The 144,179-nt window shown below is 24.4% G+C and overlaps 14 protein-coding genes across 21 annotated transcripts; 8 read left to right on the forward strand and 6 right to left on the reverse strand.

Annotated features, from left to right (window-relative positions):
- Positions 1 to 28,542: 28,542 nt before the first annotated feature.
- LOC129608870 (probable serine/threonine-protein kinase DDB_G0280133) lies at positions 28,543 to 35,452 on the forward strand. Its single transcript, XM_055520634.1, has 3 exons — positions 28,543 to 28,806; positions 32,833 to 34,800; positions 34,897 to 35,452. Exons 2-3 carry the CDS (start codon positions 32,947 to 32,949, stop codon positions 34,981 to 34,983), a joined length of 1,941 nt encoding a protein of 646 aa, XP_055376609.1. The 5' UTR covers positions 28,543 to 28,806; positions 32,833 to 32,946; the 3' UTR covers positions 34,984 to 35,452.
- Positions 35,453 to 47,340: 11,888 nt separating this feature from the next.
- On the forward strand, positions 47,341 to 48,515 carry LOC129608876 (TBP-related factor-like). The gene is made up of 4 exons (XM_055520642.1): positions 47,341 to 47,416; positions 47,495 to 47,641; positions 47,751 to 47,833; positions 47,903 to 48,515. The coding sequence occupies exons 2-4, from the start codon at positions 47,534 to 47,536 to the stop codon at positions 48,420 to 48,422; spliced, it is 711 nt and encodes a 236-aa protein (XP_055376617.1). The 5' UTR covers positions 47,341 to 47,416; positions 47,495 to 47,533; the 3' UTR covers positions 48,423 to 48,515.
- Positions 48,516 to 48,857: 342 nt separating this feature from the next.
- LOC129608827 (engulfment and cell motility protein 1) lies at positions 48,858 to 51,813 on the forward strand. 2 transcript variants are annotated; one of them, XM_055520566.1, is made up of 5 exons: positions 48,858 to 48,950; positions 49,057 to 49,250; positions 49,403 to 50,191; positions 50,250 to 51,059; positions 51,303 to 51,813. In XM_055520566.1, exons 2-5 carry the CDS (start codon positions 49,142 to 49,144, stop codon positions 51,791 to 51,793), a joined length of 2,199 nt encoding a protein of 732 aa, XP_055376541.1. In that variant the 5' UTR covers positions 48,858 to 48,950; positions 49,057 to 49,141; the 3' UTR covers positions 51,794 to 51,813. The 2 variants fall into 2 exon arrangements, with proteins under 2 accessions (XP_055376541.1, XP_055376540.1); XM_055520565.1 differs by lacking the exon at positions 48,858 to 48,950 and having other exon boundaries at positions 48,962 to 49,250.
- A 250-nt stretch (positions 51,814 to 52,063) lies between these two features.
- LOC129608828 (uncharacterized) lies at positions 52,064 to 54,264 on the reverse strand. Of its 2 annotated transcripts, none has more exons than XM_055520567.1 (5): positions 54,088 to 54,264; positions 53,974 to 54,032; positions 53,624 to 53,896; positions 53,353 to 53,537; positions 52,064 to 53,294 (listed from the first exon to the last, which is right to left on the reverse strand). In XM_055520567.1, exons 2-5 carry the CDS (start codon positions 54,029 to 54,031, stop codon positions 52,080 to 52,082), a joined length of 1,731 nt encoding a protein of 576 aa, XP_055376542.1. In that variant the 5' UTR covers position 54,032; positions 54,088 to 54,264; the 3' UTR covers positions 52,064 to 52,079. The 2 variants fall into 2 exon arrangements, with proteins under 2 accessions (XP_055376542.1, XP_055376543.1); XM_055520568.1 differs by having other exon boundaries at positions 53,974 to 54,039; positions 54,088 to 54,104.
- Positions 54,265 to 55,557: 1,293 nt separating this feature from the next.
- On the forward strand, positions 55,558 to 62,436 carry LOC129608906 (ribonucleoside-diphosphate reductase large subunit). 3 transcript variants are annotated; one of them, XM_055520692.1, is made up of 5 exons: positions 55,558 to 56,018; positions 56,069 to 56,157; positions 59,972 to 60,149; positions 60,210 to 60,626; positions 60,681 to 62,436. In XM_055520692.1, exons 1-5 carry the CDS (start codon positions 55,985 to 55,987, stop codon positions 62,375 to 62,377), a joined length of 2,415 nt encoding a protein of 804 aa, XP_055376667.1. In that variant the 5' UTR covers positions 55,558 to 55,984; the 3' UTR covers positions 62,378 to 62,436. The 3 variants fall into 3 exon arrangements, with proteins under 3 accessions (XP_055376667.1, XP_055376666.1, XP_055376668.1); XM_055520691.1 differs by lacking the exons at positions 59,972 to 60,149; positions 60,210 to 60,626; positions 60,681 to 62,436 and adding exons at positions 56,664 to 56,841; positions 57,338 to 59,648 and having other exon boundaries at positions 55,628 to 56,018; XM_055520693.1 differs by lacking the exon at positions 55,558 to 56,018 and having other exon boundaries at positions 56,140 to 56,254.
- A 1,986-nt stretch (positions 62,437 to 64,422) lies between these two features.
- Positions 64,423 to 65,669, forward strand: LOC129608908 (cytochrome b-c1 complex subunit Rieske, mitochondrial). Of its 2 annotated transcripts, none has more exons than XM_055520694.1 (3): positions 64,423 to 64,751; positions 64,886 to 65,274; positions 65,327 to 65,669. In XM_055520694.1, the coding sequence occupies exons 1-3, from the start codon at positions 64,583 to 64,585 to the stop codon at positions 65,543 to 65,545; spliced, it is 777 nt and encodes a 258-aa protein (XP_055376669.1). In that variant the 5' UTR covers positions 64,423 to 64,582; the 3' UTR covers positions 65,546 to 65,669. The 2 variants fall into 2 exon arrangements, with proteins under 2 accessions (XP_055376669.1, XP_055376670.1); XM_055520695.1 differs by having other exon boundaries at positions 64,423 to 64,652.
- An 832-nt stretch (positions 65,670 to 66,501) lies between these two features.
- On the reverse strand, positions 66,502 to 70,849 carry LOC129608839 (phosphatidylinositol 4-kinase beta). The gene is made up of 10 exons (XM_055520586.1): positions 70,416 to 70,849; positions 69,516 to 70,352; positions 68,774 to 69,460; positions 68,047 to 68,709; positions 67,875 to 67,993; positions 67,677 to 67,814; positions 67,345 to 67,619; positions 67,194 to 67,282; positions 66,975 to 67,139; positions 66,502 to 66,919 (listed from the first exon to the last, which is right to left on the reverse strand). The coding sequence occupies exons 1-10, from the start codon at positions 70,570 to 70,572 to the stop codon at positions 66,732 to 66,734; spliced, it is 3,318 nt and encodes a 1,105-aa protein (XP_055376561.1). The 5' UTR covers positions 70,573 to 70,849; the 3' UTR covers positions 66,502 to 66,731.
- Positions 70,850 to 71,420: 571 nt separating this feature from the next.
- On the forward strand, positions 71,421 to 72,620 carry LOC129608873 (chromatin complexes subunit BAP18). 2 transcript variants are annotated; one of them, XM_055520638.1, is made up of 4 exons: positions 71,421 to 71,522; positions 71,587 to 71,681; positions 71,743 to 71,844; positions 71,917 to 72,620. In XM_055520638.1, exons 1-4 carry the CDS (start codon positions 71,502 to 71,504, stop codon positions 72,413 to 72,415), a joined length of 717 nt encoding a protein of 238 aa, XP_055376613.1. In that variant the 5' UTR covers positions 71,421 to 71,501; the 3' UTR covers positions 72,416 to 72,620. The 2 variants fall into 2 exon arrangements, with proteins under 2 accessions (XP_055376613.1, XP_055376614.1); XM_055520639.1 differs by lacking the exon at positions 71,743 to 71,844.
- Positions 72,605 to 73,478, reverse strand: LOC129608872 (probable RNA methyltransferase CG11342). Its single transcript, XM_055520637.1, has 2 exons — positions 73,252 to 73,478; positions 72,605 to 73,190 (listed from the first exon to the last, which is right to left on the reverse strand). Exons 1-2 carry the CDS (start codon positions 73,403 to 73,405, stop codon positions 72,607 to 72,609), a joined length of 738 nt encoding a protein of 245 aa, XP_055376612.1. The 5' UTR covers positions 73,406 to 73,478; the 3' UTR covers positions 72,605 to 72,606.
- Positions 73,479 to 73,992: 514 nt separating this feature from the next.
- Positions 73,993 to 76,786, forward strand: LOC129608857 (uncharacterized). The gene is made up of 3 exons (XM_055520612.1): positions 73,993 to 74,069; positions 76,033 to 76,632; positions 76,690 to 76,786. Exons 1-3 carry the CDS (start codon positions 73,993 to 73,995, stop codon positions 76,784 to 76,786), a joined length of 774 nt encoding a protein of 257 aa, XP_055376587.1.
- Positions 76,787 to 77,142: 356 nt separating this feature from the next.
- On the reverse strand, positions 77,143 to 79,782 carry LOC129608885 (uncharacterized). The gene is made up of 9 exons (XM_055520654.1): positions 79,603 to 79,782; positions 79,328 to 79,513; positions 78,846 to 79,237; positions 78,461 to 78,788; positions 78,267 to 78,403; positions 78,059 to 78,208; positions 77,837 to 77,994; positions 77,566 to 77,777; positions 77,143 to 77,498 (listed from the first exon to the last, which is right to left on the reverse strand). Exons 1-9 carry the CDS (start codon positions 79,694 to 79,696, stop codon positions 77,155 to 77,157), a joined length of 2,001 nt encoding a protein of 666 aa, XP_055376629.1. The 5' UTR covers positions 79,697 to 79,782; the 3' UTR covers positions 77,143 to 77,154.
- A 1,363-nt stretch (positions 79,783 to 81,145) lies between these two features.
- LOC129608835 (putative neutral sphingomyelinase) lies at positions 81,146 to 83,475 on the forward strand. Its single transcript, XM_055520579.1, has 7 exons — positions 81,146 to 81,295; positions 81,350 to 81,391; positions 81,732 to 81,863; positions 81,930 to 82,113; positions 82,176 to 82,333; positions 82,392 to 82,554; positions 82,638 to 83,475. The coding sequence occupies exons 1-7, from the start codon at positions 81,255 to 81,257 to the stop codon at positions 83,139 to 83,141; spliced, it is 1,224 nt and encodes a 407-aa protein (XP_055376554.1). The 5' UTR covers positions 81,146 to 81,254; the 3' UTR covers positions 83,142 to 83,475.
- On the reverse strand, positions 83,475 to 86,098 carry LOC129608834 (transmembrane protein 184C). Of its 2 annotated transcripts, XM_055520578.1 has the most exons (9): positions 85,633 to 86,097; positions 85,388 to 85,559; positions 85,131 to 85,266; positions 84,791 to 85,068; positions 84,591 to 84,726; positions 84,468 to 84,538; positions 84,297 to 84,402; positions 83,899 to 84,235; positions 83,475 to 83,638 (listed from the first exon to the last, which is right to left on the reverse strand). In XM_055520578.1, the coding sequence occupies exons 1-9, from the start codon at positions 85,637 to 85,639 to the stop codon at positions 83,613 to 83,615; spliced, it is 1,269 nt and encodes a 422-aa protein (XP_055376553.1). In that variant the 5' UTR covers positions 85,640 to 86,097; the 3' UTR covers positions 83,475 to 83,612. The 2 variants fall into 2 exon arrangements, with proteins under 2 accessions (XP_055376553.1, XP_055376552.1); XM_055520577.1 differs by lacking the exon at positions 83,475 to 83,638 and having other exon boundaries at positions 83,669 to 84,235; positions 85,633 to 86,098.
- A 3,701-nt stretch (positions 86,099 to 89,799) lies between these two features.
- Positions 89,800 to 92,361, reverse strand: LOC129608869 (secretion-regulating guanine nucleotide exchange factor). Its single transcript, XM_055520633.1, has 4 exons — positions 91,982 to 92,361; positions 90,764 to 91,706; positions 90,365 to 90,428; positions 89,800 to 90,222 (listed from the first exon to the last, which is right to left on the reverse strand). The coding sequence occupies exons 1-4, from the start codon at positions 91,997 to 91,999 to the stop codon at positions 90,120 to 90,122; spliced, it is 1,128 nt and encodes a 375-aa protein (XP_055376608.1). The 5' UTR covers positions 92,000 to 92,361; the 3' UTR covers positions 89,800 to 90,119.
- Positions 92,362 to 144,179: the final 51,818 nt, after the last annotated feature.

Raw genomic sequence — 144,179 nt, forward strand, 5'->3', positions numbered from 1 at the left:
GTTTTCTGATGTTTTCTATATTTTCATATATTAAGAGTCAATATACAATAATCATCAACATTCTTTATTCTATCATCATCACCATCAATATATATATGTACTATCATTATTATCAACAATATCATCAATATCATTATCAGCATTATTATTATTATCATATTATAAAAATCGTACCATGACGATATACAATAGAAAAATATTGTATCTATGTGTGTATATAACTTTTATAAAATATTCAAGAAAAAAAGGACTTATCCCAGGCAAAGCTACGCCTACATCCATTCCGTTCGAGTATGTATATACGAAAATATTAAAAATAAAAAAAAAAACGAAAAACATTAAAATAAAAAAAAAATATAACAAAATACATAAAAGTATGTATGGAGGAGAAAAACAAGAAAAACATAAAACGAACGTGGTATGAATATTTTTTTCATATATCATAAATACAAGTAAGTATTATACAAAAATTAAAATATGATCGTCCTTCGATACTATATAATCGTATATAAAATTTTAAGCTCTTTGATGGATTGATATTGATGTCCACGTACACAATATAATTGTATGAATGGAAACACTCACATAATAATATTTTTTTTATATAAATAATTTAAATCCTGCAACTTTTCAAAATATAATTGTATACTTGGAATTGTTAAGATTGCAAAGAAATGAAAATATTTTCTAATTTTATATTGGCAACTATAATCACAGCATAATTTTTAACCAACCGTTTCGTTATAAAAGTTTTCTTTTGTAGTACTTTTCCAAAAAAAAAAAAAAGCATTAGAAAAAAAATACTCATATTTTCACTCTGTCCATCAGTCCACCCATCCGCATCCCTTCCTTCGTTCGCGTGTCTGCTTAAAAAAACTTTTACAAACTTTGAGATGGAATTCTGAAATTTTTTATATAAATAGATCTTTACTAGAAATAGATCTCTCCGTCTCTCCACACCTCCACTACTAAAGTATTGTATTAAAACCACAAATACTTTTAAATTTAACAAACGCAACAAAATACTTACAGGCTTCTTTTATCCCGAAACAATATAGTCAAACATTAAACAATGATAAAATGTCCGTTGAAATTAAGGGTTATTTAAAAGAAGTATAGCTCCTTCCAAGTTATCGCCTCTCAAAATTCTAATAGTTCATCTTGAGTTATTCGACGCTGTAATTCGACCGCCAAATAAACGCTTCTATCAATTTTGTTTTTCTTGTTCGTTGTATATTGATACAATAATTTGATATATTTTGCCATATGAATGAAGGTAGCTACTTTAAAAATAACGTAGTAGATTATTTTTAAAATCAGGAAAAGTGCTACTCTACAAGAACCATTAGTTTGAACCAACTTTATTTTTTACGCTGTTTTGTAATATTAGCCCACATTCCTTTAATTTTAAAACATATTGCAAAATGAAAAATACTTTAAAACCCAAAGAAAATAAATAAAATAAAATTCGAAAAAAAAACTGAATTTTAATAAAGAAATAAAAGGTTCTGAAATCTAAGAATCTCAATAATTTTAATCACAATATTTAAAAAAACAAAAAAATAAATAAAAGAACAAACATAAAATTGAAGAATATTTGAAACGCTCACATAATTATTATAAGACCCTAAGAATTACGAATCTTTTGTATAATAGAAAAAATACCAGCACCATATTTTTTGTTTTGTTTTTTTCAACGCCCACTTTATGGTAGGCGGTGGTAGAAAATCACATTATTCACGTAAAACATTTCATAAAATAATTTTAATAATATCATTTTACAATATACAAAATATTTAAGATGAATTTTGCAATTAAAAAATTTTATTAAATATTGTGTATAGGAGGGTGTGCTCTTGTTGGAAGAGTGACACAGAAGATCTTTCAGATTGTAGTTCATCATCATTCCAATAATTAATCAAAAATCTAGAGTGCTTAAAAACAAAATATCACACTTTAATATTTTTGCAAAATTTTGTAATTGAAAGCTGGTGTTTTGTAAACCTGATCTAATACAAACCTGGCTAAAACAACAAAATATGTACGTTTAATATTTTATTCGCTGTGCAGTGAATATAAAATACTTGTCTTCTCCACTATATACGAATTAAAAGTAAATCAAAAGATTTATTATTAATGAATCAGTTTCAAATCATTGTTCACACCACCGACTTATTCTCATATTTTTTACTTTAGCAATATAAATGTTTCAACGACATTCCTTTTTACATTTGTTGAAATATTCCAAAATTTTGCTAGCTATTATTCGAAAATAAATAAAATTTATACAATCTTAAAGTATATACATCATCATCAGCATCACAGCCCCAGATGAGCCTTAGTTTGATTAACCACCCGTCTCCATTGCTCTCGATCAAATGCTATCTTTCTTCAATAATTTCTCTTAATAATCTTAAACTATATATAGTGAATAAAATTTAATATGGTATTGCCTACTTTTAGGCTAAAGTATAATTTTTTATTTCTTCATACTTATACAATGCCTTAATATATTCTAATTGAGATTGTTCTAAACTCTAGAGCTCAAGTTCTGGATACGTTGAATAAACCTAGTTTGTCCAAATAAATATTAGAAGTATGAGTTTATTTATTCGTAAAAATCAAATGTTATGGAGTAATTTCTAAAAATTTTTGGAAATTTTTAATACACTGAAGCTGAATTATGCAAAATTGATGAATATTTACTTGATTTTATACGTTATTTAAGTAGAAATACAATATACACACCAGATATTAAATGACAGAAAATTAACAATTCGATTTCATCAATATTATGTTGCGCATCTCATCAATATCATGTTTTATTTTCTAGCTTTACTTCAAATTGCCAGGCTCATAACTAAAATTTGATTCTTAAAATGCCAACTTAAATAGTCTAGATACTATTTTTCACTTCCGATCAACCATAGGCTTGAAATTATTTGCAACTGTCAACTAATTTTCTTTGGAGTTTTCAATAAGCTTTTTGGAAAATATTCTGTTCCAAAAACTCTCAACATCTTTCATTTAAATTTTTCTTTTAAAAATTCTAATTTTACTACAAAATATCCTTTTCTGTTTCGGTAATACCACAGCACAAATATTTGTCAAATTTCAGTTGACGCCAAACATTTATATTTTTCCAATAGTTTTTAATAAATTTCTATAACTAATCCTTTTGCTTAGTAAGATTATATTTTTAATATTTTATTCAACTTCATTTAATTACTTTCATTTAACCACTCGGTTGAACAACTTTCATACGAAAAAAGCTTGATACCACAATATATTTTTTATTTCAGATATTGGAAAATCTCACATGAAATATAGAAAATTTTCCACGGAATGCAATTGGAAATACAATTAATTTAGTTGAGTGGATTTTGTTGTTCTCTTTCTCTAATATGTGCATGCATAGTGGTACAGTTATTAGTTCTATAAGTTCAATACTCTTCTCTCTCTTAATATCTTAATATATAGTTATGAAAATCGCCTATACATATGCAATAAAAATCTGAACTATTTAATTATTACTTAATTTTTTAAAAGAAAAGTTATTTTCCATTTATTTACACAAAAATATTAAGATTTGATTAGATTTATAATATTTAATTACATATTATAGAACAATTGAACTCAATAAATAAAAATTTAATAAAAGGAATAAAATCAAATTTTCCATTTTTAATTACTTATTAAACCTTAATTTAACCTGAATAATAAAATGAATTAAGAAATTGATGTAATTTTCTATCTAATCAATTTAATTTGTATAATATCGGAAAAATTTTCACACACATGTATAAATTAAAATGGACTCTAAGGATATTATACTATGTGAAGGATATGTACGGAAAAAGGAAATTTTATAAAAATAAATTAACCTTAATTTATATAAAAATTCTCGGAAAACATAATGACATAAAACAGCTATGCATGTATGTACTTGTATAATCCTTAACTATTTTTATTAATAATAAAAATTCCATTGAATTTAATGCCAATTAACAAGCAATTTATAAACTTTAATTAGGGTTTATTCCATTTACGTTGGTTTTTTTTTTTCTAAAATTTCATAGAATTATTTTTCCTTTTAAATCAATTTCATAAGTTTTTAATATCATATTGATTACTTATTTAACCTCATTCTCATAATAAAAATGCATAGCATATAGAAATCCAACAAATCCAACAAATCTACATTTATTTAAAAATAAATTTCAAAAAATATACAATAATTTAGTTTTATTTTTGAATATAATCTAAAAAAAAAAATTTACTTCAATTCATACTGAAGTTCTACTTTCTACAATATTCGGTCTCTCAACCCCACCCCTTCACCCTTCCCCGCTACCTCCTAAAAAACTCCTCCACAAAGTTAACTAAATTAATTCTTAATATTGAAATTTCATTTTATACATTATTCATGTGTTATACTTTATATATGTATATATGTTTATACATGGCAATAAAAATAACCATAATTTTATTTTTAAAACACTTTTCTTTTCGTATAAGTCTTTAAAACAATTGAGTCTATAAGACTGGCTATTCTTGTAACCTAAATAAACTTTAACTTTATAATATTTGCGCTACCATTATTCTATTTTTAGAACAAAAAAAAAACTATAACATAAATTACATAAAAAAATAAAAAATTATAAAACAAAAATCCTTTGAATGTCCAACACAAAGAAGGAAAAAACAACAAAATGAATTCCGTAGCATTTTAATAATAATATTGACGCTATACTATTCAACAAGTGATGATGTACGACGTACAAAATACAAGGTGTCTAAATCACAATGTGCTATACAAAATTATAGCTTATAGATGCAAAAAGATTGTGAAAATAAAAAGACTACTCGTAATACATGGTCTTGAAACATATCTAAAATAATGAGCAAAGAATATAAATGAATGAGAAAACTTTTACAGGAGAATGGACCGCCCCGCAAACGGTCCCTGTAAGAGCTGCTGTGAGAACTGTGTACTATGCTTGAGTACAACGTTCGCAAGTTCCAGGCAGAAGTTTCTTGGGTCCTAAATTTTTCAGCGGTCTATGGACTTAGCGAATATAAATGCTAGGGACGTTGACCGGTTTCTATAGAACTCGGCCAGGAGAAGAAAGAGAGAGTTCCGGTGACACAACAACGGGTCGAACTTGTCAAGGTGTACCCTTCGGAGGACGTGCAATCTAATCTAATCTATGCTTCCGAAAGGAATTATAAAAGAAAATAGATTCTACTCTTTGTGAGTTTTTCTATATATTATATTGCAACAATTAAAAATGTCTGTAGCACGAACATTCTTTTTAATTCTTAAAATTTTTTCATTTTAACATAAGTTTGTTATCAACAGGTATTCCATAATGAAATCCATCTCAAAAATTCCAAAATTTCATATATCATCGTTATGGAACACCCTATACATTTACAACGTGTTCGTATAAATTAAACTAAATAAATAGTGAATTTTTACATTAAAAAGGATGATCTTATAAACTACTCTTTTACGTAAAACATTTCTATTAGCTTATACATACCAGAAATATTACAAATATACCTACATCTATATAATATAAGTTAAAATAGTTTAATTTTATATAGTCATGAATATATCAAAGTAGTGGATCTTAACAGTAATAATATGGAAATTGAATATTTACACGGCACAAATTAATAAAAATAAAAACTAATATTTATAGAACACAGTAGTCATGTAATATTAAACAAGGAATTTGTGAATGTGTGTGCTTGTGTATGTAAATAATAATTCGAATTTTGAAAATAAAATTTAATTGATTTTATTTGTTATAAAAATTATAAATAAAATGAAATAAAATAAAAAAAAATTCCAAGAAGAATTTTAAACAAAACTATTATTTTAATTCTAAAAAAAATTGAAAAATCTTTAATTGAATTGTGGGCGGAAATTTATTTTTATATTGACAGTAGGGTTAAAAAACTTTATTTAATAAAAGAGAGTGCAAAAGAACCCGATAAGTTACGACAATTGATTTTATTTTAAATTTTATTTAAAGATGAAAGTGATTTTTCAAATAAATTTCAATTTTCTAACAATGGTTGTAAGGTTTTTGTTAACAGTATCGCAGTAGAATATTGATTAATTAAAATTAGAATAAATTTTTTATGAAGAAAACGTAGGAGGAAGCACATTGTTCGCCCAAGCAAAGAATATCTGAAACACCTAGAATATGAGAACACATCCGGTTGCAACTATGAAGGCAATGGGAAAATTATTTGAGAGATACAACTCTTGATTTTGTCGAAGGATTGTAATGTGAAGAATTACAGATTCATACAGATCGGGACTGGAGTGGCACCTCTAATCAATACTTGGTGACGTCACACAACATCAAATGGTACCGAGAACCAAATATTTCGAACTTATTTTAAGGTGCTCGAGCATTTTTCTGATGAAGTTATATGTCACAAAACATGTATGCGCGAGCATTTGTCGACCTTAACAGAGGTTATTGGAGGCAGCAAGTAGTAATCACGTCGCGTAGTCAGACAGCCATCGGAACGCAAAACTACTCTCTGGAAGCTGGCACTCTTTCTCTAGCTACAAGGATGTATGCACGTTAAGGGGAATGAAATGGCACACATGTAAATAAATAAAGGAGTTAGTTCATACACTATCGGAAATCAAACCGCACACGGAACCCGATAAAGAATATAGAGAGGAGGGATGCTAAATTTTAAATATGATAACCTCTAAGTAAACTGTAACAGAAACCAACTATTCAACTATGATACAGAACGCAAATTTTACTATAATCTTCCAAATTTATAGTGTTTTCGTATTATCATTCATAAATGAGTTCACTGTTTTTATAATAAAACCAAAAGTGTCTTTTATGTAATCAATATTAATAATTTTAACAATGAATTTCTTTTACATAATTTAAATGAATGGAAAATTATTGAAATCTTTTATTCATTTACATTTCTTTTTAAACAATTAATTACACGCAATCCTACGCTCAAATTATTAAAACAAATTTTCACAATTTCAATGGGTTAAAGACATTTTATTTAAATAAATGAGAATATAAAAGTAATTAATTAAATTTTATGTCTAGAATTGAAAATTCAATCAATAATATAAAAAATTAATTACACAAATAATTTTTAATTATTTTTTAAAAATTAGGAGGATAATTAAAGGCATAAGGAGGGTTACTAGAAATTTGTTTTTATTTTAAATATAGGTACTAAGTTCGAATATTGAGGTTATAAGGGAAAAATTAATTTGTAAAGAAAATATCTAAGTAGGTTTAAAAAGAAATCAGGCAATTAATAATAAATTTAATTAACTTTATTTATCATTTTTCAAATTGGAATACAGTAATTATTATTCTAACAATAGGAAACATAAAATAGCTATTGCAAAGAATCCAATTTCATTAATTTAGCTTGATTTTTTAATATTATAATTATTGACATTTCAAATATTGAGGTTAATGTAAATAAATTCTTCTAAGAAAATATAATATGTAATTAGAAAAAAGAAAAATTTTTATTAAAATGAACTTGTATTCTTAAATCATCCTACGTGCAATATAAACTCTGGTCAATATTCTAAAACTAATTTGAACTTTAATATTCCCTTAATATATTACACGCAAAAAATATTATTATTTTAATGAAAAAGGAAATTCGCCTACATGTTCATATAATTTACTGAGAAAAATGGGCAGAGCCTAGCATAATGAAGAAAAATATGTACACCAAATACTAACAATTTTATTTTTAATTTGTAAAGGTATTCCAAATACTTGCTCAAGATTTTCATTCTAAATATTAATTTATTTTTTTTTTTCTGAAAAGAATAAATTCTCAGATTCTTTTTCATCTCATTACAATTAATTAAAATTTAATAATTAAAATTAAATAATTAGCCTTTAAAATATTAGTAGGAACTTATTATTTTTCACCGTGAAAATAATATTTTTTTTTTCCAAATTTTTATTCCTTTAATAAATTTCGCATATTGTTACAAAAGAATTTTATTCATTTGACGTGTACGTAACTCATTCTATAAGCATATAAACGTTATACTAACCAAATTATTGAATTATGTGCACTCATGTAGTATAATAAAAATATGTAACTTCTTCTTCCTTCAAAAGCATTCCTAAAAAATCATTCGTAGCTATATTATGTGTTTGTTCTTTATATAAAATTTTATTATTTTGTATACCTGTAATACTTTTTGAAAAAATTATATAGTAATCCTGGATTATCGAAGTTGTCAGTCACAGTACAATATTTGCTTTTTTTTTCGTATTCATATTATAATTTTTAAAACTTTACATAAATATTGCATAAATTTAGGCATTTTTTTTTTTGTTTATTACGAAAATTATTGTATAATTTTGTATTATAATAAAATTATATGCATAATCTTTAAATATAAATAATAAAATATTTAATATTTAAAAGAATAATAATATGTAGTAATCATACTACATTATAAGCATATATATATGCGATTTTAGTAACGTTCATACTCAAAGTATCGGTGACTCCATGCCTCTTCCTTAAAATCAAACTTGTTCATAATTCCGGTATTAATGTGGACAAATGAAAGCAAAGCGAAATAATTAGTAAAGCTCTTAACATCGTTAAATCAAACATGTATATGAGATTTGCAAGTCATGTTCTTCTATCACCACGACACATGGTTTTAGAAGCGATGATTTTGATACCCGTATAGTAAGCAATTGCAATTGATTTACTAGTATTTTTGAAGAAAATAACTGTATATGAGAAATTTATATATCAGACATCCATTGCTTAGATAGATGACTGACTTAGATTATTACAATTAAGAATTAACCATATGATTAAATTTGCGCCAACAGTCGCAAATAAATTTAATCTTCTATATGGCAATAAAACAATATCGGAGGAGAGAATATACAGAGGAAGCACATTTGAAAAAATTTTTGGTAGAATATAGACAATAGACAAGAATAATAAGATGCGAATTTTTTCAAACGATAAATATTTCCGTGAAAGTGCGAGAAAACTAAGGAACACTGAATACAAGAACTGTGACAAGGTGGATATTTATCATTTTTCATAATTTTTTAATTATTTCGTTTTACACTATTGAACAGACAAACAGATTTAAAAATATCAAATTTTTCTCATATTTAAACTTGTTAATATTTTCTTACTAATTTTCAATTGAATGATATCAAATTGTCATTCTAATCTATATTCCAATTAAATTCATTACGAAACTCAATAATTACTCATACGTTTTCACCAGAAATTTAATTACAAATTTCACATTCCATCAACTCTCAATCTCAATTAGTGTTTAGTGGGTAGTGTTCCCTTTTTTTTTTTCTTAGAATTGTGAACGTGACATTTTTTTATTCTGATTAGAATTTTTTTTTTTTTCAATTTCCATATTCATGCAAACACAAATGACGTTTAAAATCGAAAAAAAATATTCCACAAATTCATTTTTTGTTCGTTTTTATTTTGGTTTCGTGTCCTTAAATTAGTCAAGCAAAAAACGAAGATACGTCAGTAAAAACAAGTTTTTTGTTTTGCTTGTTTTGTCTGTTTTTTATTCTTGATTTCTTTTATTAAAACTCAAATACAAAATTATTCTTTTAAAAAGAGAAAAAACAAAAAAGAATTTTTATTTAATTTTTATTTAGTTAGTTTTTCTTTTTAGTATCTCACTCATTTTTACTTTAATAATTTTATTTATTTAATTTTGTTTTTCTCTTTTTTTTTTTATTTGTTTTAATAAATTTTAGATAAAGGACATAAAACGAAGGACAATGTTATGACGTCACAAATTTTAATAATGAATTTTCGTTATACTCTGAAAATAATCTGGTGTTAGATATCTAATAAGTGATAAAACACTTGTAAATGTACAGGATGTTAAAAAAAGGATATGAGCTTTTAGGTAATAAATAGCATGAGATAGGTGACTGATTATTTTTTAAATATTAATTACAATTTAAAAGTTTTATTATCAAAATTAAAGAGTGCGAATTGGAATTCTTGAATCTTGCAAAATTTTCAGTGGTTGACAAGTTATATTACCGACTATCCGAATTTTCAACATGTTTGAATAATTGCCACTGAACTCGACTATTCGATCACTAAGAAAAATGCAATTATTTGAAAGATAAAAAGTGCATAGTTTAGAATTGTAAATTCCTCATTAAGTTCTTTTTAAATTATATAGCTCTTGATTACCTCTTTCTACCTCAGTTTATATGAGCTCTTCCGCTCAATTACAGTAAGAATGAATCAAGATTATCCAATACGAAAATTTTATTTACTTCTGATGTCCACTTGATATACTTGAGAGCAGCTATTTCGTTAACATCCTGTATATAAAGTATATTTGTAATGAGACAGTGTAATCTTTAAATTTATAAATATATATATATATCTATATATATATATATAAAATTTAAAATATAATTATGTATACAAAAGAACTTAATAAAAGTACCGTATATTTTAACAAAATTCTTTTCTCTTTCGTTTTACATAAACATGTCACATAAAACCTGCACGACATTTTATTATACAATAATATAATATATATATATATATATAAAGGGCCATAATGAACAAAATATATATACAAATTCATACTTTATTTTGCGAATACAGAAAATTAAGGAAGTTAAAAAAGAAATAAAGAAGAAAAAAAAACCAAAAATAACGTAACCTTGTATCATCATTATGATCGTCCTTATATCAGTATATATATATATATATATATATATATATATATATATATATATATATATAAGGAATTAATGTTTATATATATCTATTTATACATGAGCATATTCCAATGCCATAATAAAGTAGAAGAGACAAAGAAAAGAATTTGACAAGAAGAACAGAAAAACAATGAAAACAAAGAATTTGAAACAGAGTATATGCGAAAAAAAAATATATATAGAATCCTGTGGTGTGACCATGTTGACACGTGGCTGAAAATCACATATTTAAAATTATAAAAGATAGCTATCACATATAATAATCGAATGTATAACACACGATAGATACGACAAATAAAAAAATATTAAGTATGATTGCTGAGTAAAACTAATTCTTATAATTAAATGATTCACAGACACATACACACACACACAACCAAATTTTAATTAAAAAATTATCTTTATAATTTATATACATATAACATTTAACATAACAAATTTAAAACATAAGCAAAAGAAAAAAAGAAAATTAATCAAAATTGTTTAAAGATAATAAAGATTTTATTAAAAAAGGATTTTCAAAATTGAAAAATATTAATCTTTCGGATTTAAAAAAAAATGATCAGGACACTCGTGTCATTGTTTTAAAAACAAATATTTCTTTATAAATTGTGTAACAGAGACAAAAAAGGACATAGAAATAAATTACATTTTGGCGATTTTTGAAATACAACAATTACGTACCAAATGAAAATTTTCTCAGGGCTAAAGTGTTTTTTCTATTCAAATTGTGTTCTAGATAGACATTTTTCCACAATTTAACAACTTTCCAAAAAAAATTACGATGCAGACATTTTTCAATGGTTCGAGTATATTTACACAAAATCGTGTTCCATACAGACGTTTTTCCAATTTTCACGATTTTTTAATTCAAATTGCGTTCCAGGCAGACATATTTCCACATTTTAATGAATTTCAAAACAAATTACTGATCCCAGAAAGTTGCATTTTCAAAGGTTTCTAAGGCTAGATATTTCATACAAATAAAAAAATATCGCAAAAAAAAAACTTCTTAGTTAAATTCTGCAATATGATACTGCAAAAATTAGTATACTCATATTATATAAATCTATTTCATATACAACCACATGTACCAAAACATATACATATGATAAAAATTTTAAATCTATAAAAATACATACTTGATCTACTTTAACGTTTGTAACACACCACTTGAATAACGTACATTGTTATTTTATTTTGAAATTTTCAAAAATAAAAAACGAAATTATCCAAATAAAAATTCCAAAAGTTGGTGGAAAATTTTTTCTAAAAGTCTTTCAAGAAAATATTTTGATATTCTTAAAAGATGGCTGAAGACATTTTTCTACTAAAACCGCATTAACATTATGAGTTTTTTAGTTACTTTTGTTTTTTTTTTGTGATTTTTCTGTCAGGAATTAATTTAAATAAAAAAATAGAAAAGACGAAACTTTTTGTTTAAATATTTGGAACAATGATTTTTATAATAGAAATTTCTGGTTCTTTTCCGTTTTCGTAAAATATTAATGTAGATATTATAAATTGAAATTTTTAATAGGCACCTAAAAATTAAATTAACCATTTGTTAAAATCCGCATTAAAAAAAATGGTATTAAACAAACCATTTGTCAAATATCCGAAGGAGTAACATGCAATACGTAGCATTGCCTCACAATTCACATTAATTTAATAACAATTTTACATGAATTCAAAAATGTTCAAAGGTTAATTTTCATTTGTTGCCATTACATTAAACAATATACATAATTCAAATATGAAAGTAATTTACTCCCACATAATACGTAATTCATATATTAATTATTTTGTAACCTAATAAAAAAAAAAGATAGTATCTACCATTCACAATATTAAAAACAAATTGCATTGTAATTATTTTATATTTAGACTAAAAATATTCAATGATTCATAAAATGTTGATAATAGAGAATAATTACTAATAACATATATGAATGATTCATAAGAAACTAAGGTGACTCATTGGAAGATCCAAAATCTTTTATAAGACCTAAATCAAATTTTGTTTTCAATTCCTTAAAAAAACCGTATTTAATAAGCACGTTTATTTTATTTTTAAAATTCGTACATCAAACATATGTTACATCCATAAAAAAATATGTTCCCCTAAAAGTATGCAATTTTTATAATATGAAAAGTTGTTTAAAGACATAATTATGACGCCTTTAGTTATTAAAATTGAATGATTTTTAAACTAAAAGTTTTTTAAAATTTCAAATAAAAATAAAATATAGCTAGAATTTTTATTATTACTTTTCATTTTTTTTTGATTCTAATATATCAAGAGATGTAAGATCTGTTATATATAAATTTAAAATTTTCAATACAATTTTCTAATAAAAAAAAACTCTTAAAATCTCTCGACTTTCCAATATTCGGAAATATTTAAAGAGCGTGCTATTTCATAGTTAATGTTTATAGTTGCTCGTTCATTTAGTCACATTGTCGATAAAAAGTTTAAGTAATTCAATTATTTTCATGCTCAATTATTGTGAATTACTCACAAATTTAAAATATTTAGCATTCTCTTTATTGAACAGATATTCTTCAATTGAAATATTTTGTTTAAAATATTGAATTGTTAATTTGAGGCCTCGCAGATAGTGAGACCCAGAGAAAATATCCCTCTTGTCCAACCCTTCGATAGAGACTGTATATATATATATATATATAAGAATTTTTATTCCATAACAATAAAAAACAATGAATATAAATTATGCAATTATCAAAACCATTATTTCATATTGTCGATTAAAATCACACAAATATTTTTCAAAAAAAAAAAAAAATTTAATACTTTCATAGCTATATAATATATCTATTTAAAAAAATATAATATTTATGTATATATATATATATATATATATATATACAATATATATATGTATATTTAATTCATAATTATTGCATTAAAGAAATTTTTATTAAATTTTACTATGTACATATGTATGGGATAATAAAAATTTAATAAGTATATAAAAAATAATATAATAAAACTATTACTCATTCTTACGTCAAATATTTAAGAAGAATTTCATTCTCCAATAAATATATATAGATATACATATATATATATATATATATATATATAGATATTTATACATGTAATATATATTTTATTATACATATATAATTTATACTTATTTTTTCAATTTTTGTTTTATTTTCATTCAAAATACTCTTACCTAATGTATATATATAAATATTTTATAAACACATAATACCAATTTATAAAGTATACCCAAATGAGCTAAAACAACCTACTACAGAATATTATGCACAATATAATAATAATATATGATAATAAAATATTTGCATCATATATAAGAAAATTTAGATTATATATATATATATATATATTTTATACAATACTTAATCTATATTTCATATAATGTATACAATATACTAAATAAATTTATATATATATATATACATGATTATATTAACATTATGTATAACGCCTACTTAAATTTTTGGGCCAAAATTCTTTTAAATTTTCTATTTTTCGTTGCCCTATCCATGGTATATACTATATATATATATAGATATATATATGTATATATATATATATATATACATATACATATTCTTCTGCTCTTTTTTTTTTCCTTTTTCATTTTGTTTTTTTTTTTTTCTTGTTTTTTTGGGATTAAAATTTTTTACATACTTTATAAAGTTGCTTTTTCATGTAATAAATTTTTTTTTTCCATAACTAATTTTAAAAATATTTCTTTTTTAATATTTTATATGTTAATAAAATAAAATTAATTTAAATAAAATATTTATAGCAGAAAATTTATTTTAAAAATAACTCAAATCAAAGCCTTATATATGCTACAAATTCTTATATAATTGTACACAGTCATATACTTTACATGTATATAAAAGTTTTAATGTTCTAATAAACTCTTACATAAACAAGAAACTTTTAAAAAGTCAATATTATAAAAAAGAGTTTGTTTTTCATATAATTCAATAAAATGGAAAAAAAAAATGGAATGTACTGAAAAACAACTCTTTCACTTTATATATATTCTCATATATACATGCACACGTACACACAAATTTTTTTCTCTTTTAAAAAAAAATTGTATAGGATTAAAAATTTTATATATATATATATATATATGTAGTACATATATAAAAAGAAGAAATACAAGAATAAAAATGCATAAGACATCAGGTGCCAGGGTAAATATACTTTATATAATAATAGAGTATATAAAAAAATAAAATATTAAATGCTTTTATAACAGTATATAAAACTCTATATGTATTATATTGTATACAATTAAAATTTTTATAAAGTGATTTTGTAAAAAGGTATAGTATATGTAAATGTTTTAAAATTGTTTTATATCAATTATGTAATATGCATATATATATATACATACTTTATTAAGTTAAAAGTGTATTTAGAGTTGAACTTAAGAACACGTATTTAATTTTATAAATAAATTATTCTTTAAGATTTATAATGTCAAAAAGTTTCCACTTTATGTTGAGATTTTATATAATTTTCATATATATATGTATATATATTTACATATAGCCTCACAGGTATATGTCACTCTTATGTATAATACGAATTGTTAACTTATACTCTTTTCATAATAAAAGAAATGACATATTATAATATGCGGTATTGTAAATAATTTATAATTAGAAAAATATTAACAACAAAAATTACAATTAAAAATTTTGCTAGCAATTAAATGAGCAAAAAAAAAATCTGTCATAAATGACATTTGTCTGTCAAATTTGTATTTTCATTAACCGGTATCATACCGTGCGTTTGTCTCCTTTTGTAACTATTGTGCTTCTTAGTAATGCATTTAATGGCATATTGTTACTCTCTCCAATTACTTTTAAATCAATCAATTCGGGTGATATTTGTCAGAGAGATAACGTTTTTTTTAAATATTTTAATTTTTGTGAGAATTTTTTCTTTCTTATCAATTAATTATGTTAATATTAATCAATCAATTAATAAAAATTTATTGTTATATAATATTAAAATATATTTATTATCTGACCTATACTGTACAGCGGTTATGGCACCGGTTCTCTAACCAAAGGTCGTTAGGTCAATATTATAAAAAAAAAGTAAAATATTAATATAAAATTAACTGCCCATTGTATCTATAATATTCGATATTATACACAAGAAAGAATAAACAATAAATATAAATAACCTTTAATATTTAGTATGAAGATATATGAGCTGTATCAGGATGGTCACCGCCTAATTAACATCCAATGACTTGTAAAACTGATGTCAGGCTCTAAAGTCAAGTGGAAAGTTCTATTGCTCGCAAATGGAGTAAGTAGAAAAAAATATTATATATTTATTACTTCTTAAAATTATTGTTTACTAAGATATACTTATAATTATTGCAAAATTTGAAATATAATATGCCAGAAATATTTAAAATATTCATTCGATAAATTGTTGCTATATGCATTATACCAGTACTCTAAATTGTTGGCATATTTCTTATTAAATTATTGCATATGTTAATTTCAACATTGAGTAAATGTTCTTTTAAAAATTTATATTATGTAAGAGTATACATATAAATATTTTCTTTCAAAAACTTATATACATACTCGAATATCAAGAACAAGAGAAAACTTAATTTTCAATATTTTATTTGAAAAAATTCAAGAATATTTTGTAAAATCTCATTAAATTCATACTTTTGATAATTTTATTTTATAATATTTTGAATAATAAGGTGCCCTCATCTCTTATTGGTGCCTTCAAAATAAGGTGCCTGAACTATTTCTAATTAATTATTGCAAATTTGTCTAACATTTTTCTATTTTTTTGTTTTTTTTTCCAAACCTAATTTAAAAAATTTTTACAATATCCGATATGGAAGCCTTTTTCCTCCATTAATCTATGTTCTCTATGTGAACATTGAAATAAAAATTTTTATTTTATTTTACAAATAAAATCAATATAAGCATAATATTGTAAAGTAGTAATTATTTATGATTTTCTAAAAGGCAAAAAAACAAAAAATGTAAGAAAATGAAAATGAAAAATTTCAATAACGTTTTTATCAATGAATAATATTACCCTCTTTTTTTTTTTGATAATTTGTAAAATGAAACTAAAATATTTTTGTGTTTTTTTTTGTTTTTCTTTGGAGACGGAAGTCTAGAAAAATTGTTGCCAATATTAATACAACATTCTTCTTATACATATGACTATTGAATACATATATACATATGTGAATGGAAAAAATTGAAAATACAAAATATACTTATATATACTTATATATACCATATATATATATATTTCATACCGTTATATATATATACATATATATATATATATATATATATATATATATATATATATATATATATATAACGGTATGAATCAATAATATTTTGTACCTTACTCAACATGCAATATTCAATCATCATCATTATCATCATATTATGCTGCATGTGCCTTACATAATAACTTAGTAATTTCCTTTTTACATTATATATATATTATATATATATATTGCCAAATTTTATGTATATATATATATATATATATATATATATATACATATATATCCTTATTTACTTTAAATTTTATTTTATACTATTATTATTTTTTATTTCCTCCCTTTCTATCTACTTTTAATCTATATACATATACAGACATACTTTTATTTTATATTTTTAAAAAATTTTGTTCAATTCAGTTCAATTCAATTCCTATAATATTCAATATATATATATATATATATATATATATATATATATATATATATATATATATATATATTTACTCAACATGCAATATATATATATATATATATATATATATATATTTATCCTCAATTCAATATATATAAATATATATATGCCAGTATTTATAGTTTAAATGCGGACAAAAATAAATCTCTTCAAAACCATTATAATGTATATATATATATGTATATATATATTAAATACTTAATGATATTTACACTTACGAATTATAAAAAACAAAAAAAAATAGAAAAAATAAAAATTTTTATAAGGATTTCAGTAATTTAAAGAAAGAAAGGAACTAAAATAAAAATAAAATGAAATTAAAAGAAAAAAAAAATATATGAAAAGGAAATTAAAAGCCAAAAATAAAAGAAATTAAATAAAAAAATATTTTAAGAAAGAAAGCAAAAATTCTACCACTAGAAATGAAAAAATAAAAAAAAAAAATTTTTGAATTCAAAGTACACTTCGGTTCTTCTCAGTTTAAATTTAAAGAAAATTGAAGATGAAGAAAAAATTAAAAGAAAAAAAAAATTATAAATAAAAACCATCCTTTGATTTCCCGGAGCTATTTTTATATACCATTCACAATATTTACATACATACATACATATACAAATGTATGTACATTGAAGAAATGACATGTACAAAAACATACGTGCGTACATTCACTCATACATTATGTACTTGAAACCCCCAAAACAATTCTTTTCTATTGTTATTATTTATTCATTTTTTTCTTGCTTCTCTTCTTCTCTTAATACATATAACAAAATATATATATATATACAGACAATTAAAATGTAATAATACTATATATATGTGCAATAGTGTTTATGTAAAAATGTTCATGACAAAATATATTTTGAAAAATTGTCAGAATTTTTATACTACGTAACCAAATTTTATTTTCTTTTTTTTTTGTTCTTATTTTTTTTTTTTGTTCCTTTTTCATTTAACCGCACTTTTCTCAATGAAAATTATCGTTCACTTTTTTTTTGTTACATTTTTATTATATTTCTTTTTATTTTTTTTGTATTTTTCTTTTTTTAATTTTTCAAATATACCAAAAAGAGTTTAGTGCGGTAGTTTTTTGTATTGTTATACAAAAAATATACTCAATTTAAAATATACACAAATTACACATATATACATATATGTATGTACATAATTTTTATACTGAAAAGAGAACAACAACAAAAAAAAAGAGCGAGAGTATAACGGGGAAGAAATAAAGAGGAAGCGTTAAACTTTCAGAATAATAAATGAATCGGAATACAAAAACAAAATATTTTAATATTTTGTTATATATATGTATATATATAACAGAATAAATTGAGTATAATAATATAATAATATAACTGACTTAGGATTTGAATGTATATAATATTATAATGTTTATGTATAAGTATATACTCGTATGTATCTGTATAAGGCTTTATAATAAATATTAAGTGGGAGCAAAATTCATAGCGCATGTTATACAAATTATCATTTACGTCATCCAAAAAATTTCGATTTTTTTTTTGCCACTCGCATACAACTATTTTCTTTATAGAACATAATATTTATAATACAATATATATATATAAAATATAAAATATAAAAGTATATATAGTCATAATATATATGATATATATAATAAATACTTGAGTGAATATTTCGATATTATTGTATAGATATATAATATTGTTATATTACGACAAGGTATAAATAACAGTAAGAAAATATCAAATGGAAATCATATTATTTTTGAAAGGATTATTTTTAAATTCTATTATTATTAATATATATATATGCGCTTTAGTAAGTACACACTAAAGCGCATATATATGTTATTTAATAACTTAGTAATTTCCTTTTTACATTATATATATATTATATATATATATATATATTGCCAAATTATATGTACATATACATATAATATATTTAAAATAATAATAATATTTTATATATAAAATTGTAATATTTTAAAAAAAATAATTGTTATTTATTTTAATTATTAATAGCACGATATTTTCAATATTAACTATAATCATTGTATACGTGCACATAAGTGAATTACGTGAGTTCTCATAAATATATGTATATAGAAGTAATATAATATAAATGTCATTTATTTTATCACAATATAATTGTGATTTATACAACTATTTTCTATATCCATTACACTCAATACAGCATATAGAACTCAATATAAATATATATAACGTAGTTATAAAATTTAAAGAATATTTTTTAAATATTTAATATGCATATAATAATATTTTTGTTTTTAATCTAATAAAAATATTAAAATAAAAAAATAGATATATATATATGCACATATTTACACATACATGAACTCTCGTATAGGATATTTTAGATTCCTTGCGGTATATGCATCATTTGAGCTATGTAATGTATATAATATAATAATAATAATAATATTATACACATTTTTAATATATGTATAACTCTATTCAAACCATAGAAAAAAACAGATTTTTATATAGCTTTTTATTATTGCTTTAACAAAGATTTAAGGAGCCAAAAAATTATTTCAAAAAAGAGAAAAAAAAAACTTTCTTGTTTTTTGATTCATAATAACAAATATAGTGATTTTTATATATACATACAAACATACAAAATGTATGTCTGAATTTAAATATAATATTAATGAATATACATACATATGTGTATATCCGGATGTATTTCAAATTATGTTATATAAAATAATTTATTATATGGGTACGTAATGAGAAATTAGTATTTTAAATATCATAAAAAAAATTTTAAAAATTTTATGCTTTAATCATAAATTACATATATGTTAAACACGCTTAATATCAACCCTGTTTATTTTTAACAAGAAAAATCTTCATATACTTTTACACATGTTCGAACACCCTTAATAGACAAATCGCTTAATAGAAATTCTCTTAAAATCACGTTATCTTCGAAATCAAAATGTCTAATTTCATTCAATTTCACTCGCATAAAATCATAAATGTTCCCGTTGAAATAGCTGTCAATTACGATTTATAATTGTCATTGTTTTCAGTTTTTTAATGAGTTTAAATATTTGTCATTTGAATATTTTTGTATCAATAGCATATTTGGGGAAATTACAAGACAACCAATTGTTATATTGTATGTATACAACCTGACTTCAGAAACATAGCAATATTAAACAAACTGCTGTTATGCTAGTAAAAATCATTGTTTTCAAGCAGAATTTTGTGCAATAATTTATTATTTTGTTTTTATTAAATTTCCTTTTACAGACAAGGCAATATTTATATTCTCATATGCGTTTAATAATACTCGTAATGTTAAACATAAATTACAATAACTGTAAACATATATAAATATTAGATGAATAGGAAAATTTTATATTAATGAAAATTGAATTAAAAGAAAATTTTGAAAATTTTCCACATTATTATTATTATTTTCTTTTATTTTATTCACATTATATTTGATTCATAAGAGACGTAATTAAAGTCACAATTCGCGTAGTCATTTTACTTCTATATTTAACATTTTTTTTTTCTTTCCATTACCAATTAATGTTTACAGTAAAAAAAAACAACAACAAAAATTCCTTATTTATTTATAATACATATATACATTCATATATACATTCAAGTACATGCCATAAATTATATTTTTATTTAAATAAAATTCATTAAGGATAAAATGTTGTTTTTATTTATTTTTTTTACATTATTATCTAAGTACCTATTTATGATATATATACACATATATCTATATATATATATGTGTGTGTGTATTTGAATATGAAATATTTTTTATCAAACATTTTGTATAATATACATAAATGTAGTGGCAAGTGAAAATAAAATTAAAAAATGAAAAAGCAAAAAAAAATCTCAGCAGTCTGAAATTATAATAGGAAAACGTAAAAGGAAAAAATAGCAAAAAGAAATAATGAAAAACTAAAAATAAAGTAAAAAACAGTTGAACAACAACAATTTTCAATGAATGGATCCAAATATAAAGAAAAAAAAAATAAATGAATAAAATGAAGAAAATGGAAAGAGAACAACAGAAAAATAATAAAAAACACAAAAATAAAATATACAATATTACAAAATAACTGTGCAAAAGGTCTATTTTTAGAATCAAGCAGAAGCACAAGGAAACATTTTAAATATAATTCTAAAACGAAAAATACTTTGCATATACACATACACACATTTATACAACTTATATATTTTAAAAGAATATCCTCATATATATATATATATATATATATATATATACAAATAGTAAAATAATAAATCTACTTATGTATATCATAAATAATTTTGTTATACATACAAAATTCTATACCATTTACAAACACATACAAACATACAATCTTAAAATATAACAAAAAATAAAATTCAATGTGAAAAATAGAAAAAAAATCATATTAGTTTTCATATTATAATCAAACATTAAAGCGTCTGACACAAATTCACTAATACAAATATAAAAACAAAATAAATATAATTGCATATACATATACATACACAAATGTATCATTGTATTCTTAATTAAGAAATAAAATAAAATGTTGTTTTTTTGTTCTTCTTTTTTTTATCCAAAGCTTTTATTATTACAGGCGCATACACAAATGTATATATAGGTGTACATTCAATGTTTTTATATATTCGAATTGATATATATTAAGAGTTTCAGTGATGTTGTACAATTTTTTAACACTACAAATAATGCCTAAATTATGAGAAAGAAAAATTAAGGAAAAAATTAAAGTTCTCAGGACTACGAGTATAAATGTTTTTTTTTTTCAAGAAGTTTCTCGTGTCAATTTCAATTGAAATTCATATGATTTTTGAAAGAAAATTATACTTGTAATTGTAATTAATAGGTAAAGCCATAAATAATATTGGAAAACATTTTCAAAATAACTTTTTTATAATGTTGAAAAGACAAATTTTTTGATTGTAAATTGTGTAAAGAAGTGTTGTTAGGCAAGAATTCGAAAACAAATTTTGAAAAATAATTTTAAACTCAGTTTTACTCAATTCATCAATCCGTCCGTCAGTTTATAAGACTATCTATTCGCCCACCTATTTCCAATAGCTAACCTTCTTTTCTTGAAGTCATGAAAACTTACTGTTTTGGAAATTTAAGCAATAGATTATTTGGGAATCCTTAAAGCTCATATAAGGCAATGGATAAATTTTTACATTTTGGTAACTGTTAGCATTTAAAAATGCCTGTTATCTTAAATTAAATTTTTTTTCTTTAAATTTTCCAATAATTTTTCTTGTATACGGTATTTTTTTTACACAATTTTATGGATTTTTACCCATAAACTTGATCTGTTCTTATATCAAATAATATTAACTTTCCCTAAAAGTATGCAATTTTATATAATATTATTTTAATTATTATAATAGCTAAATGTTTAATTCTAAATTTAATAATATAACAATTTTAATTGATTGCATTTTCTTTTCCATATTTTTCTGTATCTTATAAAGACGTTTATAAAAAAAAAACAAGACATTTAATATTATAAATCTATAAAAATAAACTAGCTACTAATAAAAATTTTAAATAAACTTTAAAAGATTCTATCTATAGTGTTATATTTTTAATAAAAGGTTCAATTTTCTTTTCATTAATATTAAAATACAAGAATTTGTATGAAAAACAAAAAAAAACAGTAAATTAATTTTCAATAAATCTTTAAAAGAGAAAGAAATTAATAATAGAAATTTATAATTGTCTGCATTATAAAACAACGAGTATAATAGGGTATAGTTGCAATAAGTATTAGGTACTTCAAAGAGATTGAGATGTACCACGTCTTATGAATTTTATACAACTAAATATAGCTGTATATGAATTTTATGCATATAAGTATATGTTTTATAAAAAGCTCTTGTTTTTTTTTTTGTACAATACGACAAAATTGAAAAAGGATATTATTAAATGCAAGATAATGTAGGTGGAAAGATTTTTGTATTTAAATGCATATAAAGAGTATAAATTTTGTATATATCTGCATATATACTATTTATATTTATATTTATAATTAGATTTATACAAATATTCAATTACTATTATTTAAAATAGACACGTTTGTCTTTCTATTCTTTTCTATTCAGTTCTATGTATGTATATGGATTATGTTTTCTGTTTTTTTGTTTTCTTTTTAAACGTAGGTGTAAAATATCAGATATATATATCAGATTAATGTTAACTGAAATAAATAACATAAAATAAATCATATAAATACATATATACTTATTATGTGTATATAAAGAATAATATAGAAACTATAAAATCGTAATATAAAAAAATCGTAATATAATATTATTTTGTTTTTTTTTTCTTGTTTGCTTGTATTTTATCATTTATTAGTGACAAAATGAAAATTTTACCATTGTAATATTAAATTCAGAAGATTTTTAATGAAATAATTCTAATAAAATTGCAAAATTCAAGAATTACAAGGTTATTGTAACTTAAGCTGATTATTTTTAATACTTTTTAAATGGAAATTGTATTAAAAAATTTTTGCTCTCTCTCTCTCTCTCTCTCTTTCTTGCTCTATTTCATCTTTAACGAAATGTAAATATTTCTGTTTTATGAGATTAGAATTCTTTAAATATTAATTCTTGCTTTTGTATTTCATTTCAGCTAAATATTCTGTTTTAACTGAAAAATAATTGATTAATTATAAATATAATAATGGTATAGTATAACAGTATAGTAGCTATTTTCAAAATTTTAAATATTTGTTTTAAATTAATATTGCCGGTTAGATGAAAACATCTTCACACGACTGCGAAATAAAGGGATGACATAGCCATATAGGAATGAGTCTAGTCAGAAAAATTTTTTAAAAAATTCTTCTTAAATTGGAATCGAATCAGAGACGTACCGCTTTCTAAACGGACGCTACAATGTTATTATTGGTTATTTTATTCTCAGTACAAACCTTTAGAAAAAATCAAACAATAATATTTCAAAAATATAAAAAACTCAAAAAATTCTGTTGTATAGCTAGCTATTTAATCTAGTTCTATGAATTCTGTTATGTAAAATTATAAATCTTGAAACTTTAAAAAATCATTGCATACTTATAGGGATTCTTCTAATAACAAAATAAATACAATCATAAAATTGTATGAAATTTGTAATAAAATTGGTAGAAATCTTTGTACATTTTAATTAATAAAAAAAAATCAAAGATGAAAAACATTTGCATTTCGTAGAATCAGTTTTTTTGATTTTCAAATCTTTATATTGGATAATAAAAATTATGTTACAAAAACTATTATAGTCTTGGCTTAAAATTAAGTATTTCACGGCTTGATATCCTCAAATGCATGTTTGTAAAAATATGTACAAAATGCTGAAATTAATTACAATAATAATATTGCAAGCACTCTTTTAATTGACGAAAAACAAAAATTTCTTTCTTTCTGACATTTTCAATTGAGAAGAAAACTTTCTCAAAAATAAAAATGTACAAAAAATTGACAAGCAACAAAAAAAAAAAAATTATTTACATCTAACGTAAATTATATTTTTAGAGCTTTACGAAAAGTTTATTTTTTCCTCCTTCACATATTATATGTACGCGGTATATGTTCCTACATTTTTATCTATACTAAAACACATACAAAGCCAAAATAAAAAATACAAACACACTTAAAAATAAAAATAACGCAAATATTATTAAGAACGCAAATATGACGACAAAACATTTTCATAAATAAGTTACTGCTACTGCTACTGCTGCTGCTGCTGCACCCACGCAATAATCATGTGTAGGATTTTCGTATACATTAGAAGTATAACATATATATAATATGTATTAAAATTCAATACATCTATTATACTATGATATATTATGGTATATGTATAACAATATTATTAAAAAGCAATTTTCATGAGGACAACTTGAAAATATTTTCTACATTTAACAATGAAGTGTAATAAATTTTGTATGAAAAATATTCAATGTATAAAGTGATTAGAAACACATTCTATTAAACTAAAATATATAAAATATAAAACATAAATATATTATAATAAAAATTTCGAAATTATAATAAATATTTTTTTCTATTCGTAATTGAAAATGTAAATTCTTAATTTTTTTTTAAGAATGTTCCTGTCTCTAATCATAATTGATATACCAAATCTCTAAATTAAACCTTTAAATGCCTACATAAAATTTGAAAAAATATTTTTTGTTCTTGAAACCTACGACTTTCTGTATATGTATATCTACAATAATAATATAATATATACAAATATATATGTACGTACACATACAATACGATAATATATTGAACTGCATCCTAAAAAAAAGCTTTTCAAAACAAAAAAAAAAATTAAAAACATTTCTTCTTTTTTATAAAAAGTTTAATGGAGACTAAAAATAAATTCAGAGTTCTATACACTCTATACACAAATACATATAAATAAGACCGCTCAAACCCATATATACATAATATATACCTATACCTGAAAACCTGATAGAAAAATAAGACAAAAGTTAATAAAAGATAAACATAATAAAATGGTGTGTATATAGTGTTTTGTTTTGCATAAATTATAGAGACTTCTAACATAATAATGAACAAAAAATAAAAAAACACAAAAATTATTTCAGCCACGCATAATCCAAACAAATAAAATTCTCTCGCCATAAAATTATACCTCCATCACACACAAAAAAATATATGAACCTGAACACCAAACATGTACAATTTTTCAATCCATTGCATATACAAAAAGAAAACGAAATGAGAAATGATAGAATACATAATATAAGAAAAAGCGGAGGATGACACAACATGGACGACGACGCAAGCACAAAAAAAAAAAAGCAGAATAAGGCGAACTTTTTATTCCTTTAAAAAGTTATTATTTTATACATACACAATACCTATACACATATCTATTATGTGTATACATGAAATTCAGAGCCGATATACACAAAATAAAATATTTGTACAATTTCCTAATAACTGTATTTAAATACGGCCCTGTAACATAACGTATGATTTTGTAAATATTTTATTTTTTTTGTAAAAATTTTTAATGAATGCAGTTGGTTTGCACTATTTGCACTAGAGTGCAAATTACTATTTACTACTAGAGTGTAAATTCCATATAAACCAAAAAAATTTTATAATAGCATAAATTTCGGGCGCCAGAGCCGTATTTCAAAACCAAAATGCAGGAAACATAGCTCTTTCTTTACCATAAGAATATTAAACACACGGAATCTTCTTTTATACTGACTTAGCTTCTAAATAACTATGCAAAAATGGTTTTAACATAATTTAAATGCTTTTGAAAATCACACATAATTAAAAAATTTTGAAGTAAAATGTACTAAATAGTACATTTTTCATTTTCTTGCTTTGAAATTGAGGTTATGAAAACAATGCGTTTACTTCTCTCATTATATTTATATTTATTATACATATAAAAGAAAACAAAAAGGACAAAAAGAAATAAGTAAAATAAAACAAAACAAAAAAAAAAATTTCCGCAGGAAAACTAAAAAGTCCAAGACGTAAGAGGGTGTTTCATTCAAAACGTGTGGGCGATATTCTATTAAAGTATTTTAACATTTTCATGTGTTTAATACAAAACACGTTTAAAGTTAAAATAAAATATATATATACATATACATATATATATACATATGTATATATATATAGATTTTTATACTTATGACAGTATTTTCAATTGATTTTCATTATGCTCACATATACATCGAAAAATAATCTAATATATAATATTGTATATATTTATATAGGTACATGTATATACGAGATATATATATATATGTATATTCAAGTACCTATAAAAATATAACTAAATTTCTTTTTTAATATGACCAGCAATTGTGAATGTATTTTATTATTTGACTTCATATATACATACGTATATTTCTGTTATATTTATATATATGTATATAAATATCCTTAACAAGAAATATGTACTCTTTTACAACACCAAACAAAACATATAGATTTCATGAAAAACAAAAAAAAACGCATGAAGAAAAATAATAATGTAATTTTTACTTGACAGAATATATGAATGAAATTGAAAATAACTGTTCATACATAATTATTTTCATATATATAAATATATAAAAAATTTATATATATATATATAAACATATATAGTTATAAAAAAATATAGAGATAAATTGAGAAATGGAAAAATTTTTTTGAATGAAGAAAATCTATAAAAGGACCAGAAAACTTTATTCAACGCTTTTTCTTAACGCGACCGTCGATATATTTAGTCGATTTGAAAGGAAAATTACAAAAAAAAAAAATATATATATATATATATATATAAAAGGAAATTTTTAAAATAAAACAATTTGAATAAATTTAAAATTAAGAAAAAATATATATATATATTCAAACACATATACGGACACACATATATATGAATATATATATATATGCTGACGTTCTAATAAACAGAAAACTATATATACATTTGTATATAACAATATAAATAAAATATTAAACTATAATTGATTAATATATGAAAAAAAAATAATAAAAAAAAAATTTAGTGTAATTTTATTTAAAAATATTAAAATAATTTTTTTTTTTAATTGAAAAATAATAAAATTTAAATTTAATAAATTTTTATTAAAACTTAGCACATTTTGTAATATTTTAAGTGAAATATTTTATTTTAATATTAAAATAAATGAAATATTGAACAGAAATTCATAAAAAAACAAAATTAAAAATAATTTTATTCAAATAAAAAATTCATGAATTTTGGCCTAATTTTAGTTTCTTGATTTGAGCACTTTCTAAAAAATAAAAAATTGTAACAAAAGTGCATGTTATACAAAAAAGGTTTTCTAATATTAATTTTAAAAATTTATCTTTATGAAATAAGTGTAAAAATTTCTACACTGTTATAAAACAAAAAAAAAAAAAATATTTTTATTAAATTAATTAATTAATAAAAAAAATATATAAAATAAAATAAAAAAATTATTGAAATTTTTTTCAAATTTATTAAAATTTAATTTTTTTAATTTCAATCATAATTATCTTCATAATTATACAACCTATTCAAATATCTTAATATGGATTATTAAAAAAAAAATAATTTTGTTTAATATATATATATTTATACATATATATAGACAATTTTATTTTATAAATGAAAACAAAATATCAAAAATAAAGTAAGTATATTATTTAAAATTAATTATAAAATAATAATACAATAATAAAATAGAATATTTTATATACTTATACATATTATATATACTTGTACATTATTCATAAATTAATTTTTAATTATAATATTAAATAATTTCACGGCAAAATTTAAAAATTTTATTGTACATATATATATATATATATATATATATATATATATATATATATATATATTGCATCTATACCATAAGTTACAAAATAAATACCAAAGAGCATCTCTCTAAAATAATTTAATAATTCTTTTTTTGTATTTTTTTTTTCTTAATATTAAAATATAAATTCATTTTTTCAATTCATTTACAAAAATATATGTATTTAAATATGTAGATAATAATCAATCTAAATATATATATATATATATATATATATATATATATATATACTTAAAATGTCTACGTAGCTAAACTTATTCATAATTATTTTATATTCTATATATATGAGTTTACAATTTAGAATAGGATATAAGAAAATTATACATATATAATAAGTATACATATATATATACTTTAGTAGTACATTTTCCTTTATTACTATAAAAAATATTTCAGTGGTTTTTAATCTTAAATATAGAAAATTATAATATTTTTGTAATAATAATAATGAAAATAGAGAGTTATCGTCTCACCATCACTTCTCCCTTAATCCAACCAAAATGAGAGAAAAAATAATAAAACATAGAAACAGTAATAACACGCATAGAAAATATCTCTTTCTCTATACCTTGATATCCGGGTTCAAAACGAACTTTGACATTTTTATAGAACAGAATAAAATATTTTTTTTTTTGTTTTTTCTTTCCTTTGAATTAAAAACAATTTGACTTTGATAAATTTTCTATTTGTGTTCTCTTGTTGTTTCTTAATTTATTTTTTATTTTTATTTTCTTGATTATTAGAATATTTTTTTTTTAATATCTTTTGCGATTATTTATAATAAAGTTCTGTATTTTTGTTTTCTCACTCTGTTTATTATTATTATTCGAATTTAAAAAGAAGTTTGGAGAGGAAAAATTTTTTCCCATATAATTGTAAATTAAATAAACAAAATTATGATTATTAAAATTAAAAATAAAAAAAGTTTCCATCATACATAAATATATATATATATATATATATATATGTGTGTATATATATCACAATAAAATTCAGAGTATTAAAAATTTCAAATTATTCTATAATTTTGTTTTTTTTTTTTTTAATATTTCTTTTTTTACGAGTTTGTACTTAATTAAATTCAATATTAAAATTTTATTAACAATTTTATTAGCAAACAAAAAAAAATCTATGTATACATTCTATATATACAATATAAAATTCAAAAATACAAGATTTTCCAATAATTTAGAATTTCCTAAAAAAAATAAATTATTAATAAGCAAAATTCGCTTACATGAATTACTGAAATTTTGAATTTACCTTAATTAAAATTTTATTTTAAAAATTAATTTGTTTGCATTACGAAATCTAAATTTATCTCTTTTTTTTTTGGGGTTAAATTTTTCAAAAATATTTTAAATATTTTTTTATATTATACATTTTATTTAAATAAACCTAGATTTTCTGTTATCTTGAATATTTTTTTTCTTTTTAAACCTTCTTTTTACTTTCCAAACTTATTCAATCGTCGATTTCAATCAACCGTCGCCATTATTAATAAAATTTTCTTTGATTGCAACTGCATTGCGACGGCTAAAGTGGGAAATATTTCGGAATGCTGGACCGTCTATTAGTAATTAAAATTCATAATTAATATTCATTCAGCAATATAATTAAGTATTTTAAATAAAAAATTAAAATAAAAAAAACTCCATTATATTAAGAAATTTGTCATAACAAACGAAATCAATTTTTCAAAATTTATTTCAAACTTTCAAGTTTAATTAAATGAAATTCCAATTAAAAACTTGTAAATTCCAAAATAATTGCAATTGTTTAAAGATGTGTGCTATAGCGAACTTAATTTAAAAATAAGATTATTTTTTTATATGACAATTTTTTTTCTTTTCAAGCAAGAATATAATTTTCTCTACTCATAAATATTAAATTTCTCCATAAATTTTACCTAGAAATATGCAAAATTTTCAATTTATAAAATTTTATTTTATGTACAAGGATTTTTTAAAACAATATCACTATTATATACATATAGGTACACACATATTTTAAATTCATTAAAATTATATCTATAATTCCCAACCAATATTGTAGAGTTTATAAATTATTACTTAAATTTTATAACACAAATACATTATAAAATTAATTTCTCATATAATTTTTGCAATTATATATCATATATGTATATATGTATATATGTTCGTAGTTTAATTAACCTTTTCAACTTCCGATATATAAAAAGAAAGCCATTTACAATAACTTTTGTATAAAAATAGCTAAAGAAACCTAAAAATTGTGCATCAATGCAAAAGCACTCAAAAAAAAAAAATAATGTACATATGATTACATACAAAAAAAATGTACTACATAAATATTGGGTATACAATATGTATATGAAAACATTTACATATATAAATAAGTATTTGAAAAAAATAATAGCAAAAAAAAAAATGAAAATTACAATAAAAAAAAAATACTAAAAACTAGGGCATAAAACTTTCTTTATCATATGGCCTAAAAAAAATATTTTATACACACATATATACACACATATAAAAAATATATATAAAATATTTTTCTTTTTTAGCTTAAAATCAAATTTACTATAAAATAGTAGGACAGGCCGGGTATAAATTCTCCTTATTACACATATATACATATGCATATGTATATATGAATTACAAGACTTATATATACAAACATACATACATATAGTATAATTTTTTGAGTCACCGTTGATAAATAAAACAAATTTAATACCTAATCTAATATAGGCAATATTGTATAATAACAAAAACAAAAATACATAACGAATATAATATACATAAATATACATATATATAAATATATATATATGTACACATAATAATATACATATAAATTGTATGTGTACTATTGAAGTGTTACTTTAGGTAAAAGAAAGACCTGTTGAAATTTAGGTCAATAATTATAAAAGCATTACATAAATTCTCTACTTATATGCTTATATGTATATTATATTATATACCATATTTAAGTATATAATATTTTATGAACAATATTCTTAAAATGGAAAAAAAAAATTTTTCCATATTTAAAATTTCATACTTTTATATCCATTTAAAATATTTATAAAAAATTCCAACTAAATCAATACAAGTTATCAATTATATTGCAAAAAATTCTTAAATTCGTTGCAATTTTAAAAGAAAATCGATTTTATATGCTATATATACATAGCACATAACTACATAAATTGCACATAACTGCCCTAGTTTTATTTCATGTAAAAATATGGTCGTTTTTACATAAAATAACTCAAACACATAATAATAATTTTATTAAAATATTTATACGAGCATTCAATTTTTAAAATCGTAACTCATAAATACATATGCATATAAGTCTAGGTAAATATGGGTAAATAATATATTACATAATATATGAATGTTAAAATTTCAATTTTGTATTCCGTTAGAACAAAAAAAAAAAAAACGAAAACGCCATCTAGAGGTACACATACACGTTAACTTTAAATTTTCATGAAAAGTTTTTCACCATCTAAGATGCTTTTTTTCACATTTCCTTGATAATTGCAACAAAAATTAGGTCACCTAAATTCACTGATTTGAATTTTGTTGGAAAAATAATATAAAATTCAAAAAAACATCTTTAAACTTTTAAAAAATATATCTATATATGTATGTATCAATATACATACATATGTATACGTAATGTATATGTAATTTAAATCACCTGTATTATATGCTTGTAATTGTAGATTATTATTTTTATTATCTATATATGTGTATATATACATAAATACAAATATAAATTATGCAATAAAATTATTACAAAAACAAAAAAATTTTTTTTTTTCAATATTATTTTATTTAGGTCAGACAAGAAAATCACCAGGATTTCATAAAATATCCTTGCAAATAACGAAAAAAAAAAACAGAAACCAATTAAATTTAAAGTACCTATATATTATTGCATCCAGTTACAAAAATGAAGTCATTGTTATCGGTTGTATTACTTTTGTCTATAAATCCAGGGCAACCATTATCTTATCCAACATATGGAACAAAAAGATATCATCGAACTTCAGCTTCATCTTCTTATATACCACCAAATCATTCGTATCAATTAAATTCATATTACGATAACCAACCAATTCTAACATCATCATCATCATCAACATCAACATCAGGTTCGTCAACAGGTTCAAATCAATTATCTTCATATGGTTCTCTACCATATTCATTACAAAATTATCCTAATACAAATTTAAATAATAACAATAATAACGGTTATATTCCTGAAACAAATAATAATTATTATTATTATCCTCATCATGAATATCGTACGTATGGTATGCCAACATATCATGGTGAATATAAACCAAAACCATATTATTATGCACCAGCACCAAGATATAGTTATTTTGATGATCATGAAATAACATCAAATCCATTTGATGATTTACATGAAGAAATGTTACACGAAGATGAACGTATTCAACATAGACAAATATTACAAGATCAACCAGCATATTTTGGTAAAGAAAATTGGTATCAAACTGGTCCAAGTCGACAAGATGAATTAACAAATAATTTTTTAAGAAATTTAATTGCATATAATAGGCAACTTGAACAACAAGAACGTGAAAGACAATTAGCTGAACAAGCAATTGATGATGAATATATGCAAAGAGATCAATATGCTGTATATAATAATGAACCAGAACCAGAATATGATGATTATTCAGAAATTGGTGATTATGAATATGAAAATTCACAACCAATTGAACCAAAAAATGTATTAGAAAGAAAAAAATTTGAGACAATACAAGCAAATCAACAAGAAAAATTTTTACAAGAACAAAAACAACGTCAACAATATCAAAATAAATTGAATGAAGTAGATGATGAAGATGTTAGACAACTTAAAAATCTTGCTAAATATTCAAAACAAAATACAAATGATAATTCTCATTTAATTTTAAAACAAGAAGATGATAAAATATCAAAACCGATAATAACACCTACATATAATTTTGATAAAACAACATCACAAAAAGATCAAAAATCATTGAAACCAGAAAATTCAGCTAATTCTGTATTAAAATCAAATACAAATTATGATTATAAATCACAACAAAATAAATATATTGAACCTGTTGAACCAGAACAAATTGAAGATTCTGATGAATGGTATACACCACAACAATCATCGAATTCAAATTCAGAAAAATCTTCATATTCATCTGTACCACAATATGATGAACCTGAAGAATATTATGAAGAAGATGATGGTGCATGGATTAGTTGGGATCGTAAACGAAGTAATGATCGTGCTAAAATCAATTTTGAATCAATACCAAAAAAAATTGATTTAATAAAAGCATTTAATGATCGTAAACCACAAAATATTAAATTTTTAAATGCAAAAACATCATCAGAATTGGGAGAATCACAAAAAATTTCAACAACAACAACAATTTCTTCAATAAGGAATTCATTAATTAAAAATAAATTAACGACAACACCATCACCATTTTTAAATAAAAAATCAACAACAATATCATCTAATATTGTTACATCTACAGTATTACCAGTAGTTATTAATAAAATGATAGGACAAAAAGAAGTTGTATTACCAAGACCAGCTAGTATTTCACAACATATCTTTTCGGCACCAATTTTAAATTTAATAACAAATAAAGATTCACAACAGAATGCAGCAGCAGCAGCACCATCATCAGATTCATCACATAAATTACAAAATAAACTTAATAGAAATTCTGATGCCATCTACAAAACAATAAAACAATTAATGCAAATGGAAAATAATTTAGATCAGGTATAATAATTTAATTTTAAATATTAATTTCTTTATTTAAATTTAAATTTAAAATTTTCATATACTAATATTATTTATTTCATTTTTTCTTCACAGGACTCTAAAAAACATAAACGATTTGTTACAAATGAAGAAAATTTAGTTAATGAATTAGATAAATTAAAACGGCAAACAAAATCATAAATAAAATATATATAGGTTAGCTTATAACAAATTCTTTATTAAATATATTTTTTAAGAAAAAACTAAAAAAAAAAACAAAAAAAATTAAAAATAAACAAATATTATTATCAACAACCTAATTAACACCATATTAAAACATAATCTTTGTAAAAAAAAATTCATGTAAAAATAAAAATATATGAAATGAATTATAAAATACGGTAAATATTATAATTATAATTATTTATAAATTCCATATGTCACATGTTTCTGTCACAATTTTACAGAAATTTCAAAAAAAAATTACTAGCATTTCAATAATGTATAAGTACTTTATTCGATTGTTTTGTCATAAAATAAAATCCTCAACTAAAAATATCATTTCTAATACAATCTAAATTAATTTTAATTTAAAACATGGCTGAAAATAAAAACTATTCATTATTTTTGAATAATTAATTTGTAACTATTACATAACATATAAAATATTAAAATTTAAATGAAACCCACCAATCAATTATTTGTTTGCATTTTATAAATATTAAAATTATAACACCTAAATCAAATATTAAAATTAAATTGCAGTCATAAATTCTACATATACTTATACAAAGAAAGTATAATGGAGGAAGCCAATGTAGCCTGCTCACAAAACCTGCTCATTAACCATTATGTAAATATATTCATTTCATATATATTTATTTAATATATAAATACATACATATACAATAATTTGTAAAAACATTGGAAAGCCAGCTTATAACATTTATTATGTGGACTATACTATTGATCGCCATATTAGGCATAATAAATTTTAGCCGTTTAAAAATTTGCAGAGTAGATTGACTGCAATTTCCAAAAAGAAAAATCTAAAATAAAGCATTAATGTTTATTCTTACAACAAAATACATATTATATAACAAAAATTCATAGCACAGTTACAAAACTTAAAGATTAAAAAATTTAAAAAAAAAAAAAAAAACAATAAGGCCTATTTACATAATATAACGAAAAGTCGCAAGCCTATACTATGTATGTATAAATAAATTCTCTTTTTTTTTGATTTTTCATACTTTTTAAATTTTAAACAATTTAAAAAAACAACAATAATTTAAATTAAAGGGATTGATGAACTTATTTTGCCTCTTTTATAACAATAATAAAAATTTTCAAATCTTTTAGAAATATTTCAGCATTATGTTTAAAAGTACATAATAAAAAACTATAATATATAACTATGCATGAGTGTTTTTGATAATGCAATATACTTTCGCATTTCTAACTTAGAACTAAAATAACTTTGACAACTGAAAGACTCAGTTGAAAATAATCTACAAACTTGACATTAGTAAAAAAAAAAGTTTTTTTAGTTGTGAAAGTTCTAAAATTGTCATTTATATTTTTTGAAGTTTTAAAAGTGAAACCACAAAATTATATATGTATATTTTATTGTTTTCCAGTTCACTGAAATTTAAATTTAAATTTCTTATTAAAGTAATGAAAAATTTAAAAAAAAAAGACTTACTCTAATAAATCCTATAAATCCAACCTTTTCATTTGTTAATTCCAAAATAGTTTTCGCAGCAGTAAAATCAAAACGGAATTGTCGAACGTATTTTTTAAAAGTCTTAACATGCAGTTGTAATTATAAAATAACAAACTGCAAAAATAGTACTATATTATGAAACACATTTTTTTGACAGCACGAGCAGTACTTTATTTTATGAACATACTGCATAGTACTAAATTAAAATTGAATTATCAAAAACACAGCATATTTTATTTGAAATAAGTAAAAAACACTTAATTTTATAATGAAATTGAAAATCCCTAAAATACAACTAAATCATATTTAATATTCTGTAATATTCTAATACATATATAAAATAAATATTTATGAAAATTAAATATTTATTACACAACTAAATTTTAATTTAAAAAATTCTTGAAGGCCATAATAAAAATAATTAATTTTCAAAAATATATTATAATATCTATTATATATAATATGAAATAATCATATAATGTAAATTATTTTGAAAAAAAAAAACAAAAATTTTGTAAAATAATAAGAAAAAAAAAACAATTTTTAAATATACAATTAATATCTACATTATATACTGAAAATTAATTTACATAATGTAAAATAAATACATATATTAATTAAAGAATTAAAAAAAAATTCAAAAATTAAATTGATCAACATAATCGTATATTAATATTATATACATCATACATACATACATAAGTTAATCTTGGTATTAATATACATACAAAAATAAAAAGAATAAAGCGCTAATGAATAAATGATGTTACTTGCTTATATTTCAATGCTATACTATGCAAAAAAAAACAACTAAACTACAAGTTCTTATTAAATCTAATACACAAACCGAAAACTTATATATGCGATCTATTTTGATATCACAGTACTCTTGATATAAAAAAACAACGATTATTTGTCGCTTTAAAAATTTATAAAGAGAAATGAAATTTTGAAAAAGCAAATATTATTTTTTCATATATATAAATTTTAAAAGGACAAACAGTCGATTTTTATTCGAAATTACTAATTAACAAACCTTATATTGTTATTATACTGAAGGTTATAATGACTCATTGCATAATGAACGATATAATACCCTAACCGTATATATTATGTTTTCGATGAATGTGTATATTAGAAATTACGAAATAAATAAATTGGTCTACTGTATGATTTAAAACAAAGAATTAACCGTACTTGAAAGAATTAACCGTATTTACCGAATATACAGAAACACAAATTATTTTAAAAAATCATTAAAAAATTTTATTAAATTATGTGAAAATAAATAAAATGATAATTTAATAATTAAACAAAGAAAAAAATAATTGATATATATATATATATATATATATATATATATATATATATATAGAGACTGATATTTAATCTTATTTTCTTAATAGTTTTTGTTTTTTTTTTTGATTTTGTAAAAAGAAAAACATCTATTTATATAGATTTATGTAAATTATTTGTAAATATATACAAATTATAAAATAATTAAATATTATATAATATAAATAATATATATATATAAAAAATTTATATTTCTGTCTTATTTTTTTTTTTAAATTAAATTAAATTGAAATTTTAACAAATATATTATATAATTATATATATATATATATATAATGCAATGTACATTTAATAAATTATATAAGTACAAATGATTTATAATAAAGTACAGTGTATAATACCTATAAATTTGCTTATTTAATGATATATATCATTTTATTCCATAATTTATTCAATATATATTCTTCAATAAAATTTTTAAACAAAAAATAATTGTGTTTTTAAGATCATTTAATTCTGAAATCTTATTGTATAACAATAAAATAATTTTAACCCTTAAACGGCGGCCATTCATTATTTTAATTCTTAAATAAAAATTTTATTTTTGATTCTTTGAATCTTATACTTTTGTTATTTAAGTTTGAAAATTAAAGATTTTGGAAATTTTATTAATTCTTCGATTTGTAATTTTAGTTTTTAAAAAACAATTTCAAAATATTTTTAATAATTTATTTTTTTTTAAACTCTTCTTATTATATCTTGTTTAATTAAAAATCTTTAATGTTAAAAATAAACTATAAAAATTTTTTAATTTTTCTTACTTATAATTTATTAAAATTACAACTGTTAGTTTATAATCGATTAATTTTCAATGATTTTAATATAACAAATATTTTCAAAACTCACTCATGCAATAACATTAATAGATGGAACTTAATTAAAATTATTTTACAATTACAAATATTGCCCGTTTAAAGTTTTCCATATTTCCAGATTACTTAAAATTTTAATTTAATATGTGACACAATTAAATATGTTTATATGAATGTATTATACGAAATATGTTTGACACAATTAAATAACCTTTTCCTTTGCCATTAGATTATAATTATAATTTATTTTGCAAAAATAAATCAAATATTATGGTTTTTTCTTAAATATTCACTAAATAAATACAATTTTAATTTAATTGTCTCAAATTTTTGAATAAAATTTTATTGATATTTTGATAAATTTTCCAGCATCATACAACAAATCTATTCACAATAATTATGTAATATCCCGAATGTCAAAATATTCCCCCTATTTTCTTTTGTCATTTATTATTACTATATTTATAGTAATAGTAATAATTTAATATTTCTTATAATTCTGAAAATATATAATTGAAAATTATTTATGAGATTTCTATATTTTTTAGTTTGAGAACCTTCACATGCTACCCAATAATCATGTCATACAATATTGATGTTCAACGTATATTCTTAAGAATATTCAACTCATATTGTTAATAATACAAGTAATATAAAATATAATTTTTAATAATTACAATTATAATTATTTTAAATATTTAAATAATTTCAATTAAAAAAAAATTTTTTTTTCAAAATTTAAAAAAATAACAAAAATCATATTATACACAGAAAATATAAATTAAAATTATTTTATATTATATACATATTAACAAATATAATTATGAATTTTAAAAATAAACATAAATGTATGAAAATAAAAAAATATATTTTTTTAAATAGTAAAACAAAATTAAAAAACAAAAGAAAATTTATAAGAAATCTTGTTCAATTAATGAAATAATCACTGAAAAAAAAACTGTTTTAAAATTATATAATAATACAAAAATAACTTTCAGTATTTACTAACATTAAGTTTTTTTTTTGTAAAAATATATCAAATGAAGAAATCTTTTTTTTTTTCTGTTAATGCAATTTAATTTTATTTTAATAATTTTAAGATAATAGTCTATATTGTCCATCTTAATATAAAAACAGAAATATATTATGTGTAAATGCAAAAAAACAAAATTTTTTAAAATCTACTTTAAACTGTAATTACCAAAAAAAAAATATTTTTTATTAATAATAAAAAGAAAACAAAAAAAAAGCTTCTTAGTCTGTAACTACTTTATGATAATGAGTACAAAGACTTTATTACTTAGATTAAAAATGAAAAATATATAAAACAAATTATAAATTTAATGGCCACAATTAAAACTAATAAATAAAAACTTAATTCTTACTTTATAAAAATAAAAAAATGAGCTTAAACTAAAAACTTCTTATTATAGTAAAAAAAAAATAAAAAAAAAATTAAATTTTTGAAAAAATCATTTGAATTTTTTAAAAATATTTAATTTTCAACTTATTTACAAAATACAAGCTTTCCATTTTCAAAATTATTGCAATTAAACTATTGTAAATTTAGTTTCGCTTAAAAATTTTTATTTAATTTTTATATATAATTATACATTTATATATATATATATATATATTATAGATTTAATTATGAAAATGATTTTATAAATTTTTTATTTGAAAAAATTTTTAAATTTATAATAAAAAGAAATTTTTTATAATATATTTTTAACTTTTTACACAACATTTTAACAAAATATTGTGCCTTGGTGGTGCACTAGTTTTTGAGCACAACTCACTCAAGGTTCGGATCTCACATACATACATACATATATAGTTTTGGATGTAAAATAAAAGAAAAATTAAAAAATGAAAAAAAATAAAAAAGCATAGTGACAGATAAAAATTTAATTTCGTCATATATATTTTTGTTTTTTTAAATTAAAATCTATACACACTTGAAATTGGAATTTAACAATAAAATAATTATTTTAATTAAAAATTTTTGTTTTTGATTAAAGTAGTCGAAAATAATGTGGTAAACAATGAATAACATAAGAGAATATATTTACTAAAATGCTAAAAATGAGATTATTATTCTCTCATTGAAAATCAAATTTTTTCTCAAATATTTAAAAGTTGAAGAAATATTTGAAAGTAATTAAACAATAAATATATGAAAAAAAAAATTATTTTCAATGAGAACGGTCTCAAATTTTTATGAAATTTAAAAATTAACTGTGTTTTATTAATTACTCTAAAAAAAAATTTAGAAAAAAATTTTTATATTTTACTTTTAAATAAATTAATTTTTTTAAATTTAATCAAGAATTTCAAAAAATAATATTTGAAAAAATTAAAATTAATACAAAAATTCAAATTAGTCAATTATATGTACATATATATATATATACATATATATATATATATATATATATATATAAGAAACATATATATATATATATATATAACAAAATTTAAAAATAATTAAAATTTAAATTATTTAATAATATTTTGCATTTATTTGTTTTGCACTACTGTAAATTAAGAAGAAAATTTACTTTTTTCTTCTTAATAGATAATTCAACTTCAGATTATTTTGAATTTAAATTGAATTCACTTAATTTGTGTAGCAGCACAATGTAATAACACACAATTTTGAAATAATGATTATTTATAAAAATTTTTAAGTGCCAAAATAGCAAGATAATTTTGAACGAAATCAATATTTGTCAATGAAAAAGAGAAAAGAAAACATTAAAAGCATATGGTACATTATATATATATTATCACAATATTTCAACACACATACATATGTATATCGTTTATATTTTAATATAAAAAAAAAAAAATGAAAAACAAAAATTAATTTTATATATAAATTTTATAATATTCAATTGAATAGTTACACATTCATAAAGCAAATTTCATACAAACTCTAAATCAAATTTCATACAAATTTAAATCATTAGAGCGGACCTGCAATTAATATTGTGGGCATATACTGAATTAATTCTTCAATTGAATATATCGAAACATTTTGTTTTTCCTAATTATACCTAAAATATTTTAAAAATTAAATACTATATACATAATGTACTATTTATTTATAATTTAACACAATAAATAATATATACTTAAATATATAGGAATGAACTATGTACCTATAGCTTTATATGAAATTTTAAATAACTTTTCAATTATATGCATACATATATTACATGATATTTATAAATACATCACCCAGACACATCATATATATATATATATATATATATATATATATATATATATATATATATATATATGAATATGTATATATATATATGATATATATACATATATATATATATATATATATATATGTATATGTATATATATATATATATGATATATATATATACATATATATATATATATCACATATATATATATATATATATATATATATATATATATATATATATATCATATATCATATATCACACATATACCATATGTATGTATATATATATATAGATATATATATATATATATATATATAAATGTATATATATCGTTGCTATGTTGATATATTTTACCGACACCTATATATATTTATATATAAGTATATACACATATAGATATATATTGGTGTTTATGCAAATAAAAAACATCAAGTAACAGATAAATATTTATATGTATTTATTTTTTATTATATTAACAACCGCAAAGCTTTAAATCGCATCCGAATACATAAAAATTATATATATACATATACTTTTATTAAATATTATAGTATTTGTAAATAAAAATATTAATTTATATATAGATAAAATAAAATGATAAATTTCTATTTAAAAAATTTTAAAAAAAGAAAACAAAAAAAAAATGTTTAAAATGAATAATGGTAAAAACTGTTTTATTACAATTAATAATCAACAATTGAAAAAAAAAATTTTATTATTGTACAAATTATTTAAAAAAAATCTATTATGTTTCCTTTTTAAATTTTAATTAAATAAAAATTAAAATATATTAATAAGTTTTTCAAATAAGATCTAAAATAAAAAAATTTTGTGATATTTAGGTATATATTTGCGTTATTATTTGCAACGTGTTAATTAATTAATTTTTCTATTCTTTATTAGAATCTTGACTATATATACTGCCTTTAGCTATAATGGCTACTTTTTATACTTGTTTTTTCATATTTTTTTTTCCAAAAAATTAACTCTTTATTTTTCTTTTATTCAAATTAACTTTCGATTAATTTGAATAAAACCTTAATTTAATTCTTCAAAAATAAACTTATTTCAATTAAATTTAATTCTATTACTTTCAAAAATCATAATTCTAATTTCTATAGTTCACAATTTTATAACATTTTTCTATATAATTCACATTTTGTTACATTTATATAAAATTTTTAAAACAAATTATTTTAAATTATTAAAGAAAAAATTACAGTATATAAAAATAAAATGTAAATGGAGAAATTTATTCACATTGAGACCCTTGATATGGCAGCTAGACGCTCGGTGTTGAAACATTATATAATATATATTAAATGAAACACATACATAATAATAATATTAATAAAATAACCTAATGTAAATATTAAAAAATAAAGAAGAAAACTATAATCAATTATAAATATTTATGAAAAAGAAAATCAATTAAAATTATACATCACATAAGTAAACATTTTCTCATTATAAAGAAAAATAAAATATTCAAAAAAAAAAATATAATTAATTTACCTAATATTATGTTAAATACAAACTCAATCGCAAAATTTCTGTACACATTAAAGTATTCGAATCAAAATAAGTCAAATTGACATTATATATGCATTTAGGTAAAGGTTTTTATAATTAAATAATATATTTAAATAATTAAAAATATTTTTGTTTCACAATTTATTTTAAAAAATTTTGTTTAAATCATGGTTACAAATATGTGATTACGAATAAAATTCATTCATATACTTGTAGAAGAAAAATTAAAAAAAAATAATTAAAACAATTTCAACTCAAATAGAAAAACAAAACACCATTCCAGTCACAAAATAAAAATTACATTAAACTGTAAAATAAAATATTTGTATTCTGATATATACCTTGCTACATATAAATATTTATATATTTTTTATATTAAAACATACCTCTAATATATAACTAATAAACTACATACAGTAAGCAGTTATATTGAAGAGAAAATACTATAATTTCCAATTGAATTTGTCCTTATCGAAAAACATACGTAATACCCACATTTTTTAGTTATATAATATGCACTAACATAATATATAATTAAAATGAAAATAGTAAAAAACAAAAAAAGATGTGGTACACTCAAAAGTATAATTATGTGTATATATGTGAGATATATATATATATATACCTCATATATATATATATATATGAGGTATATATATATATATATATATATATATATATATATATATATATATATATATATATATATATATATATATATATATATATATATATATATATATATATATATATATATATATATATATATATATATATATATATATATATATATATATATATATATATATATATAGGGGAAACAGATTTAAAGGTAAATGAGGTATCAGTTGTAGACAAAAAAAATTATATTATTTTAAAATAAGAAAGTTAAAAGAAAATTTATAGAACATAAATCAATATATTTGTAAAATTGAATATAAAATATTTATAAAAATATATTAAATATAATATATAATTACATAATATAAACCTATGTCAGACAATATGTATTTAATTGATGTTTGATATATATAATTCTTAAATATTTTTACATATATTCGTAAATAAATATATATACAAAAAAAATTATTTATATTATCTGCTATAAATCTATACATAATGAGGAAAACAGAATATTTAGTAATAAAATCATTTTACATTTTATTATTCAATATTATAAGAAATTTTTAAATGTTATTTTTGGACATACAAATTTTTAAATACATATACATAATTTATTATGCTTGAAAAACATATATTCCGTGACTTCAAAATTTCAGTAATAATTCTTTGACTACGACAAAATTCAGTAATTACAAAGCTCGTAAACTGAATTGTATATTAATACCATATTTACTGTAATTTTGAATTCACAGATTTATTCCTTTAAATAATTTGTATAAATTTTAATAGTTATATATTAAATAGTATATTAATAAGAAATTTCTTCATTAATATAAAATATATATAACTAGAGATCAAGCGTAAATTTAAAAAAATTTTATTGCACTTAAAGATATTGTAATTTATTTATCATATATTCATACATATACATAATTTAATATGTGTTTCAATTTTTTACATTATATCAAAAGAATAATATTCTCATTGATAAATAATTAAGATATAGAGCTATATAAAAGCTAATTGTCGCCCTTTTCAAAATTGCAAAAATACGGTATTAAATATCATATAATAACTGTGTCATAAGCTGAATATTGTGTATTATATGAGTTCATTATGCAATTTTGAAATTACGATATATATTTTTTGTTGAAAAATTATACGAGTATTATATGTATACTTATTTAGTTATGTTTATGTGAATATAATTTATTTTATTTAAATATTAAACCATTTATTAATTAAAATATTACTAGATATTCTATATTATGTAAATTTATTAAAAAAAAACTGAAAAAAATGTATATTATATTTGTTGTATAAAAAAAAATCAAGTATTAGTAGCACTGATAAAATATAAATAATAACTAACTAGGTATTTAACTATAATATCGAATGTATATAAATGTGTATATATACATTTAACATAATATTATATACATACATATATCACATGTATTATTAAGTTTAAATTTTTATCATACATATTTAAAATTAAAAATTTATTATATTATATATATAACCTGTAAAATAAAAAAATTTTAAAAATTAATCTCAAAAATTCATTAAATAAAAAAGACATTTTTTTTTATATTTACACATACATTATAGTATATTATTATGTTTGTATATAAAAAAAAAATAAATGTACATAACAAAATAAAATACATATAATATGAATTTTATAAAATTAAATTATTGCAATAATTTTTTTTAATTTTTTTTGTAAATACTTAAATGAATTTATTATGTACATATGTATATACATATATCTAACTAATTTTTGGCCAAATATACAAAGAATAAGTATATAGATTTTTGTGTTTTTTTTTTTCATTTTTACTTATGTATTGTAAATAATATTAATTGTTATCAATAAAAAAAATAAATTTGAATAAAAAAATATAAAAACTATAAAACCAAATTTTGTTTTTTTAAGATGCATGAACAAAGAATCAAACTGTGACGTCTTTTGCAGCAAAAAAAAAAGAAAAAATCTGATTTAAAAAAAAAAGAAATACACTGAAAAGTTTAAAAAAATTTTAAAAACTTGCTAGCACGAGACAGATCTACTATTTTCTACTAGACCTATTAGTTTCCCCACCTGAAATAACACAAGACTTTTAAAATAATACAAACTATTAACATTTAAAATATTAAGTAATTTAAAAACATATTTGTGTATCTATTTTAAAATACGTAATCTTTAAGACTAGTTTTTAAAATGCTTCCATTTGAAAAATTTTGCTTTATTTTTTATTAAGAAGCACTAATCGCGTCTAAATACAAAGCTATCGGAATCTTTTGTTTATAGTCACAAATCCAAATCCCTTAATACACTGTGATTTTAAACAGTATTGGTTGATGTTATTAGTGACTTATATTTAACTTAATCTAAACATTTCCCATTTCAAAATTTCAGCAGTACGTTGTTGAAACATAACTCATACATATGTAGACATTCTAAAATATTGTTTGTTTATAAAGCTGTGTGAAAATTTCCTTCTCAGCAATATATCTAATGCTGAACATCCACTATTCAACTTGCACTCTCAATACGTTGAAAACCCACGTTAAATCGTTTATGCATCGAGTATCAACCTTTTGATGATTGAAATTTGGTTGAAGGAAATATTAGAAAATTTCATTTTATGTGGGAGTAGCTTTGTATGTTAAAAATCTACATCTTTAGTTTTGAAAAATTTTAATAATAATGTCGAAGTTTTAATGACTAAGTTGATCAGCATATTTTTTAAAATTTTGGAGGTCCATGTTGAATAGTGAATAGACAGCGTTAGAGAATCTATAAATGAGAACCCAACTATTTGAACAGAAAATTCTTATAAAAAAAAATTACAAATCCTTACAAAAATTTTGCTACACTTTCAAATGCATAAAATAAAAGAATAAATGTGAAACAACAAATTTATTAAAAAATAATAAATTTTAATAGAGACGATTTTTAATATAACTTGAAAAATAACAGAGTTATCTTTTGACAACGTTTAAGCATTTTAAAATTAATAAAATTTTGTCAAAAAACTAAATAATAATTTTTGATGACAAAAACCACGCTCAAAGCTCATTGTTTTTTTAAATTTGAAATTGAATTCTGTCTCGTGACGGGATATTCTAATATTTTTTAAACAAATTCAAATTTGGCAAAATATTTTCAGTTGGAAAAACCAACTCCGACATAAATTCAACTGGAAAACAGATAAATTGGCCATACTGCTGTACTTATATAGAATGTCAAAAATGGCATTTAAGAACGTGCTGTCAAAAACGTAAACAAAATATTTTTAATTCTAAATTAAAAGTTTTGTAGCTAAGGAAATATGCTACCAAATTTAATTGTAAAAAAAATAGCACAAGAATTTAATTAAAATTGAAGGTATTCACAAATAACATAAATCAACATTATTTTCTTATAGGAGCATTTTCATTGATAAATATATAAACATATAAAAAGTATGCAAGACCTGAAAATGGATAAAACTTCGGCTCTAGGGTCGCCTACAAAAGGAAAAGCTGGAAATACTACGCCACGTCCCATTAACTCAAGTTATATAACCCCAAAAGTAAGTGAAAACCAATATGTGGATATAAGCAAACAAATTATAGGATTTAAGTTTAAAAGCACAAAAAAATAATTATCTGTATATTGTACCTTATAATTTGTGGTTGCAGAATCCTCCCCAGTACTGCCTTCTTACATCTAATTTGGTTCCTGCAACAACTGCTCAAGAATCATCTAACGAAGTAAAAATGCAGTAAGATAATATGCCTACAATAATCCAGAATGGAAGATTTTCACAAAATTTGTAAATTTTTATTTTTAGAAATATTGTTGCCACCGTTTCTGTTGGCTGCGAGTTAAATCTACAAAATATTAATTATAGAACGCGAAATTCGGAATACAGTCCAGCTCGATTTCATGGTGTAGTTATGAGAATGCGAGAGCCACGATGCACTGCCCTCATATTTAGAACAGGGAAAATAATTTGCACAGGAGCCAAAAATGAATTAGAAGCTAACTTGGGTACCCGGAAGTTCGCTAGAATATTACAAAAGCTGGGATATCCAGTAAAATTTTTAGATTATAAAGTACAAAATATTGTAGCTACAGTAGACTTAAGATTTCCTATAAAATTGGAAAACTTAAATCAAGTTCATCAACAGTTTAGCACATATGAACCTGAGTTGTTTCCAGGACTTATTTATAGGATGGTAAAGCCTCGAATGGTTTTGCTTATATTTGTTAATGGAAAAATAGTTTTTACTGGAGCTAAATCTAGGAGAGATATAAACGAGTGCCTAGAAACGATTTATCCAATTTTACACAGCTTCAGAAAAAATTAAACTGTTTTAGTTTTTGTAAAATTTGCAATATCTCTTGCAATAAAAGTTTTATAATTTAATATTAAAAGGCACACATATATTATAAATATTTATTTAACATAAAAATTAATTAAAAGTGTTTACCTTTTATCCCTAAAAGTAAAATAAGCCTTTTTATGGTTTGGCAGATGCAACTTTTTCTTTCAGAAAACAAGAGGCACTGAATGTTATGAAAGGAAATGAAAATTCGCTTATTTGCCAAAATTGTTGAAATTACATTCTCTCAAATCACACAATTGATAAACTACATTTTTAAAAGAAACGTAAGCACTTTGACACTTAACTTGCAGAGATCCCTAAAAGAAACGTAAATGATTATAGTCGGACTTTAACTACCGGGCGGTCTTTTTGGAGTTTTCAACAGGTAGCGCTACGAGCGGGTTGAAACCGTACTAATTTTGACGTTCCTAAATTTTTGTTGTCTAAAATTACAATTTATCATCAAATGAATTGAATATTTAGTTAATCAGTGATTTGACTCTAAATAGAGTAAGTAATAAGGCATTTTACAATTTCCACAGTTAATTAACAGAAAAAAATATATTTAATTACAATTTTCATCTGGATTTTTATAAAGCTCCATATAAAATTTTAGTTTAATTTTGTTTACAATTAATAAGTGAAAATAAGGCAGGGAAACAAGAATTTCAAAAACATAAACAATAACATCTAGTTTGAAAATGCTAAGAAAATCTGCAACTAAAGACGCTCATATTGTGAAAATTGCAGTTGAATTTGAAGGGCAAATTGCTCAGTTAATTAAATTGGATCAACTACAACCCTTGGCCGGTAATTATATAATAACAAATTGTTTTTAACAAGTTCATAACCAACCTAAAAAGGTAGATGCCTACCTACATGACACACCCTTTTTTATAAAAAAGAAATTATTCGTGATTACAAAGATTAAAAGCAGTTATATGATATAATATGATTTTTAGGTAAAATCCAGGAACTATGTAATAATTGGAATATAACAGACCCTGAAAACTATGCTTTACAATTTGGAGAACAGGCAAATTTTAAATATGTCACCGAAAAAAACAGAGGAGAAATAAAAAACGGTTCTGTTTTACGTTTACATTTATCCCCAGCAAAAATTACATCTGATATTTTAAAGACATTACATTCGCAATCCTCTAATGAAAAAATAAAATGTTTACAAGATTTAGCACATCTCAGTATAGACTTAACTTTTGTTCTAGAATTTATAAAAGAACAAGGTCTGGGCATTATAATATCTATGATTGAGAATCCAAAAAGTGATATTCAAATATTAAAATATAGTTTAAAAAGCTTTGTGGAGTTGATGGAACATGGAATTGTTTCATGGGAAATTTTGGAAACAACTTTCATATCGCGAAACATATTAATTATTCAGAACTTCAAAGACTATCCGCTAGAATGTATTGAGTGTGCTTTGTCAAATTTGGAAAATATAGTTCAAAACAGTACCATTACTAAAAAATATTCATTGATTGAAAAAGATGTAACGCTTGAAAATATCCTTCGAATAATAGAATTGTCAGATTCTTCTGTTGCACAGCAAAACGCTATTGCTTTAGTGAATGCCCTTTTTTCAAAAGGAGATGAAACAAGAAAAAAACAAATTGCTAATGCATTTAGTACTGAACATTTTCGAAGTATTATATTAAAAAATTCAATTAATACTAGTAATGTCGGAACTGAAATGGCCCATCAGTTATATGTTCTTCAGACACTTTTACTTGGTAATTAATGTTTGTTTTTTTAATTGCCTCTCATAAAAGTTCATTTCTGCAATTTTAGGGCTCTTAGAAAGTAGAATGCGAACTATGATGAATGCAACTGATCATGATTCAATGGAAAAAATAATGGATTTGAGAAGAATAGCTTTTGATGAATTTTCTAATGACAAAAAGTTTAATAATCTCAACTCAAATCAAAACCAAGAAGATATTTCAGTGCGACGCGGTGTGCTTGTAAATTTTTCACAATATTACAAAAAGTTGGGGTTTAAATCAGATATCAATCCTGCACAGGATTTTATTGAAACACCACCAGGAGTGTTAGCTTTGGATTGTATGATTTATTTTGCAAAAAACTACCAAAAACTTTATATTAAAACTGTGCATGAAAGCTATACTTTTAGAAGTGATGAACATGAATGTCCTTTTGGAAGAACATCAATCGAGCTAGTTAAATTACTATGCGATATCCTAAAAATTGGAGAGCCCCCTGCCGAACATTCAAATAAATTCCATCCTATGTTTTTTACGCATAATCATCCATTTGAAGAATTGTATTGCAAATGTATAGTAGTGCTAAATAAAACTTGGAAAGATATGAGAGCAACACCAGAAGATTTTCACAAAGTATTTAGCGTTGTTCGTGAGCAAATAACGCGCACCTTAAAAACAAAACCAGCAAATTTTGAAGAATTCGAAAAAAAAATTAGTGAATTGAACTATCAAACAATAACAGCATTAAAGCAACAAGAGCGAACTTCAAAAGAGGAGTGTGAATCTACGGCACCATCTATTATTGCGTTGAAAGAAAAAATTTCACCAGAAATTTTGGACTTAATAAAACAGCAAAGGTTAAATTTTTTAACTGCAGGTAACTGCTTCCTTTTAACTATATTGAAAATATTTTATTCCGAAATTCTTTAACTCGTGAACCGATTCTTTAAGAGGTAATTATAACAAAAACAATTACAAGCAAAATTATTATAGTTATATCAAATGTTTCTAACGACATACATCACAATTTATATTTTTATATATTCTGAAGTAACTAAATTATTTTATATAATATTAGTTTATAATAATTTATATATTCTTATTTATTCACAAAACTTAGGAAGCCGATTTTCTAAATATACCAGAGGAACACGAAATAAGGATAAATTTTGGTATGCACGTTTGTCTTCGAATCAAAAAATCATTCACTATGGTGATTGCGACGAAAAATCCGTCCCAACTATTGATGAATTAGCAAATAAAGTTGCTGTTACTGATATAAAACAGCTTTTAGTAGGGAAAGAATGTCCACATATGAAGGGAAGAAAATCTGTTGGAAATTTATGTTTTTCAATTGTGTTTGATAATATGGATTTAGCTACACTTGATTTCGTTGCACCAGATGAAAAGACGTTTAGTTATTGGACAGATGGTATAAATGCTTTGATTTTGCAGGACATGTGCAGTCAAGAAAAAAATCAAGATTTCAAACTATTATTATCAATGGAAATCAAATTGAGATTACTAGATTGTGAAGGAATTGACTTAAGCAATGATCCTCCGATAACACCAGAAGAACCAGAAAATTACGATTTTTGTTTTGAAAACTAAATGTATTAAAAAGTACCAAAAAACATTAATTTACACTTAGTATTTATATTTACATTAAACATTGTAATAGATTTTTGTATTTATCTTAAATATACCAATTAAAAAACTGAAAGTTTCTCCTATTAAAAAAAAAAAGTTTTGTCGATTCAAATTTTAAAACATTTTACTTAAATTTTATTTTTAATTGCCTTTGTAATTTTTAAAGTAATGTACAACATCAAGTAGGTGGTTACTCTCTTGCCCCCTTTTTTATTGTAAAATATTCAGATAAGTCGACATTAATTCTTTAGAACTTCTTAATCTGGTTCCAAAATTCCAAAGTTGAGCAATGGTATAGTTTTTCTGTGTTTATACTTTTCAATGTTTTATATTCATCTCTTTCGTAGTCGTTACCTTTAGCTAATAATTTTCCAAGTTCATCAAATGATGGATAGTGTCCACTCTCTATCATTTCGAAAGTAGGATAAACGTATTGAGTATGTGTTTTAACTTTATTTATACTACACAAACTTGCGTAACCTTTTACTATTAAGAATTTGTTTATATTAATATCTTTTCTAGTACTAGTATCAATAACAGTTATGTGATAAATCTTATCATCTTGGTCAAAATATTCAAGTTTCGCCCAAAGTTTCTTCTCGTACACATAACTTAATAAAGTATATGTACAATCACGTTGCCAAAACATATCAGCAGGATTTAAAAATGCAAAGCAACCACGATAAGCTTGAGACGGAATGTTAACAAAATCTTTATGTATATACTTAAGTGATGAGATATGTATGTTATCAATAGTTCCGTAATCAACAAAATATACTTTAACGAAATTTTCCACAGGAACTTGTAAAATTTTCGCACGATGCCAATATTTATTGTATAACGCAACACATAGTTGATTAGGATTCATATTTGATAAATGCATATCATATTCTTTTGACTCGCCTATATTTTGATAAAACAATTCAATTTTAAACATTAATTCGTCCAATATCTTGCTTTTCTCCATATGAAACCAAAATTTGTGAGGGTTATGAACTTCAGATACATAAAGACAAAACTGCGATCCTACAGTTAAATCTAATATATGATTTGCGGCCGGAATTTTGTGTTCGGGTAATGCCACATCTTTTGGAAAGTCGTCTAAGAACACCGGAATGTCATCTTTAAAAATTGAAAATTCATCATCATTGGAAGAAGACATTGAAACGGCATTTTCTTTTATATTTGGGTGAATCTCATTTTGATTTTCTAAGCAAAAGTTATCAAACAAACTTGTTTGTGAATCCCCATTGGAAGATGATACTGAACCCTTTTCTTGATTATTTGATTGTACTTCACTCGGATTTTCTAAACATAGCTCTTCAAAAACATCACAAGTTGATCGTAAATCATTAACGAAATCATCGCTCTTGCTCTCATTATAATCAGGGAGCGCAGTGCAATCTATTCTTACTATGCTATCACACTCATTTATAAGGGTAACATTTCCCAGCCTGACTTGCTAAATACAATAATCAAATAAACACTAAATTTATTTCAGAAAGAAACCAAATATTTACCTTTTTTGATTTATTTGCGTTTTCCGAATTCTTAATATCATTTTCTTCCATGTAATTAAAGTGAGATTTATCAATGCTATTTGAAATTTTTTGAGATTCATTTGCATTTAAACACATCGTGGTTTGGTGTTTTTTCGGGTAATGTGGAGATTGTGCCTTATACTCATTGAAAAAAACGTTTCTTCCTTTTGTAAAATGTTTGTAATACCATAACATATGTATTTAAAAAGAATAAATAATAATATATAATTTCAAAAACTAAATTAAAAACCTTTGAAAACACGAGGTGATGATTTCCAAGCTTCACGAAAACCTTTCTTTCGGCGTTGTTTATTGGTTTGGGCTGATATCATATATTCAATATGACTGGTTTTACTGGATGATTTTGCTTTAACGAAAGTTGTATCATTTTTTCTTATTAGAATAAAGCTCCCTTCAAACGACGAAATTAATGATTCTAAAGAAACGAAGCCTAGTTTTTTAAAAGGAATACTGTAGCCTGCTTCCAGTTCAAAATCTCTTGCTAACTTTTCCAAAGTTAAGTCTAATAAAAATACATATTTAAAAATTTTGTTGCATAAATCAGTGTATATTTTAATTATTGAAATACAAATGTCTTACCAAACGGACTGCTTAAAACTAAAGATTTAAGAATAATTTCTAAATCGCGTAAATTCATACTAGAAACTAGATATTTATTCACAAAATAAATTACAATAATAATTAAAAACAAACCTCAATTTTTAAATAATTTTATATAACACTTTCAATTCAACTGAACTGATTCTTCACAAAATTTATATATTTTTAATTATGGTGTGGCCATCTGTTGTAAATTTTTTAATTTAAATTTTATTGTTATTTTAATGGCTTTATATCTAACAAGTCCCAATGCTCAGAGAGAAACTTGAAATCACTACCTTATTTGATATGGGTTTTTTTTAAATCGAAGTGGCTATTTTTTGAGAAGAAATATTAAAATAAATTCACACTTATTATCTCATTTCGGTTATTTATACGTTACTTATAAAATTGTTTCAAATAATTTTCGTTAGTTTTTAAGTTATTAAAAATAAATATGTATGTACCTACTTCCAATAAATTTTTGTTTAAATAATTATTTTAAAACTATTTCAAACATGTTATATTGAGTGCTTCAAAAATTTTGCTGTGCTCTTTTTTCATATTTTATTAGCAAGTAAACAAGAGCAATCTATTTATAAAATGTCCCTGCGTGTGTATGTATGACCTATCTTAATTCTAAACGGAAAGAATTTTAAAATACCTGAACAAAAATTTTAAAATACCTGTTATTTTACAGTCGGAATTTTTGAATCATTTGGTAAAATACCATTTATTTCAAAAATAAAAAAATATTCAAATCCGGTCATAAAAATATATAATTGTTTTTTCCAAACATTTTAAATATTTTTTTTCTTAGGTAATTGATATAAATGATAGTAAGTTTTTAATATTTTTTCAAATAAAAATAGAGGTAAAATTTTGAAGTTTATATAAAATTTGTATTTAACAAATAATATTTGATTGTATTTTAGATATTATTTTCTAATTCCCTCTTCAAACTTTTCTTTATTATGTATTTATATCAATATTTAAGAATTATCTTTCATTAATAATACTTTCAACTTGACACCACAGTTACTCCCCATATCTTGAGTTAACTTACCCTATGAGAAAAAGCTGTTCACTTAAAAATAATGAAATGCTTTCAGTAACATATAAAACGTTGAAGGCGAAGGATGTGCTTGTTGTTTTTCCACTTTTTTTTTAAATTTTAAAATAATTATCAATGAAAATATTAATATATTTTTTTGATTTTTCAAATATATTTTCTAAATTTTACCTGCTTTATAATAAGTGTGAATTTATTTTAATATTTCTTCTCAAAAAATAGCCACTTCGATTTAAAAAAACCCATATCAAATAAGGTCGTGCTTTCAAGTTTCTCCCTGAGCATTGGAACTTATTAGATATAAAGACATTATCCTGAGATTTTTTAAAATATTAAACTCTTTTTTTTACGTAAAAAAAAAAAAATAATAAGAAATTAAAGAAAAAAAACAGGAACGAAGCCAAAAATTCGTAATATTTCGTAAAAAAAATTGAGTATTGGGACTTGTTAAATATAAAGACATTAGTTATTTTATTATTTTAACCAGAAAATTAATCGTTACAATGGTTCACGGTCATTTCCTACAAAAATACCATTTTTTCGGCTGACATACAAAACACAAACGCAAAATATGAGTGTGCATCAGTATGTATTCTAAAATATAAATACCTCAAAACAACCTGTGACCAAAATACCTTTAATCTAAATGAAACCATTTTGCCATAGAGTTTGAAAAAATCCCGCAAGAGCTATTTAGGTTATTGGCTGTCAGGTGTCAGCTTGTGAAATTCTAATAAAATTCCATAAATCACCTTTTTACCGCCAAAATATTCAGTTTCATTTTTCAGCAGGGAAAGACTTCTTACTTAGTAATTAATTATTAATTAATTGTTTGTTCATTTTTATTCGTGATTTCATATATTTTTTGAAAAGTATAGAGTATTATTTTCTTATATTAAGTTTTATGTTTTTAAATTATAAAGTTATATATTCACTGGAATGAAGCCCACAAAGCTATATGTTTTTAAAAGAGGTAACGTTGGAATATTTTTCAAGAACATAAATTTATAAGTCATATTTTAGACGGCCGTAAGGAGGAAGTTCATTTTGATAAAATAACATCAAGGGTTCAAAAATTGTGCTATGGGTTGAATATGGACTTTGTGGATCCAGTAAGTTTCGCCTTTTGTAGTTTTAATCGTTATTTTTTAAAGCTGTACATTGGTACATAGTGCATACATCAAGTATAATTGCCCCTAAATTCCAAAAGTATGTATGTGCAATGCTTTTATCTCTTGGCTAATGATTCATGTCATAGTTGTTTTATTGTGAATTTATAATGACCTCTGTGTATAAGTAAGTTAAATTAGAGTCAGAAAACAATGAATATGAAATTCTGATTTAAATCTTTGTTTTCAAAGATATAAAAAATAAATCTTAATATCTTGTATGCAACATTAACATTTTGTTGTTTTTGCAATAGCTGGTAATTTAACAAAACAACCGCGTAAAATATTATAAGTTTGAATTTGGAATTTACATTGATTTAAGTATGTTTAAACATCTAAATTTATGTAACACATGTGTTTAATGTCTATGGCAAACTTAATTTTTTTGAAGTACATGTATGTAGGTAACTTGCAAAGTTGAAGTAACTTCATTTTTGTATATTAAAAAGGTTTCTATAACGCTGAAAGTTATAAATGGTCTATATTGTGGTGTAACAACTCAGGAGTTAGACAACTTGGCAGCTGAAACTGCTGCCTCTATGACTACCAATCATGCTGATTACGCTATACTGGCAGCAAGAATTGCCGTTTCTAATTTACATAAGGAAACCAAAAAAGCATTCTCAGGTAAATTTTCGTCTATTTTTAATTTTGTCATCTGCTTAGCTCTTAGAAGGTAATGTTTAATTGTAATAATATATGTATCTTACATTTAGTTAATATTTACATATATTTTATAATTTAAAACTTATAATTTATGTAAATATTAACAATAAAAGTTAAACAAATTTAATTTTCGTATGGTTTTCAAAAAAAACGTTTCAAACAATTTCAATAAAAGCGGTAGAATTGCATTTTGAAAAATATAAGTATGTACATACCTACCTACCTAGATTAAAAAATCTTTTATTTGATTAACTTATAAAATTTTAGCTTTTCATTAACAATTTAATTTTAACATTCAAATTTACAACTTAACAAAAATTTTGTAAAATTGTACATTTTATTTCGACTTGTTAAAATATTCAATTGTATTTATATATATAAATATATATTTTTTTTATTTTTTTTCTTCTTTTCCTCACAACCAACTCATTCTTTAAAATACTATAAATATTTCAAGACGTAATATTCGACCTTTATAACAATATCAGCAAGGAAACTGGCAAACCATCGCCATTAATCTCTGATTATCATTATAAAATTATAATGGACAACTCTGATAGATTGAATTCATCTATTATATATGATAGAGATTTCGGATATAATTATTTTGGTTTTAAAACATTAGAGCGCTCATATCTTTTAAAAATAAATGGAAAAATATCTGAGAGACCACAACATATGCTTATGAGAGTTGCAGTTGGCATACATGGAGATGACATTGAGAGTGCTATTGAAACTTACAATTTGCTCTCAGAACGTTATTTTACTCATGCATCACCTACATTATTTGCTGCTGCTACGCGACGTCCTCAACTTTCATCATGTTTTCTACTAACAATGACAGGTGATTCCATAGAAGGTATTTTTAAAACAGTTGAACAGTGTGCCATGATTTCGAAATCTGCAGGCGGCATTGGTTTGAATGTTCATTGTATTCGTGCGACAGGAACAACAATCGCTGGTACCAATGGAGTTTCCAACGGTCTTGTACCTATGTTGAGAGTTTTTAATAATGTAGCTCGTTATGTTGACCAAGGAGGAAATAAGAGGCCTGGAGCTTTCGCAATATATCTAGAACCATGGCATTCTGATATACTTGAATTTTTAGATTTGAAAAAGAATACTGGAAAAGAAGAAACACGAGCTAGAGACTTATTTTATGCATTATGGATTCCAGATCTCTTTATGAAGAGAGTGGAATCAGACGACGAATGGTCTTTAATGTGTCCGCATAAATGTCCAGGTTTACATGATGTATGGGGTGAAGAATTCGAACAATTATATACCAAATATGAAAAAGAAGGTAGAGCTAATAAAAAAATAAAAGCACAAACACTTTGGTTCGCAATTATTGAATCTCAGGTTGAGACAGGAACACCTTACATGTTATACAAGGATGCTTGTAACAGAAAAAGTAATCAACAAAATGTCGGGACAATTCGATGCAGCAATTTATGCACTGAAATTGTGGAATATTCTTCACCAGACGAAATTGCTGTATGTAATTTGGCGTCTATAGCTCTTAACATGTTTGTTTCTCCGGACAAAACCTTCGATTTCAATAAACTAAAAAATGTTTCAAAAATTATAACGAAAAATTTAAACAAAATCATTGATGTAAATTATTATCCCGTCCCCGAAGCTAAAAAATCGAATTTACGGCACAGGCCAATTGGAATTGGGGTACAGGGGCTTGCTGATGCGTTCATATTAATGCGTTTTCCTTATGAAAGTAAAGAAGCTAAATTGTTAAACCAACAAATTTTTGAAACCATTTACTATGGCGCTTTAGAAGCTAGCTGTGAGTTATCCGAAAAATTTGGTCCTTATGAAACGTATGATGGCTCACCTGTAAGCAAAGGAGTTTTACAATACGATATGTGGAATAAAACTCCAACAGATTTATGGGATTGGTCTGAATTAAAGGACAAAATTGCTAAACATGGGATTCGAAATTCATTATTAATCGCCCCAATGCCAACGGCATCAACAGCACAGATTTTGGGTAATAATGAGTCATTTGAACCGTATACATCAAATATATATAATCGACGGGTTTTATCTGGCGAATTCCAAGTTGTCAATCATCATTTATTGAAAGATCTAACAGAATTGGATTTATGGGATGACGATATGAAAAATTTAATCATTTCTAATCGTGGGTCTATTCAAAATATTGAAAGAATCCCTCAAAATATAAGAGATTTGTATAAAACCGTCTGGGAAATTTCTGTAAGAAGTACAATAGATTATGCTTGTGATCGTGGAGCTTTTATTGATCAAAGCCAATCATTTAACATCCATGTAGCTGAACCAAATTATGGTAAATTAACTTCAATTCATTTCTACGCTTGGAAAGCTGGACTGAAAACTGGAATGTATTATTTAAGAACAAAACCTGCTGCGAACGCCATTCAATTTACAGTTGACAAAGCACGCGTATCGCCTGTTAAAAAAATGCAAAATGGAAACTTATCGCCCTCTTCAAAAACAGCTAATTCTTCAAGAGTAGATTTGAGGAAAACTCCAACAAAATTAACATATGGCGACACTGAGGAATTAAATGGTAACGTTGATGTTTGTGACAGCTCTTATTCTTTCACCAATGAACAACAAGTTTTGAGAAATTTACAGGAAGAACGTCGTGAAAAAAATATGGCCGAAATGATATGTTCGTTAGAAAACAAGGATGAATGTCTTATGTGTGGTTCTTAACTTATACTAATAAATAAAAAGAAAAAATTTTTAAGCTAAATAAAATTATTAAAAATTAAGATGGTTTTATATTTTGTTTTTACTGCTTAAATCCTTCAAATCATAAAATTTTTAGTACACCATTTTTTGAATGGTAAGAAAGTATTTCCATTTTAGAAATTAGTACACTTTTAAATTATGAAAAAGAACAAATTTTATACTTTAGTAACCAAGATCGAATTATAATAGCCTGAGAGCATAAACAACATCCACAAATCGGTTGAACTCTTTCTTCAATAAAACAGTAATTTTATATGTACATATATACTTTTACATATCATTAGCCAAGACGAACATTTTTAAAAAATTCAAAATGAAAATATTTTTTTTTAATTAGGAGCTCATAACTAAGACGGTTATTCAGGGCCTTTATAATGAAGCAACAACTGTTGAAATAGACCACCTTCTAGCAGAAACCACTGCATCAATGACAACTTCACATTCCGATTACTCTATTTTGGCTGGAAGATTAGCAATATCCAAATTGCATAAGGAAACGAAAGCAAAATTTTCAGGTGAAAATATTTTAATGATAAACTAACATTTTAAGTTTTTATTTCCATTATCATTCGCAGAAGCTATTAAAGAGTTATATAACATACAGAACAAAGATTTTGGAAAACCGACACAAATAATATCTGACATGCACTATGAAATTATTATGAAAAACGCAAATAAACTGGATGGTGCTATTGACAACAATCGTGACTACAATTACAATTATTTTGGTTTCAAAACTTTAGAAAGGTCATATTTACTAAAAGTTTTAGGGTGTACTGTAGAAAGACCTCAATATATGCTTATGCGTGTTGCGATAGGAATTCATGGAAGTAACATTGAAGATGCTTTAGAAACTTATGACTTATTGTCGGAAAAATATTTTACACATGCGTCACCTACTTTATTTTCTGCAGCTACAATCCGCCCTCAACTGTCGTCCTGTTTTCTGCTGTCAATGACGGAAGACTCTATAGAGGGAATCATGAAAACCGGTTTTTACTTTATTTTTTTATCAATAAGTTTTTAATTAGAAATTTAATTTTTAGCTGATCAATGTGCTAGGATTTCCAAATCTGCTGGTGGAATTGGGCTGAATATTCATTGCATTCGAGCGAAAGGAACTTCTATTGCTGGGACAGATGGAAAGTCAAATGGAATTGTCCCAATGCTACGTGTCTTCAATAATTTAGCAAGATTTGTTGGACAAGGTGTTAATAAAAGGCCTGGTTCATTTGCTATTTATTTAGAACCTTGGCATGCCGATATATTTGAATTTTTAGATTTGAAAAAAAATACCGGGAAAGAAGAAATTCGTGCAAGAGATTTATTTTATGGGTTGTGGATTCCAGATTTATTTATGGAACGATTGGAAAAAAACGGTGATTGGTCCTTAATGTGCCCACACAAATGTCCTGGTTTGTTTGATGTCTGGGGGGATGAATTTAAAAATTTATACGAAAAGTATGAAAGTGAAGGAAGAGCTACCAAAACTGTAAAGGCTCGAGCATTATGGTTTAGTATAGTTGAAGCTCAGGTTGAAACTGGAAATCCATATATTATGTACAAAGACACATGCAATCGTAAAAGCAACCAAAAAAATCTTGGAACAATTCGTTGTAGTAATTTGTGTACAGAAATTGTGGAATATTCTTGTTCAGATGAAGTTGCTGTTTGCAATTTAGCCTCTATTGCCCTAAATATGTTTGTATTGCCAAATAAGACATTTGATTTTGTTGCATTGAAGAATGTTTCAAAAGTTATAACGAGAAATTTGAATAAAATTATAGACGTAAATTATTATCCAATCCCAGAGGCTAAAAAATCTAATTTTAGACACCGACCAATAGGCATAGGAGTGCAAGGATTGGCAGACGCTTTTATTCTAATGCGTTATCCTTATGAAAGTAAAGAAGCCAGATTACTAAATCAGCAGATTTTTGAAACAATTTACTACGGAGCTCTGGAGGCTAGTTGTGAATTAGCTAAAAAGTTTGGTCCATATGAAACTTACAAAGGCTCGCCTATAAGTAAAGGAATATTGCAATATGATATGTGGAATAAAATTCCAACAGACTTGTGGGACTGGTCTACATTAAAAGAAAAAATTGCTAAGCATGGCGTGCGAAATTCATTATTGATTGCTCCCATGCCAACAGCATCCACTGCACAAATTTTGGGTAATAATGAATCATTTGAGCCCTATACGTCAAATATATACAATAGACGAGTTCTTTCTGGTGAGTTTCAAGTTGTCAATCATCATTTGATTGAGGATTTAATTAAACTTAATCTGTGGGATGAAGACATGAAGCAAAGTATAATATCCCAAAGAGGATCTATTCAAAAAATAGAAAAAATTCCTGAAGAAATAAGAAATTTATACAAAACTGTGTGGGAGATATCGGTTCGTTCAACAATTGAAATGGCGGCTGATCGTGGAGCATTTATTGATCAAAGCCAATCTTTTAATGTTCATGTTGCAGAGCCAAATTTTGGAAAGCTAACCTCTATTCATTTTTATGCTTGGAAAATGGGTCTTAAAACCGGAATATACTATTTGAGAACAAAGCCAGCCGCTAATGCTATACAATTTACAATAGATAAAACTAGATTTGAACAATCTAAAAGTTCACAATCTGTGGAGGGCAATGTAGGTATAAATACCAAACAAAGAACAGATAAGTTGAATCAAATAGAATGTTCATTGGACAATAAAGACGAATGTCTTATGTGTGGATCTTGAAGTATTATTTTTATTTTTCGTTATTAGTAATAAAATGGCATTCAATATATTTATATAAATGTCTACATGTGTGTTGTTTTAATGAAAAAGAGAAAAAATAGAGTCATGTCTGTCATACGAATTTGTTATTGAGACAGACTATGACTTTAAGTTGCCGTTACCATATTAATTTATACCAAATTTCAGTATTGTGATTTTAATATTTTCTTGGATATGGCCAAACCACTATTGAAGTTGTATAACAGTTTCCAGGAGTCAAGAAATTTCAGCCATTTTTATCACGCATAACAACCTTAATAATATTTTTACACGAAATTTCATATTATAGCTCCAATAATTTCTGAGATAATGCAAAATAACTTTTGGAGTTAAATGGCAGCTATCACAAGTGCTCATAAGATCTCAACAACTTTTAATGAATGTAACTGCCATTTTATCGTTTTATTATTACGAATTTTTGAATTTTTTCTTGTTTTTTTCTTTAAATTCCACTGATCGTGTCATATTTCTTATTATTTTTTTCTTTTTACGTAAAAAAGTTCAATATTTTAAAAAATCTCAGGATTTTTAAAAAGCTTCCCATTTAAATTCTATTGACCGAAAAATAAAGAAAGGCAGAAGGAAAAATGTTAATGAGGAAGGATGTATGATTTTTTATGTACATTTTGTATTTCCCAATAAGGCAAGTTGAGTAGTGTCGGCTAACAAAAATGTTAATAAAAGTAATATAGGTTGACACATTTCAACAATTTGAGTTATCTCATTTCCGTTATTTACGATACTTATAAAATTGTTTCAGATAATTTCAATTATTTTTTAAGTTATTAAAAATAAATATGTATGTATGTACCTACTTCCAATAATTTTTTTTTTAAATAATTATTTTAAACCTATTTCAAACATGTTTGAGTGCTTCAAAAATTTTATTGTGCTCTTCTTTCATATTTTATTAGCAGGTAAACAAGAGCAATTTTACATCAGTAAATTTTACATCAGTACCTACTACTTGTCACAGAATTTTAAAATATTTATGAATGAAAATATTAATATATCTAATTGATTTTTTAAATATATTTTCGAAAATTTACCTGCTTTATAGTAAGGGTGAATTTATTTTAATATTTCTTCTCAAAATAGAGCCTCGATTTAAAAAAACCCATATAAAATAAGGTCGTGCTTTCAAGTTTCCCTCTTAGCATTGGGACTTGTTAGATATAAAGGCATTATGTAGCCAAACAATTTTTCAAGTTATATGGCAGCTACCAAAAAAAGCCAAGCAATTTAAATGACTTTTATTAATATCTATATCTATAGGTTCTATAATTTCATAGATGTAACCAAATAAATTTTTAACTCCAACATTACCTAAAAGTACCAATGTACTGTTTACACATACGACATAATCTAAAAAATTGATTGACGCCATTTTACTTTTAAAATATATGGTTATTAATCTAATTAAAAAAGAATATGTACCTATATAATTTCTATTATTTACCATTATACAAAGTCTGACGTCGCTTTTGCATATATATACAATTTCTATCAGATTCAGATTAACGCTTCAACCATGTCAGCTGTTTTTTTGATGACTTTTGTCGGTAGTAATTCGTTACCACAGAACTAGTCAGGTCGTCACTATTTTAACAGTCGTTTCTGTGGATTATATTCTTCGAGTTCCAAAAAATTTAAGCACTTTTTAATTATCTTTTACACCGCTTATTCTGCAGATTAATTGATTTGCGAAGTTCCACACAAAAATAAATATGCTACTAATGTTGAAAAAGAAATTTCATATACTAAATTTGGATGGTACACGGCTTTCTACAACTTTTATAATGCACTTAGTACGTTGAATTTATATCGAATTTGAAAAAGTGTATGCACACCAAAAATATTTTTTATTTTTATTATAAGTTTGTTATTGGTCTTTGTACCAAGGGAAACTTGGTATATAAAAAGTAACGATAGTGCATACTTTTGAAAAGACAAGTACATAAGTACTCACTTTCACATATCAAAAAAGTTGTCAAAGAAAAAAAACTTAATAAATGTCAAAGTAGCAGTAATATTTTTGGTATGCAAAAGTTTACGTAAATTAAGTTCCAGAGCAGAGAAAGAAGAAATACGACAGCTTGGGGCACTATAAATTCTTGCTGTGATTAGAAATACTTTATCTTTTTGCAAAAAAATCAAATCTTAAAAATGATTAGTGCTACATCTCGTGCTGCTTTAAGAGCTAGTACCCAAGCAGTATCTGGTGGAGTAAAAGCAGGTAAAACCCCAGCAACTGTCTCAAAATCCTTGGTTATTGACAAAATTAAAATCAAGAAAATACCAAATGGAATACCAAGGGCTTCAACTAGTTTACCTGGTTATTATTTTTCAAAATACAATAGAGTGTTTACCTTAAAAATTTCATAATTTAAAAGAAAATTGTTAGATTATGTAATTTTTTAAGGTTATAAATTTAAAAGCCATCAAAATGTACATATACTTATATTGTAGGAATTGCCCAGATACGTTTTGCACATACTGATTTAGCAGTACCTGATTTCTCAGCATATAGAAGAGACTCTGTCCAAAAGAGTACAAGTAAGAGCACAGGTGGAGATGACAGAAAATCTTTTACTTACATGATGGTTGGCGCCGGAGCTGTAGGTGGAGCATATGCAGCTAAGTCTTTGGTTACACATTTTGTAAGCTCAATGAGCGCATCAGCTGATGTTTTAGCCATGGCTAAAATCGAAATCAAATTATCAGATATTCCAGAAGGAAAATCTGTAACCTTTAAGTGGAGAGGAAAGCCATTGTTTATTCGTCATAGAACTGCAGAAGAAATAAGCACCGAAAGAGCTGTACCTTTATCTGAATTGCGGGATCCTCAATCTGATGACGTATATTTACTTTCACTTTATTAAATTTGTAATGAGTTTTTTTATTTTTTAGCAAAGAGTTTCTAAACCTTCATGGTTGGTTGTAATAGGTGTTTGTACACATTTAGGATGTGTACCAATTGCTAATGCTGGTGACTTTGGTGGTTATTATTGCCCTTGTCACGGATCCCATTACGATGCTTCTGGACGTATTCGCAAAGGACCTGCTCCACTTAATCTTGAAGTCCCGGAACACACTTTTCCTGATGATGGAACCCTAATAGTTGGTTAGAAAAAATTTATTTAATTTTTTTCAATTTAAAACTTTTAAAACGGTGTAATATTCTTCTTGTAAAAGCTTAATCAAAGAATTGTTATAAAATATTCCAAATAAATTATCAAGTTAGAATATACAATGACATTAGTTTGGATGTATGTTTTTTATATTAATTTTAGGCTAAATTCTTAAATTAAGTGAAAAAATTTGTTTGGATGGTTGTGTACTGCATTTGGAAATTAAAATTCCCTCAATAATGAAATTTATGTAGATAGGTGTCTACTTTAAAATGAGTTACAGATTTTCCTTATTTTTTAGTCTTCTTAATAGTGAAAATATCTTTTATCTCAGTTATGTGAAATATCCATTCATTTTCTGTGTAAAAACCAATCTGAAAATTTTTTAAAAAAGACGTAGAATTTCAATATGGAAAAACTAGAATTGTCAGATTGGTTAATAAATGTTATAACTATTATTTTCTTGCAATATGTAAAAGGTCATTAAGGAAATACGAAGATGTAAGAATTCATAATAAAAAAATAGCTTCAACAACACATCGCTTCAATGCAAACTTTGAAGTCTTTGAATCCTACACAGGAGCTAAATATATAACTTTCTTATATCAATTATTATTTAAATTTATGCCATTATTTAAACAATCTAAAGCAATATAAAACCAACATTGCAATATAATTAACTTTTATTTTTTCCAATACATATACCGGCGATCCACCTTAATGTGAATTATACATGACATTTATATTTCGTTGTAGAATTTCAAGAAAAATACTTGATTTATCTTTGGGCCTTTGGATTTGAAGTAGGTACCTACCTAAATTCATAAAGCTATAAAACATAAAATTATAAAAAGAAAAATTATTTTAACGATTATTTTGTTAATTTATTTACACATGTTATAATAATGTTTTTATTATTAATTAATAGAAAAGTATTATTTTTATTATTATATTTAAAAGTAAAGGGTATTAATTAAATCTAACATATATATTTTGCCTTAAGTCTTGTAAATAATAACTTTAAATTATTTAGTTAAAAATATTTGAATCATATCTATTTATTTTTTTTTTTTTGCTTTATATATAATATATAAAATTTATGTTTATGATTTAATTATATTATTTTACATTAAAAAGCTTTTTAAAGTTTCAAAATTCTTATGATTGATATAGGAGAACATTTTTCACAAAATCCCATTTGTAAAATATTGATAACCATCATAAAGTTTTGTTGAAAGACTTTTTAATGAGTCCTGCACAAGTTGTTCAACCTTCCGTTCTAACTCTTGTTCGGTTAAATTCATATGAAAACGTTTTCTTAAATTTTGCACTGTTCCAGAACAACCATTTTTAAAGCACGGTAACTGAGCATCTGCAAGAAAGAAGGTATGTAATATTGAATTTCTTTTAGTACATTAATAACTTACTGCTTCGCATAATTTCAACTAAATTAATTATCCTATCCATGTGCTTTCTGGCGGCCATTAATCCTTTTAATAATAAGTAATTGAATTCATCCCAGCGATCAGATACCATTCCACCCATTACTTCAACAAATTCGTCAGTTAATTTAAATGGGGACTGTTCAAAACCTAAAAAATACGTTAGTAAAGTAAAGGAAAATAAGTTATGGTACAATTATTTACCTAAATTCTTTGGTGAAATACTCAAAATAAAGCCAAAATCAATATGTATTAAATGACCGTCAGAATGGAGAAGAATATTACCATTATGCCTGAATTGATATTTGTTATTAAAAAAAAATACACAACAAATAACAAAAAAGGAAAATTTTACCTGTCTTTCACTTGAAGCAAGTATGATATTAAACAATATCCTGCACAACTTTGAACAAAATTTTTTTGCGCAGCTTTAAATTGTATTCCTTCGACATCTCCATACTCTTGAATAAAATAATCTCTTAAACTTTTATTTGAGTTCTTTTTTATTTGATGCAAGGAAACTGTGTTTAAAATAGGTTCAATTAATCCACTATCATCTGAAAGACAAACAATTTTATATGGCCTGACCCAAGCGTCAACTTTCTCTTCATCCCAAATTAGTTTAAACATCTTGAATAAAATTGAACAAAATAAATGAAAATACATTCATATAAGTTATAAATTTACTTCGAGTAATTGTGTAGCCATTAGTTCTTGTCGCAAATCGTCCCCACATTTGACTATTGCAGCTAATAATTTCCAATTCGTTAAATGTCCATAAGGCGAAGATTCTCTTATTTGTTGTTCTTTTTCATGCCAGGGTTCCTAAAGAATAATATAAATAAGTATTAAAGTACAAAATCGATGTGATTATAAATATATCACTTTCAAAGCTGCGGCGGAAGGGTCTTCTGGATCATTGCTAAATGGTTTCGTATTTTCGCAACTAAGATTTTTGCAATGTCGTGTCCGGACATCACCAATATTAAACAGAGTAGGCATACCTATTATAAAAAACTATAGATATTTAAATTTTAAATAAATATATGAGCCATACCTATATCTGAATCTAAAGACTTTTGTGATATTGAATCTCTTTCATTTATTTTGCGCTTAAAAATATTGTATTGGGCGGTAATATCATCGTCTTCTTGAGACCATACATCGTCTTCTGTTAAAGTCAATTGATTAAAATGTTGAATTTGACAGTTTTCACAACTCTCTGAGTTAAATTTTGATATTAGACTGTTTCCAGCTGAATTTTTCGTTGTTTCATTAATATTTCTTATCGACTGCTGATCATGTGAACATGCACTGTCTTTAGACTCTAAATTTTCTTCACTTTTTGTATGCCTCAATGTAGGCATTAATTTCATTATAACAGGGGATGAGTATATATCATTTACTTCAACGACTTCAACATATATTATATAAGGACATTTATCTTTAGAATTGAGAACGACAGTCTTTTCCTCACTTATTCTAACGATGTGATGTGGAATGTCATCCGAGTGCAATGGAAGCCATACACGTGCAGGCAAATTTTTATTAATTAAGTTTAGAAATATTCTTAGAGCACTATTTTTTTCAGCTTTTGTTTGTAGCGAAGTTAAATTTTTTCCAATATTAATTAGAGCTTTCATAAATTCCTTTTGTGGAGCAGTTTTCGGTGCACCACAGCAACAAAATATTTTGTGTCCCAACAAATCGTTCACCGTTCCTGAAATTGAAATTTAGAAATTAAGTACAATCTTAAAATTATATACTGGAATACAAATACAAACCTTTAACCGACTCAAAACAAGTGCAGCCATTATCAAAAGCCCGACCTGACGTTAAATCACCAAGACAAAGTTTCATGGGCGTAGCTAACGGCATATGGTAAATTGGCATTCTAGAGGACACATTCAACGAACAGACAGCAGGAGATTTTCTTGAATCATTTAATAAATACGTTGCATCAGATTGAGAACGATGATGAGTTTTTTTAATTGGAGATATTAATTCTGCATTTACCATTTTAATTTGTTTCCGTTCTTTTTTCGAATAAAGTTCACGTATTAATTGTAAATGCGTTCTTTTATCTTTTGGTAACAAATTGACGGTGTCGACTTGATAATTATAAGCTTCTAACAGCCAAAGACATTTTAAAGAAAAGTCTACGGACGAGCGACAACGTTTTGTCAAATATGGATCTAAAACTTCAGCCAATTCATCCATTTGTATATACATTACAATTAATTGAGGAATGTATAAATCTACATCTTTATCGGGAAAACTAAAAATTTTGTTACCGATAAAACTTAGTACTCCTGGTTCTTTTGAATAAAAAAGATAATGGACAGCAAAATGTATATTAAATATGGGTGATTCTAAAAATCTTAACAATCCACTTGGACCCTTTTCAGTCTTGGAGACAGTCGCCGCATCTTTTGCTTCATCATTTTCTTTTATGAAACATTTCACAACCCCTAAAATATTGTTTTAAATTTAACAAAATACTTCAGATTAACGTACTAAATTTACCTGGTACTTTGAGTTTATTTAAAGAATTAGAAGAAATAGATTTTGTTATTGATTTTTGTTCATCCTGTAAACTAAGTTTTTCATTGCAGGTTTCAAATGTGGAATTGGCTGAATACATTGCAGGAATATGGAAAGATGGTGATATTAACTGTTGGTCTAAAGTTGGTGCGGCAATACTACTTAAACTCGATGGAGGAGCTACTGATTTTTTTGTATTTGATTTTAATATAAAAAATTCTTTCTTTCTCGTTATCTCCATGGGAGATTTAACTTCTGAAGGCTCCCCAGCTAAAGAAGAATTGCCAACTTCAGTTTTTTTAGCAGCAATTTTTTTCTCGTGGTTTTCAATAATGCTCTGAGCCGTACGGAAAATTGCATTTTTTGTTGCTCCAAAAAAATTAAAGTTTTTAAACAACACTTCATTTTTAATGTTTTCTGGTTTGGTTGATTCTGAAACAATTGCAGCAGTAATATTTTTTACTGTATCCGTCTTTAAATCTGAAATTTGCTGTTGGGATTCAGCAACATTTGCAATACCATCACATGTTGTTTTATTTGTATTTTCAGTATTTTGGTCAACAAACTCATCTTCGTCTTCCTTAGCAATTGTTGCCACAGATTTTTTATTTGACTTTAATGTTCCAAAATCTTGATTATGTGAAGTTTGTTGATAGAAACATAAATCAGATTGAAGCATTTTATATTCTTCATCCATGGATATGGTTTCCAGGATTTCTATACATTCTTCATCATGATCCATTTCACCAGAATCTAGTGATTCATGGGAGTGTGATATACGATTTGAAGATTGGTCTGACTCTGATCCACATATAATTCCTATATTGATACATGGAAAAACAAGTTTTTAAATTCACTTTTCCAAAACAAAAAATATATTACCTGAATCATTAGATCTTAAGCTAGGTATATCTCTTGATTTTTTGGCAACATTACGCTTGGCACTGCTATCAACGATAACTTCGCTTTTTTTATCTTTTTTCGATGTAATAATTGATTCAGCAAAATCCTCACAATTAATGGGAATTTTGGAACACATTATTTGATAAAAACCATAAAAAATAACTTTTAATTTTTTTATATGGTTGAAAAAGGCGTAGTTTGACAGAGAAAATGGGCGAGGACACTTTATTTTGTTTCAAAACAAAATAGTTGAAAACATCTCTAATTCAGAACAACAAAAAAGGTAATAATAGTTTTAATATTTATTTTAAATAATTATGATACTAATTTTGACATTTTTATAATAATATTGTCTAAAAAGTAAAAATAATATTGTTTATTTTTTTTTAAGCTTTGACAATCTACCCCCTATGTTTTTTCTATGGGATTCCAAATTGACACTTAATTTTGTTGACATCACATTAGATTTGGTGAAAGAGAAAAACATACTTTTTAAACTGAAGCTGTATGTAGGTATGCGTTTGCTGGGTTATAAGGGCTGCCCAGAAATATAATTTTGGTAATTAAAATATAGAGTTACAAATTTTTGTTATAGATGCATTAATTAATCTTGTTGTAATAAAACCTCTAAGTTTTATGTTTGTCTGTAGGCCACTTTTTGAATTTTCGAGTATGGAGCTTTTCGAGATTGGATGATTGGAAATTGAGTGTTCTTTGAGATTTCGAAGAACACTCAATTTTTATTTCAGTTTGCTGACATGTGAGGAGTTGGTAGTATTTGAATAAAATTTTCATTCTATTGATTTTACTCGATTTGTTTAAGTTCTAAAATTTATGTTACGTGAGTAACTGAGAAAAAAGTAAATAAAAAATCAAATTATGCCATAGATGTATTTTTAGGTTACAAGTTTCTCTTTTCAATTTTTAACCGATTTTTGCCGTGATGCGGCAGCACTTTTTCAATCATCAAAGCATCAAACTGAAATTTCTACAAACTATTTAGAAAAACAAAACCTATAACCCTCATATCAAAAGAATCCAAACAAGTTAAGCGAAAATTGAATTATGAATAATTCTGCTACAAAAGTAAGATCAAATTTTGAACAATGACCATTGCATTATTTTTACTATATATGCATATGTAACACAGGTAGGTGAAATTTTCACTGCAGCCGGGCAAGCTTTTAACCGTCTTGGAGAGTTAACAATGCAATTGCACCCTACTTCAGATTCACCATCTTCTGGGTAAATTTTGTGCGGCTTTTTTTAATAATTGATAACATATTACTTATGCCTTCTTTTAAAGGAGCAAATGGACAGATGAAGAAATAGAAATGTTACATGCTTCTATAAATCGATTTTCAGATGATCTAAATAAAATTAGTTTGCGAATTAAAAATCGAACTGTGTAAGAAAAAATTTTAGTTTTCTTCATCTGTTCGGCACTGTCGAAAAACGCTTTGACATGTTTTATTTTTAGATCTCAAATTAAACAAACGCTAAAGAAAAAAGCTTTTGAAGAAGCAGGAATTCCTGTAAAGCAAGTACCAGTTCAACATATGCAACAGATACAAGTACAAAATATTCAGCAGCAGCAACAACAACAACAATCACATATTCAAATTCAACATCATTCACATCAGCCTCAATCGCAAGTTCAGCAAATAATTGTGCAACCCAATCAAATTGTAACGTCAGCAGCTGCTTTAGCATTGCCATCAACTAGTTCAGCAGATCCAGAAACTGTGGTTGCACAACATATTCAACAACAGATTGATAGTAGCCAAGTAGTATGTTCTACACCAACAACAGTTTTATTAGATCAAAATAATACAAATGAAGTGGCGATGACATTAAATAGATTACATGCACAGGAAATGACTTTGAATAGATTAAATACTCAAGAAAATGAAGTTGACGTTGAAGGTTTGCAATCTGAAGTGAAACTTGCTTTTACGGGAGAAGAGGTGGCTGGATGAAATGAAGTTGAAGACGAATACTATTTTTAAGACTGTGAGGTGAGATGATAGTTTAGGCATTGTATAATAAATTTTCATCTAAAACATTTTAATGTTTTTGTTGCAAGCGTATATAGATATGTAGGAACACATATTTTAAATTAAACTTGTATAAAATTGAATTTAGTTTTATTTTTATAAAAATATAAACTTTAACTTAGCATTAGATTTTGTGTTTCTTTATAAAAATACAATACTCTACCCCATTTTGTAGCGGTTGTTTCCAATACCTTAACTTTGTTGCAGTTATTTTGCAAATATTCATTGATTTGAATTTTTATGTCACTTTTCCATTTAAGAGTTTTGTAATTTGGAAAAGCGTCGATATAATTGGCTCTTTTCATTCTTCTAACAGCTTTTCCATAACTTTCCCATGATTGTGGCTCAACAATAAGTAATTTAGATTTTAACGAAACAGTTTTAAGAAAATTTCTCAATCCCTCATCGGAGTGATTTAAATGAATCCACATCGTTATTGATAGACAGAATACTGCATCAAATTTCTTTCTGTTGTAACTTTCTAAAAAATCATTTACATACTTCAAATGGTTAACATTCATAATATCAATGCATTTAAAAATAAGATTTTGATTTTTCTTTGTTTTACTCTCCGCTCGTTTTATTAAACTTTCGTCAATGTCTATACCTAACACTACAACATTTCTTCTTGCTTCGCCACTTAAAATTTCATATAATTTTTCAGTAAGATCCCCACAATTACATCCAACATCTAAAACTATAATTTTGTGTTTAATAATTATTGCTTAGACTTTTTTAAAGTCATAGTCGATACCTACCAATGTAAGGATCTAATACAAAATTCCAAAAACTTTCTGGTATATCTACTATTTTAGAAGTTCTTTGTTCAACAGTGTTAAAATCATAGTAGTTTATAAAATTTCCAAATTGTGTAGCACCTGGATCCGAATTTATATTTTGTTTACTTTCCATTTTTTTTGAAGTTTTATTCTTGTAGGTATACGTATGTAAGTCTGATTAACCTTGCTGTGTATTATTTTTTAGAAAACTTTGTGAATAAAGCATGTACATATGTATATGTACATGTAACGTAAAATCAGTCAACCTTGACTTGTTTTTCAGAGAAACATTCAATCATAAATTCAATTTGTGAATGAATCTATCAAATTTAGGATTTGATTTCAGAAAAATTTTAAAAAATTTATTTCTAAGGAGAAAATTTGTGCTGTTAAAGTAACTTGATCATAGTCAAATGTAAAATCAACAATCTAGTGTAAACTACGTATTTTAACAAAACAAATATTAAAGTCAAAAAGGGTATAATTTCTGTACGATTCATTAAAAATAGTCTAGTAGTTAAAAATCAATTTACTTTTTTTTGAATATGATTTCAAATAAATAAAAAATGATATAATTGATAATTCGCCAGTTTTTGTTAATTTAAAATTTTACTTTTCGATAAATCATAATCAAATTTTCTAAAAATAGATAAAAATATTATTCTTAATAAAATATGTGTTTGTTGAACAGTATAACATTATGAGTATCAGTGTTTCAGTATGGCTAACTTAGGAGTCAAACTTCATTGTATTGACGATATTGTTGATGAAAGTGTTGTTGATGTTGACATCAAACAGTTTTAAGTCATAGGTTCATATAAATACAAAAATGTTAGCCATACATATATACCTTAGGTATATACTTATGTATGTACAAATTATTTTATGAATGGAAATAACATAATCTATATGTAAAATAAAAATTTTAATAAAATAAATCTGAGTCTCGAAAATTGAAAATCTTGTGAGATTTGCAAATTGATTATTGAACTATTTTTATTCTTTTTTTATTATTATTACCCTTATTCTATTCTTTTTTTATTATTATTACCCTATTTAATTACCGTTATTATGAAAAATTTCAAGTTCTTCTACTCTTGTGTTGCACATTCAAACTTCTAAACAAATCAGCCCTGTCATAGTTTTTAATGCATTTCTGTTGATAGATGACAGTTGCTGGAATGAATCACCATGCAACTTCCTCCTTGGATTGATCATTCTTAAAACTCTTCTAATTTTTTTATTCGTTGTCCTAATAAGTTTTAGTTGTTCAAACTTTCGAAAGAAAGTATACATACTTTACACATGCACATATTCATGTATCACATATGTATATATGTGTACATTTACCTCAGGCAGTCATGGCTTATTGTAGATCTCTTCGTTCCATATCCAAGCAAATACGCGCGGAGATATTCCTCAAGAGATTGGACGTGTGAGCTCCTCAATGTTGAGAAAACAACACCCAACCATCTGTGTCTCCTGTTCAATTTAACTTTCATAATGGTATTTAAACCGTATTTTTGTAATGATCTTCATGTTTTTATAACGGAAAATTTATTACACTTTTTTTGCATGTATTTTTTTTTTAGTTCTTTACAAGCATTCTTGTTACCTATAAAAGGAAATTTTTAAGAAAATGAAATTTTTGATCTAAAAAATCAAATAGAATAATATGAATGCATTTATGTATCCACATACATATGTATGTATGAATATATACATATGTATGTATGAACATATACTAATTTTTATGGCATAATTTATTAAATTTCACGTAAACAATTTGTTTTTAATTTATCCATCGAATTTTAAAAAGTGCAAGCGTATAAAAAATATGAAAAATTTAATAAATTATGATAGAAAATGCACAATTCAAGCATCACTTTGCTTTCTATTATTATTCATAGCTGCACACTTATAGAGTATTTAAATAATTATTATAAGTTAACATTAAATTTAAAATTTTAAATTGTTTATTATTTACTAAATGGTCTTATTGGTCTTTAAAAAAAATTTATTTACCTCTTATTATCGCACTCTTTTAAGATAATTAATTTTGCTTTAACTGCTATTAAACTCATAAAAGTATCTCAAGGAAAAAAATTCTTATCTTTTATACTGAGAAAGCCTAAATGAAACTTTTGTGTGAACTTTTCTAATTAATTAAGCTTTAGAATTCGATAAATCTGCTGCAAGATGTGTAGATGTAAATGAGATTTTAAAGAGATGAATTTGAACCTGGTATTAAGATATTTGCAAAGAATTTAAAAGATGCATGCAAATTCATAATGTATTTTAACGATTTTACAAAATAACGACCTTTTGTTTTTCTTTAAATTAAACCAATTACTTTCTGAATCAAAATGCATGTACATAAGTAATTAAAACTAAAAAAATATATTCTCACGCTATGTGTTTTCGATTGGCTGATTTTTTGGCCTGTTTTTCTTTTTTCAAAATTAGTAACCAATTTTTGTCTGAAGAGAAGAAATTTTATTTTTCTTTTTAAATTATTTTACTAAAATAAAATTTAATGAAAATTTATACTAGCACAACATAAATATTTTGGGAAATAGAGCATCAAAATGCATTTATAAGAAGAATCACAATATGATTAAAAGTCAGTCTTCAATTGATGTTTGATAAGTGAAAAATCTTATAATTTTTCGGTTCGTTTTTTTTTGTCAAAAAAAGCACAATGTTGAAAAAATTTTTTCTTGGGATTTTGTTTCTAGTAAGTTTGTTTCAATTAAATAGTACCCACCAAATTGATAAAATTGGTGGTTTTGGACCAGAATTTGGATTAGTTCAGAAATTATATGAGGATTGTCAGGACACAAATGATTTTATATATTGTTTAAAGGAGAAAGCATTAAATGCATTATCAAAAGCAGCTAATCAAAATAATATTAAAATTGCTGATGGATTAATTTTAGAAAAATCAAATTTAATGAATAATAAAAGTATTTTAAATGAATTACAAATGGATGCCAGATCAATGAATGAAATATCAGATTTAGATAGGAAGCTTTTAGAGAAAATTGATAAATTTTTTGGTTCTCATATTTTAAAGTTTGATTTGAGTGAAACAAAGGAAAGTAATGAAGTCAGTTCAAGAGATCGTAAACATCATAAAAAGAAAGATCATGGTATCAAATATGTTGTAGCAGCTCTTTTAACAGCTATGGGAATCGCTGGACCTATTGGTCTAAAAGCACTAGCTGCAGTAGCTATAAAAGCTTTGGTAATTAGCAAAGTAGCATTGACCATAGCAAGTATAATAGCCTTAAAGAAACTTTTTGCACACGAACATCATGAAGAAACAAGTTTTCAAGTACATGCTGGAGATCATAATAGGTAAAGGTTTTGATTGTTTAATATCTTAAAAGTTAAACAAACCATTAATCATTTTAGGAGAAGCACTTTTGTAGTAAGACCGGTGAAACCTTCTGCTGCAGCAACATTGGATCCTTACAAATATTACTATGAGTATCCGGCTTCTTCACATTGAAAATGTATTGTTTTCATAAAGCTTAAAATATAAAAGACTGTTCTATAATGAATATTAGCTAGAAAGCCAAATAAAAAAAGCAAATTAAAAATTATTATTTATAAAACTAAACATTAAGGAAATGAAAAATAATTTTTAGAGTTTAAGAATTAAAATTATTTTGTTGCAAAGTTGTATTTATTTAGTATGTTATGTTGTAAATACTTTGGTATTCTTTAATTATTGTTCTTAATAAATTATGATGAAAATATCTAGAAATAATTTTTATTTATTGAATTACTGAATTTGATTCCAAATAATTCTTAAAATTGAAACTAACCACATAATTTTGTAATTTTACTTTTTATTATTTTTGGTTTAAAATTACATTAAAATTTTGTAAATTCCGTTTCAATATTGTTTATATATAAAAACCATAATTGGTTAAAATATTTATATGTTAGTTTTCTTCGTCGATTATAAATATCAATGCGTTCTTCAATACTTTTTTTAAATAAGTTATTAACTGAACAAGGGACCGTAAAGTAGTTTTGCGATATTTTACTTAAATTTTTAAAACTGTAACTAGTATCAAGCCACCAGGTTATTGGGCATTGATCTAAATCAACATTTGTTTCTGAATCATACTTAATTAGTTCGCTTTCCAAACCATTTTTAGTAAGTGTGGTAATTTTATTTTTCTCTTCTGTCTGGTTAAAAAATAATTTCAAACCTGTAAATAAAAATCAAATGTTATAAAGTATTGTAATACAAATAAATGTAATAAGGGATCCTATTACTTGATCTCTTTTGCCGCTTTGCACTATTATTTGAACTATTTCCTTTATTTTGATCTACCTTCAATTCTGCCATTTCTTTTTTAATTTCGATTTCTGAATCATACTTTAAAAGTAAGTTTGATTTTACCATTTTTCTTGCTTCAGAATCAATATAACTATGGAATCTTGGATCAATAAACGCAGATTCGGTTAAAAACACATTTTCAATAACACTAAAATATGAAATACATATGTGGTTAATTTCAAAAAATTTTCAAAAATAAGTGTGCACCTTTCCGTCAGTTCTTTCACAATAATGAGTTTAATTTGTTTTGTCATTTCAGAATCGCGTTCCTCTATACAATAATTGAAATCTATTAGTTTTGATATTAAAGGTTGCACTAAAGTGCAAGAAGTTATGTGCTCATCAGCAATTGTTTCCAATGTAATCTGATTTTGAATTAGATAAGAAAAAGTAAAAATAACCAAGTAAATTCAATGTCTGAACAGATACCTTAAGTGGGTTTAAACAATACAATATTTCATCGATTTTTTGCATTACATTATTCTCATCATTTTTTAAGGACACCGTATCAGTAAAACGTTGTAACAGGTAGATTTTATACCATATACAAATTTCGTCCATACCTATGTAGAGCTCGGGCTGCAAAGATATTATAAATTAATATATTCACACGAGGTTAGTGCCTCTAACAAATTACCTCATAGTCTGAAATTACTTTCTCATAAATTCTTAAAGCTTCATCGAAAATTTCTTGTACATCTTGCAGATTAAATACATGTTTAATACAATTTTGTAATATAGCATCTATACATAACACTATTTGAGCATTTACAGCTATAAACATAAATAAATTTAAAACGACCTTTACAAACATCGCTGATATTTACTTACCATTGGTTTTAACAAATTGTTGTAATTGTGTATTATTTTGATTAACGACGACAGCTACACAATTTTTAAGATCTATTCCATAAAATATCTCTTCAAAATCTGTTATTTCTTGTATTGGTAACGATTTGTAAAAAGTGTTATCAAGTGAAATTTTAGATATGTCCAGGAATATAAAACAAATATTCGTATATAAGGGGTTTTCGGGATGAGTGAAGTTTTCAAAAAATTCTACACTGATTGAATAAGGATATAAGGAAGACTTTTGTTCAATAATTTCGAGTTTTTTATTAAGATTTTCTTGATATATCATTTCAATATTTTGTTTAACCTGTAATGTTAATATGTATGCGTTAAATATGTATTATTACAAAAATCTTGGACTTACTTCATTCCTTTTAACTTCATCAAAATCACCACCCATACATCTAATTAAATTCTTAAAACCTTCCCCTTTAAAAATAGACGGAGACAACAAGTCCAAAACTAGCATCTTTTGGATCAAGTCATTCACATTATATTGCTGAACTTCAGGATTTATATGATTTAAATTATTTGTATCAACTGCCATACTTTCATATTCATAATTTTGTACAGAATCTTCCTCATTATAATTATTGTCTTGAGTGTCAAGTTCACTTGTAAAATCTGTAATCAGATCGCTAGAAATTTTAATATCAATTTTTTGCTGACGGTTTTTCTGTATGTTTATTTCTCCGTCTTCGGACTTCATTTTCTTAACTTGAGGAACAGTGGACACATAATAACTTTCAGATTTATCTAAATATGAAAATTTAAATTACTAATTATATACGCATATATTTTTTTTCCTACTTAGACCAAATGTTATATGTACATATTACCACATACCTGCGAATATTTCACGCCGTTTTTCCTGGGCTATAGCTATAAATTCATCAGGATGTTTTGCCACCAAATGAGTTCTTAAATTTGTAGTATTTTTATTATAAACTATTGCTGTATTGCATAATACACACAAGATCTTATTTTTTGTAACTATTTGACTGTTATCGTCAGCCGGAAATCCGAAATATCCTATAAAATAATAAGCGAAAAATGATGTTTTTTATATAAATAACTTTGTAAAACCACAATATTAGAAATTGGTTTAAAAATGTTCTTACTCCAATATGTGCTACGCATTCCTTTGGGAACTACAATTTTTGAATATTCCACCGTTGTTTCGGCTTCTTTAAGTTTTTCAATTTCTTCACTCATATTTATTTTTTTTTTTCAATGAGACTCGAGAAATGCAATACTTTTCCCAAAATCGAGACGCTATTATTCTCCAAACAATGTATCAATTATCCGTAAACTAAATGTCATTTGACATTTCGACATATTATTTAAAATTTGACATTTCAACTGTCAAATAAAAAATTTAAAAAGCATTCACGATCACAATATGCAAAAGCATATTATGCAATATATCAGAATTGTGTCATTCAATAATAAAATTTTCAATAGAGTTGGTTACGATACATTGACTGCAAATTATTTATTCATCTTAAATTAATTATTTAAAGTTAAAATAATTAAAAAAGAACTTTAGAATAGCTCTGGTATAAAATAGGAACGAAAAAATGGAAGTAGAAAATCAAAAAAAGGAAAAATAAAAAAAAAAACCTTTCTAAAATCTAATTAAAATTTTTTTTTTTTAAATATTGATAATATGTATAACAAATCCTTTACCGTAATTAAAATTAAACAATCATAGTATGACACTTGTAAAATTAAAATGAAATGTCAGAAATCAAAACGTCATTTAATTTAAATCAGTAGGGTTTGCCAATCTAAAAAATTATCTAGTTCAAAAATCCGAAAGGTTTTTTTGAATCTTGTGAAGCTCAGACCTTGAAACGGAGCAAAAGAACACAACTAAGGTTTATATTCAGTATCCTACAATGTTTAAATTGACATTGCATTGATTATTCTGAAAATACATTTAAAGTTAAATTTTGGTAAACTGTTTTTGTAAAAAGAAATGTTTTTCTGAAAATAAAAATAAACCGAAAATAATGTTTTTGAGTGGTACTCAGATACATAATGATACATTATTTTTTTGATTTCTGTTACAAATGAGTAACAAAAAATAATTACGTGAAAAAATAATAATAATCTGACCATTGGTGCAATAGTTATGGCCCTTTAACCAAAGGGTCCCGGGTTCAAACTCCTGTCAGGTCATTATAAAAAATTATATTTAATATTATAGCTTATGAAATAACAAACAATACTTATGAAATAACAAATTAATATACAAGTAATTTTCATATATGTATTCATAATTAATTCGATATTAAAAAAACCAAGATAATAAACAATAAATATTAGTAAGTTTAAATATTTAATATAAAGAAAAAACCACGGCAGGCTAGTCACCTACTTAATTAAAACTCTATGACGCAATGAAACTCGAGCATGACATAGTCTATGATGTCATGCACTAGCCCTATATTCCTCGTAGGAGGAATCCTAGTGGAAAAGGAAAAAAAATAATTATAATGTATTAAAAAATTATAATGTATGTATCCTTACAATAATCATGAAAAAATTTGATACTTAAATTAAGTAAAGTTCAGATATGATCATCCCTTGACTACTTTCAACTAATTATCAGCATTTTTTATGTCATAACGCCACCTAGCAAAACTTCAAATGGGTAAATGTAAATAAGAAACAATAAGGAATAAGCACATAAAATTTAGGTTTTTCAATAGTACATATACAAATTGAATATTATATAGATTAAAATTTAAAGTAAAACATATTGAAAATGAATTTACTAGAGTTAAAAGTTTTAACTTTAAATGTTTGGTAAAAACATAAAAAGAAGTTGTAAAAAAAATGTAATCTTTATATATATTTCAGGGGCATACCATATGTTTCTAGCGACAAAGAAACTAGAATAAGGTAATGACTTCTGTTTAAACGTTTTTTTTCTAATTGTTAACTACATTCGCAAGTTCGAATAGAAAGAAAGACAGAAATATAGTTTATACTATTAGAATGAAAAACTTGTTGAGTACTAATATTAATCTGCAAATATAAGACTGAGCCCAGATATTTTAAAATAAAACAGGTCAATGCCTAGATTTGTGTTTATTTATATATTATTATCTGTAATACAGCATTGTTTTTTACTTGAGTTTAAATATTTTATACGAATAATTTTTTTAAATAAAAATATACGTAGGAACTACCTATATAATTTTTTTCATATACTAACTAAAAATTTTATCGGAAATTTCAGTGCAATCGCTAATCAGTTAAGTATAGGGAATTATGATATTGTTGCCTTACAAGAAGTATGGTCAGAAGCAGATTTTCAAATCATTCAACAAGAAAATGAAAGTGTGTTACCATATAGTCATTATTTTTACAGGTAAGAACTATTTGAAATATAAAAGGATAGATAAAATTTCTAGTTAAATTGTTAATTAACAATCAGTGGAGTATTTGGAGCTGGCCTTTGCATTTTCTCAAAATATCCTATCGTTGCTACTATTTTTCATTCATGGCCTGTAAATGGATATTTTCACAAATTTCAACATGGTGATTGGTTTGGGGGAAAGGGTGTTGCTCTATGTCGAATTTTAATTAAGAATCAGATCGTTAATGTGTATAATACGCATGTAAGTTGTTTAATTAGCATATACATATAGCTAAGTCTTTGTCTTACCTTACTTATTTTTAGTTACATGCGGAATATGATCCTAAAAATGATGACTATAAAACTCACCGAGCCATTCAAGCATTTCATACCGCTCAATTTATTCAAGCTACACGAGGAAAGGCAGTGCTTCAAATTTTGGCAGGGGACTTGAATAGTCAGCCAGATGAAGTTTCTTATAAGTAAACTTATGTTAAAAATAACGGTAACTTTAAAATTATTTAAAAATTTTACTTTCAGAACCATACTTCATACATCTAAAATGAACGATTGTTGCCCTTATGAGGATATAGGTACAAATGAATGCATAAGGAATTCTTATTCTACGACTGAAGCTATTAAAAAAAACCCAGTTGGATTGAGAATTGATCACATATTTGCAAGAGCTTTTAAAAAATACACCGTAATTTTTTTCTTTAAATGAATATATACGCTTTCGTATTTACAACTCTTTATGAAAATATTCTTATTGAATAAAATTTGTAGGTATTCGTCGATGAATATAAACTTCCTTTTCCTGAAAGGATTCCTGGATATAAATTTAGTTATTCGGATCATGAAGCCGTTTGTGTTAAAATTTGTGTTACTGAAAAAAGTAAAAACAAGGAAATCGATTCTGAGGGTGATGATTTGGAAAAATGTCGTTTAGAATGGAGAAAAGAGAACGAATTTGTAACAGCTGATATTCTTAAAGAGTGTATAAATCTATGCGAGAAAAGCATAAAAAAACTAAGAACGGATCGAATGTTTTATTATAGTATTACAACTTTTATAATTTTTTTGCTTGTTATATTAGTTGATTTTAGAGTTCCTTATGGATTTAGAACACTTTATTTGTTTTCAAAATTTATACTATTTGGAATAGCTTTGTTTTCATTGTTTATGGCAACAATTTGGAACCATATGGAACGAAATGGTATACGTTCTGCTAAGCATTCTATGGAAATTGCTCTAAAAAGTTTACACGATTATCCTATTTTTCAAGAATAGTAAATGGATATTTTCACAATTTTTGCCCAAAATCTATATTTAAAAAATAGTTTGTTTCTTTTTGAAAACTTTTCTTTAAAACTAGGGATAATAAAAAATTTAATATCGACCAAAATGTATTTTAAATACTTAAGATAAACATTCCATTTTTTAAAAGTCGTGCCAAAAATTAACATGTAAAATTTGTTTTTTTTCACATTATGTAAAATTGGTTTTTTCACATTATGTAAAATTTGTTTTTTTCACATTATTTTATTATAAGACAACAGATGCTTTTATAATCAATATGAATCCTAGATTAGTCTTTGACAAAAATAAATAATATTTATCCAGATTTATTTGGTTACAATTTATTTAAATAATTTAGCAATTTCATTCAAATAAAATTATTCACCTACATTGTCCAATAGGTTTCTACTTATAATGTATTTTATAATCACATTATCAAAATTTATAAATAAAAATACATTCTCATGCATTTACGAAATTTTTTTTTCCTAAAAAAGAAAAAAAAATAAATGAAAATCTTGTTTAAATAAGTATATAAAAGATCACTTAGAATAAATATAATTTGTATGATTATCTCTATTTCTTATATATGTACATAAATATAAATTAGTAATGCACTGAATATGATCGAAAGTTAATGTTAATAATTGAATCATCTCCGAGTTTTTTTTTCAAATTTTCGTTGGTTTGCTTGAGTAGTCTATACTTCCGTAATGATTTCTAAAAGTTTCTGTTATTTGCTCATTACCTGTTTCGGTGTTTCCTAAGCCACCTTGATAGTAACTCGAGGTGTTTCCCGCATTTTCTGGAATTAAATATTGTGATTCAGTGCTATATCCCCCAGGAGCAACTAAATAATTAGATCGGCCGCGGAATGGTCTGGTAATAGCGCTGCTCACAACTTCTAAGTGTTCTGTAACGTCTTCATGAACATCTCTAATATCCCACATAGCAAGAAAAGCATTAAACCAGTTTCTGTCTGGGTTATTCCAATATTGTGGAACATTAATATGAAAAGGCTTATGTGGGAAACTATATACATGAGCTATTGCAGCTAAAAACATTTCGATGCATATTAAAAAATTCTAAAAATTTCAAATCAAATTAAAAATTACTTCAAAAAAAAATTAAATAAAATTAAATTACTTGAAGCAATGATGCTAATCCTTTGTAATCACCGTTTGTTTCAGTTGAACCAAAAACATTTTTTATATATCCAAAATAAACTAAGAAATTTATTAGTACCCCTTGACTGAAATATTAAAAGATTTTCATTTTTTTTATTATCAAATATAAAATTAAACTGCATAATATTACAAAAATGAGAAAAATACGACAGCCTTGATGCAAAGAAATTTCGGAATCGGTTGCATCGGACGCAAATCATCCTAAAAATGTTTGAAAACGTATAAAAAATTTAATTTACTTAAGTTATTATACCTTATTAGCACGGTAAAATAATACTAAAGAATACATTGCTATAAATTGGGTTATATTATTGATGATTATTATGTAAGGAAAAGCTACATTAAAAGCAAAAATTCCTTCTCCATATACGCCACATAATTCGCAGACGCTAAAAAAATATTGATATAATTACATTACATATTGTAAAATAAAAATATAAGTGATTCATTTACAATGCAATAAAAGTTGTTAATGGTCGAATTGCTACATATTGAATAATTCCATGCTTGCAATTATGAATGAATTCTCTACCCATTGGCCAAGGTTTTAGACAGCATAAAGGAAAAAAATGATAAACTTGTGGTTTATGCTCAAGGGTAGCTTCCAAATCCATTCCAATATTCAGATAATTTAATAAATAAACCATAAAATTATATATGACATACGCTTCGTAGCACTCACGGAAGGAGTCAAAATAAATTGAGTGATTTGGAAATAACAAACCAATCCACTGTAAACAAAATATTAAAAAGAAATCCTACGTAATAAAGATTATTTTTTTTTGTATTTTACCGCATTCATTGCATATATTGGGACCATCCATAATATTCTAATAATATGTTTTTGTAAAATAGGTTTTGTAAAATGAAGAACATGTTGCATTATATGCCATACAGAAATGGGCACCGCACTAAGAACTAACAATCCTCTAAAAGCATAAAAGAAAAAAAGGTATTTGTACTTTATTATCGAATTCAAGCTACAAGAATTAGATAAATACTTAAGAGTTTAAATAACGGTAAATAAGTAAAGTATAGGTACCTACTTACCCTATTAAAATCAATTGGTCTTTTCTAGAAAATCCATCTTTTACAGAATTTATAATTAGTAAGGGAACAACGATTATAGCAAACATAATATAAGTAATTATTAAAAGTGGTCTTATCCATAGCTTCCACTCTTGACAAAACTCACGCCAATTTACGTTAGAACAACACATTTCTAAAAAGAAAATATTTTAGTTGAGTTAAACATAAGTTATGTATCTATTTCATAATAGCAAAGGCATACGTACTTTTCATTCCTTGACAACACTATGTGATGTTTTTAAAATCTATAGAACTAAGAATAGCATTATTAAAATTTAATTTTATTTTCATTAAATTTTTATCTTTTTTAATATCACAAAATGAACTATGTAATTTTGTTTTCTAAAATTTTTAACATACATAAATAGAAAGGTACTTAGATATAATTTTCAATATTAAGTTATTCAATTTAATAATATCATTTTCTTTTTTTTGCGGTTAATACAAATTTTTTTTATATGATCAATTCTTTGTTTTTAATTTTTTTAATACGTGTTTTTTTTTTATTTTTGTGGTGGTTTTATGCAAATATTAAAAATTTTAATGTATATTTCGCTTTGCTGAATAAAACCGAAAGTAAAAAACTATAACTAAAATACAATTACAAACTTTTATACAATTATTTCATGCTTAAACGAAAGAAAAACAAGAAAATTTAATGTTTAAATTTTTATCTTGCTTAATTAATGTTGCAGTGTTTTTGTGGTGATGCACAATATAAAAATGTAAAGAATTGTCAATATGACAGCAGTCGTATTTATTTTGCGTTAGTGCACACATATTTGTACAAATCTAAACAACAAACCCTTGAATAATTTTAAATGACAATTGACAAATATGTTTAGTATAAAATACAATGAGTATATAACGCGTCAAATCCATTGCGTTAGCCAAGCGATGTTTTTTAGTAGGTTTACTAGATTTTTTTCGAGTCACTTGTCAAGTTGCTATTGAACTTATTAAATAAATAACCGAATCAACATGTCTAAAATATTCAATTATTTTATGATTTTCAATACAAATTTTAAAATATAAAGTTATAAATGAAACTCTTCTTTGTAGAAGAGTTAATGTCGACAGAATATTTATGACATTTGAAATACTTGTCAATCGTTATTTTAATATTCCCCTCTATTATGTATATCGGTATCGGCCGATAAACGATAATTTATCGGCAAAATTTTGTGTTTGTATTACCAACATTGTTTATCGGTAAATTTTATCGGAGTCGGGAAAGCTTTTTTTCCTGTATAGGAAACGTATTAGCTGGTATTATGAAAACGATAAATTGTCGGATTTTCACCGATTTAAAAGCGGGTACAAATTTTTAGACGACAGATTTTTTTTTTTGTAAAATCTTCATTTTATCAAGGAAACTGGTGTAATTAATTGCTTTTTTAAAATGTAAGCATTTTTTCTAAATTATTTTCTTTCAAAATGTTATTCATATATTTTATTTAGGAGTAAAATCGTAAGCAACAAAAAACAAATTGCGCGGTTAGTAGAAAAAATGGAAGAGGACTTAAACCTGACAAGGAATGATAATCTGAAATTCTGGATAAACCTAAAAAATGTGTACATATTATATAAATAATAAAATAAAATAGGTACATAAACATACATTTTGCTGTCTAAATCCAATGGATTAGTTGAATCTCTTATATGTCGTCTTTGAATAGCTTGCGTTTCTTCACTTACTACCGTTTCTTCACTTTCAAAATATAATACACGCGACATTTTCCCGATATATGTATATTTTTATTTTACAAATTTAACAGAAAATAATTTGCTTACAACAACTTTTTAGCACATCAAAACCAAATTCAAAATAGTTTTAAAAATTTTTTGAAAATAACTTTTGAAAGAAAACAAATGTCATAAGAAAAAAAAAAAAAACTTTTTCTCCAATTTACAAAAACAAAAATTTGTATGAAAAAGCTTCTTTTAATCGGTTGAAATATTTTTATCGGTATCGGTTCATAATACAGAAGAAATTTAAAACCGATTAGAACTGCCGATAATATATCGGCCGATACCGATGTTCATAATAGAGGGGATTATTAAATAAATTGAAAATTGGCAATAACGGTAAAAACCCAAAACATAAATTTTTTATTGTCCTAGTATAATAACTGTACAAACGCAGAATTTAAGTTTTTTTTTTGTACAAATATATTTCTAGGTTTAATTAAATTGAGTATATTTTTATGATAATGATAGTAAAATCCAATATTATAAGTACAATTTTTTTGGTTTGTCAGATTTTCGAAGATTCTTTGGAGTATTGGAAGAAGAAGTTAACTCTTACGTCTTCGGGTCAAGAACAAGCATTTTCCTGAAGAAAATATTTATAACTGTTTCAAAGCTGTTGAAGCCATAATAATGTCTGCTTTGCAACATAACAGTATGTCAATGACATACTTACTGTTTTCTAGCAATTCAAAATTTAAACTAAAAATGTTTCAAAAAATGTTGTCCTTATAAATAACTTTTATGCTGTTATTATGCAAGCGAAATAATAATTTATGTAAGTAATTTTCTAAGAATCTGTAAAAAACCTATTGTTCTAAATAGATTTAAAGTCTTTTCCCCCGAGCCTTGAAGAAATATTTAGTTTCTACTCGTATAAATTTTTGGATTTAGATTTCATATTTTTTAATTTATTTTTCTTACAAAAAATAAAATTAAATAAAAAACTAAAGTAGAATAAATGTAATAGAAATAAGTAGAACAATAATTTGGAAATTGTACTGTGGAAATATTTCACGCTTCAAAAATCTTAATATTGATATTTACAATACATAACAAAATAATAAATAAATCATTCTTCACTTTATTCAAATATAACGAATAACTTATACAAAAAAAATAAACACAAAAAGATCACAAATGAATTTTTTCATTTAATAATTTAAAAATTATTTTTGATTTTAGTTTGTGAACCTTAAAAAATAATCGAAACTTAGTGAAATTTATGTATAATAAGCACTGAAAATAAATTGTCAGAAAATACTAAGTTACAAATGCATAAAAAAAAATTTCACCAATGCAGAAATAATCATAAATATTAAGTAAATTAAAAATAAAAAACTTAATAAAAATTAATAAAAGAATCTTAAAATACTAACTTTCTTTCTCAACATTCTTAAGGATATAAAAATTAAATTTTTCTCTTTGAACAGATAGAAAATTATATGATATGAAAATTATGAATACTTTATTTAATGTGGCAGGCAAAATGTTAAGGATCTTAAAGTTTTTTTATTATTTTATTAAAGTAGCCGAAAGAATAATATTATTATCAAATAAATATTAGTTGTTTAGAGCATATTTTTCAGCTAATTTGTGATATTCAGAATCATTTTTAGGTATATTTTGAAAATTTGGATTAAATGCGAGTTGGTATAGATTCCAGAATGATATATCATTTTCAAGTATTTCATATGTTTTTTCTAAACAGAATGGGCGTTTAAAATTATAATGGTTTTTGTATGGGTTATTAATGTTATTCTTAGTAGTTGTATCTTCTTGGCCAGGATTAAATAATTTAAATGAATTATTTTTTGAATCTGTACTACCACTGCTACTGCTTTTATTAATGAAGCTTACCAGACTATAATTTTTAATTTCTAAAATTAAAAAAATTTTATTTGTAATGTCTTATTTTCTATATGATAATAAATTTTTTACTTTTCTCTTCATCAATATTTGTCCAGTTTAAATTTTGATGTAATCTTTCTAATTCACACAAACTGCAGTCTGAATCCGAACATTTTTTTGAGGATCCTGATGATATTTCTTGAAGTGATATGTCTTAAATTTTAGTTATAATAATTTTTTTTATGTAAATTAATATTGTTGAGGCGTACTTTACTAAATTTTCTTACCAAATATTTCGCTTTCATTAAAAAATTCATTAATTTTCTGAGAGTTTTTTATTGGTGAACTAGTTTTGGTATGATACATTATTACTATTGATTGCAATTACTTTTTTGTATAGGATTACAATCTATTAATTTAATTCCCATTGCTATACTTTTTATAATATTCATAATTTCGAATATTGCACTTAAAAATTAAGGGAAATGATGTGAATATGTTGTAAAAATGTAATGATTTGTTTATTTGTGATATTAGTAAATGTTAGTGGAATCCATTGCTAAAAATTTCCTGAAATTAAAAATTTATTCTGATGATAAGAAAAAATAATAATTTTAAAAGTGTTTTAAAAATGCATTAATGAAAATGATTAAGTTTAGTAGATTAATGGAGGTTTAAGCTAAAAAGAGTATAAAATATACAGAGTCTCCATGATTTCATAGATAAAAATTTATTTATATACTAAGTTTATTAAAAGGAAAATAAGGTTTTCAAGCGGCATTAATATTTATTTCTCACTTTAGCAATTAATTACAATTTTTATTAAAACAGCATAAAAACTTAAAAAAAAAAATAAATATGAAAACACAAAATGAGCAGTAATATTTAAAAACAAACGTGTTGTGTCAACATCCGTTTTCACAGTCTTTTGGTTTTGCATGTTAACTTTGATTTATAGAAATTTGTTGAATCTTATGCGTGTTAAATTTGCTACGAATTTTTCCGGTTTTTTTGCACTATTCTTTTAACAATAAGCAAGAAAATCGAAATTTTAATTTTCTTTTGTTACACTCTTTTTTTTTTTCCTTGAACCTTATTTGATGTCTGTTATGTCCTCACAAATAACAAAACAAAAACCTGCACCAGTTCCTGCCACCTTACAAGGTGAAGGTAATTCTATAAAAGTAGGTGACAACCTAGAAAACATACAAATAAGAATATAACAAAACAAAATTTATTTAAAATTAAAATTGCAAATGAGTTCTTGCAAACATTTACAAAAAAATAAACAACAAAAAAAAAAAAATAAAATAAAATGAAATTTAAAATAGTCCTTACAAATTTTCAGTGGTACCATTGCCACAATTTCCATGTTCATTCCAACCCCACGTTAAAACTTTTCCTGAATAAAAATCAATTTTAATTTTATTTTTCAATTTATTTAAATTATTTAATACACAACCGAATGACCCTAAATGTATGGGCAAACTATGCAAAAAGTATAAAAAACATAATTTTAGAGTTATCGCAAAAAAAAAACGCTACCATTTACATTATTTTAAATGTTTATTTTATGTAAAAATGAAATTGGAAAATAAAAATTTATAAAGAACTGCGACAAAAAATTGAAGGCTTTGTATAACTATTTCTTTAAAATTTTAAACAGCATTTTTGATTATAAGTCATTCAGTTGCCAAATTTTTTATAATGAGATTTTAATTTAGTATGCTTTATTACCTAATGAAGTAACAATTAACCCATGTTCAGACCCTAAATATAATTTTTCTGGAACACCAAATTCATCCGGAATATTTAATTTATTTGGTGTATGATATGCTTCTTTTAACGAGTTATTGCTACCAATTTGTCCATAAGTGTTTCTGCCCCAAAGAAAAATCTCGTTATTATTCGTCAAAATAGCGTTATGTGTCCAACCACATGTAGCCAATTTAATACGATTATCAAAATCAAAACTGTTAATCTGACCATATTTATTATCACCTAGACCAATAATTCTAGTACGATTTTCAACAGTAATTATAACATGATTTTGTCCGCTTGCTATAGAATTAATTTTCATTTCAGTTTGAACTTTTATAATTTCAGTTTTATTAAATGGAATACGTGAAATATTTAATCCTGGTGCATATGGCTCTGATATTCTTATACGTCCATATATATAAATTTTATTATCCTCAGTTAATATACAACAATGTCTTAAACCAAATGTAATTTTTTTTGGTATTTCATCATCTCGAGGCAATGTTAATTTTAATGGTCTTGTTATTGAAGACATACGTGAACATATTCCTAACTGTTGAAATGAATTCGATCCCCATACATAAACATTTTTTTCTAATGTAATTACTCCAGATATATCCCATCCACAAGCAATTTTATGTACTTTACTATCATTGAAAAATTCATTTGGTATTTGAGTAAATTTATTACAATGTTCACTAGTATCAAGTAAATTTCCTAGACCTAATTGACCACGATTATTCCAGCCACATGAAAATACTTGACCAAAATTGTCTAAAACTAAAATATGACCACCACCACCTTTTATTGAACGTATATTATTCGGGTTAAATTGTAGAGATTTCTGGTCAAGATTTTGTGGTGTCATACATAATTCACTTTCATATCCTAATCCTAATTGACCGTGAGAATTTGCACCCTTTTATACATATATGCGTACATATATATATATATATATTTTTATTTTTTAAATTAGTTAGGTACGTGCACGTATAAATCGAAAAAATTAAAAAACAAATAAATACGAATGGGTATATAAATTTGCACTTTTTTATAAATATGTATATACACATGTATGTATTATCATATATATATATATATATATATATATATAAATATATTGTATATCAACAGTTATATTATAATGTAATACTAAAATCTTTAAATTTGTAAATAATCAAATTGTTTACTTACCCATGAGAAAACCGCCATTGCCAAGGTCGTTCTTTTAAATCTGACTAGACCACCACAATAATAAAAACACCTGATGAATGTTATAAATTTTCCTTCAAAAGAACTTTATAAAACTTTAATATTCACTTTTATTAAATTTTCCTCTTTATGATCCTTTATCCTCGACATTAAACTTGACACTGAAAATTTTTTAGAAAAAGTCCAACCGTTTATGAATGAAATATAAAATCACGTGAAGGTTAAGAAAATTATGAATTCAGAATTTAATTTCCGTATAGTATAGATTAAACTTAATTTTTTATAGAATTTTTTTTAGCGCAAGTCAAAATTTAAAACACATTTTGAAGAAATAAAAACTAAAGAAGAAAAAATAAACACATGCTGCTTGCTTAGCTTGACAGTTAATGAATTGTTATGGTTTTTTTTTTGGGTTTTTTTTTACCCAGCAAACATTTGCTTTATAACAAAAATGAAGACTGACCGTTTCACGATAAATTTTTTTGTTAATAATTATTTGAAATGGTTTTGCCAATATATAGGCAATTTATTTTTTTTTTAAATTTACATAATTATAAAAAATATTGACTGCATGTCGTATTAAGTATTTTATAATTGTAACTGTGAATTAAGTTAAGTAAGCGAAAAATATAATAAAATAAATAAAGCAATAAAAAAATATTATGTAGTTTTAATACTTTTTTAATAAAAGAGTTTAAAATAAATTCAGCAAAAATAAATTATTTAATTTGATCTAATTGAACTTATTGTAATCTTTTTAATATGTATTAGAGTGGTAAAATGATGCATCATTCGGCATCATGATTACATATATTTTTTGTCCACTGACAAATTTCCTAAAGATATCTCTAAGTTTATTCAAAATATAAAGTATGAACTACTACATATATGTTTATCTATTTACATTAATTTAAATTAGTATAATTGATTATTTTTAATATGATCTTAAATATTATGTAAATATAATTAATAAACACATATGCGAATGCTTGCATTTATATATTATATTGGATATATATTTGTTCATCGTTCACATATATTTATATAGTTGTATAATGGTTACTTTGTGATCAAATATAATTTTGATGGAGTCATTATCTTTCTTGAAAGCAACACTTAAATAATAATATATGAGCACTATATTGTACTCGATTATAACAAAAAAAAAAAAGAAAAACAAATAAAAAATATATAATAATAAAAAAAAAAGAATGCCGCGAATTATTTATCGAACAACTTTTGCATACTAATTTATTGTGGCAGTGGTCAAATGTTACCTGTTACATAAATTCCTTTTTAAAGTCATGTTGTTACATACGACGAATTAAAACGTACCACGAGTTTTCTACTTCTTTTTTCTTTTTGTAAATTTGTTACTTCTTTTATTAACGTTATAATAATGTTGAATTGTATTAAGGTTTATTTATATACTTAGATATTGTGTGTGTACAAATGTATGTTAATAATTTATATGTATACGTTTTTATAGTGAGTTTGTACAAATACATTTAAAAACAGGTCCACACGTATTTTTTCTTTCCTTATTTTAATTTTAAATTTTTCTTTTTTAATGTGTATTTTCATTTGTATATCTAGATCTTAAAGATTAGATAAATTTTCTTAATAAAAACAACAATAAAAGAAACAAAAAAAAAAACATATTTTATTACCTTAAAATTAAATTAAAAAAATTTAACACTTGTTTTTAATTGAATTACGGAATTGATTCTTGAATTTTGTTTGTTTTTTGTGTATGTGTGCATATAAACATGAGTCATTACTTTATTTTTCATTTATTTTATTTTAATTATGTAATAATTCTTTGATAACGGTATAGGTTATTGACCAAATTTTTTCCTAGGTATAAAAAAAATCGGTTTTCATTTGAAAAAAAAAAAAAAAATATATGAAATTTTAAATTTGTGATGAACGAAAAAAGGGTAAGATAATAAATAAGCATTTAAATGCATTGTTCCACAAAAGTTTTAAAATCGTGCTCTCAAAATAATGTATTTGACATAAAATTTTGTTCTGGTAGAGCATTACTTGAATTCAAATTCAAACGGTACTTGTTTCAAAGATTTAATGTCAGAATAATGTCAACAAAAAATTTTTGCAATTTTTGTATTCTACGACAAAAATTACAGACTACATAATTTAATTGATAATTTTGTAGCGATGGAGAAAATAGAAAAATAAAACGCAATTTTTCTCTTTTGCAGTTTTTTATCAAAAAAAAATTTCGAGTGCTATTATTTCCAATGTCAAAATTTAACATTTGAATAATTTTTTATAAAATTTCGTTAAATTGATAAAAATTTTTTGTTTATTATTATTAATAATTCATTTAATACTTTACCAAAAATACAATTAATAAACAAAATTTATAATTGATTGCATTAAATTCAATTTTTCGTACATATGGTATGTAATTTTGAAAGATGACAAATAATACAATCCAAAACAAAACTTTCAATATGGATTAAAGTGTATAGATAAGAAGAAAAACTTTTCATTTATAAAATTAATGAAAAATTTTAATAAATTTTAAGAAAATAAAAATTTAAAAGCATGTCGATTTTATAATGTGATTGATTTCTACCATTTACAATATTAAAAAATTAAAATTTTCTTAATATTAAATGCAATACATACATATGTATATACATATATACATTATATATGATTTATGACACATTTATATGTATTTAGATGCGTTTGTATTCAATTGATAATTCATTCTTTCACATTTTAAGATACCATTTATATATTTTACAAATTCTTCGATCAAATAAGTTTCGCGCAATGCAAAATGCATTGTTTTTTATGCATGTAATTGCATATGGAATAGACCACCCTCAAAAATTAATTTTTGAAAATTTCATTTTTTGCATAAAAAGTTTTAGTTTCCATTGAATTATAATTTCCTATCCCATCTAAAATGTCATTAAAATTTTCATTTTATCATTAAATATATTTGTGCCCACAATTGATCTACTAGTTTAATGGTCTAATAGTTAAAATGGATAGATAACAAATTAGAGAGATAAGGAGGTAGACTATATTGTCAATCTAATAAACTAGTAGGTCACAAAAATCTAATTTCAATTTTCAATTTTATAAAAAACAAATTTTATATGGAAATGGATTAAAAATTATTTGATAGGATTGCCCAAAGTAGAAAAGTATATACAAAACAAAAAAGAAAAAAAAAATAAATTTTATATAAGATATTTGCCAATATAATGAAAAATATATATCTTTACTGATTAATTAATGATGACATGGCTCCCACAGCTAAAATCATATTGTGCACTTTGTCTCTATATTATAAGACAATTATGTATGTATGTACCTATATCATAATTGTAAACCTATATATGCATCATGTAGATGAGATATTCCGTTTTATAAGTATGTGCAGTGAAAGTATTTAAAATTACGGTAAAGATTTTTGGTTGGCTTGCTTTTGGTTTTGCTTAACATATTTTATGTTTTTTTTTGTTGTTTAAATCATTGCGGCACTGTTATTGTTGTGTAAATATTTGTATGTTATTTAATTTTATAAACATGCTGAAATTAACTGAAACATAATAACTTATTTCAAGCAGTCAATGAATAAAATATTAATGTGTATGATAAAAAAAGAAAAAAATGAGTAAAGTGTGTAAAGAAAAAAAATCCTAAAGATTACTTAATAATTTTTCAGTAATAATTCTGTAGTTACATATACATATACATATATCTTATGTATGATGGAAAATATTCCATTATGTAAAATCGTATAGTATAAGAATAATATATTATGGTGACCTAATACATATATGTGTTTTGAAAATAACACCGAATAATAATGTCAAATATGGATTTCGATACCGTTACCTAGCCCGGCAAAAGTTTTTATGTTAAAATTATTATACAACACATTTTACATTATGTAGAATAACGTTTCATAGTTAATTTCTTAATTTAAAAGGAAAAACGTTTTCTAAATTATCACTAGAGTACATACCTCTTTCGAATTCATATACATAACGTAAACATATTAATTTATTAATAATAAAACGATTCATTGTGCTTCTAAGTAAGCCTTTTTCTCACCAACAAATCCCACCCGTTGCCATCCTTAAAAATATAATCGTATTTTTATTTTCTTAAATATATAATTAAATAAAAACAATATTATTAATTTAAAATTAATTATAATCTTATTAAAATATAATAACAATAATATTGAATAATTTTAAATGCATTATAATAACATGTTTTAATTTAATTACATTAAAATAAGCAAAAAAGAAAACTATAAAAAGAACACAATCTGCACAGCATGATCATAATATCGATTTAATATTGACTTGTAATTTACTCAGCTCCTGGAACATTATACACAAGCATACATTGTAAACATGGCCTTACTGCAAAAAAAATAATAAAAATTTTGTTCATTATTATTTTTTTTTTTTTAATAATTATGTTTTTTAATATGACGTCATTATTATCACGATCACTAAAAACATATTTTGTATGAAAATAATTGAGACGCTCAAAAGCAGAATAATTTAACTCCAAAAAAAGACATTTCATGGTAAATGCATTTCAAGTTTTCAGAAAAACTTTTATCCCGTTAATTTTGTATCGAATTTTTTATGTGTATAACTTTTACGTTTAGGAGAAATTTATGAAAGAAATAATTTTATTTATATGAATTGAAATAATTAAGGGTTTAATTACACTTACAAAATTATAATTAATAGACAATTGAACGGTTAGACCACTTTTCCACCTCACGGATTTAATGAATTTAAAAAATTTTGCTCTAAAAATGTTTATAGACTTAGAAGTTAGAAAAATTATTTAAACTGGTTTTAAAAGCAACATAAAAAAACAAAATTGTTATAAACAAATTATTTGTATCAGTATGGAAATTACAAGATCGTTTGAACCATTTGATTTTAGACCGTTTTCTAATATAGTTTCATTAAATTATTTCAAAGTCGACAATTTGTTCTTTGAAATACTTTGATTTTAAGAGCCTCAATTTCAGTTTTGATTTTATGTTGTCTTGTCTATATGTATATATTTGGTAATGAAGTTACAAAACAGAAAATTTAGTAGTTTCTCTTACAAGTAATATAATAATCTTATATAAAAGGTGTTTCTATTTATTTTTTATATATAAGATTATTATTAATATATACCCATAAATTTAATAATATAAAAATGATGAATAATTTATTATAAACCACCCACAGATAAATATATATGTATATACATGTGTAAATATGAAGATGGGGTATTATTATTGTTTAATTTATTAAAATTGCAGTAAGAGCAGCAGCAACAGCAGTAATAACAACAGAAGTTTTCATGATAAAGTTGATCATCATTACCAATTAAAATATATGTGTATATTACAATGTATTAAGGTATGTTTGCGGCGAGCATTGATTTGAGATAAGTGAGCGAGCCACTTCAAAAAAAAACAAAACAAAAGATTGCATAAAATAATTTTTTGTTTTTTACAAAATAAACATATAAATAATATTATTGATTTCGCAGTAATATTTACAGCCGCCGTTATAACCACTATGAATCAACATATAATATACTACTGCATATAATTTTATAACGTAGATATTTTACAGTGATATTTTGTATGTGCCTATAGGTAGATTATTCAGTGTATAATATACTTGTATGTGTTTCTTTTCCGTACTCACTCTCAGATTATTTAACTTATAAGCAAATTTCTTGTATACAGAATTATAGGAGAAAATCAAAATTAAAAAAAAAAAAACGTGATGTGATCAGCACATAACTGACCGCAATGAATATTGCTTAGTTTAAGTGAAAGTGTCACACAAGAATATGAAAATGAATTTTGAACACTTCCTTTCAATTTTAAGGAACTTAGCAAGCATTTAACTAACATACATAGAAAAGTGGCTCAGAATAGAATTTCGATTTGTGATATCCGAATCCACTGAAAAGTTTACCAGTTAGTTTCGGTAACAATCAGAACTCAAATATCAAATTCCATGAATCCGTTCCGTAGACATGGTAAAATATGGTAAAAAATGTAAAATCGGCCACCCAATTTGGTTTGCGAGCCTTGAACTTTCCAAAAAAATGTATAGATTCATTGCTTTGACAATCCGAATTTAAATATTAAACTTCATGGAAATTGGTTGATTATTTCCCTTTATAAATATAAGTAAAGATGTAAAATTGGCTCGCAATTCCCGAGATCCGATATATTTCAAACGCTGACCAATCTGTGCCATATCCAAAATAAATACGAGTACTCATATAAAATTTCACCAAAACCGACATCTTTCTTTAAGTAGGGAAGTGTAAATAAACTACTTTTATTTAGGCTTCCCTATACTTAAATCTTAATACCTACTACGGCGAAGTGCGTTCCCATCGAAAACCCGACATCCAAAATTTGGTGATATCACATAACTTGTATACAATGCGGTCGGTAAAAAGTATCAGTCGGTCGGTAAACTAGCATATAACCGATTGTATTAAGTTGTATCTTAATTCATATTGGCGTATTATAAATCAATCTAATTGTATTAATCTAGCAATAAACTTTACAACTAATGAACCTTTTTTTTGAAAATTTTCAGAAATTATTAATGCGGTTCAAGCTTAATTTTACCCAAAAAATCTACTGTCCCATTCTCTCAGTAAATGAATCTATTTAATAATTTCTAGCGATTTCGCTAATTATTTTATATTTTTTAGGTATAGACGGTCGGATCTATACCCCTGAAATTTGTAAATTCGTCAAATTTATATACATACTCGTCATGTTAAATTTTCATGCGATTAAGTCGGTTGCACCATGTAATTGAGATGTTGGTAATCCGATAGGAAAATTTAGACATTCCGGTAATATTTTCTTTAATTTTCTTTATCATGGGGAATTTGAGAACTTGGTATTTTAAAATTCCTTTTATAAAATTAAAATTGACGTTATTACGATACCTCGTTTACAGCATGCAATATTGTCGGTAAAAATAAAAAATAAAAATTACAAGTGCTTAAATGAAGATTTATAAATAAAAATTGGATTTTTATTTTTACTTCTTTCATAATTCGTTTTTTTTCCTTTTTTGATAAAACATACATAAATGAATTTATGTTCTTTATCCTGTGAACAGACATGTCATACATTACATTATGGATGAACATTAAGTTTGCATTCATTTTTAAATGATAAATTTTTTTTTTGTTTTATTTTTGGTGTGCAGAGTGGTACAGGTTTCATTTCACAGTCATTTTAAGATGTTGAAAATTTTGCAGTAGTTGTAGTATGCTTGGCAAATTATAATTTATTTTGCATTTAAGTTAATTATGGAATAGTATATAACGTCTAACATTTGATATAAATTACTTATGGACTCATTCGCATATAGTGCAGCAACATCTGTGCAGTATGTGTGAAGGATTGCGAATAGAAATGCAGCACGTTTGAGATAAGATACATTTTGAAATTACAGAAACACCCTGCAGAAACATTTAAACATTTTTTGTTGTTGATGTTCGGCTTATTTCTTAATTTTTTTGTTATTTGAGCGTAAGGTTCGATTAATTTTCAGAATTCTTTTTAAAGCGAGCACGGAAAAACATTGTTATGTGCGCAGGTATAAATTGGCGATATGCGTATTGTGGCTAGGACCTACAGCGGATGTCCTCAGAGAAAAGTCTTTCACCGCTAATCTGTCGTATGCACGACCTTGGCTTTGTTTACAAGTGATACACGGGAGATCTGATCATCATTATCAGGGGAAAATATGGGGAAGTGCTGTCGAATGTCCTACATATGGCTTACAATTATTATATGTATACATATATGAAACAATATATTTCGTTCTTGTCTTTTTCTTCTTAATTATTTATACTAAAAAAATAATATCGAAATTAGTTTAATTATCAGATAGTGTAAATATCTTATTCTTAATTTAATTTAAAGAAATTCAGGGTTAACTACACAAAATTTCTGGCAAACATTTATACTTAGGCCAGTTTCATTACTATAAAACTATACAATGGAAGAAACAATGAGAAGTTGTGCTATGTACCTTTCCAGATATTAAGAGATATCTCGATAACATTTCGTATGCCCAGCGGTAACATAATTAGAAGGAATATGTTGTTTTAAGAAAAACACCTTACTACGAAAGCGATTTCCCTCTGTTAAGGAAGGGTAAAATGAAGTCCTTATTAACCCGAAATAATGAAGTCAGTAATGTATAATGATATGTAAATTTGTAAATATTTTTAAAAACGTATAAAACAACTTCTCTTTAAATGCACAGCATTATCAGAAATTGTGTAAACATTAAACTTATATTAATATTTTCGATTACACTAAACTAATTTTGAATTCGCGCCCTATATACTTATGCAGGTAGTTATTTTGCAATTGGAACAAAAACAATACCAAAATTCAAACATCAAAGTTAATAATTTCATATTTTATTAATTTTGTTGTTGCATAAAAACACCCACCATCTATAATTTAACAAAACAAAAAATAGGAAAGCGTTTCTCTTTGGCATTTTATGTAACACAATATTGCAAAATTATAAATAGCAGCAGCATAAAATATTAAACTATGCAGCATACGAAATGTATAAGTGAATGTAAGATATTAAATATAAAATTAATTTGAATATAATCTATGAACATGTATAAATGCATAGATATATGAGTGTGTATGCATAAAATAACGCATCAAAAATTTCGAAATGAAGATCCTTTCAAAAATATCCGCCAATTGAACAATGAAGAATCATGGAAAATGCATTTTATATATTTTTTGTATCTCATTACTTATATACGTATAAAAATATTAATATACTTATATAAATACTAATTCAATATTGTTAGTTACAAACTGTTGACTTCATAACTAATAAAGTCAATCAACTTATACAGTTTGCATATATATGTATGTACATACAACAAAATGAATTCAATATGGCATCAATAGTGTATCAACATATCGTAGACTTGTCAAAGAAGTCATGCTGTGTTGTTCTGTGCGTTCTACGTCATAAAATCTATCATAAATATACATATTTAAAAGAATTGAAAAAAGTTAATATTTATGTATGTATGTATAAAAAAAAATAAATTTATTAAATATTCAATTGAAACACAATTATAGGATAAAATAAATAAAAGACACGCACAATTAGAATTTAATTTGTGAATTTGATTTGTGTGTTGAATAATATTATATTTGAATAATCAATTTACTTTAAGACAAAATTAAGATTAAAATATGTAGCTATATATAGAAAATTCAATATTTGAATGAGAATTAAGTATAATTTAAAATTGCATTAGTTTCATATAATGTATTGGTCAAATAAGTTAGTATCGCGAATCTTAATTGCCAACTTTTTTGCTTAATTTTGTTTTCAGAATTCATCAATAACCAGTAACTGTTTGATATTGAAGAAGGAAATCAAGTCTTCGATAAAATGCTTGGTGGAGAATTGTTCTGTGGGTCCCAACGGTTTGCCAGAAATTGTACTGTGGAGGTGTGGTCGATCTCTAGCATTTGTCATTTCGACAATATTTAAAAATCTCTTTTCGAATGTGCAGAAAACTTCGTTTATAGAGGCTTTTCGTCAGAAAGGTGCAAAAAATTCCACCGAAAATTAAAACCATATTGAATATAATAACTAATTTTTTGCAAAAATGTTGAACAGGGTACTAATGCGGTGAACGTGTCATATATAAACAATCTAACATATTTTGGCATTTTAAACGTAATGTTATTAATATACTAAATGGTAAATATGAAAAACTAAATGGATAATCGGTAAAAAATAAGAAAATTTTATTATGTACATGAAAATCTATTTAATGTGCAAATATTGCGTATTTTTCTTTTTTGAAATAAAAAGAAATTGTAAATGACATGACATAACAACAGTAATAATAATAATAATAAAGGAAAAATATTGAAAAATCAAAATTAAAATAATAAAATATGAAAAAAGAAGAAAAATATTGTGTAGAATCAAAAAAGTTCAAAATCATTTACGTATCGATAGATTAAGCATATCGAAATGATAAAAAGCGCCACTTGACGTTCGTCGGTCATATATAGCGTTTAGATTTTTTCATTAAACATGCGAATAGACCGCTATAGTAATAAATAAGAAAAAATAAGTTTCTTTATTTTATTTTGATTTTACATTCTAGCATAGTTATTCGAACAAATTTTAATGAATACGCTCATGTTAAGTAACGAGAAAATAATAAAATTTAAAAAAAAATGAATTTTTATTTTTCTCAGTGTTTTAATCATTTTATTATCATTATTATTATTACTGTGAAAATTCAATATAATTTATATAGGCCATTTTTGTGATTAATTTATCTTATGTACTACGGCCATTTAGGGTACTTTATTAAAGGTACTATAGTCCAAAATATTAAGAAAAAATTTTCAAATGCAGCGGTTGCTCAAACAAGCCAAATGTATTTTTTATTTAATTTTATTCTAGTATTTAATTTGTCAATTAAATGTAAATTTATTATTTAGATTTTAAAATGTTAAGAAAGTTTCCTATACTTAATGAAAGAGTACCCCGTTTCTTAAAAACTTTTAAGCTAGAAATATCAGTTAGACACATCAATTAGGTGTGGAAGTGAGTGACTGAAAGAAAGAGTTAAATTTACATTTTTGTTAAAAAATAAAAAATATTTTGCATTATCTGCCTGTAATTGAAACATTAAGCACCCAAGTCACTAAAAACCACCCTTTTTCATATTTTTCTGTTTTATAGGACTAGAATACGGGCTTTACTCCTTCCTTTTGTAACCTTCCTGGTTTATAAATTAATAATTTATAAATTGTTATTAGTATTTTAATATAATAAAAATTAGTCAAGATTACAATAAAATTTAGAAAAATGGCGATCTTAAGAATTGAGTGCATATACTAGAGACGTCAAAAGAATGTTAAAATTTTAACTATTTATATTATGTATGTATATATGGATGTATATTTTATATTGGTCATTGAAGTTATATTAAATATATAGATCTTTTAAAGGTTCTATTGAGCATAATTCTTTGTTTAGTGCTTTTCATATTAAAAATCTCAAAAATTCTTATTAATTTTTTTTCCTCCGTTTTTTATTTTTTATGCATCATTGAACGCATCAATATTATGTGAATTGAAATAATATTTAAATATGATTAAAATAATATATTCTTTTGCATATTATTGTAGAGAAATGGAATATTAAGAGCTTAGTCATGCTTTGAATAATAATTTTTTTAGAGCTAAACGAGATACATTTTTAAAGAAAACAAATTTACAAGTGAAGTTGAATTTATTTTCAAATATTGTGCGTAAAGGTTAAAAAGTTCCCTTCACTACACTATTAAATAAGAAAAACTGCATCTCTTTGCAATTTTATTATACTTCAATTTTAAAAAGAATTTTTGTTCTTGTTCATCTTTTCATAAAAAAATATCAATCTGTTTAAAATGATTGAAAGATATTTTTTTTCCGATAACAATAATTTCATATAGAATATTTTTATTTTATATTATAAACTATTTATACAGTTTATCAATGAACAGGGTGTTTCTAAATTAGAAATAAAATAGATAAAATCTAACATATAGCTATGTTGTGTGGTTATATAGGTGGAATCAACTCTATATTTTGAAACTAATATACAATTACCTATACAATAAATTTCAATTAGTAAAATAAGTAATTATCGTCACATATTACGCTTGTTCATAACCGTAATAGTAGATAATATATTAAATAAATTCGGATCAAACGAGAAGTAGCACTTCTCCTTTGACTTGTTTCTAAAAGGTAATATATTGAAACAAAATTCATTAAAATACCAAATTTTATTTTACATGATTGCATAAATTTAGGATGAAGAAATAAATAAATTGAAGTAAAGTAAAAAACAACTAAGGAAAAAATGAATTTCCTTTCATATAAAATAACAATTAATAATGGAAACTATTTTTTACAGTTCAATTTTCAATCATGACAACAAAAATCAATGATAGGTTCACAAAAATGTGAATCAAAAAACAATGATGACAACACTCTAATCTATATCTAGATTTTTAAAGAGTTATTTTTAAATATTTTTTTGGAACAGTATAGATTTGGAATTTCAAGAGCAACTGAAAACTTTTTACTGTTTACTTAAAGTGATCCGTAGGAACAAAAATTGTTCGAGTATTACAAAACTGTAGCAAAAAATTCATTGTGAGAGAGTAATGTTTTGAGTTTTAAAAAATTCTTTTTCAAATTTTTAATATTAAAATCTCGAATTACTTTAATTAATCTAATAAATCTCGATTGAGATACAATTCCAATAAATAGTACAATATTATCACAATTTAAAAAATCTTTGTTATATGTAATTTTAATTTTTAATTCTGGATTTATCTTAACAATATGAATAATTTGATTCATTTGATAAAAATTTCTTTTTTTTTTAGTATTTTAGAAAATACTTAAATTTTAATTTATTTTTATTTAAAAATTAAATTTTCGTAAAGTTAATTCCAAGTTTGACCGACTATTACATAACAACATTTTCTGTACGTGCTACTACTAATTTTTTGTCAATTTACTATATAAGTAAGTTTCAGAACTCTTTATATCAAAAGTACCTTCCTATATACTCTTTAAGAGGGTACGATTTGAACTTTACATCAAACTAGATATCTTTAAGTACGCATTCTTTCTACTATTTAATTTGGCTTAATATCCTGTAAAAGTTCATTGTGTATTCAAAGAATTTAACAATTTTGAATTAGTCTTAAAAGTATATAACAGTTAATTTTTTATTATAATGAAAGCACTCATAAACTATTTGAATAACACTTGCATTTCACCTTAACTACTTTTTCCTCATCATCCCAAAAAAGTAGATTTTATCAGTATAATGTACGAAAATTTGTTATAATGGTAGCAAAAATTTTATTCAAAATAACAGCATTAAAGTATTTTAGTGCGATATAAAAGAGGAAAATCATTTACATGTTTACATAACATAAAAAATTATTACAATTGCGTGCGTATTACACTAAAGATTTTATGATTTACTACCGGTATTAAGTATAAAATTATACCGCCTGATAATCAATTCACCCTGTCATACTTTCATTACACTCATATTTATTTTGTGGCTATTTAATATTTAATATTTTTTATATGCGCCTTGTAACTCTTACGAGAAGAAAAAGTATAGTAATAATAATAGTAACTATATCTAAGAATCTGAAAAAGAGAACAATAACATAGAAAATTTTCATATTATTTTATTTGAATATTTATTTTATAATTCTTATATGGGAGTTATTTAAAATCTTGAAAATTTTTATTTACTATTTAGAATAGAATTTTTAAGTATAATCAATTCATAAAATTCGAGTATATCTTTGAAGTAGTCCAGTTGCTTTATGATATATCTTATATAATCTATTTTAATTTTGTAGTATATAAGGTCTTCACTTTTATCTATATATATAGTGTAAATATTGTAGTACTTAAAACATTATGTATAATATGAAAGAGTTTATTACAAAATTTTCTAAAGAATTAATATAGATTTCATTCAGTTTTTCGAACTTTATTAATTTTATTATAATGTTAAATAAATAATATTCCTAAAAAAACTGTATTTAGTAGAGTTTCGAGTTTCTTTGTTCAATTGGTTTGTGTCCTACTTACATTGCAGAACTCAAATAGTAAAGAATGGTTGTATTCTGAGCGAAATAAGTACCATTAATATAGGTGTTCCACAGGGATCAATTTTGGACCCGATATTATTCCTGATATATGTAAATTCTTTGTTCGATCAGAATTTCGGATAAAGCATTACCCTATTGCCCAGATCTTACTAAAAGAAGCTATTTCCTTGCGTTCTCTTATTTTTCTTTTGGGAAATTTAAATTTTATTTAATACATGTGGCATCATGTAACCTCCCTTGTTGTATGTAACGTCATCGTGAATCAATTAAGTTTAAATTGCTTTTTTTAACTGTAAATAGTTCTTTAAAATTTTTTTTAAAACGTATCAGCTTTTCTAATGCTCATATTGAATTCGTATTTGAAAAAATTGATTTCGAAAAAATATTCGGATTTCTCTTTTTCCCATTCTCATTTTCTTTATCATGTATTTGTAAAAAAAAAGAGATCATAAGACAAGATCGTTAATTTAATTCATTCTCCATATCATAAATATTAAAGGAATAATAAAATCAGAAAAGAAAAATATAGAAAATTGTGTAGCTTCGGGTGAGGCACAGGTGAATAAAGGTACATAAATAAATGCTACACGCAAAAAAAACATACATATTTTTTTTTTAAAAGTATACATACTCGTATATATATTAAATCACTATGTATGAATCTTTTTTTTCGCTGTTAAATAAAGAATATTTATATAATATGTAGATGGGTAAATGAATTTAGCATAAGGAAGAAAAGAAAGAATTGGGGGAAAAAAAATCCTTGTTCAAATTTCTTATAATTTTTAACATAAAACCATTCAATGTGTACCATCATTTATGTATCGTCATATATAATATTGTTAGGTTGTTCTGCTCTATACAAACTCATACACATGTATATATGTACAATGTACATTCATACAAATTGTTTACATTTAAAGTAACTTTACATAACGTTAATTGCATGGTAGATGGTTTATTTCAATTTTACTTTGTTTTTTTTTGTTAATTTTCCTTATATTTTTTTTTTGTTTGGGTTTAACAGATATCCTAATAAATATTTGATTCTTGGAGATTTGGAAATTATATTTTTTATTTTGTTAGTTTTCTTATTGAGTTTTTTGCTAACAAAATTTTAATTCTTATTTTTTTTCTTATATTTACTTTTTTCTTCATAAATCGTGGGTTTTATCGAGTGCATTATTGATGATTCTTTAATTCTAGATCAGTGGATATTCAAGTACGCGGGTTATAAATAATATTTTGTTATGTATAAAGCGCGTTAAATAATTTTTTTTATTGTAATACTCGTATTGATAGTTTCTTCACTATAGAAATTGTTATATAGAATACAATGTAAGAGAATTATTAGAGTGTCTTATCATTTGCCTTATTGAATAAAAAATAAAGACAATTTCGTTTATATAAGGTACCTGTGTTTTTTTTTAGCTATCATTGTAAGGAAATTCTCTTTATAATAAGTGGACCCTATTGAAAATACTCCCAGGGCAATGAGCTATTCTACGCATATTTTATGTATATTACAAACTATGAAATACATAATGTGTTTTTAACTGTAAATGATATTGGAAGTAATCAAAATGAATTTACTGATTTTTAAAAAAATAAATATTTTTAAAATAATTTTAAATAGAAATATTAAAATATTTCATATATTTATAAAAATAATTTTTTAAATTTATTTTAATAGTATATATATATATATGTGTTCCTAATATGTAATAATAAAAATAATTTTTGTAATCCTAGTCTAGTAATACTACGCATGCCAATCAATTTTTAAAGCACTGACCCCTACACAATATGAAATTACTAAAATTTGTGTACAAGTTTATTGGTATGCTTCAATGCTTTCATATAATTTTTACTGCATTGCACATAATTGCAGATTGCTTTCTCAGTCAGTAATTCACCTATAAAAAATTGGAAATATATTAATATGAATTGTTTACAAATAAAAGTATTTTACTTCTTTTTATCAAAGCAAACATCTTGGTTGCTAAATTGACCCGCTTCACTTCGTTAAAAAGTAGTTTATTAAAATCGCGGTTAATAAATTTTAGATTATTGCTTGTGCACCACCTGTATAAAACTTGCCTAGATCACTTTGAAGAGACATCGTATTGTTTAAACAGGAAATATTTTTGGAAGATCTTTTATATCGTGCGTGTAGATGAAAATCTTAGTATGGACTGCAAAATGAAAACAACATTTTTACTACCGATATGATGAGGAGTAGTGGACCAAAAATGACATACATATACCTCAGAAGAGCCTCAGAATTCACTAGAAAAGTAAAAAAAAAAGAAATAAGCTGCTTTTAATATATCGAACTTCGTTGTGTAATCATTATTAATAATGAACTGATTAAATTAAAATTCACAAGGAATATATTAATAAAAGAGCAAATACAAAATTTTCCCATAACAACTTATTATGATATTGATTAAAAAACTTAGTTAAATTGGTTTATTAAATTTTTTTTAACTATTAATTTGTTCGTCTCAAACATTATATTCACATATACATATTTATCTATCAAAAATGGATGGATATTTGAATGAATGAACAGAATGAATGAATGAATGAATCAATGAATGAATAAATAAATAAAATTATGCATTATGAATTGAAATGTCGCTTATTGGTCTTCTAACATAAATATTGACGGTGCCTTAAATGTTTAAAACCAAATGAAATTGAAATTAACAAAATAATAATAATAGGTAAAAAAGAAAAATGTCTTAACTATAGTCAATCAACTCCGCGTATATATAAACTCTTTCAATTTATGTTTGTATATATAGATATACCCATTCGTATCTGCCGTTTATGTATTACAATGCATACATAATGCTATATTTTTATACTTATAGTTAATATATATATATGTATGTAGTTTTTTGTGTATAATAATAAATACAAACACACCTTCATTATTCATTATGGTTTTATAACACCTACACTTGTTATAACACACAATATAATAAATGACGTTCAAATGATGCTAAAGTTGCCTGATGGCAGTCAGTCAGTCAACATAAAAATGACTTTTGAATTGCATTTACTTTCTATATATTTATAAGTATGGATATATGTATGTATGGTATTAATTATATACGTATTATTACTGAGATTCTTATGGGTTTTATGGAATATGTTTGTATATTTTGTGTGCGTGCGTTTGTGTGTATTATTTTAATAAAATTTAAAATATTCAATTCCTTTGACTTGTGAATAAAAATATGATAAGTGTTGGTGAAAAAGACATCGAGTTTTATTTTAGCACTTATGTCTACCTATATTTTATATAAAATGTTTTTGTGTGTATGTACATATAGTATTCAAGATTTAAATGTAAAATTTTGCAATTTTTTCTCTGATTGTTTTTTGAATTATTTTTTTGTATAATTTTTGTTTTTTTATTTTTTTTTATAATGTTTTGTTTTGTCAAGACTTGATCAATTTATTTACATAATTTTGTACTTAGTATAAACTTATGTAAAAAAAAAGCGAAAATAATAAAAATAAAATTTAAATGAATTATGTATAACAGTACATAAAAATATATATATATATATAAATTTATGCTCAAATATATACATATGTACACATATTCGTATACATAATACGGCTAACATAGTCACATATAACGTAAATATATAAAAAATCTCTTCTCATTTTAATTTTAATTCTTGTTTTTTGAATTTTTTTTTTTGTGTTATACAAGGAAAAAAAAAAACGTATGCAAAATTATAATTGAAACAATAATTTTCTTGGTGGCGGCTATGACGACTGTGGCGGCGGCGCCTAATCATTTAAATATTAATCACAGGGCGAATGTGCATTTGAAAAAAAAAAGCAATATTATCTAAGTGTATGTGTGTATATATATATATATGAAAATTTGTAGAATTCATAAAATTATTTGTGCATTTATGCAAAAATATATTAAATGTTATATGTGTGTATGTGCATATTATAATAAAATACGTGTATGTTTTTCCAGAATAAAATTAGTTTAGCCATTAAGTAAAACAAAAAAAAAAATTAAATTAAATCAAAGTTTAAATAAAAAAAAAGTACTAAGATTATTTTAGTTTTTGAAATTATTTTGGATTTTAGTGTCAAAGTATCGAAATTATAAAAAATATAAATGTAATTATGTAGGTACTTATGTATGTGAATTAAGTCTATAATCGACATTCTTTTTATTTCTGAAAATCTTTGGTCAAAATAAAAGTGAAAACTTTTACTACCCGCTAATCATTACAATTTTAAAATTTTGTTTTTTGAAAGGAAACAATTTTTAAATTTATTCGAGAGATTATAACTCGCCTATATGGGCAAATTTATGTATATCGTGCTGAGACTACATTCTACATAAATTATGTATCGTATTGCCCAGAAAATTATTTCAAATTGGTCTAACCATATTCGTTCGCCTGCGTTCAGTTATTGAAACGATCATTTAAAAACTCATGTAGTCAGAAATTAATAATGTAGAGTTACAAATACACACGGAAAAGTACTTTAAATTTAGTTTTTTAAAGACCAGTTAAATCGAATGAATACCTCTCATAAAATGTTCACAATAGGAGCCTTATAGTCAAAACAAGAATGGTCTCGGAAAATTCTTTAATTTTTTTATGTGATTTCGTTCCGAGTTTCATTTAATTCGATAATTTTATGAAATAATAATTCGATATTTTGTTTTTCGAAAATTATGTTATATTTTTATACATATTTCAATTGACTTAGGCTAACTTTTTTAAAATATTTTTTTTTTCTTCATTTTTATTTGTTAGTTTAATTTTATTTTTTGTAACCTTCAGTAGAATAGTTGATTTTTAAATTTATTACAACTGTTTTGTTTTTATTAAAACAAAAAAAAAAATGCTTTTTTTTTTGTACCAAAACAAATTAAATTTAGTGCAACAAATGTTAATTGCCTATTGTTCTAAACTATATGTATCTTTTAGATATAGAAATATGCGCATGCATTAAGTATAAAGTATTATGAAATTAATTTTTTTATTATTTTTTATACAAAGCAAGAAATGGTGTATGTTTCTTTTTTATTTTGAATATGATTTTACATATGTATAATAGCACTATATTTTGGGGTATAGTAAATTTGTTATTCAACTTGGAATATAAAGACGGACAATTGTGAAGAACGTAAACATATTCACATATAATGATTTAAGCCGTTGTAAATCTCGCTAAAAATCAGTCCCTTTTAATATTGCAATGTTATTGAAGTAAATAATCACGTAAATTAATTTACTGGATTTCAGGATTTATAAATTTTGAATAATAATGTATAATGATTCTCGGGTCAATTTTGATTTGTTTAACCGTTATTGGACAAAAATAATGTTAATGTTTCACTGTCAAACCGTTTCTCATAGTATGCACGGGAGGATATCACATGCAATTAAAGTTAAATTTTGATTTGAAATCAATACCTTTTTAGGGTATATCTTAAAGTTGGAAGTTGTTATTATGCAAATATATTTTTTATACATTTTTTTTTCAAGTGAACTTTGTTCCTTTTTTAGTTCCGTATATCACCATATGTGTATATAATAAGGGTTTTAATTGATTTTACTTTTTTTTGTGTCTAGTGGAAATAAAGAAATTAAAGAAATAAATTGAATTCATTAGTAATTAGGCAAAGAAAAGTTTGTTTTAAAATTGTAAGAGACAAAGTGTATAGACACGATTAATTAAGAAATTTCGTAAATCATACGAGTATATATACAAAATGAATAAATGTGAATAATAAAATATGAGTGTCGTAAATTCTAAATCAAAATTATTTTTGAAAAATTTTTTTGGAAAAATAAAAAATTTTTTTAAAATTGAATTTAGGTATTTATGAACTTTTCGATATTTTCTTTGTTTAATACCTCCTCTAAGTAAGGAAAACGAAAATGAGGAAAGGCATTTCACTTAACAATAGTTTCTGATAAGAAGAAATTTACTGTTACTTCTTTATTTTTATAGAAATACAACAAAGCAAAAACTTCGTTAATTGTATGAGGAGATAGTTCGGAACAAAACACTACTGTATATAATATGAAACAATGTTCGCATTCTAAAGGGTTGCATTTGTGTATATAAACACAATATTATAGTACTAATATACTACTATTTCGCCGTACTACTCTCCTACTCTAACTCAAATTGTACTTATTCGTAAAAATCTCTTTTGTTAATAATTTTGTATATTAGTATAAAAAATATTGCTGGAAAGTATTAAATTTAGTACTAAAATAGTTTAATCGAAACGGAATATTGCATTGCGGCAATCTTTATATTATATCGATTGGCATTTTATAAAAAATTATAAACTTAAAAAGAAGAGGTGTTTTTTCAATTTAAGAATCATGTGATGTATTTATTATTTATAAATGGGGCGCTCAGCGTATTAGTGGCCTATTCAACATTTTTGCAAAAATGAGTTGTTATGTTCAATAGAGCTGTAATGCCCTATAGAATTATTTCATATTTTCAAAATGCTTAGTTTATTCCTCTTTTCACTCTATTTTGACAGAAGTTTGCTTTTGCCTTTTAAAAATTTTCTTAAAAATTAAATATTTAACATTTCAATCACAATTAATTCGAAATATCATTTTTGCAAATAGGCCACTAGTGCGCTGAGCGCCTCAAATGATGTTTCTTAGGAATACTGCGCAATTATTGCACATTCTGATAGAAGACCCTACAAATATTCTCATCTCACAAAGTATACTGAAAGAAAAAATTGTTTTAAAATTTTACTACTCTCAGTTTGAAAATTCTACCCAAAATTTAGAAATGTACTCCCAAAAATCATTTTGAAACGAACAGCACTGGGTATATTTCATATAAGTAACACAAGTTACCGATTGAATACAAATTGAATATAACTGATTATCAAAATTGTGATAATTTTATATTACTTGTTAAATAATTACTTTTGAACTTTAACATTGGAGGTCAATTAAAATAAAATCACTTTAATTATCTTTAACAATATTTTGAAATCATTAAAATTTAATTTTTATAACAACATTGCTACCAATTTACGTAATAAGTATTATCCATTTTCTATTATAATTAATAAATCATAAATTAATTTTAAAATAAAATAATGAAAATAACAAAAATTTTTAAGAAATAAAATTAAATAAAAATTATTAAAATTTTATATAACTTCAATATGTATAACTGTATGTATGTATATGCAATATCTTTTAATTATAATATCTATATAAAATTATTATGTATATATTGTATGTATGTATATATTTTATTATAATAATTTATAATATTGTAATTTCATTAACCTTATCCTTAATTTAATTTTTAAATCTAATATTTTATTTAATTTTTTCTCTATTTCATTTTTCTTCTATAAGGTTATTTTTCTGGGTGAGGTTGAAAGCAATTCACAATTTTCCACTTGAATGTATTTACAATAAGTATACAATTTAATGAAATTGGGATCTATATATTAAATTAATATATATATGTATATATACATATATATTTTTATTTAGCTCTTTGATCAAGTGTTCAAATAGTTACATTTTTTTTTTCCAATCAAAAGTGGCGCCTATTCTAAAAGAATTTCATATTTTTTTTTTTAAATTTTTTTTAAGTTTAAATAATTATGATTTATAGAATAGCCGGATTTCCTTATTTTCTGTTACACTATTGCTATATATATATTACTATTTCTTTATTGCATAAGTTTTCCATTATTAAGAAATATAAGTATATTATTATATGATTAGGGGTCTTTTTAAATTTTATCAATATTATTAATAATATTATTATAATTGGATAATATAAATTTTATGATTTGAGTTTTATGGAGTACACTTGAACAAGAATAAATATTATTTACTATATATAAATTTTGCAATATTTATGAAAAATAACAGTATTTTTATGTATCGCGGTGTTCAGATACACTTTATGATTATGTCAATTGTGGCATATTAAAATGTAAAAACAGTAAATATTTTTATTAGATACTATTTTGCATTTTAAACATTAAAAATAAAAGCATAACAGGCTAACGAATTTGCCTTTTCAAAATTTAGGTTTCGCTCATAAGTTTTTCTTTCTTATTCACACGCTTAAAGACTACAACAATTTTTATAACTGTTATCTTATAATAAATGAGAAAGACAATAGCCTTCTTTACGAAACGGTCAAAGATACTATACCCAACCAAGCACTATTAGTATGATTACAGTGAGATGGCTAAACATTTTCTCCCTTACACGAGAACAGATATACATTCATTGCTCTTCCAAAAATTCTATATATTGTGTTGTTCTATAATTAACATTGCTATTATAAAGACTTACTCACCTTTATAAGTTTATGCATTTTCTTAAAAATTTTTCTCTCTTTCCAAAGCAGCAAATATGATTTTGTGCTATTCAATAACAAGGTTTCAGGAACATGTCCAAAACATATACGATTTTGTCCATTTACCATTAATTCGACTCAGACACTGATTTTTGTTAAAACTTCAAATACGATTTCAGTATACTAGCTAGGATATACAAAATATCATAAAAAAGCCTTATATACTAATTCGAAAATATATTTTTTATATCAATTCTACTTAAGTGGCTTGTGTACTAAACTGAAATATAAATACAAGAATAATTTAATTTTTAGTTATAATAAAAAAATATTTTAGTCACAATGAAAATTTTTTTACTCAATAAAAAGTTTCTACTTCAATTGAAAATAATATTATATTTTATGATTAAATTCTCAGTGCGCAAAGGGTAATAAAATTTATTATTAATTATAAGATGCTGGTGGTATATTTGCTTTAATTTATCTTTAGATATAACCTCTCTTAAATTTTATGAAATCTACTAATTTTTCACTATTGTGTTATGCATTCTACAAAAAAATATGTAGAAAATAAATTGTGGATTATTGCATTCATATATTTTCCTTACTTCCTCATGATCTTTTCTTATATGCTTTGTCTTTTTTTTTTTTGGTTTTTGTTTGCTTAACACCCAGAAATCTTGTTTTATGTTCATCACACTGACATTTTTATAATATTCTTTTAAGATTCTTATTGTTCACTCTATATTCTTAATACTAGGATATATCCAGATAAAACTTATGATGACATCTTTATTTTTAATTCCAATATAATAGACGGTTTTGCATAATATCTTATTCAATACATTAATAAAACTTTTAAGTAAGGGGGTTTTCAGTAAGAGTGTCTATGACATTTACTGACTATATGTGGCGGTCCTTTTGAGGAATCTGATTAGTCTTAGATGTAAATTTTCGACACTTAGTTTAGCTCTGTCAAGCTTGCACTTCCCAAGGTTTAGCTCCATTCAGGACCAGACACTTGCAGAGATGACGAAAAATAATCCTCTTCTTGTCCATATCCCTGCAGCATAGATGCGTCGCAATGAAGGACAATCTCCAATTTAAATTGCCGTCAGGGCAACAATATTCCTAAGTCGTATATTTTCCTGCAGTTTTCTTACAGTCCCGTATGTAGACATGCCCGCGGCCAGCGCACTATAGATAATGCCTATAACACTTTTCACAGTGTCAATGCCTAATATACTGTTCACAGTGTTAATTAGAGCAATAACCCTTCCACCACACAAATGTCCATTTTTCGCTATATTTTGGTGATATAGGACGACTTCTGTATTATAAAATGGCGAGCGCCCACTCTTACCAGCTCGCGACAGTATCGAACCGCCTCAACGTTATTTTTGGCGACTTCAAGACCAGAAACTAGGACTGGCTGTTCGTCAACTATTTTCAAATTTGACCGAAAATAATTGAGTTCATTGAATTTGCTTCGTTAAGCGGAGTACAAGAGGACATCCCAGTTTTAATAGGTAAAACTGAAATAAAAGAATTTTCTCTCCCTTAATTCGACACACATTCTATTTACGACATACATTTTATTTCAATAACAAATTCGGGGCTCTTACTGAAAAACCCTTTATATTGTGTTAAATAGAAAAATTACATTAAATGAACAAAGTACATCTATGTACAAACTTGCAACATTATTTCTTATATGAGAGAGTATAAAAATGACATAAAATAAATTTTCTTATTTTACAATTTATTTTTTACCTGTTAAAAAATTAAGGTGTAAAGAATAAAATGTCTTCAGGTGAGAACATTATGCTAAATTTTTTTTTCTTTTTCCTCTTGGTTTTTCAATTATTTATATATATATATTTGTATGTATGTATAAGATATTTGATTTTTATTACAATTTTTATTTTTTATTAATTTACTTAATTGTAAAATATTATATTTGTAGTTGGAATAGTGTGGTGAATGAAGATGTTCTTTTAATTGAAGACAATTTTATGGAAATAGTTTTTTTTCCAATTGCTGTGAAAAGTTTGTTTAAAAAAGCTGCAGGTGTAAAAATAAAAATAATTTTGTTTATACAATATTAAAAATGATTCCGTATAATTATTTGAAAAAAAATTTTTTGTTGAAATTTATTTTTTGAAAATGTTTAAAGAAATTTCATTGGAGATTATGTTGAAATGGAGTTTTTTTTCTGGGAACTTTTTTATCTTACCAATTAAAATATTCCAGTTTTTTTTTTAGAAAACAAATAAATGTGCATTCGTATTATACAATTGCTAATTCTAATGTTGTTAGGTAGCTTTGGCAGCTAATTTGTTAGAATATGTTGTTGAAAAAAATGACCAGTAGTTATAGTCCAGTAGCATATGGTAAACAATTCAATAAATTATTTTATAAGCGTTAGATATTGTTAAACGCATTCAATCGACTTCTTCCAGCAAAGATATAGCGTATGGAGAAAATGTGAAATTGATTATACTTTGAGGAGCTCAATGTACTATTAGTTAGTTAATACACACCTCCCGAAAACTGATTTATAAACATTCAAATATTAATGTAACGTACTATGCCATAAGGGAACAATAATTTTCTTAAAGCTATAGGTATGAAAACGATAATATTATTAAATTTCTATACTAATTTTTGTGCAGTATTTAACATTAAATTATTTTTTTAAAATTTAATTTTTATAATTATACCATAGATCTACGAGTATTACATAATATTTATAATAAAACTAACAAAAAAATTTTTTGCTAAATAGTTTCAAATTTCTCTTATGTAAACTTTTACATTAGTATGCTTATATACAAATTAAGAATTACAAGGGAATATAGAAAATTTTCTCTTCTATACACAAAATGATTTCATTGCAGTTAAAAATGAAAAGCTGTTTTTTTTATTACAATCGCGATATGATTGTATGTAATTAATTAATGGTCTTAAATTACGAAACATTAATTCATAAATTAAAAATATCAAAAAAAATATAAGAAAAAAAAATTCTGTTTTATGAGACTCCCCGAAGTTTTGTTTTAATGAATTAAAGTAGAATTTTAATAAATAATATTTGAATAATTTTTAACCACATGCAAATGCTTACGTTTTTTATTTTAATAAATTATATAAATTGTAAAACTATATATAAAAATTTATTATTTTAGTCTAAAAGTTTTAGTTTTTCTTTCAATGTTTAATTATTTTTTAATTGATTCTGTTTGTATTGTGGGTATAATAGTTTTTTACAACAAAATAAGAAATTAGTGTTACTACGAAAATTATACAAATTTAAAATCTTTCGAGCAATTTTTGAATTGTCCGACAGATTAAACATTACAAACAATATTAACCAGTAACAAACAATTATTTAGAGCACATTTATAAACTGTATACGTGTAAGTTTAAAATTACCTAAAAAGAAAAAATTCTTGACCCGATTTCGGGGTAGTATTTCACCACTCCAGAATATACATATCACATTTTCCTTTTTATCGTGGTAAAATTTAATTGTGGAAAAATTCATTATTAAATTTTTTTTAAGATGGTTTATTCAAAGGGTGGAACAGTGCTCCGTTTTTTATCTGAAACATCTTCAGTTACACATACACCATTGCTTTCTAAATCTGTAATTGAGCCTATATAAAGAAAAAATGTAATTTATTTTCAAAATAATCAAATCTGAAGATCATGTAATTTTGGGCATCCCGACTAACAAATAAAATGTTATGTTATAATTACTCACCGGAGGTATTCTTAATTACAAAATTTTTAATATTTAAATAATTTTCAAGCATTGTTCGGGCGCTAATTTAATTCTGAATCGTTGTACGGGTAAGGTGATTTTTTTAAATTATATTTCATTTAAGAGATAACGCGGTTCGAGACATTCCAACTACCAACCAAAACGTTAAGTTAATTACACTTTGTAGGCATTTTTGTACAGGCATTGTTGTACGGGTGTCGTGAATCTTGTTAATTATTATTTCCGTTTTCTGTAAAATTTCAATTTATATTTGATTGAATTTTTGTGATGGAGTTTTCAATTCTCAAAGTACAACTTTTCTTTCAAATTCAATTTAATAAAATTAATAAAAATTGTAATCAAATTAAAATATTTCTAAAAATTATTTTCAGTTCTTGCAATCATAATAAATTTTTTTTTTTTTTGAAATTTGCATTCAATAAAATATTTTTTTTTTGATTTTTGCAATTGCAGTATTAAAAATTTGCAATTGCTTGTATAACAAATTGAAATAAAATTGATATTAAATTCCAATCGAATAAAGTAAAAGGAAAATTTAAATAAACTGAGAGCCCTGTTAGAAAATTTTATTGAAAGCATGAATCATAAAAGTAAAATAATTATTTTAATTTTTCTTGTTCTTTTTTGTTTTTTATAATTTTCCGTATGTCAAGTTGAATAAAGTTATTATTGCCAATATTAACGTGTTAGGTTGATAACATTTTTGTTTTCTTATATAAATGTATTATAGGCCAAAAAAGGAAAGAAATAAAGTAGAAGAAAAACGAGACAAATAGACAAAAAGAATTAAAAAAAAATACAAATAACTTATTTTTTTCCTATATTTTTGCATTTTTCTTTTTTGTTTTTTTACAGGTCCAGCTGAGATTTGACACCGTAGGACATTCATCAACATAGTATCGAGAATAAAATAATGTATGTAAGTATATGCAGCAACACACTTTTAATAAGTGCATATATGACAAAGTTTTGCAACGTTCAATATAAGTGTACGCGTTTTGCGCACATTTATTTTTTATTTTTTGTCACAAGCAGACTAGATGTGTTTGAGAGCCTATATAAGATAGTAGAAAAAACCTGTGCTCGTAAACATTTCGATTTTATGTGATATAAGAATATTTATTCCTTTCTTTTTCTACATTTTAATTTTTATTTCAGTTTTAATATAATTGTAAAAAAATATAAATAAGATATAAAAAATATTTCTTTTTTTTTACTAGCTATTTAACAACTAAATGAACTTGTCACTAAACCAAATTTTTTCATACATAGTGTCGTATAAAGAGTGTATAAGAAAAACTTGATTAATGCTGTTCTCAAGTTAGCGCCCTTCTTTGGTCTTTTTTAATTTATTTTTTTTTTTTTTACAAAGTTTTAAATGGTTAATTTTATTTTTCTCTTAAAGTTTCTTTTAATTTGCAGAAATTGTAAAATTGTTGCAAACATTTTTATATTATATTATGAGTTTAGAAATATTTTACAATATTTTTTAATAGTTCTTAGATAGTATGGAATAAAGACAAAATAAATTTTAATATAACACTTTATATAACACGTTATATATATATAAGAAATACTATAATTATAATTGTACTCTTAACATTTTAACAGGTGTCTAATAATTTGAGCTACACTGAGTCACAAACAAATTAATTGAGAGAAATATATTGGTCTCAAATTCAAATTCATTCCAGTAGATGGCTTAACGTTTATATATGAAAAATCGACGTTAAATCTTCAACTTTAAAATTTATATAGGTTAGTTTTTTTTCTACTACTGAGTATAAATGGCATTCCGTTTACAAAATATTTTAAATTGTTTCCGAGTACTTTTCAATGTTATATACCGACGTCAACGGAAAGCAATTATTATAATGCTACATTGCGTATGTTCTTTTTAACGAAAAAGCGCATATGCTGGTGTAGTTGAATATATTTGAGAATTGTAACGATAATTTTATGTTGAAAGGCTAAAAAACAACCCGTAAGCTTAAATATTAAGAATTTCACATTAATTTTGTATATCCAAGTGAAGATGTGTGTTAAAAAAATTTTCGCAATTATTCCTGCTATCTGTACTATTTGACTTTGGAAATTCGAATAGTTGTGAGCCATAAAAGGAACGTTTACATTATAAACACTTTTGGTTAAAACAATATTGTCTATCCATTATTAATTAAAAGAATATTTTTTTAATTTGTGGATAATAATTCGTACTATTTTGTAAAATCAAGGAAATTCTTCCCCTAAAAGTATGCAATTTAAATTTTTTACAATTCTCTGTAAAAACAAATTCCTTTTATTACACTCTGTGCTTATTTTTATTCAAAAACTTTTATTATAAACTGTAAAAATTTTTTCTACTATTAATGAAGTCATTCTAATGCGTGCATGATTGTAGATAATTTTATATCTACCATTAATATGTACATTAATTTTTTTGGATTTTTTTTTACAACTAAATTTTATTTTTGTACTTTAACATTTTTATGCGACTGCGATTCATATAATGTAAAGGTAGAGTCAGTGCAATCGGGTATTATATGTCAAAAAAAAAAACAAAAATGTCCAACATTCATAGACAGCTAGGCAGAGAATTATGAATCTTACATGTATAAACTGAGATTACAAAGTGCATATGTAAAAAAAAAAAAAAAAAAATGAAAAATGTATGGTAAAAAAAAACAAACGTGAACAAATAAGAAAAGTTAAGTAAAAAAAGAATAAGAAGAAAATAAGTAAACCGATAAGGAAAAGCCACCCCAACATGACTTAACAATAAATTTATTTATATATGTACATTTTTTTTTCTTGTGTACTTTTTTCACTTTTTGTACACAGAAAAAAATTATATATATATTTTTTTTCTATAATGATTATCAATGTAACATTTTCATTTAACTGAATAAAAAATTATTATGTATATGTACATATACATACATATATTATGAATTTGTATGTAAAAAATTATTTAAGTACATGCGAAACAAAATATCATGACGTTTTTGGTTTTCTCTTTCTTTCTTGTTTTTCTTTTTTTGTTTTTCCTTACAAATTATGATTATGATATTTTTTTATAACATTTTAATTGAATTTTTCTTTATGGAGCCTTTCTTAATTTATATTTTATATGGTTTTTTATAAAATAAATTTCATATTTTGATTAGTTTATTATTTTATTCATAGTTTTTCATTATTTTTCATATTTTTATTCTTTTTCTTCTTCTTCTGTTTGAAAAACTTGTTGTTTCCAATTTGTTTTAATATAATTAAAATAAAAAAAAAATATTTAAGTTTATACACGTGCGTTTTTATTAAAATATCACAATTATTACATAATAAAAGTAGTGAAATAATTTTGTTGTTGTAATAATTTGTATTTTATTAATTTATATATTTATTTTTATTATATTTTTATATGTATAACAATAATAATATTTTAATAAATAAACAAGTGATTTAAAATAAAAATTTATTTGAATTATGAAGTAAATTCTAGTTTACGGATATTGTTATACATATATCGTATATTTTTCAAAATTTATTTTTAATTTATACTCGTATAAGAGCAACTAAGAGAAATATATAATAATTCTGTAAAAATCAGGGATTCTAGAAGCCATTAGTGGGTATTTTTATAAATTGGTTCAAATGAAGTTTAATACTACAGTAACGATATTGGAGAGTGTAATAAAAGTAATTATTGTGAATTATAAATAATTGTGTAATATGAATTTTTTCTTATTTTGACAAATTTATAGGAGAGTGATACCAAATTTAGTGGAGTGATACCAACTTTGAGTATCAAAATCGTCGCTTATATTGTTTCTATAAAACTTTTTGGTTGAAAATGATAACCGCTTTTTATAGCTCAAAAAATTACCTTCGAAATTGCATATATAGCGTGTAGTGTTTTGTTTAATATTTAAAAACTAAAAATTGAGCATTTTGTTAGATAAGTGTATGAGATATTTGTTTTCAAGTTAAAAAAAATTGATTTTTCAGTATGTTATTGAAAAATTATAATTTTGTTTAAAGTATATGCAAAAAGTTATAAACATGGACTCACATATAACATTATTGCGAAGACGAGGTTCTAATGGTCCTTCTCACTTAGACCCACGGGATCAACTTTGTGATTTGCGATCCACTTACGTGAATACTATTTCTAGGCTCCTGATGAATCTAAGCATTGAAAGTCTGCTGAGAGTCATGAGAGCTTAAGCGAGTCACAACGTCACTTTCGCACAGAAGATGCTTTGCCGTCTTATCCGCTTCCTTGCAGGGAAGACGCGGTTCATTCTCCACTTTACCCATTCTTTTCAAGTGAACTATGCAGATAATTTCCAGTGAGAACTTCAACCAGCAGCCTCAAGTCTGGATGCCTCAACGTGATTAGCTCCCCGTCCTGCTCTTTGCGGGGCTCCGCGAACTTTTTGGAGTGCGCCATTCACGGGCACCGACTTCATCGGTTACTCTTGATGACGCTAATACAGTGATCAAGAGTCGTCAAGAGGGTCCGCCGCCCTCGGCACTCCAATGCAAGGTTCAAAAAAATGTAGGCGCGGCCACTTCGACTCTCTTGTTTTCTTCAACTCCTCGATACCTATAGTTAAAATGTTATATCGAGTCAGAGTGCCGAGTATATCGACCCTTTCCCTAAGTAGATTCGTTGCTACCACGTCGGACGAAAGGAGCCCGAGAACAGCCCTGCTGTCTTACAGAATATATTTCCTGAGCCTTTTCAGGTTACTTCTAATATACACCAATGAGCAAATAGCTGAATGGCGCGAGTTTCCGCCTTTAAATTTGAGAAGATATTTTGAAATAAAAAAAAAAACTTAAAAAGTTATTAAGAAGAAGAAACAAAGTGCCAATCTAAAAGTGTTTTATAGTTACTTTTATGCATTATCGTCAACCAGAAATGCAAAATTGAGATGACCACATGACGACAGATCAGAAGAAATTTATCAACGGTTCGAACTCGGTTATCCAGAATATGAGACAACAATTTTTTTTTTGTTTATAATGTAAAATCTTTACTGTATAGGAAATATGTGCACACTTAACTTTAACTTTTGGATTTAAATTAAAATCGATATTAATTTTAAGAACAATGTAGTAAGAACAAGAAATGTTAATAAAACTGCAACAAATTACATATATAGTGCTAAAATTATAATTAAATATTAATTAAATACAATGTTTTATATATTAATTTATTTTCATTGTTTATAAGATTTACGAGTACTTGTATATTTTAAGAATTCATGTGTATACATACGAGTATAACATGACGTTACTTGCTCATACATTACACATAAAAGCATAAATATTAGAGAAATATATACACTAATTTAAAATTCAAAACAATAAATATATATAAATATATATTTTACAAATATGTAAATTAATTTTTATATAATATTATAATTAATAAAATTAGAAAAATTTTGTTATTTTTCTATATAGATTTTTCCGCTTATTAATGCCTACCATGAAGTTACAACATATTGATATAATTGCAAAACAACACAGTTAATGTATGTATAATACTTTTATAAGAAGAAAAAAAAATGTACATAAAATTAGAAAATTTGCACAATATTTAACATATATTGTAATAACAGAAAATTGACAGTTGTAGACCACACGCGATTTATTGCGCGCATTTCATTTTAATCGAGTACTTTTTAATTTACACTTGCATAAATAACATGATTTTATAATGTATTCTATACCAAGCTTATCGATTTTTTTATTTCATTTGTTTTCATGTACATATTTTTGTTTTAGTTCAATAGTACAGTATATCTTTATCCAGGTTTATTAACTACAACTATAATATTATGGTATATAGAACGCCAACACTTTTTTAATTCATATTTCTTGTAAGGAAGCTTAGAGAATTCATATACATATGCATTTATGTGTGATATATGAAATTTATGAAAATTGAAAGTATATGTAAAGGACTTATTAGAGAATGAGTAGAGAGTGGTCTTAAAGAAGTCCAAATTAAAAGATTTTACTACATAAATATAAGAGTTATAGCACGTATTGATTACATATAGTTATGGAACTGTTGAATAAATTGAAGATTAACCAGAAGAATAGGTCCATTTACGATTATGAATTTTGTGAAAAAAATTTTTCAATTTCAGTAAACCTTTTGTGACACAAAGTGCCGTTATTTTGAGCTATTACGTATTAGGTTCAGTGAACATGAGAATGATTCTTTGGATCTTTTTTCATCCTATCGTTTATAATTTATATACGTATACATATATGGATGACTTTCAGACTGTAATGAAAAAATGCTTTTTCAATGTCTTTTTAAATTAATAACTAATTTTGAATTTTTGACATTAGTCGGGGTTCTCCTAATCTCTTATACATTTATTTCTCTCTCAAGACTCTCAATTCTTATTTAATATTTATTCGCAATGGTAATTTTTCGGTATATTTTTAGTGAAGAAAAAATTCTATATTTTAATTTACAGAATATTTAAGGTTACATCTACATTTTGCAACAAAAACTTAACGACCCTTGTAACTCTCACAGGCAGGCGCCATACGTTTAAGCGCCGAGCTCAAACTTTTTTTCATTCTTTTTTTCAATTTGAATGTTTAAGTCTACTGACCATATTTTTTAAAATATACTTTGCGATTTTTCAGTACAAAATGTCAAAATTTAGCAATAGAAGAAAATAATTTTTTTAAATAATTTTAAAGTTAAATGCAGAAAGAATATTTATAAATAATTTTTTTTTAAATTTAAACATATAAAAATAGTGTTAATAATGTAATGATGGTGACATTGATAATAAAGAATATTCTAAAGATGAAAATATAAAAAACAGGTACATGACTAAAGTACCTGTAAAAGTTCTATTTTAAATTCAACTAATGACATCGTTACATAAATGCATTAAAATATAGTTGAATACCGCTGTGCTCAAATAAATAATTGAATGGATGTTTTTGCATACTACTATCATCACTATACTCGTACACCCATATAATACGAGTAATTGTAACATTCGGTATGAGTTTTTATTAAATTTTTTACATACATATATTTGTATAGGTGAAAGTTTGCTTTTTAAGAAACTTGTTTGAATTATTTTAAATATATATAGGTGCCCCAAATGGATATTTAGAATTGATACAAGAATCAAAGGAAAAATAAAAAAAATACTTGAAGAAAATAAATATGAATCATTGGATGTCCTGCCGTGACATTCAAATTCATTTACTCACTGTAACAACACTAAGTAATACTAAATATATTATAAAAGTTCAATCTAGCATCTTTATATATTTTTGTATGTATAATGTCGTGTATTACCCGAAATATATATATGTATAAGAATTCATTGGAACAGGAGTAGAAAAAGTACATTTATTTTACTTCTGTTCAAATTTTAATTCATGTCGTTCTAAAATGAAGGTGGTCAACAGGGGAAGATTCAACAAAATCAATTTTAAAAATTTTTATTATATTGAAATAAGGATAAATTAATTGAAAGATGTTATTATTTAAAGAATTATTCAGTGTATACAAAATAAGTACATTGAGGTTATCGAATTTTTTTAAATTCAAAATTTCAGAAAAATATTTGTATTAGAGCTTGAAATATAAAAAGAATTAAAATGACAAAATATATTGAACAGTTTTCTGTTGTTAAATATTTTTTATTGTGCTAAATATTTATTGTCAAATTTGACAAATAAGTGAGAGTTATACATTTTTATTTGTCAAATTTGATAAGTAATCATTATTGTAATCAGTTTTCGGAAAATTGTGTTATTTGAACAAAAAAGTTTAATGTTTGCCGAAAGATATGCAAGCGTATATTTAAGTCACTGAGCGTATATTTAAGTCTGTGATGTAAACGTAATCAGTGATAAAAAACGTACAAAGTCACTGATTTGTTGATCTTAAAGTTTTGCAAGTTTAAAAAGAAATTATAAAAAAATTGTGTGAGCTTTTCAGTTATAACGTAGTATCAGCTTCCCTAATTTAAGAAAGTAACCGATTGGCAAGCTTTATGAATTAACTCAAATATTAATATGTATATACATATACAACATATACCTTTGAAAATTTTTGCATGCATGTATATGAAAATTAAAATCATTTGAATTTTTTAGGGTTAGGTTAGGGTTACATGATAAAAACGGATAAGAAGTGCACGCGAATTTCTTTCTTTTTTATTTTCTTAAACTATAAATAAAATTAAAGTAAAAATAAATATGTAAGTAATAAAAGAACAAAAAAAAAAAAAAACTGGTAATATGCAAAATTGGATACATTTTTTTTTTCTTTATTACTGCTGCTGATCTTATTGTCATTTATCTATATGCAATTGTATTATGTACTCTTTACCTATTTATATTTAATATATAAAAGTTCGTTTGTTTTTTTTTTCAGTTTCAACATTCACCTGCGTTACTATGCTGTTATTTGTGCTGCTCACCAAGTGAAATGTGTGTGGTCGTTACTTGTTTGAACTAGAAATTTTTTGTCTTATGTGGTCCGACAATATAGTGTGTATTGTACTCCGGGTAGCCATAGTGAGTGCCATATTATATGAAATTAAAATAAGAACAAATATAATAATATAAGAATAACAAAAAAGAATGAAATAAAATAAAATTTAAAGCTAGATAAATTGAGGACAACTGTTTTCATGAAATTAAAAGAATTTGGAAAATGTGTTTTCTATTTTATTTTGTTTTTCAATATTATTTTTAATTTTTTGTTTTCTTTGAATTCGTATATTAAATTTAATCATTTCAGAAAAAAAAACAGAAAAAATTCGAAAAAATTGCAAACCACTAAAAACAATAAAAAATGAAAAATTCAGAGAAAATAAGATTGTGATAATCGATTTACAAGTTTTTTTTTTCATTTTGTGACTAATATGTTGTGGGTGATTTAATTCGAATACAATTATTTGGATTTTGTTTTAATTTTGAATGCACATATTTAAAATATTTATAGGATGCTTCATTATTGACAATTAAAATTTTATGATTTCAATATTTTTAAATATTTGAAAATAAAGAAAACTTTCTTTAACTTGACAAAAACACTTTTTTGGTTGCCGTATGCTATACATTCGCAATTCATCAAAGGCGGCCGAGCTTGCAAGATATGGAAGAAATATTGATATTCTTCCAGATAAAGAGAACCTGAGCATGCCTTTAAGTACCCACAAACAAATAGAACAAAATGCAACACGACAAGAAAGTTGTGGTCAAAGCTAGACTTACATCGTACAATAGATTTGATATTTCTTCGAAGGGGATATAATAAGGGTTCTTAGAGGACAGTTCTATTTCAAAGAAATTGTCTTAATGATAAACATTCCGAAAGGTCTCTGGGAAACTTCAGGCTCTGAAAAACTTCAGGTAGAGGTTTTTCGGGTATCATTTTAGAGAATACAAATGGTAAAACTTAACTTTAAATATTAATTTAATTAGCCAAGTAATTGTACTGCCTCCGTCTATGTTTATCTCATATTGAATTTGTATATGTATTTTTTCAATAGCCTGTTGGTATTTAGATTCTTGGACTCAACTTATTACTCACCAAATACAACATATATTTTAAAGATCATAACTTAAGAATGCCTGTATGTTGTTCCATTTTTGTTTAGTAAGTTGCTCTGTTTGCATGATATACTCCTAATTCTCGATTTCAATTTGTGTTTCGGTTTATACGTTTTTTATACTGTTTATACGTTACAAATGTTAATATTACTAATGAAATGCCCTATAATGTGCATATACCATAACTTTTTACACAATACATTATATTAGTTAACTTAGTTATGTTAAATGTATAACAGAAAAACAATTATAAGACAGTTTTGTTGATAAATTTCACAGCATGTGTGCTAAAATACTTGTTATTTTAATAAACTATATTTGCAGTTTTTATTTTGGTTATTTTGTTATTTTTATTTGCTTTTAGGACATTATATAAGAGTGTATAACTATTATTAAAATTCTTATATTATATTGATTTTGGCTTTCTGATTTCTCAGTATATATGTAGGAATATATTTGTATATTGGGATATTTATATTATACTACGTATTAACTGCGAGTGGTGGCGTATCTCTCTTCTATGATGTTTTATAAGAAATTATAAGTGTATAATTATATATGTCGATTGTCGATAATCTAGAGCACATTTAAAAAAAAAACAAAATTGCCTTTATTTTAATTTCATTTCATTTTTTTTATTTAATTTTATTTTCTTTTACTTTCAATAAGAAATATTAATGTAATTAGAGCGAAAAAATTTTATGAAATATTTATATATGTAGGTCTTTTTTTTTGTTGTTTTGTTGAAAGGATATTTAACAAAAAATAAACACAAATATAATAAAAAAAAATTAATCTAGATTTATGGTAATTGTGATCTATTTTCATATTTTTATTAATTTATTCCTTTCACTATTTATTGCATATTTATGTAGCAATATTTTTTTTTTGGTTTTCCTTTCATACAGAATATTTTATTGTAAGTTTGTATATTGCGTCTAGCATTATGATGTAGGACACCTGTCAAAAATATTTCGTATATATTTAAAATTTAACTCGAATAAAATTTATGTTTATTGAAAATTATAAATATGTATGTATATGTGTGTATTTAAAGTTTCTTATTTTAATTTTAATAACAATAAAAATTTTTTATTAAATTTTAATATTGAAAACCATGGTTTGTTCAATAACAATAGTTATACTGAAGTGTCCCGTGATTAAGGAAATATTGACGACAATTGTTTGAACTTATTTTTCTATTAGTATATTTCCTTGTGTTATTTTCCTAGTAATTATAATTTTCCTAGTATCGCCAAATAAACATTAAACTCAAAAAAAAAAAATTTTCACGACAATAATCACTACTTTTATAATATGACAATACGAGACTAATATTATTTTAATCATTTTCCATGACTGCAATTATTATTTTAAATTTATTAATCCAATAATGAAAACGGACACAAACTATAAAATTTTACACTATGTGGAAAAAAATTCGTAAAATAAGCAGGGGGCGAACCGAAACACTGAAAATCTAGTTAAGACGAAAAGTTTCAGAAAAAAAATTATAAGGACGGGCAAGAATAAAGTAAGATTTCTTATGATTATATTGTTAGGACACTGTAGATTGTAATTGCAAAGTTTTTGGAATAGCTAAATTTGTAATCTAATACTCTTAGCTAATTCAGTATATTTTTTGGAACAAAGAGAAGCAAAATACTTTATATTCGTGACAACGGAGTTGCGATCGCGATGAGGTTTATAACTCGAATTAAAAAATATATCTTTTGCGTAGTTTATAATATATTATAATTTTAAATCTCCTATATGTTATTACAATTGGTTGCATATTCTATTAATTCGGTTTTGACTATAAGAGATTCAATTTTGTAGAAATTAGCTACTGACTGACTACAACTTAGACTTTCATTGAACATAATTTTAAAATAAATGCGTGAGAAAATTACCGGAAGGCAATAACAGTAAAAAAATATTCACATTATAAATTTCAAATTAAATAATTTTAATAATATTTTCATTATGTAATTGATATCTTGGATATATATGAGCTAATAAACAATACAAATTATAAGAAAAAAAAAATTAATTTGATTTCTGATGATAAAAAAAAAACCCAATTCTTCATGCAGATCACTCCCTAAAAAAGATTATTATTTTTTCTTTTTTGCTATTTAATATAATCTCCATAAACACCGTAACAAATTTATAGTGTGTAACCTGTTACGCGAGACACTTCACAATTTTAATTTATAATTGAAACTTTCAGATTAAAAAGTAAATACTTCAATAACGAATATTTCCAGAAAAAAAAAAATTAAAGTGAAGTAAAAGAAAAAAAAAACTTCAAAGTTCAAATTTATTTAAAGGCGTTAAATTTTGATCTTTCAATCTCTTTTCTTTACAAAATTCCGGCCTTCCTCTCTTATTGTGTTATACATTTTTTTTTTTCAACTTGATTATACAATAAACAACAGAAAAATAAAAACAAAAAACTAAATGAAAATTCCATTTAAACGTCAACACTTTTCATACACATTTACACTACATACTAGTGTTTGTACATTATTTTAATCATCTTGCTCTCTGAGTCATTTTCTCCTTCCTTATGTGTTATCATTAGGCGTTATATTAGTTTAATTACAAACGTATTCATGCTTATGTGTGTATTTAAATACATCGGGTGTTAAACTTTTTCAAATTTAATGGCTAATATGGCAAAAAAAAACTTTGATTTTGACATTTAAATGACTTAAGGTATCGTAGATGTTAAAAATGTAAGGTGAAGATAATGTTTATGTTTTTATGATGATTTTTTTTTCTAAGTTTTTATTTTGTTTTGGTTCGTAATATAATCCTCTGAAATTTGATAAACAAAAGGGGTGCAGTGTAGGGGGGTTACAAAAGTAAAATATAGAAAAAAAATTGAAATGGCGTAATATTGTCTATATAGCTTATTTCATATAACAATCTACTAATACTTAATTTTATTATGAAGTTTGTATTTCAACATCTTCGGTAGACGAAAATTAAAAAAAATAAATTAAAAATGTGTATGTACACTATAAATAAGGAAATCAATTTCTACAATATTTTTTTTGGTTATTGAATAGAAAATTTTTCATATTTTTATATTTTGTAATTTATTTAAATTTTTTACAATTATTTTGAAGATAATACTGGTAAAAGATCATTTTTAGCTTATAATATAGGTAGAAATGTTGAAAGTCAAACATGTTGCGTGTAATCAAATGAAATGTTGTGAATCAAAGGTCTTATTCAGAGAGGAGGCGGTCGGAGGCTTATGAAAAGTTTCCGAGGCTTCGGAAGCCCAAAGAATTTCTGGTAGATTATGATCTGAACTGATTTAAGAATATTATAGGATTAGGCACTATAAACTTAAACAAAATCTGTAACCATATGAAGAGGAAGAGTAGACCTCAGTACACCTTCTTGGAGAATATGATGTTCTCGCTCGTAGAAGAAGAAAATTACTGGGGCGATTTTCTCTTACAGCAGCGAAGTTGCGGTCCTCACTGGGTGTACGAGCTCATCAGGATAGTATCCAATCAGAGAGGAGTAAAATAGATTATTGTACGTGGTTGCGGTGCACTGTTACGCGGTTGGCTATACTCTACAAATCAAAGAAGTTTCAAAATATGTAGTAGTTGGTACTACCCTACGAATATTGCTATTAAGTCAAATCTATACCATTAATAAATAAAGACTTAATTCTTATAGTCATATAATGGTATAGATAGGTATATTGTTGGCTTTTCATTTTCCCACTAGCGCGTGAACCACTCTGATCGCAATACCTCTAACATTTGTATTTGTCCAAAACACGCAAAGAATATTACGCTCTAAAATATCACTCACTCTCTTACAAAAGGATGACCAAAGGATATAAATAGCCATTATTACCTTTTTTCGTCACGGAATCTTCTCAAGAGATCGTTCGTGAAGTGACTCATCCTTCCGATGTCTTAGAATTATACAGTTCCCTGTCATAACCTCTATCACAATTCCGATATTTCAAATGCGGAGAAATATCAGAGTCTTGGTGTGACGCAGATCTAGTTTTAATTATAATTCTTTTCCTATATTTAATGTGCTTTCGGTTTCTGGCCTGCTATATTAGTTTGGTATATCGCTACATTATATTTATCAAAATCTTATACTTGCAAAGGGGAGCTTTTAAGTCCTCCTCTTCAATTATTGGAGTTTAAGAGTTTTTTCACTTTACGTTTGTTCGCCAAGAAATTTGCTTGAATTATCCCGCACTTAATAATGACTTTAATAAGAGAACCCGTACGTCGAACAAATTTAACCACAACTAACTTCAACTAAAACTAATTGATTAACCATTAACGTAAACACTGTAGACCAAATCTCGGTATGTTCGACGACTCAGGAAAGAGAACCAAAGAAGTCATCAGACGAAGAGTGAAGAGTGAAAATAAAATTGAACATAGGAAAATTTCTTTTAATTTTTTTTTCTCATCCTATGATTGCCTGAGATATTGGCATCTCCTTAAAAAATTTTATTTTGATTTATATGTCATTAAAATTTATCTTATTAATTTCTATTATTATTTTTCTTTTTTTTTTTTAATATTCATTGAAAGAAAGTGAAACTATACTTGATTTTTTTATTTTTCGTTATTGAGAAAAAATTGATAGTGTCAAAGGTACAAGTGCGCCAATTTGGTATTTGGAGCGTGGTTGATTGTATGATTTGACAAATAAGGTATAAGAAAAATTTGATAAAAATCATCAAAATTGAATAATGTGATTTTTATTTGGAATACAAAAAAAAATCTCTTTTTCTATGCTCTTTTTTTTTCTTTTTCCCGATACAATCGAAATTATTTCATTCGCATAAGAAGAAATGAGTTTTGATGGAATTGAACACAAAAAAAATTAAAAATAAGGAAAAGACAAAGGTTTTTTTTTTTTAATTGTTTAAAAAATTTTTTAAAGAAACCAAAAGAAAAAAATAGAAAACATTTAGGAAAAGTTCACGATTTTTGACAATTTTAATTTTAATTTTTTTTTTTTTGTTTAGATTTTTAAGAAAATAAAAGATATGAAAGCGCCACAGATTATTAAAAAAAGAAATTAAAAAAATGCAAAGATAATGATGAAAATTAAATTGAACTTTTTGGAATTTTAATTTTTTCACAGTATTAATTTGGAATTATTTCAATGTTATTAATTTTTTGAACGGGAAATCCAGCTTTTTTTTTATAATTAAAATTTTGGATTATTTATAAAGAAGAAGAAGAAGAAGAAGATGAAGAAAAAAATTGTGTCAAATATTTCTTAAAATTTTTCTAACAATCAATTACGTTTTATGCATTGATGAATTTTCTAATAATAAATTTTGATTGTTATAAGATAAAAAGAAAAAACCATTTTGATTTTTCGAAAATTAAAAAATTCAATTAAAAATTCGTGTATTGTTAACATTTGAGTTAAGAATAATTAAAAGAAAGTTTTTCACTTGCGTCTTTTGTTTCTTAATGCCCAATTTTTTTTTGTTTGAATTTTTAAATAGCATCGAATTGAAATGGTGAAAGTGAATTCATTTCTTAAATCTAGATTAAGATATTTAATTTCATTTATTGTTTAAAATTAATATAAAAGGTTTGATTACAACTAACAATCAAAGTTTTAGTAAAAATAGATTGTATTTGACTTAAATTAGAGCTCAGGCTGACAAGGATGCCAACTGTACTAAAATTGGAGAAAGCTTCCATGTTATGTCACCTAGAAAATTAACGTTTTTTTAAAAATGAAATCTACTAATGTAGATATTCATAAGAAAGCCATTACTCTGAGGTTTCCGAAACATATTTATTATAATGCGCATATTTTACACATACGCGGAGTTATACTTAAAAATTCAAAAAGTAAAAAAAAATAGTTGAAATTGACTTTAAGCCGCTGTTGAATTGTGAACATCTTCTCTTTACAAAAGTCTTGTCAACTTGTATTGTTAGAAACTGAAAACTTTGATTTGAGAAAATCAAATTCAACTCCATGGAATATCATCTTTTTATAAAAATTTATTTAACAATTAATATTAAAATGCGGATAGTACACAAAATTGAGTGCATTAAGTTAAAAATTAGGAATTGTTTTTCAAGTAATTTTTAATTTTTTTTTTTCTTTTTTTTTTAAATGTTCTCAATATTTTTGAAAATCAACTTTACACTAATTGATTAATTTGAATGTTTAGAAAAAGTACTTGCTGTGCAATTTATTTTCATATTTCTCCTCTTGTTCTCATATAACTTGTTGATTTGTTGTTATACAAATCAAATCCAGCTGAGTTATAATAAATTTTCTTTTAACTCCTACCCACAATACCATAATTGTAATTAAAGAACAAAAAAAAAAAAAAAAATATTTTCATGAAAAGTTGGCACAAAAAAAAAAAAAACAAAAAACATAGAAAAAATTTTCTGATAAAAAAAACATTTTTGCTTCCTGGATATAAATCATCGAGTTAAAAAAGATCACCTATAATTGATTGCATCGCGTGATATTCAAAAGAAGTAAACATCATCTCAATTTGTATATAAAAATTTTGTGATACTTCCGCGTAGACAATGCGCTTATAAAATGATAGTAAATTTTTAAAGGCAAATGGGAAAAAAAAGAGAACACAATAAAGAATAAAGTTAGAAAATCCTTATAGAATAAAAAAATCTAGGATATTTTCTATATTTTCGTTTCAAATTCAGATTTCAATAATTTAAGTTTAGGCGGAAATAATTTTATAAAATTCTACACTTTGTACCTTGAACGGTAATTGTTTATTCCGTCATAAAAATGAATTGTCAAATTGACAAGTTTTTTTGACTTAATCATGTTTATTATTTTTAGTGTTAATTTGTGAGATTATGACATTTGTGAATTTATTTTTGTAAAATAAAATAACGGTAATGAAAAAAAATATTAAATGAATTTTTTTTTAATTTATGATTGTTAACAAATACGAGTTCAATAATTGCCTTGAATGTGTATAGGTTGTACGTTTATGACATCTTATATTCAAGAATGTTAAAGGAAGAGGCATTTTTCCTTATTGGTTTTGAAACGATTTGAAATAACTAGAATAGAATGAAAATATAAAGTTGTGTACAAATTACATTTAAACTCCTAATATGATATTTTAATTATTTTACTAACTTTCAATAGATTTCAATTTAATACAATGTATAATCTACATACCAATGATCATTTATATTTAGGTCTATTTAAACAAATTTAGTTGTTTTACTTTCCTTCTTTTTCTTTTCATAAAATATAAATTCCTATTTAATAGCTTAATTTTTTGCTCTTCTTGTTAATTTATTACAATAAAATATGGTCTGTAATTTTTCGCGTTTATTAAATAATATATAAATAATATATATTATATACATATATATATATATATGTATATACTGTTAAAAAATATATTAATCAGCCATCAATTTCATCTATAAATATTTAAGCGTCTTATAATATTATTATAGCATAAAGCCACAATTAATCTTTTCGTGCAGATTTCGTAATGGATTGCATTCAACAAAATGAATTGACATTTTGAACATATTACATCGGACCAAGTAAGGAACAAACTCGTTGATAGATGCTGCTAATATCATGTGGTTCCTTAATACTGTTTTTATTTTTATAAATTTTGTTATTATTGTTATTGGATGTTGTTGGTTTTTTTTTATGTTTTATTTTTAATTTTTATATACATATTTTATTATGTGTAAATATGTATCTTCTTAATACATAATAGATTTGAGAAAAAAAAAAATCATTTAATAACTTGAATGAAAATTTCAATTTTATATAAAAAAAAATTTTTTTATATAAAAGTATGTACGTTGTATATAGCAATGAAAATATATTTGCTACATACTTTCTGTTTTTATTGTTTTTGTACTAAATTTTAACTCTTCTACAAAAATGGATAAAGATGAAAATAATAAAATTATGTGTGTATATGTGTCTATAAAAAGTACGTGTACATTGAGCTGAAAAAAAAAGCCGGCGGGCGGCAAATTCTCTTTAAATCGCAAATTTTCATTTTTATCATTTGCTGTTATTTGTTGTTATATGAATTATATACCTACATAATTAGGTTTTACGTATACGTACACTACAAAGTTTCAAAGTTTTTTTTCTCTTTTAAATGTTATTATTATTGTTATTGGAAGAGGAGGTCAGCATTTAGAGCAAAAATTAATTTTGTGAATAAATATACAATGATACTCGTATATTAAAAAAAAAAGTGCAACAAAAATTCCAAAACAAAATATTTACGTAGGAGGATGTGAAAGTTTTCCTTTTGAGCAATGATTAATTATTAATTTTTCATAAATAAATAAAAAAAAAAATATTTTCTTTTTAATTTTACAATTCATTACGATTTTTATGTGCATTTAACAAATTTATGTGTGTTTTGGGAAATATTTTAAATTAATATGATTAATAAGATGTTAACAGATTTTAATTGTCAGTTCATTTATAAATTTATGAAAATGTTAAACATTAATTATTATTTAAAATATAACGATGGTTCATAGGTAAGTGTTATACAATATGTATATATATTTTGTAGAAATTATTCAAATTTAGTAATAGATTGAATATAATATTCTATTGTTTTAATTGAATTTAAATCATATTGCTAAAATAACATTATTTGCTGACAATTGATTTCTAGGCTTGATATGGTCCTGCTGTTTTTCCCATCGGTTTCCCATTTTGGTAATATTTATTTCGAGACTCAGTTGCCTGGCAAGTTGTTCGAAAAATTCTTATTTTTTCTCATATACTGATTTTGTGTAAGAGAAGACTAATGTCGGCAGTATAATGTCGATCTTCTAGTTATTGAGTGAGACTCCAAATTATGAGTAAAAGATTTTTAATATTTTGTCCAGTACGATTGTGAAGAGTAGCGAAAAAAGTGGGCAATCTTGTTTGAGCCTTGCGGTGATGAAGAAAGGCTTTCTTATTTATACCCTATGTACTATAGCGAGCTAGCTTCTGCGCACAGTTTTTAAATCTGACTAATTATTTGTTCGCGTATTCTTTTTCCCCCTTATTGAATGTGTGGAAAGTTGTTCTAAAGTCTATGAAGTGGGTATATAGCGGTATTATGTTATGTTTGACCATGATGCGAAGATAGATTGGTCCGGTGCGGGCGAAATCCACCCTGTTATTCGTGAAATTTTTGTTCTATTTTTTCATTTAAGTGTTTCTGAATAATTGTTGCCGGCAATTTGTAAAACATGTGCTAATATCTCTTCCCTTATCGCAGTAAATCAAGTTGCTGTTCTTATGCTAGAAGAATCTTCAGATATTTTAAGGCTTTGCATTGCTGGGTTGTTATCACGCTTCTAGGTTGTCAATAATATTTCTGATAGGACGTGTTACGTTTTTTCTTTGTCCGGTAAGTTGATTAATTATTCGGTGTAAGTCAAGCATGTTGTTCTGCTTGGCGTGTTGCTCTGTTTGGGATGCAAAGCTTGAAATGCCATCAGTGCGGCATATTTTCCTTTGTCTCTTTTATCGGTTTTCTTCATTTGATTGTGCTAAGCTCTGTACGGAATAGAGTGAGTTGCTTTCGTTTCCAGTGTTTTCTCTTTTCTTCTTGATGAGGTCCTAAGTTTCTTCATGGATCTATGACTTTCGATGGGTCTCTTTTCTTCCAAATGTTTCGTCCACAGTTTTCCAAATTTTCGTTACTACTTTTCCCACGACTGTTTTTGGTAAAGCTCTAATTTTTTAAGTATTCGAATGAATAAGGAGCTTCTGTGTCTTGTAGCGTTTGTTCCTGGTGCGTTATATTTTATTTTGAATAAACCGTATTTATACGTTATCTTTCTCAAATATGTCTTCGGAAGAATTGAATAAACTCTCTTGCAACCCCAAAATTCATTATTTTATTATTTTTAGTTTACCGAAATATAAATTTAAATTTTTTATCAGAGTAAGAACAAAATTTGAAAGAAAATTGTTCTAATAAATTCCGTAAATCCAATATTTTCTTTTTTTTAAGTACAGAATAGTGTCCGCTGTAGTAAAATCAAAACTGTGTTGTTGCATAGGTAATTTAAAGGTCGAGAGTCGAAAAAGGCGCCTTTTTTTTAATTCAAGATTCGAAAAAACGCTTAAATTCAAAGTACAAGCAAATTTAAATTAAAAAAGTTTTTTCATTTAAAAAATAATTATAATTGGAAAAAATTAATTTTTTTCTATTTTTAACATTTCATAGACTTGTTAAAAACTAAATTACAAAATATATTGTGCATATCGAATTTATTAGAGTATTTATTGTGTAATTTGTAATCTAAAAAATTAGCATTTCTTTTATTACCCCAAATAAATTTTAGTAAATAGTTTATCAATCTGTAATTATTGTTAACTCCACGGGATATTTATTACAAAAATAAAAGTTTGCTGATCAATTAGATTAATAAAATATTACAAGAAAAGTATAATTTGCTCTTATTACCGCAAAAAATTTATATATAGTGCAACACAGCTTCATATCGCAGCGGCAGTCTACGTACCAAAAATATAAGAAAGTCAGCAATAAGACAGTTTTGTGTTGTTATTTACTCACAATTTCAAATTCTATTCAAAAATATAGATTGGATATGGTTAGTAGTTAATAACATTTTTATATTATACTTTGTTACATTAGCGTATTGGCGTTGTCATCATAACAAAATGTCATTATATATAAAAATTGAAAATAAAAGAGACAAGAAAAAAACTACCACCATTATATTATCAGTACACGTTCGTTATACTTTAAAATATATGAGTTACGTTATGCATCCATACATAACGTAATGTCCAGTTTTACATTTAATTTTTGCATTTTGGATATGTAAAGCAAAGAACATTTGACATTTCAGCAATTCACTTGCACCAATTTTTTTCTCTTGTTTTTATTATACATTTATGTTTGCTTTTAAAAAAAACTTTAAAGAATTTATATTGTACCCGTTGGTTCATTTTTTATACACTATTGAGTATATTTTATTCGTAGGCATATAAAAATATTGCACCCCTAGTAGTAAATTTTTCAACGAAACTGTGAATCAAAAATTCTCCCATCAATTTTTCTTTGAAAATTTGATTTGTTCTAGAATTCCTATAATGCTATTTATAATGGTATATTATAGACAGTTAACAATTGAGATATCTCAGCAAATTGTTTTAACTAGTTGACTAAAAAAATTCACTATTACGGCCGAACGACATCATGCAGATAAAATAATCTCAATTATCTAAATATGATTATTAGGGTAGCAACTGAATGCTGATTACCAGATTAATTGAAAATTTAATTTTACTTGAAACTGAAGGATAGTTCTATGAGGTCATTTGCGTTTCTACAAAAAATGGAATTCTAGTTTTCAAGGTGCAATATAAAATATTTATAGTTGGTACCTTAATTCAACCTGTCCAGTCTGGGATTATGCGATGATGGTATCAACACAACAATTCAGCAAAGTATAAAATAATAAAGTTGGGTCAAACCAATGGTTTGTATTGTAGCACTTTTCCCTTCAACAAGTGAAAATTCTGCTTTTAAATACAGTCTATGTATAGCTATCACACTATTAAAATTATTTTCATTCATATTTAGCTATTTCTAGGATTGCATATATTTAGGATGACGCATATATGCAGTCTTTGAAATAAAGCAAAAATTAATATAAAAAGGGGTTAACATAATGCTCGATTTTAAGGGTTAATTGTGTGAGTTAAGAAAAATAATTATATTTTTTAATTTCATGGAATTTACCGTTAGCTTTTTGCGTTTATAAAAATTTGGAAAAGCTTGCGGTTTCGGAAATATGAGGCGTCAAAAATTCAAATTTTATGAATTTCAAGAGGTGATAACTTGAGAGGGGGTGGAGATGGAAAAAAAATTTCTTCTAACGAAATGAACTATTTGTTAATGTCTAAAAGCCCCTAAAATTTCAAAGTTCTAGAATATAGGATCTAGAAGAAAAACGACATCAAAAATTTGGAAAAAAAGGACTTTAGATAACGGTAAATTTCAACGGCCATTTTGTTTTTCTAAAGTTTAACTGTAGTATACCGCGCTAGGGGAAGCAAGCCGCTGCCTTTCTGCGTTTGCAAAATTTCAAAAATGCTTATGGTTTCATTACAACAAATATTTGAAAAAGGCCATTTTTAGTGCTTTGGGGGGGTATAACTTCTAAGGGGGGGAGATAGGTAAAAATTTTGTTCTACGGAAATAAGTTTCTAGTGAAGATCTATGTACATATTAAATTTCAGCTTTCTATCTTCAAAGGTGTAGAAGTTTTGTAAACAGACACACGGACAGACGGACGGACGGACGGACGGACAGAGTGAAACTAATAAGCACTTTTTTCAAAATTTTTTTTGGAAAAGTGCTAAAAATGCTTTTTACTGCAAATACATTGAAGTTTTTTTTTTGCTTTTTCCTTTTTGATTTCTTTGTTGTTTTTCTTTTAGTGTTGACTTTAAGGTGGGAAGCTGTTTTCTTATAATATTCTTTTCCTTTTTTGATTTTTATGTTTTCATTATGATTTTTTTTTTGTTTTGTGTTGTTATATAGTTGTGGAATGCGAGCAATGTAATTTTTACGCGATGAGATTTATTAACACTAAAAGGAGAGTTGGGGATAATCAGTGAAATTCTTTTTGGTCAAATATTTTAAAAGGAATTGTATAAGATCGGAGGAGAAATCAATAAACATTTTTTGAATATTTTAAAATAAAATATATAAATAAAAAAACAAAAAATTAAGCGCAAGAAAAGAGAGGAAAAAAAAATATGTATTTTTTTTTTAATGCAAGTTGAAATTAGGTGTCGTATAGAATTATTGCGATCGACTTAATTTATAATATCATTTTTGTTCTTGTTTTAGTGCATATTTCTTTTCATTTTGGTTTTATTTTTATGTAGAAACTTTTTTCACCTTGAAAAATTTTAGAGAAGTTGAAAAATTCTCTTTTTTGAAGTTAAACAGTGTTGTCGTTTTAAAAGCTATTTAAGGTAATTTATAACAGTTTTAAAGAATATTTTGTAATTATTATTTAATTAATCTCGTATTTTATATAATGTGTGTTGCTCAAAATTCAGGTTAGAAGAAGTCGGAAACGTCAATATTTTAATAATAAAACTTTTAAAATCTAAAAAACTTAAAGTTTAAACACAAGAAGCTTAAAAACTTCCTATCATTGTAAAGCAAAATTCACTAAATATTATTCACTAATTCCCCAACTGAAACGAATGTTTGCTGGGTTTAGACCGTCTTGTGGTAGGTTAGTTTTACCATACGGGTGAGAATATATTATTGTGGCAACATGCCTACGTAGTACGAGAGAAACCGCAGGTGCGAACCAATGGCACAATACTTTTTCGAACTAACAGAATCTTTACGATATTTGATATTTAAATAATGAAGAAATAAAGTTGAGAACTATAAAAATTACAATATACAATATATTTTTAAAAATTTTCGAAATTACAGTAAATTGACAGAATGCAATTTTTTTCCATTTTAAATGCCAACCAAATTACTATAGTAAAATTACTGTATTTAAAGTAAATTGGTAAAATTATCCGGAAATATAGGAAAATGTATAATAAATTAAAATAAAGTTTTGTTAAAGTGTGATAATTTAAGAAAATGGTATTTTAGAATTAGTGGTTTATTTTAGAGTAAAAATGAAATAAATTTTATTGTTTTTTGTTTTTCAAAAAGAATTTTTTTTGCATTCAATTGTAAATTTTTGCATTCCACCTACACCAATATGCAATTAAATGAATATATCACAAAATAAAAGAAATGAAAAGAAATTTTAAATTACCATAAATGAAAATTGGTACGATGGATATACAGTAAAACCTTCACATGTTTTGCCCTCTATAACGAGACCACCTTCTTAACTTGACCAAATTTTCACTGCCCTTGCATCAGGTCCCATTTTATATACAAAGGTGCCTCTTTAAACAGACAACCTCTACATTCTGTAGATTGATGACTATTTTCTGTCATTTGCATATTATTGCAAATTAAAGAACACAGCATACATAGACCATTAAAAAAAATTTATTTTTGTTTTTATCTTCTCTCCATTGATTTGTTTTTGCTTTCTTGCGTGTTCTGTGTGAGCTATTTTCCTCTAAAGGAAATAAAAACGAACGACAGAGTACGTGTATTTGAATATGGATGGCGTATATCTTAATAAATGTTTTTTCTGTAATTGGACCACCTGTATATGGTGACCAGCTTTCTTCCGCCCTTGACAGGTCAACTTATGGAGATTCTACTGTATCTTTTTTCTAATTTCCTTTAAAAGTATATGCAATTCGCGTGAAATAAGTAAGTGCACTTAATATATTTGGTAAGAATTGTGAGCAACGAAAATTTTATTTATTTCTTAATTTCATTTCTTTTAAATTAAGAATTTTTGTATAAGAACGTCTTATTGTTTATCTTTTGTCTTTTAGTTGCCGACGAAATTTTAATAATTTAGTTCTTAAAGGTATAAATATATTTTTATCTTAAAAATAAAATCCCTTTAATTGACTGTTCTCTATTGTTATTACGGAAAGGTTTTTTTTGATATAGTGATGTTGTAAACTTTCGCCTGCAGATATAAATTTTATTATTTATAAAAAGTTCAAAGTGCACGTAAAACCTAGTTATCAGACATGTGTGAACTATATTGCATGAGCGGAATGTTGCGTTGAAAAAGTCCTGTACAAATAATTAATATGTAATCGAACTCTTATTTTCAATTGATTAGAGCTACTATTTATGCATAAAATATGAACTCTTATTTTTATTCAATAACAATTAATAAATTTTAAATTCTTAAACTAATAATTTATTGAATGTCAAAATGACATTCAGGTATATTTGTATGTATTCATCTTTAAACACATTAATAAAATTTTGTGTGAATACCAATAAGAAAAATAAGAATAAAAAAAGAAAATAGTGTTAAACTTAATTGAAATTTAAAAATCATGTGCCAAAGAAATTTATTAAATGGAATTTTTGTGAAATAGCTATACATATAAAACTGTTATAAAAGTATATAATTGAAACAACCTAGCGGGACGACATAGAAGAAGATGTTATCGTAAATCGAGTGTCAAATATCGTAAAAAAGAAAAATTCTTTCTCTATTATTTTACGCATTAAGTCTATATTGAAAAATAATTTTTTCATTTCTGAATGGAAAAAAAATTATAACATTCATTTTTAGGCTACAAAATCACTTTTATAAAGAGTAAAAGTATTTCACTCCTTTTATTTTGTTTTTGTACTTCCAAAATGTCGTTTAATATGAGGTAGGTATATATTCGTATACATATAATTATGTAGAAATATTGTGTAGTGCAAAGCTAACAATAATTTAAGATTAAAAATTTATATATAGGTAAAAGACAAAAATTCTATAGGTAAAATGAAAAATATGTAATTTATCAGAGACCACCTACAAAGTGTGTTTGTGATCATTAATACTAACGACATCTATAATAATAACACCATAACAATATTCTGTCTATGATTATTTGGTAAAAAAAAAATTACTGCCCAATATACATAATTAGAAACGCATTATACTTATGTACATATGTATAAGTCTATAGCTAGTTATAGACTATAGTAGATCTAAATTTGATATAAAAATGAGAAGAAAAAAAAAAAGTGTTAAAAATTATGAAAACAAATATGAAAAAATATAGGAATGAAAAAAATAGAACGTCTTACTGTTATTTTTTTAAATCGTAAATGAGCTCAATTTTCGATCTAAACAATATTCTGACATATTTTGTTGTAGACGTAAAATATACCTTGGGTTATTGGTTCATAACCCAAGGTATATTTTACGTATAGTCGTTTGTCGTTTTGATGCTATATTCCGTGCAAGTTTGTTTTTTATTTACAAATACGATCGAGGAATAAATTTAAATCGTTATTCTTATTCTCTGATAACTGCCATAGTAAAATGTAGTAAATATGTATACCCTTTAAAGCTATCAAAACAATAATTTTCGCTTCCATTTTTCCCGCCCATTTGCAGCAATAAATTTTAGCTGCCGGACCTCAAACCATCAATTTATTTGAATTATACTTTCAACGAAAACTACTCCGTCTAGCTGTAAAAAAAATAACAGATAATTCAAGATAAACAGATCAAATCACTTACTAATAAAGATTGGGCGGCCGATTGCTCATCTTCTAGTTAACCTATAGGTCTATGTATATTTATTTTTTAAACAAATTTTATTTGTGAAAAAAAAGGTATTTCATCTATCGAAACCCTATACGTCAAAGGTTTTGACATAAAAATTTTTAATTGATATTTCTTCTATATTTTTAAATATTACAAAATTAAAAATCTATTCAGAAGATTTTTAAATAAGAAGCAATTCAATCGACGGAGTCAATACATTTTTTGAGTACTCATATATTTACGAAATTAATTTCTTTTATCTTGCCTTATGATAAAATTCCAATCTGTCTTTTTTTCTCTCTTTCTCTCTTCCTAAATATCCCTAAAAAGTGTGAAGAAAATAACAAACGAGATCTGATTAATTGAAACACCGAAT

This window comes from Condylostylus longicornis, unplaced genomic scaffold, assembly GCF_029603195.1.
Source record: "Condylostylus longicornis isolate FDR11 unplaced genomic scaffold, ASM2960319v2 ptg000037l, whole genome shotgun sequence".
In the NCBI taxonomy this organism is placed as follows: Eukaryota; Metazoa; Arthropoda; class Insecta; order Diptera; family Dolichopodidae; genus Condylostylus; species Condylostylus longicornis.

Coding starts and splice junctions, on each gene's coding strand:
- LOC129608828 (XM_055520567.1), bottom strand. CDS start 54,031: ATGAATTTACGCGATTTAGAAATTATTCTTAAATCTTTAGTTTTAAGC. Junction 53,897..53,973: donor AGTTTTAAGCAGTCCGTTTG/GTAAGACATTTG, acceptor TATTTTTATTAG/ACTTAACTTTGGAAAAGTTA. Junction 53,295..53,352: donor ACGCAAATAAATCAAAAAAG/GTAAATATTTGG, acceptor TATTGTATTTAG/CAAGTCAGGCTGGGAAATGT.
- LOC129608834 (XM_055520577.1), bottom strand. Junction 85,069..85,130: donor CAATATATGCAATGAATGCG/GTAAAATACAAA, acceptor TTTTGTTTACAG/TGGATTGGTTTGTTATTTCC. Junction 84,236..84,296: donor GATTAGCATCATTGCTTCAA/GTAATTTAATTT, acceptor TGAAATTTTTAG/AATTTTTTAATATGCATCGA.
- LOC129608827 (XM_055520566.1), top strand. CDS start 49,142: ATGCTAAGAAAATCTGCAACTAAAGACGCTCATATTGTGAAAATTGCA. Junction 49,251..49,402: donor TCAACTACAACCCTTGGCCG/GTAATTATATAA, acceptor TATGATTTTTAG/GTAAAATCCAGGAACTATGT. Junction 51,060..51,302: donor GTTAAATTTTTTAACTGCAG/GTAACTGCTTCC, acceptor CACAAAACTTAG/GAAGCCGATTTTCTAAATAT.
- LOC129608908 (XM_055520694.1), top strand. CDS start 64,583: ATGATTAGTGCTACATCTCGTGCTGCTTTAAGAGCTAGTACCCAAGCA. Junction 64,752..64,885: donor GGCTTCAACTAGTTTACCTG/GTTATTATTTTT, acceptor CTTATATTGTAG/GAATTGCCCAGATACGTTTT. Junction 65,275..65,326: donor GGGATCCTCAATCTGATGAC/GTATATTTACTT, acceptor TTTATTTTTTAG/CAAAGAGTTTCTAAACCTTC.
- LOC129608906 (XM_055520691.1), top strand. CDS start 55,985: ATGAAGCCCACAAAGCTATATGTTTTTAAAAGAG. Junction 56,019..56,068: donor GCTATATGTTTTTAAAAGAG/GTAACGTTGGAA, acceptor GTCATATTTTAG/ACGGCCGTAAGGAGGAAGTT. Junction 56,842..57,337: donor AACCAAAAAAGCATTCTCAG/GTAAATTTTCGT, acceptor AAATATTTCAAG/ACGTAATATTCGACCTTTAT.
- LOC129608873 (XM_055520638.1), top strand. CDS start 71,502: ATGAATAATTCTGCTACAAAA. Junction 71,682..71,742: donor TCAGATTCACCATCTTCTGG/GTAAATTTTGTG, acceptor CTTCTTTTAAAG/GAGCAAATGGACAGATGAAG. Junction 71,845..71,916: donor CGAATTAAAAATCGAACTGT/GTAAGAAAAAAT, acceptor TTTTATTTTTAG/ATCTCAAATTAAACAAACGC.
- LOC129608870 (XM_055520634.1), top strand. CDS start 32,947: ATGAAGTCATTGTTATCGGTTGTATTACTTTTGTCTATAAATCCAGGG. Junction 34,801..34,896: donor TGGAAAATAATTTAGATCAG/GTATAATAATTT, acceptor TTTTCTTCACAG/GACTCTAAAAAACATAAACG.
- LOC129608876 (XM_055520642.1), top strand. CDS start 47,534: ATGCAAGACCTGAAAATGGATAAAACTTCGGCTCTAGGGTCGCCTACA. Junction 47,642..47,750: donor CAAGTTATATAACCCCAAAA/GTAAGTGAAAAC, acceptor TTGTGGTTGCAG/AATCCTCCCCAGTACTGCCT. Junction 47,834..47,902: donor TCTAACGAAGTAAAAATGCA/GTAAGATAATAT, acceptor TTTTATTTTTAG/AAATATTGTTGCCACCGTTT.
- LOC129608857 (XM_055520612.1), top strand. CDS start 73,993: ATGGCTAACTTAGGAGTCAAACTTCATTGTATTGACGATATTGTTGAT. Junction 74,070..76,032: donor GTTGATGTTGACATCAAACA/GTTTTAAGTCAT, acceptor TCAATTAAATAG/TACCCACCAAATTGATAAAA. Junction 76,633..76,689: donor CATGCTGGAGATCATAATAG/GTAAAGGTTTTG, acceptor TAATCATTTTAG/GAGAAGCACTTTTGTAGTAA.
- LOC129608839 (XM_055520586.1), bottom strand. CDS start 70,572: ATGTGTTCCAAAATTCCCATTAATTGTGAGGATTTTGCTGAATCAATT. Junction 70,353..70,415: donor CTTAAGATCTAATGATTCAG/GTAATATATTTT, acceptor GTATCAATATAG/GAATTATATGTGGATCAGAG. Junction 66,920..66,974: donor AGTTGAAATTATGCGAAGCA/GTAAGTTATTAA, acceptor TCTTTCTTGCAG/ATGCTCAGTTACCGTGCTTT.
- LOC129608835 (XM_055520579.1), top strand. CDS start 81,255: ATGAATTTACTAGAGTTAAAAGTTTTAACTTTAAATGTTTG. Junction 81,296..81,349: donor GTTTTAACTTTAAATGTTTG/GTAAAAACATAA, acceptor TATATATTTCAG/GGGCATACCATATGTTTCTA. Junction 82,114..82,175: donor TTAATGTGTATAATACGCAT/GTAAGTTGTTTA, acceptor ACTTATTTTTAG/TTACATGCGGAATATGATCC.
- LOC129608872 (XM_055520637.1), bottom strand. CDS start 73,405: ATGGAAAGTAAACAAAATATAAATTCGGATCCAGGTGCTACACAATTT. Junction 73,191..73,251: donor TGTATTAGATCCTTACATTG/GTAGGTATCGAC, acceptor ACAAAATTATAG/TTTTAGATGTTGGATGTAAT.
- LOC129608869 (XM_055520633.1), bottom strand. Junction 90,429..90,763: donor GTTAATTGTTACTTCATTAG/GTAATAAAGCAT, acceptor ATTTTTATTCAG/GAAAAGTTTTAACGTGGGGT. Junction 90,223..90,364: donor AATGGTACCACTGAAAATTT/GTAAGGACTATT, acceptor TATGTTTTCTAG/GTTGTCACCTACTTTTATAG.
- LOC129608885 (XM_055520654.1), bottom strand. CDS start 79,696: ATGAGTGAAGAAATTGAAAAACTTAAAGAAGCCGAAACAACGGTGGAA. Junction 78,209..78,266: donor AAGTAATTTCAGACTATGAG/GTAATTTGTTAG, acceptor ATATCTTTGCAG/CCCGAGCTCTACATAGGTAT. Junction 77,778..77,836: donor GTGAAAGAACTGACGGAAAG/GTGCACACTTAT, acceptor TTCATATTTTAG/TGTTATTGAAAATGTGTTTT.